Source organism: Pteronotus mesoamericanus, unplaced genomic scaffold, assembly GCF_021234165.1.
Source record: "Pteronotus mesoamericanus isolate MK-2021 breed Mesoamerican mustached bat unplaced genomic scaffold, CSHL_Meso_final contig_82, whole genome shotgun sequence".
Classification (NCBI taxonomy): Eukaryota; Metazoa; Chordata; class Mammalia; order Chiroptera; family Mormoopidae; genus Pteronotus; species Pteronotus mesoamericanus.
The window spans coordinates 29,781,041-29,925,219 of record NW_026555265.1 but is presented as its reverse complement, the minus strand read 5'-3'; the positions used below and the strand labels follow the sequence as shown (position 1 = coordinate 29,925,219).

General features: G+C 35.4%; 3 protein-coding genes and 1 long non-coding RNA gene across 5 annotated transcripts; 2 read left to right on the top strand and 2 right to left on the bottom strand.

The window, feature by feature from the left end:
• Positions 1-27,914: 27,914 nt before the first annotated feature.
• CUNH3orf38 (chromosome unknown C3orf38 homolog) lies at positions 27,915-35,403 on the bottom strand. Its single transcript, XM_054585241.1, has 3 exons — positions 35,136-35,403; positions 32,513-32,754; positions 27,915-30,816 (listed from the first exon to the last, which is right to left on the bottom strand). Exons 1-3 carry the CDS (start codon positions 35,260-35,262, stop codon positions 30,238-30,240), a joined length of 948 nt encoding a protein of 315 aa, XP_054441216.1. The 5' UTR covers positions 35,263-35,403; the 3' UTR covers positions 27,915-30,237.
• LOC129079954 (uncharacterized) lies at positions 35,372-71,443 on the top strand. Its single transcript, XR_008530117.1, has 3 exons — positions 35,372-35,631; positions 43,616-43,697; positions 70,582-71,443. It is a non-coding gene; the product is annotated as an uncharacterized LOC129079954 (long non-coding RNA).
• Positions 41,990-125,180, bottom strand: ZNF654 (zinc finger protein 654). The gene is made up of 9 exons (XM_054585239.1): positions 124,900-125,180; positions 98,472-98,617; positions 75,477-75,558; positions 59,380-59,515; positions 56,597-56,799; positions 55,864-56,003; positions 49,051-49,192; positions 43,646-45,989; positions 41,990-43,112 (listed from the first exon to the last, which is right to left on the bottom strand). The coding sequence occupies exons 1-9, from the start codon at positions 125,086-125,088 to the stop codon at positions 43,105-43,107; spliced, it is 3,390 nt and encodes a 1,129-aa protein (XP_054441214.1). The 5' UTR covers positions 125,089-125,180; the 3' UTR covers positions 41,990-43,104.
• A 242-nt stretch (positions 125,181-125,422) lies between these two features.
• Positions 125,423-132,373, top strand: CGGBP1 (CGG triplet repeat binding protein 1). Of its 2 annotated transcripts, none has more exons than XM_054585238.1 (3): positions 125,423-125,616; positions 126,207-126,460; positions 128,425-132,373. In XM_054585238.1, the coding sequence occupies exon 3, from the start codon at positions 128,444-128,446 to the stop codon at positions 128,945-128,947; it is 504 nt and encodes a 167-aa protein (XP_054441213.1). In that variant the 5' UTR covers positions 125,423-125,616; positions 126,207-126,460; positions 128,425-128,443; the 3' UTR covers positions 128,948-132,373. The 2 variants fall into 2 exon arrangements, with proteins under 2 accessions (XP_054441213.1, XP_054441212.1); XM_054585237.1 differs by having other exon boundaries at positions 126,207-126,413; positions 128,425-132,372.
• The last annotated feature ends 11,806 nt before the right edge of the window (positions 132,374-144,179 follow it).

Here is a 144,179-nt window from a genome sequence, read left to right as displayed (position 1 = left end):
CTTTCTCTATATTAGCAGGAAGTTCCTTTATTATTATTCCATTCCCACAAAATTTATCTAATAAACAATAGTCTGAGATGCTAACCTGAGTAAAGTTTAATTTTTAGGGAACGTTTTCAAAACTTTGTACCATTAGATTAAAACTCTAAGGCCTACTGTTTTCATATACACTCACTTCAAAATGTCTTTGTGCACAACCCTCTTTCTTTTTTAGTATTGACTGAGGAGTAAAGAGATCTCTTAAAGGAAAGACAAAGGGAGAAAAAATCTAAATAAATTTCCCAGTCCTCTTTGGTCAAACCTTTTGAACAAAAATTTTTTTTATTTGTTTGAAGTGAACGTTCAATGAGTTGGACTACTTTGCTTAAAAAACATTAATTTACAATGTCTCTTGATTGGCTTGTTTGTTAGTAATTTTACCATATAGAAGAAAAAAAATTGTTAGCTAAATTCATTCATTTATTCTTGTTTCATCCAACACTGACAAGTTTCTGTATTAGAATCTATAGACAGCAAAGATTTTCCCCAAGTAGTACTTCCCAGAGGGAAGGGAGAATGTTATCACCACCTTTTGTTATCTTGATCAGCTAACATAATTTGATGTCCATTGTAAAACTCTAATAATATTTAGCCATGGCTGGTGTGGCTCAGTAGATTGAGTGCTGCCCTGTGAACCAAAGGGTTGCTGGTTTGATTCCCAGTCAGGGCAAATGCCTAGGTTGCAGGCCAGGTCCCCAGTTGTGGGTTTGCAAGAGGCAACTGATTGATATTTTTCTCATGCATTGATGTTTCTCTCCCTCTCTTTCTCCCTCCCTTCTCCTCTCTCTAAAAATAAATAACCAAAATCTTTTATTAAAAATCTGTTAAAAAAGAAAATCTAATAATATTTAGAATGAATGAGATAAGCAAATAATTTTTTAACCATTTTTATTATGTGTTGACCTTTGTAATTGTATAACTCTGAATCATGTATAGTGTGTTAACATGTCATGTGACTTTTCACTAGTCCCCTAATTTCTCTGGGACTTTTCACTCCTCATGTATCAACTGATGCAGATCAATTTTCTCTAAGGCCTTTTCCAGATTTAAGATTCTATGGGTATGATATGTGCTTAAGAATTGATTATTCTCATTAAAGAAAAAGAAAGTAATTCCATGGATATAGCTAAAATAGGTAAACATAATAGGCATTATCACTAAAGTCATTGGAGCAAAATCATTTTTAAAACCTTAGGGCTTTGAAAGACAACTCTGACAATGGGAAGAAAAAATGAAGGTACACTATCCCTCTACACTTCCTGTAACTATTTTCTGGAAAGTTATTGTTTGATACATGCCCTAAAGATCAGAAAGTCCCTAGACGAGTGATAAAATAGGAAGGGAAGTTAGAAATAATCAAACAACTGGAAACAAATGTCACAATTAATTTAAATAACATAAGAAATTTTGTTTAAAAACTAAGTTATAATCAGAACTTTATTAGAGTTTTTAAACAATGCATCACATTTTTAGCCATTCTTATAAAACCACTCTCTCAATAGCCACCACTGACCTGTGAATCATTACGAGTTCTAGTTCCCTCACCTCACATCAGGATGATGCTGTGATCATTTCCTTAGTCCCTTTCTTAGCACTGGTTATACAACTCTTTCTCATTCTTTCATCATTCTAAAAAATTCATTCTAAAAGATTCTATTTCTACCAATATATTTTTAATTGTTTCCTTTGACTAGAATCATAACTACAATCATAGAATCATAGTATCCACTGGAGATTGGTCCCAGGATCCCCCACAGATATCAAAATCCTCAGATGCTCAAGTTGCTTATGTAAAATGGTGGAGTATTTGCATATAACCTATACACAACCTCCTATATACTTTACATTATTTCTAGATTACTTATAATACCAATACAATGTTAATGCTATGTAAATTGTTGTTGTATTGTTTAGGCAATAATGAAAAGGGAAAAAAAAACCAACTCTGTACATGTTCAGTACAGACAAAACTAAATACACAGTACCTGTCAGCAACAACATATTTTTTTCACCTATTTTCAACCCATGGTTGGTTGAATTCATGGATGTGGAACCCACAGATATGGAGGGCTAACTGTACATGTCTTTTAAAAAAAATTTTTAAAGACTTTATTTTATTTTTAGACAGAGGGGAGGGAGAAAGAGAGGGAGAGAAACATCAATATGTGGTTACCTCTTGTGCGCCCCATACTGGTGACCTGGCCCGCAACCCAGGCATGTGTCCTGATTGGGAATCGAACCTGCAACCCTTTGGTTCACAGGCCAGCACTCAATCCACTGAGCCACACCAGCCAGAGCTACATGCCTTTTAATGTCACCATTTAGCAGATAAATGGTTCTCAACTGCTTCCTCTCTCTTTAGGCAACATATGAGGGGGGACCCAAAAGAAATCAGAATTTATTTAAAAAGAAAATAGTGTATTTATTTTTACATGTTTAAACTTCAGTCACCTTCAAAGTACTCTCTATTTGATGCAATACACCTATCAAGACATTTTTCCAGTGCTCAAAACAGTTTTTTAACTCATCAATGTTGATGTCTTTTAGTGTTTCTGCTGTATTTTGTTTTACCTCTTCATAAAGGCAAAACGCTTCCCTTTCAGGACTTTTTTCCTCTGGGGAAACAAAAAAAAGGTTGCTTGGGGTGAGACTGCATGAATAGGGAGGGTGAGGCACAGGGGTCATGCCATTTTTGGTCACAGACTGTTGAACACTCTGCAGTGTGGGCAGCTGTGGTTGTAAATCACCCGTCATGAAATGGGCAAACACACTGAAAGAGTCTTCGCTTCTGGTCAAAATGGAGGCATAGGTAATGTGGCTTGCCTCTTCGCACAACCACATCAAAATTACAACTAAAATATAGGAAAACCATCACTCAGAACCATCAGAAATCAAATTGAATAGAAGTCTGACAACTATGGAATAAAGAAACCACATCCATCCAGACTGAGATGGCAGGCTGGTGCCATATCTGAGACTCCATCATCCTGGGTAACACTGTTTGCTTGGCCTGGGAGATCCCCAGAGACTCTGCTGCCCCCAACTTATGGGCCCACCCAAGCTGCTTTGCCATATAAATGGCTGGTCTTTGCTCAGGTTTCATAGCTTCCTAAATCCTATCAAACAAGCAACAGCTGGCCTCAGTGAGCCCCAAGCCTTGCACTAGCAGAACCAGCTTAGATTCACAGCTTGGCTTCACCTGGGAATCTCTATGCCCAGCACAAGTAGCAGTCATCTCAGATTGCTTTACAGCTCAGGCAGCGTGTCCCAGGTGAAACACAGGTGGGAGCTGACCTTAGCGTGTACCACCTGGGTAACCCTGGGCCAACACACCCATGGACAGCTACAGACCACGTTGGAGTACCACCACCCTGCCCCTGCACAGTTGATACTCCATAGAGGGCAGAGGTTGGTGGTCAGTGGTCACAGCCAGTCCTTGCAGCTGACTGGCCTGGGTACATCCCTCCCCTTGATCTGCCAATAGCAACCAAGGCTCAACTACAAGAGAAGAGGGTGTACTCAGCCCACACAAAAGGCACACCTTGAATACCCAACTTGGGTGATAGGGGAGGCTGTGCCACTGAACCCTACAGGACACCTACTACATTAGTCCACACTACTAAGACACGGAGTCAAAGCAGTTCTGTCTAATGCATAGAAACAACACAGGGAGGGTGCCAAAGTGAGCAGACAAAGAACCAGGGCCCAAATGAAGGAACAGATTAAAACTCCAGGAAAAGAGCTAAACAAAATGGAGATAAGCAATCTATCAGATGCAGACTTCAAAACACTATTTATAACGGTATCAAGGAATATACTGAGGACCTCAGCTGCATAAAAAATACCTCATCAGAAATGAAGGATGCACTAATTGAAATAAAGAACAATTTACAGGAAAACAACAGTAGAGTGGATGAACCCGAGAATCAAATAAATGATTTGGAACATAAGAAAGCAAAAAACAACCAATCAGAACAATAAAAAGAAAAAAGAATCCAAAAATATGAGGGTAGTATAAACAGCCTCTGGGACAACTTTAAGAGGTCCAACATTCGCCTCATATGGGGTGTCAGAAGAAGAGAAAGAGAAAGAAATTGAAACTCTATCTGAAAAAATAGTTTAAGAAAACTTCCCTAATTTGGCGAAGGAAATAGAAATGCAAGTCCAGGAAGCGCAGTGAGTCCCAGTTATGATGGATGCAGAGACCTACTCCAAACATATCATTATTAAAAGGCCAAAGGTTAAAGATAAAGAGAGACTCTTAAAAGCAAGAGAAAATAAATTAGTTACCAGAGGGTTGCCAGATGGAAGAGGGAGGAGGAGAATGGGTAAAGAGATGAAGGGATTAAGAAGTACAAATAGGTAGTTAAAGAATAACCGTGGGGATGTAAAGTACAGTATACAAAATGAAGGAGCCAAAGAACTTATATGCATGATGCATGGACATGAACAATGGTGGGGGGATTGCCTGAGGGAGAAGGGGGTACTGGGTGGAGGGGGGCAAATGGGGAAAAATTAGGACAACTGTAATAGCATAGTTAATAAAATATAATTTAAAAACTCTACAATGTGCTAAACTTTGGGTGCTATAAAAATAAAATGAATTAACTAGATTAGGTTGTTGTCATTAAGATATCACTCAACGTAGTAACCTAGAGTAAAAAATGGTAGGACAACAGGATGTCATGAACTTCAAAGGAATACATTTCAGGAAAATTTGTCAAGTCAGCACAAAGATCCAGTAAGATTTTTAAAAAATCTCTTTAATGAAAATTTACAGTTAAAATGATCACTGATGACCTTGTTGAGAAGAATTTTCAGTGAAATAGTTTGAGCAGAAGCCAAATTAGAGTAGGATAAGAAGTAAATAGGAGATAAGAAAGAAAAGGAAACACAGAGAATGGTTTCCAGAAGCTTATTAGGTATGACAGGAAAGAGATAAGGAGGTAGCATTGAGAACATCTAATAGCTTTATTTTCAGACTTTGAGTACATTTTCAGTTCAGTAACCAGCATCTTTTGCAACTCTCTGAGCATGAAAGACAACTTGAAGTTATTTATACACACATTATGTCTTGCTTATTTGCTGGTACCATGGAAGGAGTATTCATGTCTTTTCGTCTTTGCAGACTTCATATACTAACATAGTATCTTATACATACACAGTGTTCAATGTGAATTTGACAAGGGAATGAAAGACTCTTCAAGATATCCTTATTCTGAATGACTCCTAAGCTCAGTGTTTTATATGTTTTGCCCATTATGAGTAAAGTCAGTTCCTTCAGGTGTCTTACCTGAGAATATTGTGAGGGAAAACTCCCTTCAACGCTTTGAATAATACAAAAGTGAAAAATGTACATATCACTTAAGAATTATATTTCTACCTATGTCTTCCAGGCCGAGTAAATAACTTTCTGGGAGTAAAAGTGGGTAGCAAATAAAATAACAGGCACTGAAACAATTACTGGTCCTATAGTGGTGCCAGCCTTGTTAATTCAGGAAGATTTTACCATGCCACCACAATTATTTATCCATCCCAGAGAAATTCAGGTCCCAGAAAATTGTTTTTTTCTATACCAATATAAGTATTTTAAATTCTCACCTGCATGGTAAAAGCCACGTGACATGAGTCCCTAGACACCAATGTCACCACAAAACTAAGAAATGGAAGTTTCTTGGGGGACAGGGGGTGAAGCAGTAATCTGTGTTACAGTAAGCCCTGCAGATAATCTAAGTCCACACTAAAGTGTGCAAGCCACTGCTCTAGTGGATGAAATGGGTTTAAATTACAAAGTGGCAGATTTCCTCTCAATATAAGACTCTTATTTTAATGAAATATGTACTTTTTTGTTACTTCTGGTATTATTTTTAAATTATTTCATTGGGAAAATTTCTAGACAAATTAAAAAATAGACAGCATAATGATCCTCATTTACCACTCACAACCATGTTCTATTGTTCAATAATTATTTAATCTATCTCCCATCTTTTAACTTGGTTACATGTAACACTAGTGTAATTGTTTTGCTAGAAAATCCCTCCTTCATTAAAAAAAAATCATTGAAGTACATAAGGGTGAAATAACGTATCTGGGATTTTCTTTAAAAAGAAAGAGCTTTTTCAATAATTATACATGACCTCACATTGTGAGTTATCTAGGAAGATAGTAAACTTCCTCTTATTTAATATATTCTAAGAAATTTGAGTATCTGTAAGAAATGCTGTTAAAGGAATTTTTGCATTACTTTTTAGGGAGGAATAGATAATTTCTAAGATCTCTCCAACTATAATCATATAATTATATAAGATGCATTATGTATAATACTTGGAATTTAATTAAAGATACTTAAAGTAACAAGATAAATTTCTCACAAAAATCACAAGTAATAGAATAATAGAAAAAAACTACTCAGCCCTGGCTGGTGTGGCTCAGTGGACTGAGTGCCAACCTGCGAACCAAAGGATCGCCAGTTCGATTCCCAGTCCAGGCACATGCCTGGGTTGTGGGCCAGGTCACCAGTATGGGGCGCACAAGAGGTAACAACATATTGATGTTTCTCTCCCTCCCTTTTTCCCTCTCTTCCCCTCTTTCTAAAAGTAAATAAATAAAATCTTTTAAGAAAAACTACTCATATGTAAACGTTAAATAATGTCATTATCTAAGAAGCTATATAATTATATTAGAAATACAGGTTTCAATTTGCATTTCTCTGATGATTAGTGGCATTGAGCATCTTTTCATATGTCTATTAGCTATCTGTAAATCCTCTTTGAAGAAGTAAGAATAAGTATAGGTCCTTTGCTCATTTTTTAATTGCATTGTTTGTTTTTTGAGGGTGTTTTGTACATTTTTTATAAGTTTTGGATATTAGCCCTTTATCAGATATATCAGGGAATATGTTCTCCCATTCTGTGGGTTGTCTTTTTATTTTGTTGATGGTTTCCTTTGCTGTGCAAAAACTTTTTAGTTCAGTGTAGTCTCATTTATTTATTTTTTTCTTTTGTTTTCCTTGCCTGGGGAGATATATCTGATAAAATATTGCTACAAGCAATGTCCGAGATTTTGCTACCTATGTTTTCTTCTACTATTTTTATGGTTTTGTGTCAAACATTTAAGTCTTTCATCTATTTTGAATTTATTTTTGTGTGTGGTGTAAGAAGGTGGTCTAGCTTCATTTTCTGCATGTACCTGTCCAATTTTCCCAACATCATTTATTGAATAAACTATCTTTAGCCCAGTGTATGTGCTTGCTTCCTCTGTGGAATATTAATTGACTATAAAGGTGTAGGTTTATTTCCAGGTTTTCTATTCTGTTCCACTGACCTGTATGTCTGTTTTTATGCCAGTACTATACTGTTTTGATTATTATGGCCTTAGAGTATAGTTTGATATTAGGTAGTATGATTCCTCCAACCTTGTTCTTCTTTCTCAGGATCACTGTAGTTATATGGGACCTTTTGTGGTTGCATATAAATTTTTGAAATATTTGCTCTAGTTCTGTGAAATATGCCATTGGAACCTTGATAGGAACTACATTGAATCTATAGATTGCTTTGGGTAGTATGGACATTGTAATGATGTTAATTCTTCCAATTCATGAAAACAGCATGTGCTTTGTCTTATTTGTATCTTCTTCAATTTCTTCCTTCAGTGTCTTAATAGTTTTCTGAATATAGGTCTTTTACATCCTTGGTTAGGTTTATTCATAGGTATTTTATTCTTTTTGAAGCAATTGTGAATGGGATCATTTTCTTAATTTCCCTTTCTGTTAGTTTGTTATTGGCTTGTAAAAATGCAACTGATTTCTGTGTATTAATTTTGTATCCTGCTACTTTGCTCAATTGATTTATCAGTCTTAGTAGTTTCTTGGTGGAATATCTGGGATTCTGCATGTACAGTATCATGTCATCTGAAAATAAAGAGAGTTTTACTTCTTCCTTTCCAATTTGGATGCTTTTTATTTCTTCTTGTCTGATTGCTGTGGCCTCCTTGCACAACTATAAGAAGGGTCACTGACAACCCCAAAACAAAAAACACTCAGAACTGCTAGAAAATCAAACTGTATGAAAATTGAACAACCAAGGATTTAAAGAAGTTATATTCATCCAGACAGGTAGGAGGGAAGGAGACAGTGAGCCAGACAGGGTGAGAGGATATGGTGTGTTGGCAGTGAGGCAGCAGCAATGGCAGTTGGTGGGATGGGTGGTCCCATATTCATGTGTGGTAGATAAAAATCAGGAGGAGTACCTTGGGAGCAAGTGATTCCAGTTCCAGACCAGAATGTGTCCAGGGTTCCAGCGCCAGGAAACAAAGCCTCATAACTTCTGGCTGTAAAAATCAATGGGGGTTGTGGTGGTAGGAGAAACTTCCTGTCTCTCAGGAGAACCTCTTCAAAGAGACTGCATACTTCTAGAATGTACTCAAATCCACCCACCCTGGGAACCACCACCAAAGCAAGAGCTAGCAGGGTGACAGATATGAGAAGTGGATGAAGTAACTGGAAATGAAGTGAGTGACGGGCAAGCCTCCAGAAGCCAGGCAGCAGCATTGTCCCCTCCCTGACCTCTTCCTCCACCTACAGAGCCACATAGTGGCGAAGCAGGTTGCCCTACCCTGGCAAATACCTAAGGCTCTGCCCCATACAACTTAACAGGTACACTAAGACAGGAAGTCAAAGCAGCTGTACCTAATACACAGAAACAAACACAGGGAGGCTGTCAAATTGAGGAGACAAGGAAATATGGCCCAAATGAAAAAATAGAACAAAATCCCAGAAAAAGAACTAAACAAAATGGAGATAGCCAACCAATAAAATGCAGAGTTCAAAACACTAGTGATAAGGATGCTCAGAGAACTCACTGTGTACAGCAAAAGCATAGAGGAAGAAATGAGGGCTACATTAAGTGAAATAAAGAAAAATCCACAGGGAACTAACAGTGAAGGGAAGGAAGCCAGAGTTCAGAACAATGACTGGGAACATAAGGAAGAAATAAACATTAAACCAGAACAGAATGAAGAAACAAGAATTCAAAAAAAGGAGGAGAGAATAAGAAGACTCTGGGACATCACCAAAAGTGCCAACATCCAAATCATAAGGATTCCAGAAGAAGAAGATGAAGAGCAAGAAATTGAAAACTTACTTGAACGAATAATAAAGTAAAATTTCCCCAATCTGGGGAAGGAAATAGACTTCCAGGAAGTTCAGAGAGTCCCAAAGAAGTTGGACCCAAAAAGGACCACATCAAGACACATCATAATTAAAACGCCAAAGGTTTAAGATAAAGAGAGAATCTTAAAAGCAGCAAGAGAAGAGCAGATAGTTACCTACAAAAGAGTTCCGACAAGACTGTCAGCTGATTTTGCAAAAGAAAATTTTGCAGGCTAGAAGGGACTGGCAAGAAGTATTCAAAGTCATGAAAAGCAAGGACCTACATCTAAGATTACTCTATCCAGCAAAGCTATCGTTTAGAATGGAAGGGCAGATAAAATGCTTCCCGGATAAGGTAAGGTTAAAGGAGTTCATCATCACCAAGCCCTTATTATTTGAAATGTTAAAGGGATTTATCTAAGAAAAATAAGATCAAAACTATGAACATTAAAATGACAACGCATAACTATCAACAAATGAATCTAAAAAAAAAAGCAAACTAAACAAACAACTAGAACAGGAACAGAATCATAGATATGGACTTCATTGGGAGGGTTGGTTATCAGCAGGGAGGGGGAAGGGGAAGAATGGGGGATTAAGAATCATAATTAGTAGGTACAAAATAGATATGGAGATGTTAAAAACAGTATAGGAAATGGAGGAACCAAAGAACTTACATGAATGACCCATGGACATGACTGCTGGAGGGAAGGGGGTACTGGGCAAAAAGGGGCAAAGGCAAAAAAACTGGGACATCTGTAACAGCATAATCAATAAATTATACTTAAAAAAGTGGATCTTCCTTTGGACCTAGCTATCCCACTTCTGGGAATATATCTGAAAGAAACCAAAACACTAATTCAGGAGAACATAAGCACCCCTATGTTGATTGGAGCATTACTCACAATCACAAAGATATGGAAGCAGCCCAGGTGTCCATCAGTAGATGAATGGATGAAACAACTATGGGACACTTATACAATGGAATACTACTCAGCTATAAAAAAGAAGAACCTTTTACCCTTGCAACAATATAGATGGATATGGAGAACATTATGCTGTGAAGTAAGCCAGTCAGAGAAAGACAAATACCACATGATTTCACTCATATATGGGATCTAATGAACAAACTGAACTAACAATGCAAATGGGGATGGACTCATAGATTGAGATGGAAGGCAGGATGACATCTAGGGGGGAGAGTAGATGGAGGGATTGCAAAAAAAGGAAGAAGGACTCATGCACAACAGTGAGATGATTGCGGAGGGTAGGGAGTCTAAGTGACAAAATGGTAATGGAAAAATATACAATAGTATTTAATTAACAAAAATATAGATCAAAAAATCAAGATGGCAGAGGAGTGAATTGAAGTCACAATGACCTGCTCCCAGGACCAATCTGGAATTATAACTAAATTGTGGAGAAATCACCTGGAACAAATGAACAATAGTGAAAGAGGAGCCTTATAATCTTGGACAGACTGAAGAATCAGCTTTTGCACAAAGTAACTGGTAAGGAGTGTGGTAGAGACTTGGGAAGGCAGGTGAGGCACCCACAGGTGGTAGCACCAGAAGGATAATGAAATGGCCAGTTGGATCCCCCTGAGAAGAGTGGGGTCTAAACCACAGGCAAAGATCTCCAGCCTATAGCACCAGAGCCCAAAAAGTAGACAAATAACAATGAGCTGTGAAAAGTGGCAGGATTGCTCTCTGCCAGAGACAGGTGGCTGGAGATACAAAGAGCCTTTTAAAGGGCCAATGCATAAATTTTTATTTGCAGCCACTTACCATGGTCTCTGGCAAAGGCAGGGCAGAATGGGTTAGCTATACCTGAGGAGAGACTGGGGAAAGAGGCTTTGGGGAGAGAACTGAGAGAGTAGCTGGTGGGATCCTGGTGCTGACTCCTCCCTCAAATGGCAGTAGCTTTCAGGCTCAGACAGACCACTCCCCTTAGCGGCAGCAGTGTGGGAGGACACAATAACGCCACCCACAGGAGGGACTTTGCCCTACCCTGAGGTGACTAAACCTGACTTCTGAGTGCAGAGTGACTAGATTAACAGCTGAAGGAGACAGCCACAGACAGTAGATTCCTGCAAGTCTCAAACAGACTGCCTGAGGTCAGACAGGGTCAACATCTGACGTCATCAGAGGCAGATCCAGAAAGAAAAAACAGTGGTCTCCTACCATAGAAGTTCATACCACAAAGTCAGAAAATCGACACAGATCAATTCAAGAAGCAGAAGTGAAAAAGAAGAGTCTCACAAATAGTGTGAAGACAAAGAAACACTCCTCAGTCAAAGGGAAAGGAGGAATCCCCAGAAAAAGAACTAAATGAAATAGAGGCAAGTAAATTATCAGATATTGAGTTCAAAACAACAGTTCTAAGGAAGCTCAATCAGCTCAAAAAACTACAGGGAAATTACGAGGAACTTACTGCAAACTATATCAGCATGAAAAAGGGCATAGGAACTATCAATAAGAGACAAGAGGAAATGAAGAATACAATTTCTGAATTGAAGAACACAATAGAAGGAATCAAAAACAGGCTAGATGAAGCTGAGGATTGAATCAGTGAGTTAGAGGACAAGGCAGAAAAAAGCTTCTGGAAAGAGTAAGAAAACAAAAAAAGACTCAAAAAGAATGAAGAGGCAATTAGGGAAATGCAGGACAACCTGAAACATATTAATATCCATATAATAGGAACACCAGAAAAAGAAGTAGAGGAGCAAGGGATAGAGAACCTGTTTGAAAAAGGAATGATGGAAAACTTCCCTAAGTGGAGGAGAGAAAAAGTCACACAAGTCCAGGAAGCACAGAGGAGCCCAATGAGGCCCACTCCAAGACACATCATCATTAAAATGGCCAATATCAAAGACAAACAAGGAATCCCAAAGGAAGCAATGGAGAAACAGGTAGTAACATACAAAGGAGCCCTGGTATGGCTAACAAATGACATCTTAATAGGAACACTACAGGCCAGAAGGGAATGGCAAGAAATATTTCAAGTCATGAAAAGCAAAGGACTGCAACCAAGACTACTCTACCCAGCAAGGCTTTCAATTAAAAGGGAAGGTGAAATAAAGAGTTTCCCAGACAAAAGAAGACTAAAAGAATACACTTCAACCAAACCAATATTGCAAGACATGCTAAAGGGACTGCTTTAAGAAGATGAAAAAAAAAAGAGTCTATGAATACCCAGTTCCTTTCACAGTCACCAGTACTTGATATTACCAATATATTTAATACTTATCAACCTGATTGTGACAATGATGTGTTATTTTAATTGTTACTTTATTGTTTGTTGAAACTAAACCTGTTTTTGTTTTGTTTTTGTATATTTCTTGCCTATTTCTATTATTTTTAAAAATCTTTAAATGTCTTTTTGGTATTCTTTATCCATTTTCTGATTAAATGTTTGTAGAATTTTTTCCTTAAAAAAAAAATGATTAACCATGTTTTAGATGTGTTGCAAATACTTTCCTATTCTACTAATTGTCCTTTAACTTTTTTGATATGTATATTACTGTATAGTTTTAAATGTTTAATGTAGACATATTGTCAGTATTTTACTTTATGGCTTCTGGATTTGAATATTTTACCTCAGGGTAAGAAAAATATTATTTAGTATTTTCACCTAAGACTCATTAGATTTTACATATTGATTTTTAACTCACCTGAATATATTTTTTGTATAATGCTTGAAATAGGGCTGTATATTTGTTTTATTTCAATTAATAGTGGTTCATGCACCTTATTTGTTGAATAAGCCTTATTTTCACCATTGATTTGAAATATCAATTGAATCATATATTACATTGTTAGACAGATATATACATTTGTTTCTAGAATGCTCATTTTATTTCATTGATCTCCTTGATTATTTCTGTGCTGTGTCATGTTGTTTTAATTGCTGAGACTTTATAATTGATTTAAATTTTTTAATATAATGGATTTTCGCATTTAAAAAAATAAATAAAACCAATATGCATTTAAAAGAAAGAAAGAAAGAACTCCTACCTTTTGCGACAACATGGATGGAACGGGAGAATATTATGCTAAGTGAAAAAAGCCAGCTGATGAAAGACAAATACCATATGATCTCACCTACAAGTGGAATCTATTCAACAAAATAAACCACAGGCATGCAAACATGGAGTAGACTGAAAATGACTCGAAGGGATGGGGAAGGAGGACAATGATGGAAAGAAGGAGAAGGGAATAGACAAAGAATGTGTATGAATAACCCATGGACATGGACAAGAGTGGGAATTGACTGTGGGAGTAGGGGACGGGGTGGGATGGGTGGAGGAGGACAAAAAGGGAAAAATTGAGACAACTGTGATAGAATAAACATGATTTAAAAATAAAAATTAAAAAGGATGTATATTATATCCTTTAGAAATGTCAACTTCATTAGTAAACAAATAAAATTAAAACAAATAGAAATAGAAATACTGGTTTCAAATTCTTAAACCTAATCTTACACATAATCACTACAATCACTACTAAGGATTTACTGCAAAATGATCACCTCACGATACAAGAGGCACTATATAAATATATCTACATTACAAACTTGAAAAATATATGCCACATTCCTAGAACACAGTAAAATTCATAGTCAGGATATAAAATAAATGTTACTGAATAATTGACCATATTTACAAAAGCCGACTTTGTGGTTCAAAAAACAGAGCTACCTCTGAAGAAACTAACAAGAAAATTGCATTTTCTTATAAAGCACACACAGATTGACCAGAGATGATAGTTGGATAATACTTCTTTCTAATATCAATGGAGCAGGAATGGTACCTAGAAAAATATATTTAAGAATGTGTGGCCTCCTTTGAGCACAGTGGGAAAGAATGAGAAGATTGGCTATTGCTGTCTGCTATGGTTTGGTGGAGGGAGGAGGAGTCTGGAATAAAGTACTTCCTGACCCTATTGTAGACCATTCACCATTTACATTCTACAAACCTTTTCCTCCCAATTCCGCCACCTTGAATAGCTATCAACTTTCTCTTCATTCATATTTAAGTTATTAGCTATTCTTTCAAAATACAACCTCTTTGAGGAAAGTAATGGTTAGTTTTGATGGGCAAAAATCACTTCATTCTCCAGATTTGCATAAGACAGTGTCAGTCCAGAATATCCTTTCAGCAGATAGCCATCATCCTTCATCAGTATAAAATTAATGAAGAGAGAATATAAGGTCAACCCAGAAAACATTAATTTGGAAAAAGAATCCAAAAAGATGAGGATAGTATCAGTGCCATACATATATAAATATATATATAAATTTCCCTCAGTTCTCTGATTTATTAACATTGGAGGGACCCAGAACTGTCCTAATTTTTCCAGTACCTAACATCATACTCTGATGGTCTCAGCCATTCCCATGGCACTAAACAACAACTTTATGCTAATGATTTCCAGATTTATACCTTTGGTTAGTGTCTCCAAACACATGCTTTAGGCCTTCTTGACAGTTTTCAGACACTACTTGAGAAACTCCAGGGTTATCATTTCATTGTCAACTGCAAGTTGCATTTCCACTTAGATATCTAATAAACGTCTTAAATGTGCATATTTTTTTAAAAAAAAAGCTCCTGGTCTTTCTCCACATCACTCCTACCCCAACTCTGTTCCTCCTGTAGTTTCCTCTACCTTAGTTCATTGCAAGTCCATCCTCCACATGCTCAGGCCAGAAACTTTTAAGTCATCATTGATTCTCCTCTTTGTCTTGCCATCAGGAAATTCTGTCAACTCTCCCTTTGAAAAGTATCTTGAGTGTGACTAGTTCTCATAACCTCCAAGTTCTCACAACCTCCACTGCTACCCTCTTTGCCTGTGCTACCATCATCTCTCACCTGGTTTACTGCAGATGGTGTCCTAACTGGATTTAATGCTTCCAGCAACCCTTTCCCTTACTCCCAAGAATCCTTGTAAAAAAGCAAGATCACACTACTTCTCTCTTCAAAGTCTTCCAGTGGCTTCACATGATTTTTAGGGTATAAGCCAAAGTTCTTATGATGATCTATAAGTGCCCCTCACTACTTCTCATTTTCCATTACTTTTCTCATTTTCCATCTTGCTCATTGATTCATTCTGGCCATATGTCTCCTTGATATTCCTCAAACCCATAACCACACTTGACTCCAGGCTTGTGTGCTTGTTATTCCCTCTGCCTGTATAGCCACATGATTCACTTTTGCACCACTTTCTACTCTATTTAAATGTTGCTTTCTTAGGGAAGATTTCCTTCACCATTCTATATAAAAAATAACTTCTCCTTCACAACCTAACCCTCTTGACTGCAGTTTTTCCCCAATAGCACTCACCATCAATATCACTAGACTATATTTTACATGTCCATTTCTTTTCTTATCCTAATAGCATGTAGTCTCCATAAGATCTGCAATTTTTTTAGTCTCTTTTGTTCACTGTTTTATTTACCAAGACTAATGCTTAGAACCTAGTAAGCACAGAACAAATTCTTAGTGAATAAATGATTTAATAGATGAGTAAGTTAACATTTACTCAAGAGAGAATTTAGTGATTGGTTGATTAATTTCACATTTGAACTAGCATCTTATTTACATAGTTCTGGAAAATAGATTTTGGTCAAATCATGATTACTAGCCCTGTGATAAAATCCACATTAAAAGATCTTTAAAATCATATTGCTATTATTTACTAATAAATATTAAAATTAATTTTTATCTGTTCCTTTCATTTCCAACACCACTCCAGATATATTCTGTCTCATATTTATACCACTGCTATAATCTTTTAACTTCTCTACCCTAGTTGTTAATACTGTATTCTAATCTACATACTGCTGCTAAATTATGACAATAATTCTGTGGCTCAGAAAATTGCTGAGGAATCTCAATGTCTAACATAAATTCTCTCAAGCTCGCCCTAACCCACCTCTACTCTACTGACTTTTCCTTTATTACTTCTTTTTCTATCATGCTGTACTATCATCACTGTGCCTTTGTGCACATCACAAATCCTGCCTGTAAATTTGCTCCTCTGCATCAGAGAAACGTTTTGTGTTAAAGGTCAGATAACACATATTTCAAGCTTTGCAAACCATGCAGTCTTGGTCACAACTACTCAATTCTGCCCTGAGCATATGAAGGAGCATATAGATATGCTCCAATAGAATTTGAATATCATATGACTTTCATGTTACCAAATGTTTTTTAAATTTTTTTCAATGATTTAAAAATATTAAAACCATTCTTAGCTTGAGGTGTTGTACAAAAACAGATGTTAAACAGGCTCTGGCTCTTGGACCACAGTTTACCAATCTCTGTTCTCCATGAATCTGTCTCACTCTTTACTTATAGTTCACTCTACTCTGTAAATGTTTCCAGGTTGTTAGTACTAACTGTGCTTTTTTTTCTTATTAAATTTTCTTCTGTTTATATAAAAAATATTTACCATATTCTATAATTCTGTGTAACTCTAAAGCCATCAGTTCCTGTTTGCTATTACTAAAGATACGAATGCCGGGCACATCACGTTGCCACAATTAAAAAAAATTAAAACCTCTTATTTAAAAACCTGCTGTATGTAGCTTAGTTATTCAATTTTAAGGTATTTCTTTACCCCCTGCCCCCCCCCACCAACTTTCTGACATTAGATTTTTTCTTTATATATCCATTGAACACAATGCTAATTTTTAGCACCAAAAAGTAAGTAATTTAATAATGTAGCTTACAATCGATAGTATCCTACAATAAGGCAAATCAAGAAACTTTGATTCTAATCATAAAAAAGGAAAAACTTCTCACAGGATTTTTTCTTTTGTTTTGATTTCTAGCTTATGCCATAATGACCATAGCTCCCGAGATCTGGGAATATGATTTTGATTTGAAATGTTCTATAAAGTACTCAGACTTTGTCCCAATTTTAGTTTCAGAAAATATTACCAAATATCTAAAGCATGAGTGAAAGTGGTTTTCCTCCCCAACATTATCTATCTGAGCCAATGAACTGAGGGTCAAATTAAATACTATCAAGTACTGCTCTTCAAACTTGTTTGCTTGCTTATCTCCTAAAAGAATGTTGGAAACTTTATCGCTTCACAAATTTTAACTAAACATCTGAAATATTTCATTACATTACTAAATAGTTGAAAAAAGTAACTTCCAATTTTTAAATAAAAGTGTTAAATAACTCTTTAAAATGTATCCAACTTCATGAGTTCTCTACTCACATCTATTTAAACGTTTATGTGTGTTCCTCCTTATAGTCTGAAATTTTATTTGCACTCCTTAAGTTTCTAATTTTATTCCAGTTGTCCCACAGATTTTTATCCCAATGTGATATATTTTATGCTTAAAAGAGTTATTGATCACAACACTTCTATGTAAGAAAAATTTCATAATTTTAAAAAAACTCTACAATGTTTTAAGTGCTAAAATCTTCTGGATTGAGTTATGATTTTTCAGTATTATGTAATTTACCAAAACAACATAATTAGTTCACACATTTTACTGAAAATCATAATTTAACTCGATGAGTTCATTGCTTGTATGAGTCAGAATTTGTCGTCAATTCTATTCATTTTTTTTATATAAGCATGAAAAGTCATGCTTACATTGATAAGTAGAGGAATGAAATTATAATAGCACCCAATATTTTGAACATATTCCTAAAATTTGTACATTATAGTGTATGTTAATTTTACATCAAAAGAAAAAAACCACACATGGTGATTTATTGCCAAGATTTGTTTTTAGTAAGTGATCTATCAGATGAAACTGTAATTTTTTTAAATTTTGTGGAAACTGAGTAATTTTAAAGTTTAGTAGCCACCTGACTTGAAAAACTTTTGTTGAACACTACTGTTCACTCTATATTCCTTTTCACTACACCAACTCCAATAATTCAAAATTCTCTTTGGTTAGCACCCAAAAGCTTTTGCTATCACCAGGTAATGCACTACAGTGAGGCTCAGGAGGGGCCAAAAGATCTTTCTTGTGTAAAGTGGGAAAATGGGAACTATAAAAGCAATGTTGAAAAAATGTCAGTAGTGCTAAACCACTGGCATAGTAAAGGTTGTTAATAAAGAGGACAGGGGAGTAGGAATAAGAAAATTGATTGCCTTAAAAGTCTTTACACCAACTTAAATTTAAAAAGTCTTTAGGTACCCTTAGAAGTTAGTGTTTCCCAGCTGGAAGTCCACTATTACAAAGCCAATTTCATTACAGAGACTTGAAACACTCTTGGCCACCAGATGTCACTAAAATTCCACATCCTACTTTAAGATGCTATTGCAAACTTCTTTCCTTTAAAATAATCGGCTGCAGCGTTTGGGTTCCAAACAAGAGGAGAAAATCTTCTTGACTCCTTCTTAATTTTAAAAGAAAAAAATATGATAGGGAAAGATACGCAGGGTAGTTTTGCAACAGTATGTTGTGGTATTTGGGCATTCACAAATTTGTGTCTAGCAACATGTAATCAAATAAACATGTTAAAAAGGAATTAAAATTTAGTATTTTAAAGTAGGTATTCTAAAAGGAACTTGTAAAAACAATCATTTTATTAAAATTCTCAGGAAAAAAATAATTTTGTGGATCAAAATAAACCTATCCATTAAAGCAAATGTACCTTAGAAAATGGAATGTGATTGTTCATTCATCTACAAAGTTCTATGCAGCCCCTAAAAGCTTTTGGAATTCAAGTTCACTTAGTCTTGAAAAATTAGCTATTGCTTACTCAACAGTAGCGCACATTTATAGTACGCACTATACTTTATGTACCTTGAGAACGTTTATTGGCATGCTACCTTTATTATGGGTAAAAGTTAAACAAATCACTATCAAAGTCTAGCAAATGAAGAAGAATCATAGCCTGTCTTTTGAAGTATAGAAGTATGACATATTCATGTAGTTATTAATTCTGAAAATGAATAGCAGCTTTATTCTGGCTAGGAAATAACAGAGAACATAAAAATTGAGACTCTCCCCTCCATCCAATATATTGTACAAAACAGGTCCATGCTCCATGTACTTCTAAAAGAAAGACTGTTTACTGATCAGTGACGTGTTATTAGTCATCGTAATTCATAAAATGTGAACAAAAGAAAATAGCTTTTTAAAAATGGTATTTTTTATTCCAGTACTGAAAATGTTTCAAACTAAGCCTTATTTGGGTGGAAAATAAAATCACGGAGTGACATGATCTCTCACATTGCCAAAATACCAGGATTATAAAAGGACAGAAAAGAGGGGCATTCAATGCTTGCTTAAAAAACAAAACAAACACTAAAAACATGGGAGATGTTTTCAGTTAAATTGCTCATATGAAAATATGATTACTGTTTTAAGGAAAAAACAGCATATAAAGTCAGGTCAGCATAAGCTTTTAGTGTACAACTTGTTAAACCTCTCTAAGAATGTTTTATAAGTATAAGCAGTTCTGTTTTCCCAAAATTCTGTTCTATATTACTATGTTCACATAGAATGATGAAGCTTATCACTGGTATTCTAAAAATAGGCATGTGATTTACATAACTTCTTGTTCTTCTTGGTCCACATATAATATTTTTTAGTCATATATTCTCTCAATAATCTTCATACCTAGAATCACCAAAAGAGAAATCTACCTGCAGATGATGTTAAATGGATTCCCAATATGTTCTTTGCATTCAGTTTAGGAATATATTCTTTCATATTATATTGCTGTATTTGGACATGGTTTTAAATAACTACCCAAGTCACAGTAAGCCACGAAAATGAGATTTGGGGAGGTATTGGGGAATGAAGCTCTGTAAAACTGAGCCATCTGCATGAAAGTTGTTAATCTTAAAATCATCTTAACTCCTTGCCATTACAATTCACATTACGATGTGGAGGAATGTCTCTTCATGACAGTAGATAGACTGGTTGCCACTTGAGCGAGTCACCTAACATCAAGGAAAAGCCCTTTACTGCCATTAACAATGTCACCAAGAAATGTTTTACTCACTTGCTTTTCTCTCAAAACCTCACATGAACACCTTTCCTCTAAAGAGGCAGTATTGGGTTAAAAAACAGCTTTGTAACTTCCTGCTCAGTTTTCCATACAGTATTATTTAAAAAAAATGGTGTAGACGCAAGGGATAAAATGGAATTTTATTTCTATTCCCTTCAACAATGAATCAGTATCTTCATGGTTTATTGAACAAATAATCTCTCTTTCAGGAAGGGGGTTAGTTAATTGACTTTTTTGTATAATAAACCTCTTTTTTACCTTACAACCACCTTCACTGTTGCCCCCAAACTGCTGTTCCATCATTAAAGATCAACACATCCTTTCTAGGCCTCACCAAAATTTATGTCCTAATGTAATCTGTGTTTTATATTCAAGGATTTCTCAGTCATGTATGTAACACACCTATGCTAAGTAATGATTCAGACACTGTACACCAATGATGTCTGCAAAATAAATTATCCTCTAGAATCATCCATCATAATTCTTGCCATTCTAGTTTATGCCCCAGTAACATTAAGATTTATAACACAATTTGTCTCTAACAGGTTACAAGCTCTATTCATATTCCGGGACTACTGACCTTTTGTGACTCTGGACACCATTGCAACCCCTTTCCATCAGCAGGAAGTGGCTACAGAAGAGACCCTACAATTCTTCCCCCGAGAAAATTCAAAGCCAAGATCCTTGGGGTAGGGTGGGGGAGACACAGCAGGTAGATAAGCATGAACAGAGTAGGAACAATAGGCCAGGTACACAGGGACAGCAGGACAGAGCGCCCCAGTTATCTAGCAAAGGGCAAGACTACAAGCCCTTGCACGACCACTCCCTTAAGCACTAACCCCTGGAGATGGCACCTAGGTCTCCGCTGTTTCAGCTACAGGCCCAGAGACGCAGCAGAATCAGATAGAGCGACTCACAGCTGCCTCAGGACCAGCTGCATTGACTAATGCCCTCTCTTCCCTGGTGCCAGCCTATCCATGGGGACCACAACCATGAGGGGGCACACCTGGAAGTCTGATGAATATTCAGTTGAGACCTCCAGATAAAAGCGCTTAAGATAGGGACCCAGCCCTGTGCCTTTTCCAGAGCATGCCCAAGCCATACCTGCCTCGTTTCTCAAGATGTGTCTGTCTCCCTCCTTTCCTCTCTCTCCTGTTGCCACTGTGATGCATTTCCCAAGCCCATTTCTTCTACAGCTCACTTCTACCTGTGTGACTTTTTAAGTAAACACTCTTACACTTAGGGAAAAAAAAAAATATCCTCCAGAATGCATATAATAGAAACTGCTGCTCTTCTGTGCTGTTACTGAACTATGCCACTTTCTCTTAAACCTTTTCTAATAGCTTTGTTTTCTGATCTATTTGTTATTGAGACTTTTTACAAGCTTCTCAGCAACAGTGGGTTTATTACTTTGTTATAATTTGATATTTGAATCTAGTCTACAAATTCAGACACACATGTAACAGGTTGCTTCATAGCTGTCAGAGGCTGGCATGCATTATTTCTGAGGATTACATCCATGACCCAACAGAGAAAACACAAATAGAAAAATGGACATAATCATCAAGAGACGTTAAAATGTCTGTGTCCACGTAATTGATCTTAGGCTACCCCTAGTGACTGATGTTAAGTGAGGTTGCTTCCTGCTATCAAGTCCTCAGTGTGCTGTGTGCCAATCATTTGGGATGAAAACTGGTAGCCGTGTTTCACACTTGATTTTAAGGAATGCAACTCTGGATGATGCTTGTAATTTTGGGCTTTCCTCTTCACCCTGTATGACAGATTTTAAACTGAGATATATTTTGTATTTTACACTTGTTTGGGAAAAATAAAATTACGTAACTAAATTCATACACCAGATTGACAATTTTGACAGTGACATGCAAACATTGACAAATCATGTGCTACTGACCAGTGGTAGGTCGAAGGCCAACTTCCTTATATTGTTCCGCTGATGGTTTGAAAAACGTCGCACGCAGAATCTCTTGCACAGCACACATGCACATTCTAATTCTGCACTCGCACTGAAGTTTTTTCTACTATTTACATTAAGGTATTTAATTAATAGTGGTACTTTCATCAACCATAAAAAGCAAATTTAACCAACATTAAAATTAATAGGAAAGCCCATTACTGAAGATGAACACTGTACTAACTTCATGTCAGCGGAGGTAAACTAACCAACAGAGTCTTTGTGATTATACACAAAAAACACTGTTACTGAGTTTTTATAAAAGTCATCTTACATTTCATATTTGTAAACTGTGAATTACGTACATAAAATTGGCAAAATGTTCCACATGTGAAAGAGTGCATTTTTTCCCTCTGAAACTACCAGACTATTTACCAAGGATCGCCATTCTTTTGGCAGCACGGCTCTAATCCAAAGGTTAGGATTTTACCTACAATTCAGATTAAACACCGAAAGATGACAGTGGTTAAAATAGTAACAAGGGCATCCATGAGAAATCACAGAGAAACACTTTCTAATAAAATAAACTCTTTATTAAACAGTAAACATTACTTTATATAGGTTAAGCAAAGTAAGAAAAGCTTAGGAAATGAGAAGGGAACTTTGTTACAATACCTGGTACACAGGTTAAGGGCTCAATAAATGTTTACCAAATTGAAGTAACATTTAAAACACTGAAACAGTATTCAAAACCAACTTTTGCTTAGTCCTAAATTCTTGTGGTCGTTTAAGGTTGCTTTTAGAATTAAAATTATGGCTCATTTTGCAATCTGTCCTAATTCCTAGGAGTTCATAAAATTTCTCTTTAAGGATTTTGTGATTGTTCTAGCATTAAAGCCCCTGACACACTTGCCTATTCTAGTTATCTTGCTTCTGTACTCTAAACTAAATCTGTCATAAAGGTTTCCGATCAATGGGGTCAGCACAGCAAAGCCTCATTTTGCTAAGTGTTTTCTGTTAAAACTTCCTTTAATTAACTCAATGACCTTATGAGCAACACCCAGACAGTGCCATCCTTCCTATGAAAAATCCTGTCCAAATACAGCACCTGTCTTCAATGTCATTTATTTGCCAACTCCAATTCTCTTTGGAGAAATCATTTAATTTTGATTGTTAGTAACATCTTTATTTTTACTAGAGATTACTGGCAGTCTATAATTTGGCCTTCTGTAAAACACTTTGCACTTTCTTGACTAAAACATGAAAATATATTTTGAATATATGAAACAAAGCAAAAAAGTTTTACAGAATGATAGTTTTCAAACAACTTCAGGATTTCCAGTGATGAGAAAATAGGAAAATATTTTAAAGGCTTCATACTTTTTTCCCTTTTCTATTGTATATTTGATGTGTAATATTTTCATCCTTTTGCTTTTCCTTTCTATAAATAGAAATACACATGCTACACACATAACTCTTAAAAATGTATACTCATTAGGAAAAAAAAGAATGAAAAGTATATTTTTTCAATGAGCATGATTTATGAGGAAGCAAAGTAATAAAAAATATCCTCAATAATGAACTACAAATTTATTTAAAAGTAATATTCTTGAGTTGCTGAGAACACATATAATCGCAAAACCATGTAACTTCAAAATCGGACTTTAAAAATCATCTTATCTAATTGGTTTATGTGTGAGGAAATGGAGGGTTAGAGTTTAAATCCTTTCAAAATAAGGTAGTTGCAGTAGTTAAGACTGGAAATAAAGAGCAAGAAAAAAATACAAGCTTTGCAGTTAAAAAAAAAAAAAAACCCAGGGAAAAATCACAACAAAACTGTAGTTTTCAGCACACTACTTAACCTTGGGGGGGGGGGGCAGGAAAGAGGGGAAGGGGCTCAATTTCTTCATCTCTTACAAAAGCATAAACCTTTAATAATTCTATCTATTAAAGAATGTTGATTGTATTAGAGCTCTTACTCCATTATTCAGGAATATAACTTTGGCTTTGTTCATTAAACATTTATTAAGCATCTAATATATATGCTAAACATTGTCTTTAGCACATAGGCAAAGGACTAGGAATATACTGATACAAGGCTCTGAATAAACAGCAGCATTTGTTCCCTATTTGTATCTTTAGTAAATATTGAATACCTAATCTCTGTGCAAAGCAATGAAAATTCAATGAAACTGAAACAGCTCTCAGTTTAAAATGTAGTGGGGGAGATTAATAAATTAAAGGTATCTGAGTACTAAGACTGAAACAAACAAGGTACACTCATAAATATTAACAATAGGGTCCACTTGGTCTGAGAGGAAGAAACATTAAACCCAAATTCTCGAAATGTAAATAAAGCAGCCATACAAAAAAACTAGGGAAAGATTATTCCAGAGATTATGTACACAAATCCCTAAAGAGAAAATATTCTTGACTTACTGAAATTTCCATTTGCTAACTCCATTTCAATCATAATTCTTTTCTTTCTACAACACATTTTCAGACTACAACAATAAAAAATTAAATTTACAATTTCGTATACTTGCCAGTAAAAGCAGAGGGATAAGTATAGGATAAGTAAACACAAAGCGTGTACAGTAGTAACGGATGGATCAAACGATGTGTGAAAATGAGTGGAGTCAAACCTAGATGATGATGAAAACCAGATTCTGAAAGTACTGCAACACCACTGAAGTTCTGAACATGGAAAATATGGTGAAAGCTGTACTTTGAGGGAATATAATGTCATAAATGTAAGAAATATTAAAGCAAAAAATAAGTCTAGGTTTATGTAAAAATAGTCTACTTACAGCAACAGTGGAAATAGAAAACAATAGTGTATATATGCTACATCCAGACATGGCAAGAAATTGAACACATGAAACAAAGACTACTTCTGAGGCTGAAAGGACAACAGTATCATTAACAGGAAAGCAAGAGGACTAGAGATTGTGATGTGAAAGTGAGTTCAAGGAATCTGACATATATGGTTACATATATCTTTATATTAGCCAATCATTTTTTTCAAGATTTTACTTATTTTTAGAGAGAGGGTAAGGGAGGGAGAAAGAGTGAGAGGGACAGAAGCATCAACGTGTGGTTGCCTATCTCTTGCCCTTACTGGGGACCTGGCCTGCAATCCAGGCATGTGTCCTGATAGGGAATCGAACTGGCAACCCTTTGGATCGCAGGCCTGCACACAATCCACTGAGCCACACCAGCCACAGCCATCCAAGTAGTTTTAAATAACTAGATGAGCAACTTAAGAGGTTTAATTAAAAAAGATGATAGCGTGTACATTGACATTCCTACTCTGTATTTACATAAACAATACAGAGTAAAGGCATCTTTGCTTTGGCAGTTAAGTGCCATCAAATGATTACCTTCATATTGAAGTTAACCAATCAAAAAGGATCTTCAGAAACCTACTACATATTAAGAGGCAATATACCATAATAGTTATCACAAGACTCTCAGGTTTTCATACCTGGGTTTAAATCTAGGCTCCACCATTTGCTTCAAATGCTGGGAAGTTATTCAACCCTGTTTTTTTGGTAAAAGAAGTATAATGGTATCTACCTTATTTAGCTGTCCCCAGGATTAAGTTAATATTAAAACAAAACGGAGACAGAAAAGTAGCCAGCGTATTAAGCACCCAAAATTTAGCTTATATATCCTGCAAAGCACAGGGGAAAAAGCAGATTGTCAAATAAGAATCACCAGTTCTAGGAATTTACCATATATGGAGGGAGGCAAAAGTAACTTACATGCAAAAATTTGAGACAATTAAGTGTTGATACTATTAGTACAGTAAAAAATGGGGAGATGAAAAAGATGAATACAGACTTATGCAACTAAATGGATCCAGGAAAAATGGCTTTCCTCAGTAGTTAATTTTTTTCAGAAAACATTAGATTGTTCAACTAACACAGTTGGCAGTGGGCAGCAGGGGAGTCCCTCAATCCTTAAATTCATTAATTCAAATGTAATTTCACACTTGAGATTTAGGGTGTCTGAAAACTGGAAATGAGAACTGCTTACCAAAGAATCATCACTAAATGACTCACTAAGAGGGAAAATTTAAATATGGCAGTACTGAGACAGAAATCAGGAAGTATCAAATTCTAGGCCAGTGATTCTAACTAACACAAGTAATTGTGGAGATTCTGGTTTAATATTTTGAGGTACATTCTAACTCCCAGCAAATATCACATTCAATTTTAATATTAACACTTTTTTTTTTACTGAAAGACTATTGGAAAGGTTTGAACTAGAAAAAATAAGCTAAAAAGATTCAGTGCACTCTGATACAATTTTTAAATATTTTCCTTCCAACTCTAAATAAAATGGTCTGTCAAAATATCCTATATTCTTTATTGATAAAAATCTACACGATTTAGGTAGAACTATACAGCTATTTAAAACGTCAATTAAATATTTTTTGGTGTTCTGACCATACAAAAGGATATTACCAAGCCCAGCTATATGCAGTTTATACCTTAAGACACCTAAACCCAGGGACTGAGGCTTGAATTCAACATAAAGTTATGTAAATAACCTAGTAATGAATTATTTTATCTTGCACTTACCTCAGTACCTTACAAATGATAGATGCTCACTAAGTATATGCCGAATCAGCTTAAAGAGAGCCCAGGTACAGAAAATCCCATTTCCAGCACTATAGCTGTGCTGTCTGCAAACTGGCTATATACAAAGATTACAAATAGGGGGATGGGAGTAGGGAGGGGAGAAGTGGTGTAAAGCAGATCACACAGAGGGCCCTTCAGAGGAAATGTTCGTATTTTTTAAATCTTTCATCAGAATTAGCAATACATGATCATTATTAAATAACATCTTCTTAGGATAGTTTTTGTAAAGGTCTTGAGAAAATATTTCTAAAAATATTTTCCTTTTCACATTTTTATCACTTCAAAGCATGTTCATTTTTCATAAAATGTATCTTGTTGAAATAAAATGAATACTGATTTGTTTTACTTGACAGTATTTCAGTAGGTTTTGTCTTAAATCTGGTATCTTTTGAAAAACAAAATTTACAAATTAACAACTATCATAAACTAACAAGATTTCCTAGAAATCATTTACAAGATATAGTACCCTAGCTTTGGGACTCTGGCAAGGGGACAAATTTTCTAAACATAATTTCAATTTTTAATGTAGAATAAATAGTCTGGGGGGGAATAAAACTGTTACGGCAGGATTTTAACATGGAGTATAAGAATTCCCACAGGATTCACATATGTGCTTTAAAGAAGTCCAAGAACTCACTGAAATATTTTGCAACAATTGTAGTATTATATGCAAACATACTTTTTCTGGGGAGGGCAAACACAGCTCTTATTTTTCAAAAGGTCAATGAACACCTCTCCACAACCTCAAGTAAGAACAAGTGAAGAAAAAGGGCATCTAAATTTGTGAAAATAGATACTAAGAAAAATGTTAAGGTATGGTTTTCATTCATTTTTATGATGCATTTAGCCACAAAAGCCACTCTGTTAAAACACAATGTTTCTGATTAGCTATTTTTAAAATTAAACCACTATTCTTTAAATCCTTTTCAGGTGTTATTACAATTTCTTACTGGAACTTACTAGCTTTCCTTTACAGCATAAAAATGCTACTTTTCTGAAAACCCAAGAACATTTTCCTGACTTGTGTTGGCCATTTGCAAGTTGATTTAATAAATTAGAGATGGCTTTTTTCCCCTATCATTTTTAGAGAATGAGACACATGAAATATATTCTTTTGCATTCCAGATACTAATAAAATATACTGATATTGCTATTACTTTTAAGATTTGCCCAAAAAAGGATACTTGATGTATAATGCCCTGTTATTAGGCTATGGCAAATGATCCTACAGTAAAGCAAGCCCAGATGGTCCTGTGATTTGACCACCCTACTACTATGAATTACGTGTAGACAGTTTTATTCCTTACCACTTGCCTCCACAGACTTCCCAAATACCAGTTGAATGTGATAAAGCAAGAGCTATAAGGCTGGGGTGGGAGTCTCTGCTATACACTAAAATAAACAGAGCAAGGGTGGTAGTAAAAGATAAGTTCAATCTGCACTGTGTTTCTCGACCTTCTCAGAGGTCTGCTCAAGTTTTAAGCTTCATGAACAAATTTCAATTCCTCCAGGCCTTCGTTTTCCAAACTGCAAAGTATCCACTTCTCCTTTAGCAGTTACTAAGTAGTCATAGTGCCCTCCTAATATATCCCACTCTGATCTTGGATTTCTGAAATTCAGGAAATTTTAACTGAAAGTTCATGTATGTCCCAAATCTGGCTTAGTCTGGGGCCTACAGTTTTCGTGTATCTCCATATAAAACTCAGACAATCTGATCAAAAACACCACCACTGATAAGAATCACCAAAGATAAAAATCTAGACGCAGAAAAGTCTTTTATACAGAATGTGAGCTTATTTTGCTCACTCTTTCACCCATTCAGTTAAACATTAGATCATATGTGTGTGCCCAGCTGTGGGGATTCACAGGATAGAAAACATAGCTCCAATCCTCAAGAGAGTTAGTGTAGGAGGAAAATTTCAAATGTTTAAGGGTGATTAAAGCAAACAAGCACAGATTGCAGCTTTACCTGGGCATTACAAATACTCAAATATTCAATATTACAGAGAGCTAGAGGTAATTTCTGCCCATCCTGAGCATCTGTAGTTACATTTCTGCAGTACTTGACATCAACAGCACAGAGAGAATGGATGGAAGTGACTTTTAATTTATCCTTTACTTAGGATATTTATCGATTACATGTTACGACATTCTCAACTTTAAGAAAATTTGGCTTTAAATATAAACAATACACTATTCTAAAAGCTGACAAAAAAAAAAGATTTCCCTCTTTTATTAAGTTTTTATTTTAGGAAATATCAATTTGTACTCATTCGCAGCACGGCATTAAAAAAACAAAAAAGAGTATTTTCCTCCAGGTTCCACAATCCTTTTTAGTCACTCCAGATGATCATGAGCAAAGTTGAAGGTAAAAAGTTAACATGTACAATACATCATCATGACATTGCCTGGTTGAAATTTTTTCCAAATGGGCATTTTGGAAATTAAAATTACAAACTAAATCCAGGATCAGCAAGTAGCTCCTGGGTGATGAGGAATTTAAATTTTAAATCAACTATGTAATTAATTTGGCAACTTACATCATAACTCAAACCTAGTAAAACAAATCATAGGTCAAAAAAATCCTAGTAACTTTAATTTATGATGAGAGAGTTATGCGCTCACATTTGAGGTGGTTTTTTTGTTTGTTCTCTTTTGTTGTTGTTGTTGTTACCATCAAGCAAGAGGAAACAGTAATTCAATTAAAAGTTAGTAATTGGGCACATCGTTTCAAAAATTTCAACAGTATGTCTCCTTTATATGGTGTCAAAATAAATGTTCCATAAAACTGTTAAAGCCTTACATGATAAGGTCTGTTTTGAGACCAGCACTTATCACTGTCTAAAATAGTTCAGAAAATTTTGCAGGTTTTAAGATATTTAGCTTGGGCTATAGTAGATAACTTTGAAGTGTGGTCCTCAAATTTTAAAAAGGCCAAGTAATTTTTTTACACCTGCTAAGTTACTGGACTTTTTGCATAAGAATGCCATTCAAGTTTTCTAAAATAACTTTGATTTTACATTAAACACCTCTAATATATGCACTTTTTAAAAAATGTGCCCTTAAGATGTGTTTGTAAAATTATCCAGATTGTTAAATTTGAAAAAGAGAAGGTCTGAACACCACTACTCGTCTCCCACATGAAAAGTACACCCAACAGCAAAATATTCACTCAGTAAAATGAAAATGTTACCTGGCTTCTAAGGCACAATATTTGTAACATCTAAAGTGGGATTTATTTAATGAACTGTAGTAAGCCCTCAGAACATTTGCTGCAACTTGGGTAAAAAGAAGCAAGTATTCACATAATGTATTAATCTATAATCAAAAAAGATATTTCAACTAAAAGATGTCAATGTAGTAGCTGGAAGAGTTTCTTTACAGACTGACATACAGTGCTCAACGCTTTAGAGGGGTATCCAAATTCAGTTCTCTTTTATTCAACAATGTCTCGTTTCCACTGCATAAAACTTGGTCTCCAGTTCCATGACCCAATGTCTACCTTACAGTATATTGTACTTCACTGGTACCACATAAAGTGATTACATTATAAAAGGTCTCTAGATCACTTGGTTCAAATTTAATAGCTGGTTTCATTAATGCTCCAGGAGCAAGGGAAGCCTCTCCAATAATTCTCAGGTTGATAAATTTGATTTTCCAAGTATTCTCCACAAAAGGGCAGCGGATGAGTCCAAAAATTTGTTCAAAAATGCCCAAGCAAGTGTTCCCTCGGTGAACAGTCCCAGCAACTCCAACCATAACCAGACCATGGGGAGAAGAAGCACATTTTAATCCGCGGGAATCAAGGTTGGGACTAAGAAAAAGATATTCTTCTTTTACTAGTGACAGCAGACGAAGGCTCACGATTTCTGCTCCTTGGTAGTCTATCACGTTTTGTTCAGATGTGTTATAATAAAACCTAAGCTTGACATCATGCCAGAAGTGCTGTGGCCCCCATTCATCTTGAGGTGGTCCAAGAAAAGGATTCTGAGAATTAAGAAGTTCAAAGAACCAGTGACAGAATTCTTTTCCTAACTGACGAAAATCAACTTTTTCAGTTTTATCTTCTTTCTCCTGCTGATTAAGATAAATACAAAATAAAACCAAAGTTAATTCTACTTTTCTATCTAGGCTGTCTCATAGCTAGGTTTTAATGTACTAATTATAGCACAAGTGAAATGAACTAGATGTAAACTCACTAAACCCATCATGCATAGTAAATTCTCTCTGCAAAAAGCAGAAAAATCATTTTAGAATTTCCACGATTAAACATTAAAAATTCAGCTAGGAAATTAAGGTTTAACAAAGCCTCTTAAAATGTCATCATGAACAGTTGATAATAATGATTTACATAAGTGTTTTCTCTTGATTGTAGCAGTGGTTTCACAGGTATGGAAAAAAATGTCAAAACCTTTCAAATGTATGCTTAAATGAATGTATTTGTGGCATATAAATCATACCACAGTGAAGCTGACAATATCAGTCTTTAAACAGATACTTCTAATATTGAAATAGGTTATTTTCTATGATTGGAATAAAGTTTACATTATTAGTTCTCTCCTCCCCCACCGAAGAATATGTTATTGTAAAAATATACCTGATGGGCTACACCTTCATTCATCTATTTATTCCAGAGCATAATACTTCATTTACATGTTATCAAATCTTATATTTACTGAGCACATATTGAATATATTGGGCATTATTGTTGGCATTTGTGGTATTTCCTTTCCCCTTCACAAGCCTATGACACAGATACTTTATCCTTATGCCCATTTTATAGTTGTTGTTTTTTTTTAAAAGAGCTCAGAAAGATCAAATTTGTACAAGTTTACATCTAGTATATGGCAGACATTAATTTGAAGTCACATCTATTATGATTTCAAAGTCAAGGTCTTTTCAGTATATTAAAAACGTCCTTCTAAGATTCCTTCCTAATGTAAAGGTAAATATCTCACTGTAAAACCTTATTAATTCAAAGTATGTGGTATGCAGTTTAAAAATCTGCAAATTCAATCAACTTTTAAATATTCATACAATATCTAAAATGTACAGTGGAGATATAAAGGAGTATGAATAGCCAACATCAGCCAGAAAAAATTACAACAGTAGTTTTTTTAGGTAAAAGAAAAAAAAGAAAATCAAATGTAATAAATATTTAAGTTTCATAGAATTTTTGCCATTAACCACCAAAAAATGTTTCAAAATGAAAAAGGGCTTACTATAGCATTCATTCATTCATTCATTTTTCATTGCCTTTAGAGACAGGGAGAGAAACATCAACGTGAGAGAGAAACAAAAACAGGCTGCCTCCCATACGCACCCAGGCTGAGGATCAACCCTGAAACCCAGGTATGTGCCCTGACCAGGAATCGAACCTGCAGCCTTTGGTTATGGTATGATAGTCCGACCAACTGAGCCACCCTGGCCGTGCAAAGTGGAAAAATATTTACAGAAAACTGGAGGCTAAATTAAAACTACCTTGATCCTGCAGTTTATCTAGTCTTTTAAAAATCCAATAATCCTCATTTGATAAGGGGATAAAACTTTGTTTTGCCTCACAAATCAGAATAGTATTTAATATACATTACTAAATGTCAGAAATATCGTCTTTTAGATGCTTTACTGGTCTTCCTTTAGAATACACAATATGAAATAAAGCTAAAATTATAAAAAGCAAATTATTATTAACATGTTATCCCATATCAAGAATGAGACTAAAGAGTCTGAGACAGAACTGTGGTTCAGGTTGTAACTATAAGATCAATTTTACCTGTTGAAAGGCTCTAATATCCACAGAGGTCTTAACTGGCTCTGGTGTTTCCTTCAATTTCAGATGTAATTGCTTTTTCCAGTAATCCTTTGCATGCTGGATAAGACTGTGTTTTTCAGTAGCTGGAGGTATAATAACCCCCTGTGATGCCAAGTACTTAAATATGACATCTCGGTGGACTTTTTTACGTTTCAGAAGTTCTTCTACATTTTGACTGTAAGCTAATATTGCATGAATGGCATCTAGAAGGAAATTGTAAAGATTAATAGTAAATCATGAGTCACTTGTAAGTATGTCCAGGGTCAGCAGAAACTCTATTTATACTCTTGGCATGGCATTTTTGCTTCTGTATGACATGGCATTGTTTTTTAAATAGGAAGAGGGCCGTCAGGTTTTGGGTTTAAAAATAAATTTCTTTATGCTTTAAACTTCCCTTCTTAAAATTCCCTCTCCTTCCACTTCTCACAACAGTGAAATTTTTGCATGTCTTTTAAAGATTAGCGTGTTTTTAGAAAAAATTTGAGCCAGAGTAAAAAAAAAAAAAAAAAATTCCTAATAAAGCCAATGGACCTAAATTCAGTTACAATTGATAAAAATGGGTAATATTACAATATTTTAGATGTGCAGAAAATGAAACTTAAGGATACATGAGGTATCAATAATACTTCTAAGAACTGGCAGAACCTTGACTTGCATATTAATTAAAAAATTACATTAAACAATAGACCAAAGATTATTTTTAACATGTGTGAAGTACACAATAGCAATAAAATGAACTCTCAAGTACATGGCATGCAGCTTAAAACACAGGAAATTACTATCATCTTTGAGGCTGTAATTTTACCCCTCCCTATTTAATACTATTCCCTCTCTCTTCCCACTAACCTCACAGGTAGCTATTATCCTAAATGTTATTATTCCCTTGCTTTTTAAAAAATAGTAGTTGCAGCATAACCATGTATCCCTAAACAACATAGTTTTGTATTTTTTGAACGTTGTGTAAAATTCAACCCATCAATAGTCTCCCGTAATCAACTTTTCCCTTACTATTGTTTCTGAAATTAATTTATGTGAATATACGTAGATTAGTTCATGTTCACTGTTGAACCATTGTTATATGACTATATCACAAGGTATCTATTCTTCCCTTTATAAAGTTTTTTCGTGCATGTGTCCAATTACAAACACTATTACTCTTATATGTCTCCCACTGCAGAGGGGCAAGCAGATGAGCATCACCTAGGAGCTTGTTAAAAATGTGAAATTTCTCGGACCCACCCTAAAATTACTGAACCAGAATCTGCATTTTAACGAGATCCCTGAGTGATTCATAAGCACATTCAAGTTTGAGAAGCTCAGTCTAGAACATGTGCCTCAGAATAAGCTAATCTTCCAGTTTAGGAGATAATGTCAAACTTGTTTTCCAAAGTGCTAGTTCTTAAAGTTGTTTTATGTGATCACCAACGCTTGAGTTCACACATTCAGCCTTTTTACCAAAATGATACAGAGGATAAAAGATGGTGTGTTTTGGTGTTCATTTCGCTGCTTTCTAAAGAGGTTAACTTTTCATATGCTTAGTGATTTTTTTTTTCCTCTTCAAGAAATGTTTCTTCAAATAGTTTAACATTTTTGTACTGGGAACTTTATTTGCTTTTAGATCCATCAATTAAATCCAGAATTTTGATCTACTATAATTTTAAATTCACTCACCTGGTCTTTAGAGATGATTAGAATGCAATGTACATAAAAGCTGAAGAACTACATTAAGTCTAAAACCATTTTCAGTCTAAATTCTTAGGAATTTCTTCTTTTAATGTTTATGGTTTGAAGTTTCAGATGAGATTTTCTTAAATGATAAAAATGTAAATCTGACTTAAGTTGAGAAATACAGTTTTAAAAAACAGACTCTTTGTAAGTAAGTCTTTACCAATGTAGGGGGCTGAAATTTTCACATTTTAAAGTAAAACCCAGCAAGTTTAAAATAAAACTAGGCAGGTTCTATACAAAAATAAATAAACGCTTAAGCTACTCGTTACATTTTTATACGAACTCATTACTATCAGGTTGAATGTTAATAACCTACAGAAATGATTATTTAACTCTGAAAATGTGTTTCTACTACAAAAAAAAAATCTCAGAAAAAAATCTGGATTCAAACAAAAGACATGAATTCAAACCATTACAGTGGTGGTTTTACCTAGGATATTGATACAAATGTTCGCAATTCTCTTCCCAGCTTGAAAATGGCTGAGTAGCAGCTGACACTCGAAACAAAATGTAATACACCCTGGTTCCGGAAAAAAAATTTTTTTACGTGACTATTCACGTACTCTGGTTCCTCAAATCAAGTTATTTGCCTATAATATTCAGTGAGTAAAATCTTTTGAGTGCCACACCTCCCCCAGGGTCAAGGAGCGACTGGGCCGCCCGCGGTTGCGTTGCTGTTCCAGGGCCGCTGGGTAGCTGTGGCGACTAAGATTCCCAAAGACTCCGCCCAAGCGCGGTCCCGGAAGGGTTGGGGGACAAGGCCTTGTACCTCCTGCATTCACACGATCCTGCTACCTGGGGGCCGGTGAGGCCTGGGGAGCGACGGCCGATCTTGGGGATAGGGTGGTATCCTTACCCTGGCGGTCCTCAGGCTGCACCAGGCGGTTTGTAATGGTGTCGCATAGGGCCATGATTTCATTGTTATCCAGCAGGCCAAGCAAGGTACGACAGCCCTCTCTCTCTGGATCGCTGAGCCCCGACATCTCGACCCCCAGGTAGCGGGGAGAGGACAACACCAATAATGTCGCTCCTTTAGGCCCAAGGGGCCGGCGCCTTGGCAACAGGCACCGGAAGTACTTTTCTGGCGGTTCGTATCCAAAGCGCCTCGGGTATTCCAAATGCTTGAGCGGAAGTGACCGCCAAAGTGGTCAATCAGAAAACGCGGTGCTCCAACTTGCCGTTCCGGGCTGGCCGGGATGGAGCGTGGTCCCACGAATCTCACTTTAGGAAGCACCCCGTTTACACCGACAACGTCAACCTTCCACAAGCGAGCTGGTGGCAGAAAACGAAATGCTGAATTCCTCTGGAGTCCCTCCTCCAAAAGAGCGCCTGGGACGGCTGCGCAGGTGCAGGTGCGTGGAAAGCGGGCGTCGGCCCCTAGTGTATGGCCAACTCCCGTGATGCCGCGGGGCCGGCCAATGGAGGCACCTCCTCCCCGCTCGCTGGCCCGGCCCCCAAGAGGGCTTGAAAGTCCTCCGCGGCCACGCACAAGTTAGGTGTACCTGTAGTTGTATAGTACTGTGTCAAAATACTTTAGTTTTAACATTATATTATGAAAAGTTTTTTTTTTCCTTTTCTTTTCTATGCCACGCCTGCCTGCCTTTCAGCTGACTTCCCTCTCGAACAAGCTGGGATCGGTTCAGGCTTCCATTTAGATCCTCGCGGGTTTAGTCTTAGGCGGGGCAGTTGTCGCGTAGCAGTTTAAGGTTAGGGCCCTGGAAGCCGGAAGCCCTGGTGTTAATGTGCCATTTACTAACGGTAACCATGAACGAGCCTTTTTGCCCCTCAGTTTCCTATCTCGAAATAGAATTAGAAGACATACCTACAAGGGTGGTTGTTAAAGAGCGTGCGGGAGGGTGGGGGGACGGGGAGGATATGAAGAACAGTGACTGGCCCTTTCTAAGAAAGCTCCAAGTATTAGCTGTCATTTCCTACATTCACGAAAGGGAAACAGTCGTGCTCTGCTGGACGAAGTCCGGATTAGGAATCAGACTTAAAAACACTTGCCTCTGTCTCCTTCCATTTCTAAGCCATATTTTAGATTTGTTAAAAATTAACATATTGCCAGTCAAGTAGCTGAAATGTATACACATCTGCAGATCCCATGAGCAGATTTAATATATTTTTAAAAAATCACAGCTAAGTATCTCCCATAAAGTGTACTGTAAGTAGTCTTTAAAGCAGGAATTCAAAGTACGGTTAATCTAATTTGGCAGTGGATTTTGAAGTATTTTACTAAACATACCAATTCTTAATTTTTCATTAAGCATTACTGAGTGCCTACTAAGCTAGGTACTGAATATTCAGCGGGGGGAAAAAAACGCACAGACCTACCTTCGAGAATCTTTTGGGAGTTTGGCAAGTAAATGCTCATAATGCTGACATGGAACCACAATGGGAGGCATGCCCCACTTTTTCTTTCACTTATTCAAAATAATGTATTTATTGAACATTTAACTGCTTGCAAGGCACTGCTCTTTTTGCTGGAAACAAATGCAAGTCCTTCGGAGCTTGCATTCTAGTGGAAGGAAGCAGACAATAAACGTAAGAAACTATATACCATCAGGAAATGCTGTGGAGAAAAAAAGAACATCAAAAGGGGGGTGATAGGATGTTGCTATTTTTAGAAAGGCTGTCAGGAAATGCTTCTCTAAGTGACCTTGAAGGAAAGACCTGAAGAAAATAAGAGCATGAACTATGGAAGAAGAGTGTCTAGGAAGAGGCAACAGTAGAATTTCTAAGGAATGGAATACTTGGCATGTAGAAAGGAGGCCAGGAGTCTGGAGCAGCTTGTGAAAGGTGGCAGCAATTAGCAGTGAGGTTAGGGTTGTAGTCAGGATTGATCGAGAGCAGGTTTTCTTAACCCTGGTGCTATTGTTATTTTGGGCAGGATAATTCTTTGTTGTGGATGCTGCCCAATGGACTGTAGGATGCTTCACAGCGTTCCTGACCTTTACCCACGAGATGCCAGTAGCACCTCCTTCCCACAGTTACGGATACCAAAAATATCTCAACATTTGCCAGATTTTTCCTGAGGGACAAAAAGTCACCCCCCGTTGAGAACCAGTCATATAGAATCACCTGTCAAAAAGTGCTGAGATGATGTAAATGTTCCGTATCAGTTTCGTCCAGTATAGTAACTATCAGTCATTTGTGGCTATTGAGCTCTTGCCATGTGGCTAGTACAACTGAGAAACTCAAACTGAACTGTATTTGAAAATCTGAATTTTAATAGGCACATTTGGCTAGTAGCTACTATATTAGTGCAGATCTTGTCGTGCAGGCCATTAAATTTTGGCTTTTATCTTTTACCTTTCTGTCTTCATTTCCCATTATTCTCGCTCTCTCCAGACTAGTCATAGTGGTTCCCTTGCTGTTTGTTTCTTAAATCTGCCAAGCAGATCCTCGCCATAGAGCCTTTGCTCTTGCTGTTCTGCTTGGCACAGTTCTCCCTCAGATATCTTAATGGTTCTTTTTCCTTAATTCATTCAGGTTCCTGCTCAAAAGTCACCTTACAAAGCAACATTCTTTCATCATCCTGTTTAAAATGATCACCAACAATGCCATGCTTACTTATTCCTTCCCTACTCACATAATTTTTCTCGGTAGCATTTACACTGTATGTTAGTTGCCCTCCAGTAGAATCTGAGTTCTGTGAGCCAGGGATTTCCCCACTTGCCAATATGTAGGAATTCTAACAAATTCTGAGGTGATGCTGATTCTGCTGCTCTGGGAACCATGCCATAAGAATCACTGCTGGTAGAAGTCTGTAGTCAACTTCATCCTTTGTCTCTGAAATTAATAATCCTCAGGCAAGTCTCTCTCTCTCTCTTTTGATTAGGATATAGTAGATCCACTAGGCTCTCCAGGCAAGTCTCTCTCTCTCAATGTGGACATAGTAGATCCACTTAGGCTCTCCATTTGTAGGGAAAACTGCATGACAGAAACTGCATGGCATTATGATTTTAGGACACATCTGATTTTTCAGTTCCACCTATTTATTAGCTATGTGACTTTAGTCGATTATTTAACTTTTCTTAACAGCAATATTCTTATGTACTGTTCACAATTAGGGGTTACATATATAAAGTAGCTGATACACAGTAACTTAGTAATACAAGAAGCTATTTTCTTCTCCAATGTGCAGCACCCACAAATAGGGCATGAACCTCTCCTTTTAGTTTTTATCCCATGCACTGCTAGATTGACTTCATTTCAAATTTTGATACATAACCAAACTTGTCTCTTATCAGTTGGTTTTTGAAATCAGTATGAATCTTACATTATGCTATGAAAGGCAACCTATTTATCTTGAGAGCTTACTTATACGAGTATTTGATTGCTTCTGAGAATTCCTCAAGTTTCAGAAAAGAAAAATGGAAGTGTAGATAACTCCAATAATTTTATCTAAATACCTCAAATACATTTATTTAATAGTCTAAGATCATTTGACCATAAATCCTGGACTGAGAATTCTATATCTCAGCTCTAGAATGCTTTAATAACCTCCTCAGTGTTTTTCAAAGCGTAACATTTGTAATGTGTAAAACACTGTACTCAACAGTGTGTACTTTCATTTGCAGTGCTAACTCATCACATTAAAGAGGTTCTTTTTCTACATCGGGCCCCTTTTTTTTCCAGTTACAAGTTATAGCAAATAGTGTAGGGGGTTTTCCTTTGTTAGTGAACCATAAAAGAGCAAGCCCTCATGCCCAAGGATCTCACTTTTAGAAACAGACTATCTTATTTTCCCACTGAAATGCTTTTTTTTAGGTAGTAACTTTAGCTATCATTTACCTCTTATTTCCAAATGACTTCAGAGTTTTTGTTTTATTGTTTTAAGTTCCACCAGAGACTCTTCATCTTTGGAGAATGACTAACATAGATAAATCCATCCTCCGTCTTGCTTTTGGAGAGTTCTGATATTTGTCTTCCACCTACTAAACTTGCAGAGGGTGCTATCTCACACTGAAACCATTTACCTGAAATGACTTCAGTAATTCTAGCAACCTCTAATTCCTGCATGTGGACATTAGTTAAAATAATTTCTAAAAAGGTATACTTATGAAAACTTTTAGACTTATCTTTTTTCTATGTTTTTAAAATCATTCAATACAAATATGGTAATATTAACTGAAATACCTCATTTTCTTATGAAACAATAGAAATTTCTTACTTAATATATATCTTAAGCCTAACTCCTTTTGAAGCATTGTGCTACATAAAACTGACCACTTCATTACCAATAAGGACAATGTTTTATTGAACAAATCTATGTACAGTACAAAAAATTTCTTGAAATGAGACACTATTGTTGATTTATTGCAGTTCAATGGCTCAGTTTTAATTTGTACTCTTATAAAATGCAAAGTAAAATAATATTCAACAAGGAAGCACAAATTCCTTTCTTGCTGAATCTGTAATTATCTTTCACATATTAACAATTCCAAAATGCATATGCAGCATTTAGTCATTCTGAAAAGGTGTTTTACAGTACCAAATAAATTAAAAAATAAACACTATTATCCCTTTTAGGTTTTTAATCCATACAACAGTTTAAACCAAACACGAAAGGCTGAACCTTCAGGTGTGATTTGAGAAGAATCACAAGTTCAATGTTATAAATTATCTAGTCATTATATAACTGGCAGTTTAAAAAAAAAAAAAAAGAATATGGCTAAAGCCCAAAGTACCAGTGTCCTTATCCACGGAGATTCCCCTTTTCTACCTCCTCCGTAATATCTGAGCAGCAAAAATTCAGATTTGCCATTTTCTTGACCTTACTGAAACATAACAGAAAGTATTTAATGTTTTGAAGGCAATTATTTTTAATTTAAAATCAAAGGATTGAAAGTTGGTCCATGTAAATAAACACATCCTCAAAAGAGGAGTATAAAAGAAAGAATAAAATGAGGAAGAAAGCTTCCTTGTCTTCTGGATTCCAAATTAGAACTGTTGGAAGTTTATGCACTCTCTAAAAGCAAAATGATGTAATTTTACATTATAAAAATACATAAAATGTACACATTCTTTCAATAGCAATTATTTGAGAAATATATTAAGAGGTTAGAACAATGTGGTCAAATAGAATTTTATAAGACATTCCTTGACTTTGTATAAACTGATTTGATCTCTGTCTTTCAGAAAGTTTTCCCTTAGCAACACAAAAGTAGCAATAAAACTTCAAATTAAAGACCAAAAAAATAAAATAACATGTGGGGTATGTTTAAAACATCTTGGTATGAACTGCAAAATGAATGAAAATAATTTGTAGACGTGATAGTTTCAACTTACAAAAAATAAGTTAAAAATGTTAAGTTGTAATTTTAAACTTATGGAATATGAAGTTGAAAATATATTTCAAAAAAACTTCATTGTCCAAATTAACTAGTTTCCAAACAGACTTATTACATGATTATTTTAGACTAAACTGAAATAGATCTCTGGTGTTGTATTTTTAGTCTCGTGGAGTCTGGAAAACATTTAAAGTTGACCTTAAATAATTTAAAAAATCTAATTGATTTGTGTGTACTTGTGTTATTTAAAAGTAACACAGCCTAATGTAGGCTACATTAAAAAAAAAACACACTAAATTTAATTGGATGGTATGTCTGTCAATTGCATAGTAGCGAATGCCGATGATAAATAAGCTAATGAAATTGGAAAGTGTTTTAGATGTCTGATCTATCATGACTTGGAAATCTTAACTTAATAAAATCTGGGTGCTACCCTGGAAGTAATGTTCCACTTGCTTGGTAACTTCATTCAAGAAGTTTTAATATTCAAAATATTTGGATATAGTAGGGCCTGATAAGATTATCTACCTTGAACAAAAATGTGTCATTTGGAATACTGGAATATTTGGTTGATACTGGTACGTTGCTAGTTCAGTTTTTGAAGAATCCTTCTTTGCATTTTTATTCATTTTATCCCTGCTGTAGATTAACATGCTATTAGGTAAACGGAAGTCTTTTAACCCTCATCTTTTAGAGAATGTACAGGTGTTGGGTTGGCAAAAAGGTCTGTTTAGTTTTTTCTGTAAAATGATACATTTTTCATTTTCACCAGTAATTTTATTGATTTGGATATTTTGAGTATGTCACCTATTTTCTGCGTGGAATAATGCTGATTGTCCTTAATTAATATCTCAACTTGACTGCTATGAACTTCAACTGGTCTACCCGACTGTGGTGCATTGGCAAGCAAGAAATGTCCAGCACAAAACCTGACAAACCACCTTTGACACATTCAGTCAGTCACAGCACCTTCTCCATACACTGTACAAATCTTTTTTTTGCATTTCAGTTGCAATTCTATCTTTCTGAAAATGATGAAACATAATATACAAAAATGTTGCGTATTTTCTTCCATCTTCAATATGAAAATGGCTACATAAAAAATTCAGCAATTTTGACTTTTTTTAAATGCATGCTGATTTAACAGTTGTCACAATACAATCTAACAAAATTGTTTTGAATGAAGTTAAAGACAACTAAGCACTACAAGAGCCATCTTAAAGAAAAAACAAATGAACTTTTTGGCCAACCCAATAGAATGTATCTCAGAGGGTATTTAAAAAACATTTTTTGTCTTAACAATTTATTGACAATTAAGTTAAAATCTTCCTTAGGAAAATTACTGGTCATTAAGGAAAATAAATGTGTCAATATATCTTACTGTGTTCTTGTGCAAATTTTTGTGTAAATATTTCATATATATATAAAAATTACTATTCAGACCAAATTCATTACTAATAAATAAGAAAGCATAAGTAGTATGGCTTATTATATAATTAACTCTCCTAACTGAATAAAACCAATGAATTCCTGACCTGATTCTTAACTTATATTTCTTACAGCCAGTTCTTATAGGGCTGTACTTACATAACTCACATTAATGTATATAGGACTTACAATGAATCATCAAGCAATGTCCTAATACCACTCTATATACAAATAGAAATATCCCAGTGTGCTTATACCATTATTCACATTGGAGAATTTGCAATTCAGTGTTTTCCTTCAACTAGACAGCCTTTAATGGTCTTAGGTTCCTCCAATATGTGCCCAAAGTCATCGCTGGTACTTTTTCTATTTAATCAACGCTGCTGCCTTTTAAATACTACTAAATTCACTGGTATTATAAGAATGGAAAATGGAAGGTTCTATTAAAGCTCTGTTGTTTTGCTTTTTTAAATTTTCAATGCTGGCATGCCATTCATTGAACTTTGACTTGTCTATTCAATCATCTGAAAACAAGTTACAATCTATTATGAATAGAATGGTGATAATCAAGTTGTTTTTTTTAATGTATCAGTTTCTAAATTATAATAAAGCAAACAGCAGTGATTCTTTAAACCATTTTTGACCAGAAGGGAGGTCATGATCTGATTATGCATGACAAGAAAACAAATCCCATTTGTAGAATACTTTGTTTATTGTAAACCAACCCCTGCCCCCTTTTTAATAACAGGTGAACTTTTTCCTTTCTGTAAGGCCATAGCTTGTTTCTCTTTGACTAGTTGCCTGAACATGTTTGTTACATAAGCAAACCTGAACATGCTGCTATTAATCTCACAAACCTTTTTTAAAATGTGGTTTTCTGGATAACTGGTACTTTGGGAGTTTTGAAATAACCCTTTTGGAATCTAACCCAGCACTTTTCTGTGAGTTCATTCTGGACAATGTGCGTTGTCTTTATCTTTAGTAATCCAAGACCACTCTAAAATTAAGGCCATCAGGGAAATAGCAAACTGATGATGCATTTTCTTGTAGTGCTTTTTTCGCACTACTGCTTGATCAACAGATCTTTCTGAAATATTTTTATCAGGCACCTGTAAAAGAGAACACGTCTATTAATTCAAATTTTATAGATGTTCACCTGGAATTCTAAGTCAGATTCCTGTTTATTAATACCCTTACACATTCAAAGAATACTGATTATCAGTAGAAAGACAAGTTTTTATTTTCCTTTTGTATTTTTCAATTATTTTCTGATTTGTTTCAATTGTTTTTGTAAAGAGGCTCGATTTCACTTGGTTTATATTCTAGCATGCAGATGAAAAACAGTTCCATCATAATTACTTTAGTTTCTAGAACTTTAATTACATGAAACGTAGAATGAAGAAAAGCCTCAGATATAGTGAAAGAGTATAATCAAAACACATGAAAAACCTGTGTATAAGTTCTGGCTCCCACAAGTTCACAGGCCTCTGCCTATGCAAATTATTTGTGTATTTCAGTTTATAAAACAGAATAGTAATATCACCTCACTGTGCTATACAAATGTTAATTTTTTTAACCTCAAAAAGACCTATGGGATTTTCTATTTCTACAGATATACCTAGTAAGAAGATAGAAGACTTACTTTCATCATCTGAATCAAATCCAAAGAGTGCCTGACATTTCTTTTGTGCAAGGTGAGCCTCAAGTGCTTCTGCATTACAGTAGGTGGTCAGGCATTTGCCACATCTTAATCTTTTCACTGACTTTTTACAAATGTTATCTTGATCAGAACAGGCATCTATTCTATCAGTCAGAAATTTTCTGCGTTTTGGCATACTAAGGTACCGTTCATCAAGGTAACTGGGAGGCAATGGTCTGACATATGGCTTTGATAAAATTAAGCCATATGAAGTATGTTCACTCGTCAGATTTGGTTTGGATGGTGCCTGAGATACTGGCGGGGTATTGTGTTCTTGTGGTAGAACGCTGGGTAAAATGGAACCGTTTTCTGTCCTGATTCTATTTGTATCAATTTTCAAAGCAGGATCTGATGAAACTAAAGGTGTCTGTTCTGTTCCACTGTGTCCGTTGACTAAATCACTAATACTACAGTTATTTTCAGAATTTGGCTCTATGTCAGGCATCTTTTGGTCTATCAAGCTTATATCAGAAACAGTATCATCAGAATGTTCATTTCCATTCTGAACTAAACTGTCTGTCTTCTTTTCCATACTTTCTGTACAGGTCTTTGGTTCTGTAGAATCTTTCCTTGATTTGCTAGTAGAAACTGGCAGACTAACAGCTTGTTTCTCATAACTAGATGAGTCTTTTTCCTGATGATTAGGATTTGAGTCTGTAAGAACATCCCAAACAACTGCTTCACTTGGTTGTGTAGATGATTCTGGTGTTTTACTTAAATAGTGCTGAGCTTCATGTTCATATAGCAGAGGAAGATCTTCAAAAAGCTCATGGCATTCTGGAAAACTACACTGAGCTTGAAATATCCTGTGACTTTTTGTGTGTTGGGCAAGCTGGAATGGCAGCTTAAATGACTCATTGCAATTAAAATGCAAACAAAAGTATACATTTGGATAGCTGTGTCTATTAAGGTGATCTATAAAATGTTGAGAATCTTCAAACTGCCTTTGACAAAATTTGCATTTTCCTTTGCTCCACTTCATTACTGTTTGCCGCACATTTAAGTCAGTTGGATGTACAGTCCTTGCATGTTTATTTAAAAATCCAATTCTTTTAAATATCCTGACACAGCCAAGAGCAGGACACTTAAAGTTCCCTTCTTGATCTGTATCATATATATCTTTTGGATGGCACACAGTTCCATTGATTTTATGAAGTACTGAAGTTTCTTGATTCAGGTCATAGTCATCTTCATAATCACCTTCTTCATCCTCTTCCTCCTCATAGTCATCCTCACATACAGGTAAAGGCTCTAATACATTATTTACATAAGTATCAGGGCTGCCATTTTCAATAATGTTTTTAATAGCATCTTCTGATACACTTATGGGAATTTCAGTGAATTCGGCCACATGTGCAGGGATGACTTCTTCGTTTCCATCACTAGAAGTATTAATAGTCTGTACTTCCAAATCTTTATTATCAGAATTCTCATTTTCAAATGAAATTAAAGAATTGGAACAATTTATTTCTTCCAGAGCAGGAATTTCCTGATCCTCCTGTTGAGCTGCAGCAATTTGTTGTCTTTGTATTTTTTTAACATGATTCTTTAAATGCTTCTGCATAAGTCCTCTGTTTCTAAATTTCCTACCACATATTACACAGGAAAAACTGCCTTTTTTCTGATGAGCCTGGGCATGCCTTACAATGTGACCACCTAGAAATTCCTTGTTACATAACATACACCGATGCCTTGGGACGTTGTGATCTACTTTAGTAGCATTGAGAGCTGTAAGGTTTTTCTTTGTATTAACATGGCCTTTTGGTTGGGTTCCAGATATGTCATCAGGATCAAGCTCTCCAGTGCTGTGATCTGTAAGAGAGTCAAGCCCTTCATCTAAGTCTCTCTGCTCCACTGTCTTTTTCAGATTACCTGTAGAATTTTCCAGTGTATTTTCATTTAGAAATCTAATTGCTGATTTATCACTCAGTAATGCTACACAGTTTTTCTTAATCATTACGAAGTTCCAGAACTCAGGGTCAAAAAACAATCCCTTTTTCAAAATGGGAAGTAATTCAAAACGAACACGATTTTGAACACTACTAGTGCCTTCATTATATTCTTCATCAGGACGTTTGTAAAGTTCTTCAACAGTATGATAAGCTTCCAAGGAGCGCTCAAGAAAAAATATTGAGAGTGCACAAATCCTGAGGATCTCCAAATCATTTGGCAAAAAATGTGCAATTGTTTTATAAATTAGACACTTAGTTTTGGGATCATCATGAAGGTCTAGTTGTAGAGCACAACCACATATTTCAACACAAATTTGTAAGCCTTCTTCTTCAACCTGTAAAAAGAAAAAAATATTACCACTAAATACCTTTTTTAAAAATATTACACAAACTAGTTTATATTTTAAAAATACAACTCTAAAGTGAAAGCTAAAAAAAAAACCATAGGATTCCAAATGTGCAATTTTCTTCAATGGGTAATCTTAACTCTTATTTAACATATAAATAAATCTTTCTAAATTTGAGAATAATCTGGAAAAGACAGCATTTTCACTTCTAACTTACTTAATTTTCAAATTTGTCTAGCATTACTAACCATAATAAAAAATGCTTCATAACTTTGTGGTGACTTGAAATACAAAATGCTCTATAAACTTACAAAGATTAAAGTTTCTTATTTTAGGTACTAATCTCATTCTGTGACAGAAAGGTTAAATTATATGAACGTAAGCACATTTATCCATTGTTGATGTCAAAAAATAACGACTTTTTTTTAAAGAACTGCTTATGGAAACTCTTTCATAAAGCTGCACTATTTTATTTAAGTAATATTCTTTAACCAAATAAGGGAAGAAGTGTAGGCCACATGAAGAGGGCAGTTACAATCTTTCCAAATCTAATAAGGTATCAGAATAATGAACCTACTGAAAGTTACCAGCAAAATCATTCAAGTTTTGAAATTTTTACTTATGACTCAAAGATAAGTAACATCAGCTTTTACTTGTGAATTTGTTGTCTATCCACCCTAATTCAAGTTATAAATAATGCTGCGAGTGACTTGAAATGATCTAAATACTTGTTTGAGTAGAAAAAGGTACAAATGATGTCTTTTAAATTGTGTGTGTGTGTGTGTACATCATACTACGTACATATGGTATATTACAGATTACAGAGAGGAAGACACCTTACCATCCTTATGTCCACTTAGTCCTTTACATGTTCCGTAACTCTGCTTAACTACTTACAATTTTACAAGCGGACCTTAACTTTGCACATCATATTCCCACTTTATCTAGCTGGTAAATTCCAACCCATCTCCTGTTCATTCTTTGCGAATCTGTTCTACTCTAAAAGACTTTCCACACTATTCATTCTGGCCCTTGCCCTGGGGGTAGAGTTAAGCATTCCCCATTCTTTCCACTGAGAATAACTTATTTCTAAAAAGCATGTATATATTGTTTTATAAAAACCCTTGTATGTCCCTACCCCCTGCTTTTAATTATTAAATCCTAGGAATCTGTGAATTCCTAAATAATGCAGTATCTCATTTTTTATATCTTCCTATGGTTAGCATAAAAGTTGGACTATAGTGATCTTTGAGTAAATATTTACAGAATGAATGGAGATCAGATCTATTCCACTGAGTTTAGTTTTCTCTCAATCCATCATTTCCAGCTTGAAATCCTTTACTGAATTCAAATTTCCTCCCTCTAATTGTCTGTTACACCTAGATTTTCCAGCTATAACAAATCCAAAATTCACTGCTTCAGAACAAAAATTCCTTCTTTCTCCAAAGTTCTGTCTATATTCTCTCTCTTGACTCATGAAGTTATAATGTAACCAATTGCCCAAGTTTAAACATTTTAGGATCATCACAAAGACAAAAGGAAATAGGGCACCTCCTTACCTGAAATCCTTGAACATGCCAGTATATTTATGGACCAAAGTTCCAATTTTTAGTGTAGAATTCAAGTCCCTTTAGGATCTCTAGCACCCCAAGCCCAACTCCTGCAGTCCCTCCAATTAGTTTCATCTTCTACATACTTCCCCCAGGTTTTCTGTTAACACTATTAATGTCACTAAACAGTTGTGTGATAACAATTAATAAAATGAGGCAAAAGTGATCTGCAAAATACAAATACTAGTAGTATCCTCATCTATCATTCAAAACCCAGCTTAAAGCATCCTCCTTTGTGAAGCATTTTCAGATATGCCATCTATAATGTCTCCTTCTGAATTCATATAGCTTTGTGCCTCTTTTCACAGCACTGAGGCATTTAAGTGACCTATTCCATTAGATAAGAACCTTTCAAGTAGAGTGTAAACAGTTAAGCACATTTTAAGTATTTATTTCATCTTTGGATTTTTCCTTTTATAATGTATTCTTAGGTTGACCAGACTTGTGAAAATAAGAAAGCTTTCTGGTAACTGGCTGAACTTCCCCAATGTTATAAACTTTCTTTAACAAAGTCTCTTAATGTTTGGTGGAAATGAGAATCACATATAAAAAAAATTTATAGATACATCTTTGTTTTATTTTTAAAAGAAGTTTTACAGGTGACTCTGATGCACCTTAAATGTTAAGAAGTATTCTATGGCATAATTTGTTTGTTTTTTTTTCCTCCTTTTTTTGGTAGGGGAGAGGTTAAATTTGACAATGCATTTGAATGACATTTCACTAGTCAATAATGAAGTTATTAAGGCTGTGAGCAAAATAGGAAATTTAAGAAAAACCTCTCTGATACAGTGCTGCCAACTTTATGTCATGGGACTATGATCACTACATGGTCATACATCTAGTGAGTGATGTGATAATGAAAGTCATAAATGCATAAATATATAAGAAAAAATAAAATACATTACTTAATGGATGCCTCCTTATGTATTTAAAAGTAACCTGCATAATGATTTAGTTAAAATGTAGGGTAGGTTTATCTTTACTATCTTTGTATTTAAACTTGTTAATATTTGAGAGGAAAAAAGTTAAAGGATTGGGAGGATCTATTTTCATGTCTACGTAAGTCATGTACAATTGTACTCACTTGCAAGTGGCCCATGAAAAACTTGCTTTAGGATTATTTTTAAAAAGAGTTAATGGGTTTATACTATTTAAACACTTCAAAAATTTGTCCTTAAGTTTCAAAAATGCCTTGTATTCATGGCTTCTTCAACCTAAACACCAGACTTAAAACTATGACCTATATTTCTTTATGACAGCGAGCAGGTATTGCCTATAGATATATAGTTCATTGGCAAATTAAGATTCTACAAAAGTGACAAACTTATTTAATTATATCTCCTCTCCAAATTTATAGTCAAATCAATACAAGATTTAAGTTTCAGTGAACTGTCATTTAATTTTAATTTAAAATGAAGGGATAAATATATCCTATTTACCTCATCTTTAATGATTTTCATGAAAGGAAATATGACTCTCACATTAGTTGCTGTTCTTAAAAGCTGGTAGCATTGATCTACAAAAACTTGTTTTGAAGGATTAGACTTAAGCTGAAGTTTACTCCATATGAAAATCAACTCCCTGTAAATGAGAAAAAAGAGAAAGTCAAAAATACAGTTTATTCAGATATAGACATTGGCTATCTTTCACTGATTCCCTAGCTGACATATATACAAAGTGGGTATAAATGAATATTATGTTAACCCCCAAGCTACTTCTGCTACCTGTATAGAACTAATAGAAGCTGGCGGGGGAAAGCTCGGAAATTGCAATTTTGCAGTGGTAAGGAATGAATTTCCATCATATACTAACAAATGCAAGGCATATCTAGTACTTGACCAAAATAAATTCTAATCCAAATGTACCAACATTACAGTATCACTTTAAAAAAAAAACTTTGGCCATTAATTAATATCCTACTTGCCAATTTATAAATCAATGCTGCAGATTTTATGCAAAAAATAGTTCATATTTTTTATTTCCAATCTATTAAGGTACCAAAAGTGCTACAGATCAAACGTTTTAGTGTATTATAGTACTAATTCTGAAATGTTTTAGATTACCTGCTCTTCCATTAATATGCAGACTTTCAATATAGACAACCTATGGACCATTTTCTAAAAATAGGGCCATGGTTATTATATGAACAAGGTTATTAGATGAAGCAGTGGGTTTAATGGCAAAGAAAATCCTAAGATATAATTGGTATGTTTGGATATCACATTTTAGCAAATTAGAATTCTTTAAATATATCATTAGTTACATAAAGCATAATTTAAAAGTATTAAAATAACTGATGAAAAAGTTTTTTTAAAAAAGTGATTTACTGAGTATGTACTTTGAGCCCAGCATATGCAACTATTAAATCTAAGGGCAGCTTGACTACTCTCATGAAGATATGAATAGTCTATTCAGAGAGACAATACAGAAAGCACAAACAGAAAATGACAGCAAGCAATGTATTATTAGCAGTAAAAACCAAAATTCCCCCTCTATTTCATATTAGCTGTGTGGTGGTCATAAGTTTCAGTATACCACTGACTTTTTTGGGCGGGGGGGGGGCGGTGGCATATGTACTCCTTTGCACCTTGCTTCCAAATCTGTAGCTCTGACTTCTTTACCAATTTCCATGTCTGGGTATATTTCAATTAAGATTACTTTCTATCATCGTAACCCTATTGGAACAAGTAATATTCCTGCAAAATTGACTCTCTTTTTCTAGATCAGTCAATGACACTAACTAAACATTCCTCTAACCTGTTCATTTTTCAGTCTTTACACTTTGATTATATTTTTCCCCATAGTCTTTCTTCTCCATGTGCACCTTAGGCCCTTTAATTTTATATATGTATTTCTATAGGGCTGCTAAACTGATCTGTTTCCACCTTCCAGATCATTTCATTTAGTGCTTATTCTAGATGCTATATAATGTCAACAACAATGGAAACACGGATTTTGGAATCAGAAACATCAGGATTTGAATCCTGGGCACTCTTCTGCATTGGTCTCCTCACAGTTAATCTGCTTCATTTATTCTCCCTGTTGTTTATGTTGGTTGGTCTACTTGGAAAGTAGTTCTTTGTAAGATGAGCTTATCTTTCAATGTCCATATCAAGTGCCTCTTCACAAAAGCTTTCATGAATACTCCAAACTAAAGTGATAATTACTTCAGAACAGACCTTATCCCTCTCATTGATTTCATGCCTTTCATATATTTCCTTGCTTATATACTATAGGTCCTGTTTTCCCAAGTATTAATACATTATAAATCTCAATGATACATTGTATAAAAGTAGTGGCAAAAAACAAGAGACTGGGAATGAGAGAGACTTAAATATCAATAGGGCATTATATGCTACCAGGCATGGCATTACTACGTTTACAGTGAGCCACCTTTTTCTGGCAATAGCCCTGATACACAAGATTGGAATCCCAGTAACCATGTCTCCTATGTGACCCTCCTTAAAATATTAGTTCAACAGGAAATTGACCCCAGTTTCAACCCTGAAATGTTCTCAACTCTAGGAAGTGTGGGGACTGTGGGCATTCCTTCTGGTCTGTAATAGCAGAGACTGTAACCAACTGACACAAAAGAGAAACAATTTTTTTTAAAAACCCTGGCAATCTCAAGAGTCCCTGGTAGCACTTCTCTTTTGATGACCAACTATATCCCTGTCCTTTTTGTGGTTCATGCCATAGGCCAGTGTCTTTCCAGTAAATAGAGGCATACCTCATTTTTTTTTTTGCACTTTGCTTCACTGCAATACACAGTTGTGTTTGCTTACAAATTGAAGACCCTCCATAAGTAAAAGATTATGACTTGCTTTATTGTGATACTCCCTGTGTTGTAATACTCACTGTAGTGTAGTGACTGAACTGAACCTACAGTATCTCTGAGGAATGCTTACACTATTACATTTTCCCTAAGGTAGTTAAATGTTCAAAAAGATGTGGCATATCTCTGCAACAGATTTAAAGATAAAAAATGATAGTTGGAAATCATGGCAAAGTATTCCATTCAATATTACACAAATGAATGTTTAACATATTTAGAAATAGATATATTTATTCTCCAACTTATTCCAAAATATAATTTGAGACTGCTTAGAGAGACATTCCTAAGGTACAATATTTTTTTTTCTTTTCTGAAGAGAGAGTTTATCTTTGTTTCTGTTAACTCAAGAGGAAAGTTGGTAAACCAAATTTAATACCAAGATCTTAATAAATTTGCCAGGAGAAGGCTACCAATATGGATTTTAGCTTTCTAGAAGGCAAAGCAGAAATATAAGGATATTGTTATGAAGCTCCATTCTAACTGAATTTTCTCAAGTTTTACTTGTGCACTGGGTTTTGAAGGAAACACAAGCAAAAAACAAAACACCCTAAAAACCTCTAATAGGCTTCTTTTTGAAGACTAAAGGGAATATTTTAATGAAACTTACATTTTCTTTTCCAACAGAGGGTCCTTTAGAAAACAGAGTGCCAATTTAGTATACAAACATATTTACCAGGTAAAGAGTACTAATAAAATCATCAAATTCATCAAGCAGTCTAGCTGAGGCAAACAGACTATAAAAACAGCCTCTACAAACACCCTTAAAACACAGAGGCTGTGAGTCAGGCCACCTGGGTTTGGATCCTGGCTTTACCTACTAGTTGAATGGCATGGGTATAATATCTACCCCGTAAAATTATTGGAATAAATAAGATAATACATATATACAACAGACTATAGGATGCACTCAACAACTAGTGGCAGCTGCTATTATTATATTATTCATTCATTCATTCATTCATTCATTCATTCATTCAGTAATGGTAAGAGAAATAAGGTTAGTAGCTTACTCCACTAGCCTGAGATAGAGCAAAAGTGGACTGTGGGTCAGGTTCTGTCCTTAAAGAGTTGAGATAAAGGGTAAGCTGATCATAGGGAAGGCCAAGATGAAAAAGAAACCCAGACCTTGTAGGCTGGAAGGAATCCTGTTTCTTCAAGTTACAGTGAAAATCAACTCTTAGAAAAAAGGATCTCAGCATTTAGAAATATAGAGGAGAGGTAGAAGAAATAAGAAGGCAGACCATCAGAACTCAGCCTACTCAGAAGGAAGGGCAAAGAAGCAGGTTAAAGATTACTTTCCACTTATGCAACTGGGAGTTGGATTACCTCGCTTCTATCCTTGGAGGGTAACTGTGACCGGAATGGGAAAGATAGGTACTGTTCTATTTTTAAGGTCCCTCCTTAAAGAGTAGAAATTAGTTAGCCAAGAAAAGAAGAAAATAAAATGTTTCCTTCTTTGTTGTTGTTTACACATGATTCCAATTTGTTTAAGGGTATATTAAAATGAAAAGACTGAGAAGATCTTGTTTAAATAGTATAATGCAGCCAAGGGCAGAGAACATTCCTGTCCCCACAGGAAAAGATCCACTATAATAGTCATGACTGTATTATTTGGGAATAACAACATATCAAGAAATGATAATACTTAAGTGCATGTCATACAATTGCCTCCTGATCCCCTCCTCTATTTGAAATTGCAACTTACTGGGTAAACTTTTGAACAAAACTTACATAATCTAACTATAAGTATACTCTCCTAGAAAATAAACCCTCTACTTTCTAGATTCAGCTCTGTTAACAATTAGCTTTTTTACTTTATCTCTTAGTCTGAAGATTTTAATCTGTAAAACAAGAAGATTAAATGAATTTGGCTTTAAATCCCCTATAAGCTATTGTTTTAAATATTTAAAATTCAAAAGCATGTTATTAAAAAATGTTTATAATCCATATGATTTCAGATTATTATGTTCAGCAAATGAAACCTAGTCTTCCTTTAAAAATTAATGAAGTATCAAAGTGGAAAGGTTTGTTTGTATGTATATATGTGTCTCTATGCTGAGGGGGGTAGGGTCAGAAGTTACTAGAATCTTTTATAATTATTATTCATGGTTTCACCTAATAGCATTTGAAGGGTAGATACGAAAAACACTCTCATACCACTTTCTAAATTACACAATTGTTAGGTAAACTTGATGCTTCATATATCCTACTAGTAACTTTTATGTAATTCTTATGTTTTAAAAAAACTAAAACTCACACAATACCATTTACATTAGCACTTAAGAAACAAAATACATAGGTATAAATTTAACAAATATGTAGTAGATTTATACAAGGAACACTAAAACTCGGGTGAATTAAATCAAAGAACTAAATAAATGGAGAGATTTTTCAGGATAGGAAGACACAATATTGTCAAGATGTCTGTTCTTCCCAACTTGATCTACATATTTAATGCAATCCCAGTCAAAATGCCAGCAGGTCATTTTATGGATATTGACAAACTGATTCTAAAGTTCATATGGAGAAGTAAAGACCCAGAATAGCCAATGCAATATTGAAGAAAAAGATGAAGGACTGATATACCTAACTTCAAGACACTATAAAGCTAAAATGAGGACACTGTTATATTATTGAAAGAAGAGACAAATAGATCAATAGAACAGACTAGAGAGCCCAGAAATGAACCCACATAAATATAATCAACTGAATTTCGACAAAGGAACAAAAGCAATACAATAGAGAAAGATAGTTTCTTCAGCAAATGATAGTGGAACAACTGGACATCCATATGCAATAAATTAAATCTGGACACAGACCTTTTAAAATTCACAAAAAAAAATATCTAAAATGGATCACAGACCTAAACATAAATATGTAAAATTATAAAACTTATAGAATATAACATAGGAGAATACCTAGATAACCTTAGGTATGGTGATGCCTTTTTTGACATAACACCAAAGATATTATCCAGGAAAGAAAGAACCGATAAGCAGGACTTTATTAACATTAAAAAAATAAAAAAAAAAACTCTGCTCTGTAAAAGACAATATCAAGAAAATTAAAAGAGAAGCCACAGACTGATAGAAAATATTTATTAAAAAACATATCTGATAAATGATTGTTATCCACAATACACAAAGAACTCTTAGAAGTCAACAGAAAGAAAACAAGCAACTCAATTTAAAAAACAGGCCAAAAATCTTAACAGATGCCTTACCACAGAAGACACACAGATAGCAAGAAAACAAATGAAAAGATGCTCCAAATCATATGTCATCGGGGAAAATGCAAATTACAATGACAATGAGATATCACTACACACCTATCAGCAGGGCCAAAATCTAGAACTTGAAAACAAATGGTGGTGAGGATGAGCAACAGGAATTTTTATATGCTGCTGGTAGGAATAAAAAAATGGTACAGCCATTTTGGAAGGCAGTTTGGCAGTTTCTTAAAAAACTAAACATATTTTTACCATACGTTCCAGCAATTGTGCTCCTCGGTATTTACCCAAAGGAACTGAAAACACATCTACAGAAAAACCTGAACACAGATGTTTATAGCAGCTTTATTTGTAATTGCCAAAACTTGGAAATAACAAAATGCCCTTCAGCATCTGAATGGATAAATAAACTGTGGTACACCCAGACAAGGGAGTATTGCTTAACACTAAAAACAAATGAACCATCAAGCTATGAAAAGACATGGAGAAACCGTAAATGTATAGTACTAAGTAAAAGAAGCCACTTTGAGAAGGCTACACATTTTATGATTCCAACTATATGATACACTGAAAAGGCAAAACTATGAAGACAGTAAAAAAGTAATCAGTGCTTTCCAGAGGTGGGGATCAGAAAGAGAGATAAATAGACAGAGCATAGAGGATTTTTACAGCAGTGAAAATACTCTGTATAATCCTATAATGATAAATATGTCATTCTATACTTATCCAAACCCATAGAATGTATAATACCAAGTGAAGCATAAAATGAACTGTGACTTTGGGTGATTATGATGTGTCAGTGTAGGTTCAATCTTGGTAAAAATGTACCATTCTGTTAAGTAATATTGATATGTATGTGTGGAAGCAGGGGGACTATGGAAAACATCTCTACCTCTCACTTTTGCTAGAAACATAAAACTGCTCTAAAAAATTAAGTCTCAAAAAAAAAAAAAAACCCCTCACTTTCCAGATTTAACTTAAAACATAACTGTTTCATTATAGCACATATCTTAAACATTTACAGCATCAATTACTGGTACATGATCATTTTCTTTTTTAACTGTTAGGTCTTACAACCTATTATTGCTCCTTGCTTGACATTGTCACGTAACTTAAAGTCCAAACTCTGCTAAGCAATTCTCCTTCTGTTCCCCATCTTATTTCAATTTCTATATTAGGAACACTTACCAGATACAATACATGTCCCCATTCTGGAGCTGTGAAATAAGAAAAGATTCACAGAGTTGCAAGGCTAGCATAGTTTTGCCTTCTTTTTCAGTGTTACAGATGATATCAATTCCACTCTTACAATCAGTTTTCAATAAATGCTATAAGAGGAAAAGAAAAATCAGTTCATATCATTAAAAATACCTAAAAAGCTAGTTGCAGTAAATGTTTAAGCATTCAGAAGAAATTAGATTTCTAGTTTTCTTCTATGAAGACAATGATGAAATATACAGAACAATTCTCATGGTTTCATAGTTTTACTATATAGAACCTACAGTTTACAATGGCTACTTTTAATCTCATTAATGTCCATACTTATAGGTAAGTAGAGTCCATATTAAGAAAAGATTCTTTCATCTTGGGGAAAAAAAAATGAACATTTAATTTTTTAATATTTTATTTAAAAGACGAATCATAAGGCTTCAAAGTTTTTATTTGACCTCTGTAACACCAGAAAAACAACATAAATAATGCTTATTAATGAATGTTTTGTTAATTTCATAGCTTGTTAATACCATATTTTGTCTAATTCAACATGAGCTTATTAAAAAATGGTGCCAAAGAGAACACATCTAGATAACGTAATCTAAAAATCTTTGGTACTCCTATAAAAGGAATTTAACAAGAATGGGCAACACTTTTTTTTTATTGTAAGGTTAAAATAATGATAGGCAAACAAAATCTTAAACAGTACCTCCCGGAATAGCTGATCTTCTACAGGCGACATAAATAGACATGTGAAGAGTGCCTGGTGGAAATACAAGTCTTTGCTGATTTCTGGGTGATTTATACAAGATTTAATAAGAGCCATTGCTTCAGGTATGCGTTCACAAGCAATTAGATATCTGGCACGTAGTTCAAAGAACAGTGGATTTTCAGAACTTAAGTATTTGTTCACTACATTAAAAAGAAAACAGATTTGTATTACTCTCAAGGAAATATTCTCTCAAACTCTTGATTATTGTTTGAAACTTTATCACCAACAAATGACACCTAATTAGATTAACTAGTTACTTAAATAGCATTTTCTTAGCTGGAGTTTGTGAAAAGAAATTATATGATTGGAAAAATGGAAAGAAGAGTGACCACAACACAGCATTCAAGAATTATCTGTCAACATCTTTTCAGTCTAAAAGTATAAAGCAAAATAAAAACTCTGAAATATTCTTTCTTCAGTTCACTAATACATTAAAATGTTTCAAATAACATGGGGTCTGGAATTTCTAGACCTAAGATTGTATACTTCATCTTATTAGTGCTCAATATTTTCATTATTGTTAAGATGAAAAGGCTGAATCCCAGTCTGTCATTAAAAAAACATTAATTCAGATTAATTATAGAGAAATAAATCTGAGTTACGAAAAAGTTAAATCATAAAATGTATTTTATTCCTTTTCAACAAAAGATTAAGCCAAAAGGACTGCTTATTAATATATGTTCATGTATTAGTAAGAATAATTACTATAAACACCTCTGTCTACATAAGTTTTAGACCTAACAACAACCTTATGACAGGTGTCATAGTATTTGTTTTACAGATCACAAAACTGAGTCTTAGAGAGGTCAAATGACTTGCCCAAGGACAAAAATTAAGTGGCAAAGCAGGATCTGGAACCCGTATTTCATGATTTTGGACCCAAAATCTTTTAATTAGTTATGTATGTTTAATCACTAGCTTCTAAAATGCTTATCAGTGACGTTTTATTTGGGCTTCAACATTTTCCTTGGAATTCTGTTTCCAGTGTATGATAAACAGACACTGAGTTGTACAGTTAATGCAAATATAAACTTTAGCCTTCACCCTAATGATCACCAACTAGAGAAGAGTCATCCATATTAATGAAGCTCTAGAGCAGCTTTTCCCAGAGTGAAGTATGTCAGTCTAAGTACGAAAGAGCTATCTATATATGAAGAACTATACATACCTATATTAAGGCCATCAGCCCTCACAGCAACCAGGTATGTTTGCTCTAGCTCCTACTCAGAGAAGCCTAAAGGTCCTCCAAAAGCCCAAACTTTCTTCTCCTGTTTTCGCTGTTTTTGAAGGTCTTTGTCTAAGCGTTGTCCCCTCTAGCCTCGATCCCCAGTCTCCTCATAGTTTCCTTCAGTCACCCTTGTCTTACCTGTATTGACTCTTTATACCTTTCCTCAATAATCCAACTCTCCTTCTCAGTTCCAGCTGCCTCTGTCTTCAATTCTTTTATTCCTTCCCCAGTCTCCTTTGTATCCCTTGGGAATATACCACTATACCACTGTCACATATATACCTTAGCCCTTTCCTCCTAGTCTTGTCCTACCTCCTATCTTACCCCACCACTTTGCACTACTTCTGCTGGCCTTTTCATCTGTCACATCTCTGACTTAGGCCTCCACACTTGTATCTGGTCTGGCTTGCTCTTAAGCCCAAGAACAATAGCTCCTTCCCCACTAAACTCTACTCACAGTCCACCCCGCCACTTACCCTGGAAGAGCCTAACCTGCTCAGTACCATCTGTGGTGTTAAGTGTCTTTGTTACCAAATCAAGGTCTGAATGATGGTTCCAGAGCTGAGGGTTCTTGTCTTTTCCCTTTGACCATCTTATATGCACTCCAGAGGCTCTCTCCATGCTTTCAAATGTTTTCCACAATTGTGTGTTTATTCACTACTGCTAAGCTTACTTTCTAAGTTTTGGTGATCAAAAATGTTCTGTGGCTTAGGAACAATAAGGCAAATAATATATATATATAACATATATAATATATATTTTTATGCGTGTGTGTGTGTATATTTTTTTTTTTTAGTAATTTACTAGAAGCAGATGACAGAGCCTCCTTCAAAACAAAATTTTGGCCCACAGGAACCACTGTGCATCTAGGTTTGACAGGAGGTGATGTCAATGAAGTATGCAGGTAGAAAGGGGATAAGAGAAAATTTAACTTCTATTAATGAATAAAGTTTGGGAAATACTGCTCTACAGTGTTTATAATTGTAATTTACTTATTTAGTGGCTCATTCATCATGTGGTCAATCAACATACCTATACCGAACACTGGGCTAGGTATATACAGTAGTGGTGACAAAAATTGGACGAGTTCCATCCCTTAGTTTCCTGTATGAGGGAGATCTCATGTGCTTCAGCAGGGAGATTAGTTTTGCTTTATTTTAAAAGGGTGTTCCTACTTAAATAGGTTTTTAAAATATAACTGAAGAGACAAAAACAAATGAACTCTCTGTAACATCTGGACAGTAAATGTGTTAATACTCTGAATTCCCATTAGAAAGAGAAATTACTAGAAATAAATGTACCTCAGTCTAGTGCCAAAAGTCACTCTTAAGGGCAGGTTAATACAACAAATTAAACACACTTCATGTGAAAACACATAATTCTTACTCAATATTATAAATAAAGAAAAATCAGTATTTCTGCTCTAATTAGAAAGTGAAATTGTGTTTGCGTCTCACAAATGGTGGTTTTGATTTTGAGTCTCCTGAAGTACCTATCTCCTGAGATGCTGGCTGGGCTTTAAGAACAGCTTGCAACACTGGATCTTCCCATGGGCCACCATCTCTAATGATTCGAGTCACCAGTTCCAGATTCACATTTCCATATCTGCGGAGGTGATTCTGGCATTCCTAGGAGAGAAAAATCATTTTGGCTTTATGAATTTAAAGGGGTTAAAAACTAAACTTGATCATCCTTGTCAATAAAATGACTGATGGCCAATGAGGCAGCTATTAATATTAAAGAGAAAGGATTGCTGAGTAACCTAAGTAGGGCGTCAAAACCCCATTAGTAAACAAATTGACTTTAATGCCAAAGGTTACACAGTTTATACATAATTAGACTTAGGAAATCCCATTATAATAGGGATGAAGTGTAACTTAAGGAAAAAAAACTTAAGGGATGCATCGTTGCTAGGAAGAGAATCACATTGCAAAAACATAAGAAAAAAACTTAAGGGATGCATCATTTCTAGGAAAAGAACCAGGTTGCAAAAATGTACAACTTAAATGCTCACTTAAATTTATGTGAGGGCTCATAAATTTCTATTAACAGAGCAGGCAAAAGCCCTGACAATGAGAAGGGGATAGTGGGGTCCAATGCAGACTCTGGTTGACAGGAAGACCTACGTGCCCTGCCCCAATCCCAAATGTATAATCTTAGTTGTAGTAGATGGCTGAGAGATGAAAATTCTATTCCACTTTGTTGTATAAGTATACTTGTAGTCTTGAGATGAAGAAATGGCAGGCTGAAGGGTGAATACAACCTATAATATGAAGACTCTGCATTAGGTTTAAGATAAAAATGTATTGATAAGTTGGGCATTAACTGATAATTTGTTTATGCATATTCTGGGATTTTTTAAAAAAAGGTATTTGAAATATTTTTAGAGAGCCTGATATCTTAGACTTGTGATTATAATATGAATTATGTAACAGAAGTCTGTAAACAATATTTAATATTTAGGAGAACTTAGTTTACTGAATTTATAAATTTGATTTATTAGATTTAGATTTTTAAGATTCGATTGTTTGATTATGCTTTTTGATTCATTACTTTGTTCAGTGTTGTGTTTTAAAATGTTTCAGGGTATTTAATTTGGTAATTTAAAAAGATTAACTGAGATCCTAGTGAAGTTAATAAATTTATTTTTATAAATGCATATATTGAGCTTAAATCTTTAAGAAAAAACTAGATATTAAAATTGGCAATTTTAAAAATTTGAATAAATTGCACATCAATTAAAACAAACAATTGCCAGAATTTCTTTCTGTGCTCAAAAAAAAAGTCCTCAGGCATAAAAATTAGTAACAGTTATATGCAAAACTTCAGGATAAAGCAATATATAGGGGTGGGCAAAAGTAGGTTTACAGTTGTGAGTACACAAAACACAGTTTTTGTTATTATTATTGTATTATTTGTATCATAACTATAAACCTACTTTTCCCCACCCATGTATATAGTCACAAATTTTACTTATCAGATAAATCATCAAGCTACATACTCCAAGTGACAATAAACACTTGGTTTTTATTAAATTGTCATATTCTTTCATCATTTGAACATTGCAAAGTGGTATCTATATGTCACTTCATATTCACTGTTAAAATATACAAGAGGTTTTGTTTTATAAGAGAGCAAGGCAATAGAAGAAACCAAATTTCAAGAAGGAATCATTTGGTCAAAGAAGTCAAAGGATCCTTAACTTAAAACATGAAAATAAGTATCATCTAAAAGTCATTTAGAACTTTCCAAATTAAAAAGAGGAAGCAGCAAGCAAAAACAAACAAATCAAAAATCCTATAAACAATGGGCAAGTTACTTAACCTCTCTGTGCTCCTTCAGTTAACTCCTCTGCAAAAAAAAAAAAATACTAAAAACACCATCTTCATAGGATTGTTGTGAGGATTAAATAATAAACAGTATTGAAAAGTGTTTAGTACAGTGCCTGGCATACCAGTAAGCACCTAAAAAATGATAGCTACTATTTCTTCTATTATATTTTAACATTTTGAGTATTTTATTTTAGGATACCCAAGTGCCTTAACATAAGATTAATTTCTACATTTCCATGTGTCAGCATGTTATAGCATCTAAAAAATAAGGTTTAAAGTTATTGATCAGCTGTGCTTTTTTTTTAAACACATCACATGGAACATAATAATGATCTGTGGCAACAGCTTCATGGTTAAAAACAATCTTCAATTTCAAACCTCAAGGTAAACAAACTCCTTCATTACACTAGACACACATATCGGTGCCCCTAAAATTCAAGCTGGCTTTTGTTCCAATCAAAACACAAGAAATAAGGTGAGCTGGAGACTAGCCCTTGAATCACTGGTGAGCTTTAGCAATGCTGCTGAGTACTCAGACATCCCACCTTTCTAGCTGTGTTAGGGTAAGGGAGTCACCAATCATATACCCATTAACACTGAGAGACCTAGAACTGGACTTAGGGCGAAGTCAAGATATGGTGAAACAGGTCTATTGCTAATTTCCTAAACTTGGCTGAAAATAAGAAACACGTGGAGGTTTTGTTAAATAATAAATCCCAGGCCCCAGTTCAAACCTACTGACTCAAAATTTCTAGTGGAAAGCTCTGATGATCTATCTGTTAATCTAACAAGTCTTACTCCAGTCAATTTTGGCATACTTTTTTGATTGCCACTCCTACAGTTAGTGTGTACTTTCATAAATATTCATACTATAAGTTATATTTTATATTCCCATCAATATTTCCATTAAAAATTAGTAAGTTAGCCTAAGTTCATTTTTCTAAGATAAAAATTATACATATGAATTTTGTTTTGTGTGTGTGTACAGTTCTTGAGTCAAGTACACCATAGTTTGGAGACCACTTTTATGAGAAATAGCTTTGGAAAGGAAATAAAGATTAAATAAACATTTCATTTTGTTCTATTTAAAAAGGTACAGGATTAAAGAGAACAAATAAGTTGGTATCTTTTGGCTCCACCTTCCTTAAATAGTATAGTGGATTTTTTGTATGATACTAGATCTAAAAGCCTTCAAAGTAAAAAAGGAAACACTGAAATCACTGTAGAATTCACAGCTTATCTTTCTTAGAGTATATATATATACATACTGTGGTCTTTATTCTTTTTAAGCATGTTTATTTAATTAAAGATTTGGACCTGTATATTAACTTAAGCCTTTACTAACTTACCTGTCTGCTGTCATTGATACCCACTGCACTATGCTAAATAGAGGGGTAGGCAAAAGTAGGTATATAGTTGTTCATATAGAAAAAGACAATAATTATTAAGTAATACAAGAATAAACTGTATCTTACACTCAAAATTGTAAACCTACTTTTGCCCACTATGTGTAATTCCCTCAGAAATTTCCACTCAACCTTATGTCATTGTCATTGCCTCAATCTTGTTTTGGAATCAATGTGGCATGGGCTTAATGTTTTCTTTTACAAGATTTTTTCCCCCTGAGCTTGTTGCCACTTTGCTGAACTTTAATTGGCCAGCAGAACATGGCTGTGAAGCTGCAGATCAGAGTTGTAGCCATTCTGCACACTTGATCTGAATCCTTTGCCAGCTTACCACAGGATGAAAGTCTTAACGCTCCAACTTCACATTTAAGGGCCTCTGGATTTACCTACCTACTCATTCAGCTGTTACACATCATGAAGTCTTTTCTGTAGTCAGGTCCCTTCCACATCGCTCAAATTCATCTTCTACTTTCTTGCCTTTGCTTTTTCTCATGTCATGGTCTTTTTCCTGCAATTTCATGTAAACCTATCTAAACCTTTCTTTAAACTTATCTAAACCTTCCTGTAAACCTAATTAAATCCTTTCCTGTCTTTTTCACAGTCTCATTTTACCCTGAGAAGCCTCCACTAGCTGCCTCAATCAATAATAAATTTAATTCCTTCTCCTGCAGAATTGAAAATCTCTACCAGTCCACTTTTATGGTATTTATCATAAAAGAGAAAGACTTTCCTTTATTTAGTGTTAACATCTTACTTCCTAGGTAGTTAAAAGCTTCTTCACACAGAATCAGGAAAGGAAAGGCGAACCAAAGAAGATATATTCTCAATAATAACTTTTTAAATAAAAACAGGGTTTTATGGAAATATGCATAAGTGGAAGCACTATGTAATATCTGTCTTATTTTAACAAAATATGGGTTTCAGTGTAAAATTATAGAATACCACAGTTCACTCATAAGCAAGTTACTGTAACAAAGTAAAGCAAAAACATAAAAAGTCTTTAATTTGGTTAATTTTATAAAAACAGAGGCTTCAAAATACACTAAAATATTTATAATACTTTGAATTGAGATGAGAACGATCATGATTATCTTTTATTATCACTTTCACTAGTTATCTTATGACAAAGCACTTCAAAAGTTGTGAAATGAAAAGATGTGATGCAGTTTTCTTTACAAAAAGAAAATTATCACAAACTTGCTGTTGTTTTCTGTGGTTAAGTTCCTGAGGAGTATTCACCCAAGAAAAAATAAACACTCTTGAGTTTTGCACATATAAAATGAAGACAGAATAACAATGAAATAGTTACTGCTTTTCAAAAGGAAGTTCTTATGAAGAAAATCATTTAAATGAATGTTTAGAAGTGTTTGCGTCATTATGTGACTATTGCCAAAAATCAATGTTATCTGCAGTCCTGACTGGTGTGGCTCAGGTGGCTGAGTGCCCTTCTGCAAAGTGAAGGGTTGGTGTTTCGATTCCTGCTCAGGGCACATGCCTAGGCTGCAGGTTTGGTCTCTGGTAGTCGGGGCATGTATGAATGGCAACTGATCAATGTTTTCCTCTCACATCAGTGTTTCTTTCCCTCACTTTCTCCCTCCCTTCCCTGTTCCCTAAAAAGAAATAAAATCTTTAAAAAAAAAAAATCAGTGTCACCTATAAAGCTTTTATCTATGCCATTAGAAAACCTAAACTAAAATTCTCTATTGAAAAATCTTTCAACTGGATCATTTTCAATTTATTTGTTAAAAATGGTTAGTATTCAAGAAAACACTGACCAGGAACAATAAAAATTATTACTCAAATTTCAACAAAACCCTAAAAATTTGGTGAAAGGCATTTAAAACTGAGGATCATAATTATAAATGAAATTTTTTCCATGTGGATCAACCAAAGGTATCTTTTTCACCTATTTGATAGCTATTAAAACCAAGTGTCAAAGTAAACTAAGCTTAAAATCAGACTTCAAGTTATTATATGACCAAGTGTTAACAATTTTTCAAAAATAAAGCATATTCAGTCACACTGGTGTCATTAAAGTTTTTACATTGTTAAATATTTTATTTTTATCCTTTTAAAATGTATTTTTTCATAATGTATAGTATTAGTACTATATATTATTTATTATAAATAATAAATATACACATATTGGGAATATGTGCTCAAACTATTTACAAAAAAAAAAACCCTAGATGGGTAAGATATCAAAAGTCTGGAATCTCCTGGTTTTAGGTATTATTTGTATCTATATCTGTGTTTGGAATCAGATATAAAACTCATCTTCTTCTGTTGATCCTAATGTAATGTCATTCTTTTTAAACATCTCCTGATCTGCTCCTTCCTTGCCACTCCTACAGGCCTTCATCATAGTGCTATCACTCAGATAACCGCAATAAAATTTCTACTTCCACCCTCTCTCTAATAAGGCAGTTTTTAGAAGGTTTTAAAAAGTTGGACTATGAGCCCGACTATGAAGCATTTAAGCTAGGAGTATAAATAAAACACTTATTGCCCTGGCTGGTGTGGCTCAGTGGATTGAGCACTGGCCTGTGAACCTAAGGGTCACCAGTTCTATCCCCAGTGCAGGGTACACATGCCTGGGTTGCAGACCAGGTCTCCAGTAGGGGGCACGCGAGTGAAACCACACATTGATGTTTCCCTCTCTTTCTCCTTCCCTTCCCTTCTCTAAAATAAAAAAAATAAATAAATCTTTTAAAAAAGAACCATTTATTTATACCTACTTTTCTGACATATACATTATTGCTAACACATGGTTATTACATTATTTCATATAACAGATTAGGGAATACTGGAGAGAATGCTGGATTGAGAGGAAGACCCAGGTCCTTGTTCTGCTTCTAGAAACCTCAACCCCACTGGAGCTTAATTTTCTGGTGTGAAAACAAAGGAAATTGTTTTCACAATATGGATTAAACAATTTCTAAAGTGATTCCCAGTCCAAAATTATAAAAATGCACAAATACCTATAAATGACACATATTTGATTTTTAAAAATAACTAGAATCATGTACTTACTGAACTATTTAATATATCCCTTATGTAACTGTTGAAAAAATGAATATTTAAATTATGTAACTGGTTATCTATTTAATAAACAATTATATTTTATACATTTTTTAAAAACTTAGATAATAAATGTTTCTTAAATTAGCAATCAGAGTTTTATCTGAGGAGGAAGCTAATCATAAATACTGTAAAACCTCAAGTAAGAACATAATCAAATTAAAAAATTCATTGGTGGCTGCCATGCTAATGAAAGATCCTTCCATTAACATTTTTAAATAAGTAATGAAATAATATGGCCAATAGAGAAGTGCAATTGTTATAGTTTTAATCTGTAAAACACACCCTGAAGCAAGAATTAAGGTGTATGCAAGACTTGGGCACAGATTCCTACACAAAGAAATAAATACAAAATCTGATTCATCAGAAAGAGCACAGGAATCAGTCAAGGGAACAGGTCATGGTACTGGCTGTGCTACTAATTGGGCAAGTTACTTTTCAATGAATATTGCTGAATAGATGAATGAATCAATCTCTCTGGTCCTCAATTTCATCATTTATTAAAAAATTAGATTGCCCTCTACAGTTCTTGAAAGCTAAATTTTCTATGACCTAATATTTTAACTGGGAAAATATAAACTACTCCAAGCACAGCATGCTTATAATTCTACTTAGTATGTATCAATATTAGGACACTCTACAAAATCAGCTTTCAGTGAACATGAAAGCCTCACTAATCCTGATATGCTTTCAGAGCTAGTTTCAAAGTGTTATTCCTATCACTGATTTTGAAGGCACTTATATGCCTGCTCCTGACAGCAGAAGACTGCAAGATGCTCAGAATGTAAGATCTTTATGATCGGACACTGCGGTATGGAGTAACTATTAATGCACACTGATGTGGAGTACACTCTTTTACATGTTCCATGTGTCACTAACCTTTCCTGAAATATAGAACTTATTGATGTTGACAGTCCTATCTTTTGGAGGCTTGCTTTTGGTCCCTTGAGCTTGTTTGAACATGTTTCAAGTTAATTTATTATATAGTATTTTAAGCTTGAAATAACCCAGGCTCTTGTGTCTCTTCAAAATGATTATAAAACCTCAACAAAAGAACTGAAGTAAGGTGTTTCCTTCTCCAAAAAATTATTTTAAAAAATACAGAGAAAGTGAAAATATTTCTGAGGTTATGATATACAAGAATTATTTTGCCAAAATACCAGTTTGGGCAAGGGAAACAAAGGAAAAATTAAACAAATGGGACTATATAAAATTTAAAAAGCTTCTGCACAGCAAAAGAAACCATCAACAAAATGAAAAGGGAACACACAGTATGGAAGAACATATTTGCCAATGACACATTGGACAAGGGTTTAATCTCCAAAATATAGAAAGAACTTATATGACTCAACACCAGGAAGACAAACAATCCAATTTAAAAAATGAGCAAAGGACCTAAACAGACCAAAGAAGACATAGAGATGGCCAATGGATATGAAAAAATGCTCAACATCACTAATCATCAGAGAGATGAAAATTAAAACTATAGTGAGGTATCACCTCATACCTGCCAGAATGGCTGTCATCAATAAATCAATAAACAAGAAGTACTGGTGAGGATGTGGATAAGAGGGAACCCTAGCACACTGCTGGTGGGAATGCAGTCTGGTGCAGCCAGTATGGAAAACAGTGTGGTGTTTCCTCAAAATGTTAAAAATGGAACTGATATCTGACCCAATGATTCCCCTTCTGGGTCACCAATCAGAAAGAATATATGCACCCCTATTTTCTTAGAAGCATTATTTACATTAGCCAAGATCTGGAAACAGCCCAAGTGCCCATCAGTAGATGAGTGGATTAAAAAGCTGTGGTACATTTACACAATGGAATACCACGTGGCTATCAAAAGGAAGGAACTCTTACCCTTTGCAACAGCATGGGTGGACCTGGCGATGATTATGCTAAGCGAAATAAGCCAATAAGACAAAGGCAAATACCATATGATTTCATTTATATGTAGACTCTAATGAACAAAATAAACTGACAAACAAAATAGGACCAGAGGCACGGACACATGGAGCAGACTGACAGATCTCAGGGGATAGGCGAAGGGGAGGAGAGGAAGCGGGGGTGGGGGCGGGGGGGGTATTTGACTGTAAGAGATTAGCCAAAGAACATATATGTATACCCCATGGACACAGACAACAATATGGTGAAGGCTTGGGGCTGGTGGGGGCGGGGCACAGGGCTGGGTAGAGGTGGGCAAAGAGTGGGGGAATGGGGCATCTGAAATAGTGTCAACAATAAATAATAAATAAAAATAATTTAAGAAGATAAATGCCAGTAGAAAAAATATCAAAGCTTTACCTATTTCAACACAATATTTGTCAAAGGAATAAGATCTTTACAAAATGATTTCAGAACCTGAAGCTTTAATTTTAACACCAATCCATTTTACTCCTACTACTATATATGTAGCATACTTGTCAAGTACGTTTCTTTCATAATTATTTTCCATTACACTTTTCTCAGTTAAGCAGACTTCAATTCTCTTTTTTCTGCACACTGTCAAAGCAGAATCCACAAGTAAATATTTGATGGTTTTACCCTATGAATGTATTCACTGATTTCTCTCCATCTCATTGTACATAGGAGTAACCAATGAACTATAAGGTAAACAGTTTTAGACAATATGCCTCATTGTTTCTTCTCTTGTAGAGTTCAGCAAGATGATGCATCTCTAAAAGAATTTTTAAAAATGAAAGAAATGGCTAGATATCAGATAGAAGTTCTGTGGATTTATTCATCCTTTATTTGTTTTTGCAAACATAAATACTAAGGGACTGAGACTAGCAAGTGTTGGAGACACAGGTATGAGCCAGTCTCTGCCCACCTCTCTAGCAGCACAGTTGGAAAGACTAACACTAAAGATAGAATGTAGAGGGATTTGTGTTTTGAATAAAAGTGGAAAAATTTACGGGAGAAAAGCCCTATACAGTCAAAATGATGTTCAGTAGAGACAAGAGCGAGCTACTATCAGAAAATATGGAAACACAATTTTGAAACTCCTACTCACAAAATGTCTTGCTATTAAGCTGATATGGTTGTAGTATCATACATATCCTGGCTTTAAAAGCCAGGACTACCTTGGTGTTTTTGAATACCAAGATTAGGACTTTGCCAAATTAAGTCTCTGACCAACTTATTCCCAGAAGTCTAGCCAGAGGATATGGTCCAGAAGGTTTTATTATTAAGTCAATAGTTCTAAATTTCTTCATATTAGCTAAAAATAATAAAATCGGGGAGGTGTGCAGGTTTATAATGCCAGTGAATATACACTATAACACTTAGGGGAGGATCAACACTTACTCCTGTGAAACAGGATGGGAACAATTTATTTAACCTCCTCTCTTGTGCTGGTTCTTTTGATTATGTTATGCTGTCCTCCTATGATGTTACAGAAATAGAATAGCCTTGGGCTTCCTCCTATTTGGAAGGTTATATCCCCTACCTGCTCTCACTTCCTTCGCCAACTCACCTAAAGAACAAGCAGATTAAAAAAAACAACTGGGTAGAATCCCAGGAAAGAAAGCTTAACTAAGGCTTACTTCCAATCTTAGAAAAGATTTTTCTGACTTCTACACTGACCGCATGGGATAGGGATAGATTTTTCTCTGAGGTCAGGGCAGGCTCATTAACACGTCTACAGAGCTGTAAGCAGTAAGATTTCTAGATTACTGGTTGGCATTTTGCAGGCTACTCTAAAGTCTCTCTTCTTTTTCTAAATTAAAAAAAACAAAAAACAACAAAAAACAACTGCATAACATCCATTTTTCTCTTGACTGAGAAAAGTAGTACATGTTCTTGGTTTAAAAAAATAAAAACTGGAAAGCTACGAATATAGGCTCACGAATCTAACAATCACTGGGCATTAGTACTTGGACATTCCAAATTTACTTCAAACTCTGTGTCTAAAATAGAATTTACCTTCTTTCTATATCTTGCTCTTCTGACTATAATCCGCATCCACTTAAGGAATGGCCCTACCCTGTGTGGTTACTTCAGTTTAGATATCCAATAATATACTTGATTCTTCTCTATCTTTCTTAGCCCTATCCAATCAAAACCATAATCTGAGATTTTAGTTCCAAATTACTGCTTTTATTTAAAACTTATATTTTCCAAATATTTTTGACATTAATAGAATTGTTATAATAGTCATATTAACAATAATCTAATTTTAACTTGTGTCCTCAGGTCAATCCTATTTCTGTTATTCTATAACAACTCTATTAGCAAATTCTTTGTTTTGATCATTTCTAAATCAGCTGTCATATTTCTTTGTTTTCCTGAAAGACATGCAGTTGGTTTGTTTTCCAAGTATTTAAACTATTATTTCTGTTGTCCTCTCTCATAAACTGTAGGGCTTGGCAGCTGTATTAAAGTTACTTTTCTTCTCTTGAAAAACTCCTTAGACAGTATCTAGTTATGCTGCCATTTGTTATAAAAGTCATTGTCAGCCTGAATATATTTTTTCCTTTGTTGAAATCTTAATTGTTCTACATGAGTTCTGCATTGGTAGAAGTTTCCTTTACCCTAAAACTTGAAAACTACTACAAGAAATGGCTGCACATAACTTTGAATTGAAAATTAATTTTTAGAGACCACATCCTTCATTGATTTGGTTTTTCCTGGAACTAATCTGCTATTGATTGCCTTTACTACACTTTAAATTCAGTAGTTTCATCTCTATACAATATTTTACCTCCATATATTCTCTGAGGTTGTCCCTTCTTTACAATTTCACTTCCAGTTTCAATGGAAGATACCCTGAAGTAAATTACAGAAGACCATAACTGATTCTTTTTTAACTGTCTTATCTTACCATGTAATTGATGGCAAATGGTGTTATTCTCTTTATTCATCTTTATCTAGAACATCTAGAACAGAGAGCTGTTTTACTAATGGAAAGTCTCCAACCAATCCTCCAAGCTCAAACCAAGAGAGAAGGAAGAAGTTTTAATTTTTTAGATCAATGGCCTATGAAGCAGTAAGGAGGAATCTACAACGAAGACAACCACTCCTTTGTAAGACTTTCTTATACCTCAGGGTATTGGGACACACTACCTTTGGTCTGGGTTATACCTTCATTTGCTCAATAGAAGGAACACTCTCATGCAGAGCCATATATCCCATTTTTAATGCAGGTGTAACAGTCATATCAGGATTCCTGTTTCATGGGCTCTGTTGCACACTCAGTACACTTTCAACAAGCACCAAGAACTCTCTTCCTCCCTGGCTACTTGAAGATCAGCCACCATCATGAACAACACAGTATCTATCCAGGGATCAGGTAGTTCATGACCAACAGACTACTTTAGTGGAAACAAATGGCCGCTGACATTCTCCACCCTGGGAAAGAAACAGTACATAAGACAGAGTTCAGGGAAAAAAAAATTAGCTAAATTATATAAGACCACACCAGACGTCATCTTTGTATTTGGATTCAGAACTCACTTCGGTGGTGGCAAGACCACTGGCTTTGGCATAATTTATGATTTCAAAGAAAAATGAACCCAAACATATACTTGCAAGACATGGCCTGTATGATAAGACAACAACCTCAAGAAAAGAATGAAAGGACCATAAAAGAGAATAAAGAAAGTTAAGGGGGCTGCAAAGGCCAGTGTTGGTGCTGACACAAATGAGCTGGAGGTTGGATGAAAAAAGGAGTAAAGATTCTTTAGTGACTTTATCTGCGGTGACTGTGCCAATTTTTTATGAAAGCATTAATAAAATGAGAACTTAAAAAAAAAAGAAGGCACACACCAAATGCCCCCCCCCCATCTACTATTTCCTCCAGCCCCAGTTATTACAAGCTGGTGGTAGTAGGCAGAGAGCATTACTAGATAACACTGAATGTCTCACTCCTCTTTCTCTTTCTTTCAAATCTCCCTATTTACTTTCATTCAGTTAATCAAATATTGTTTGCGCAAGTGGTTTGACATCAATTGGTTGCCACTTGTATACATCCCAACCATCCCACCGGGGGACCAAACCTGCAACGCTGGCAAGTACTCTGACCAGAAATTGAACCAGCGACCTTTTGCTTTGCAGGCCAACGCCCAGTTGAGCCAACACCAGTCAGGGCAGGTTTGCCCAAGTTCCTGATAGAGGTCTTTGTCTTAGTTTCTAGCATTCATAAGGATTTTTTTCCCCCTTATTTTATATTATTTTTTGCCATTCCATTGGAAATCTAGAAAATTTAATTAATGAGGTTTGGAGACCTAGACTCACCAATAAACTAATTAAAAATAATAATGAGGTAGGTGCAGCATATAAGAAATGTGTTACCCTGGCCAGGTGGCTCAGTTGGTTGAAACACTGTCATGTATACCAAAAGGTTAAGAGTTCAATCCCTGTCTGGGGCACGTATTGGAGAAAACCGATCAATATTTCTCATACACTGATGTTTCTCTCTCTCCCTCCCTCCCTCTCTCCTTTCCTCTCTCTCTAAAATCAATAAACATCTTCAGGTGAGGATTAAAAAAATAAATGTGTGAACTTCCTGTGTTGAAGTAAAGAAAAATTGTTGGAAACTAAGGGGTAAGAAAGCAGACTTTTAAAAGCCAGTAAATGGAACATTTGGCTTTAAGAATAAAGTTTTCTCTTGAAAAGCCATAGGAAAAATTATAGTCAGTGTATAAGACTTAAAAATTTCTATTTGAACAGCTTAGGTTTTAAGAGATCAGAAATTCATAGAAAAACAAAATAAGCTTAATTAAGGGCTAGGTTTTGATATTATTGTGAAGACAGATAAGCCCAGATAGTATGACATCAGAGAGCCCATACCCTGCACCAGACAGGTTATAAGGCCTACCTTAAGCCTTAAGCCTTAAGCCAGATCTTTTGCTAAGAATGATGCCAGGCTGATGACCCTATGCTGCAAGTATTATAATGTCCCCATTTTACAAATGAAGAAAACAGAAATTGCCGAAGATGACAGGGGGGCAAACTCACAGTTGGAATACAGGTGTGGAGGGTGGACACAAAAGGAATAATTAACTCAAATTCAGCAAAGAATATTAGTCCATTGCTGACTCAGTCTGGTCCAGGGACCAGCACTACAGGCATCACCTCAGAGCTTATTAGAAATGCAGATTTTCAGGCCCCACCCCAGAAATATTGAGCCATAATCTGCATTTTAACAACATTCCCCAGATACATGGTAGAGGAGAAAGAGCACAATCTTAAGCTGGTATGAATATGTATGAAAGATGGACAGAAAGAAACCACTTGGGGAAACAGTTTATACTAGCAATATAAAAATTTAAAAGTTTTCAAAAGATGACATTGGGGTTGCTATTGGATTACTAAAGGTCAGTCAAAAACCTGGAGAATTCACAAAACTTAGTAAATACAAAATTTTAGGGTGATGTACATGATGGACTACATGTTAAACCTTCCTGGGGCTGTTAAGGGCACAGGTCTGAGAAGCACAGGCAGCCAAGAGCTCAGTTTAGAAAATGGAGGATTTTACCCGGAGAATTCTCCAGGTAAAGCTAAATGGGAACAAAAGGTGAAGTCTCTCCTATGGGGTGGAGTCAAAGGCTTGAGAAAATGCAGAGTAGGAAAAAGCCACAGCAACAAAATGGCAGAAATGGCAAATAAATTTTTTTTAAAAGCACAAACACACATACACACACACACCCTGCCCCCCCCTAAAAAGAAGCAGCAGGCTTTAGAATTTGAGCAGGATATAGAAAGGGTACAAAAACCATAAACTCTCCCTTGAGGAAATGATTATATTGATAACTGAATGGAAACACTGCTCACCAAAAAAATAAATAAAGAATATATTCCTTCAAAGTGTTAAGATTTCACCCCTTTACAACAGAAGTCAGATACTGTCTCTCATCTACTTTACAGACACTTCATTGGTTCCCACTGTCAAAGTTCAGCCACCATCTCCATGAGGGACTCTCCCTGATGACTCATTTAAAGCTGAAATTTCCTCCCCAACACTACTATGCTAGCACTCCCTACCTCCCCGGCCTCCTTCATTTTTCTCCAAGTCATCTGTCTCACTCTAAAATACTCTTAATTTTTAATTTTGGTTTACTGTCTTTCTGTTTCCACATTAAAATCAAACTCCGCAATAGCAAGGTTTTTCTGTTTTTGTTTACTACTGTTTGTCCCAGAGCTCAGTACCTAGTACATAGTGAGAACACAATAAATATTTGCTGAGTAAAAGTTAAGGAATGGATTGCCAAGAGCACAAGTTTCAAAGGAAAAAATGAATGGAAAATTAGTAAGTTTTAAGTACTTGAATATAGGCTTAATTAAGCTCCATGACGACAGGTATTTTTACCTCTTTTGCTGAATGTAGGAATGAAGAAGGTAAAATGTTCAATATAGCATTCTTAATTTCACTGATTGTAACATGCATTTTTAAATATTTGTACCACTCTAAAATCAGAATATTTTATATATTCACTGATATTTTAGAATCCATGTCAGCCTGATAATAGTCATGATGTAGTTGTAATTCTGCTTGAATGGACATTCAAAGAGCACAGACACTTGCAAAAGGGTATACAGTGACTCAGAATAAAATCTAAGACTAGCAGAGCACTTTTTTAATTCTTAGGAACCAAACATGTGGGATGGGTGTAGAGCAACTGATCTAAGTTAACAACTTCTCTGAGGCAGGTCAAAAGTTGGCTACACAGAACCATAAAGCCAGCTTAAGCTTTTAAAAAAGCCAAATACCAATGGCTTTTATAGTTTTTATTATTTTAGAAAATGCTATTTGACCAACACTTTTGATGTCACTGAAGGCAAAATGGTATTAAAAATCAGGCATTGATAGCTGAGTGGAAAAGCAAATCTAGACTCAGATTCTGAATGTGAAGAAGTTTTAGATATACTTGACACAATTAAGTTTGCTTATAATTTTTCTATTTTGTGTATGCACTAGAGTGACTGATCATTAAAAAAATTTATTCATTATAAAAGTTTGCTTTCAATGAACATGAAATAAAAATTCTAGGTGAAAGAGAGCACTGCATGACTCTTCCTAAAGGTGGACAGAAATAATCTGACCATCAGCCTTTCTTTTTAACACCATAGGAATAAATGTAAGATGCATTGTGTAAACACTTTGCCCCTAGGGGGAGCTCAAAGCACATCTTCCTTTATTCCACCCCAGAGAAGTGCTGATGAGATAATGCTAAGGTAAGGACACATCAGTGAGCCCAAGTACTACTAGGTATTTCTTCATATATAAATGGTAAAAAAAAAAAAAAAAAATCAATGTGCTTGCCATCTACAAGAGAGGTCTTGGATATTTTTTATTCTCTTCTTTCATAGAATGCGCAAAAAATATCTGCCTTCTATCTTACTGAGGCTATTGAGAAAATATATAACAAAAATCAGGGTAAAGCCAAGGGGGGAAGCTCATGGAACAGACAGCCTGAGTCCAGTCTAGGTAAGGGCCAAGCTGTACATGGGACTTTGAAGCCAAAGCCTGTAGCAATAAAAAAATGAGCATATGTCCAGGATGTGCTTAGGAATCTATAAGGGTGGTGACAGTAGGCTCTGGTATAACAAATGTAGAATTGGAATCCTATTCATAAACTGCTTAGAAATACAGCTAAAGGTTCATTTTAAGAAACATTCTTTCCCCACCAGTATAACAGGATCCTAAGCTTTGCCATATCAGTTAAATATAAAAATTACAAACAATAAATAACCAATAAACTATTTTTTACGGGAAGCATAAAGGTCTGCTAAATATAGACAAAATGTGCAGTACTAAATTGTTTTACCTGAAATGATCCAAGAATATCCTTTAAGGGTTCTTCGTAAAACTCATCTCTTCCAAAGAACAGCAGCAACTCAAAGAAACTCCTAGGAAGAATAAGTGAATGGTAACTTTCATTGCTTCTTTGACTTTTTTGCCCCAATTTAAAAGTATCTAAAGAGATAACAGTTATGTATTATCAGGTATCTAGTTTTAAAATAGTTGGTTTTGAAACATATTGATCATTTAGGATTCATGTTACATATGAAAAATTTAATAGAAGTAAAAATGTAATAGAAATGTCTTCAAGGAAAATACAAAGAAATGCACTTAAGTTCTAGAACTACAGAATGCGTAATTACATTATTCATGCCTACTAGATCCACAGTGCCAAAAAAAAAAAAAAGAAAAAGACAAAACACTGCAACAGGATACCAGGTGGCCAAAATTTGGCTACACATGTGAAGATGATATAAAATGGGCACACAATCCTAGTATAATGGACCCTGGAAAAAATTCAAAATTTATTTTTTTCAGAGGGTTTTAAGTGATGGACAAATTGACATAAAAATATATTAGATACCATGAAACCCTCTGCCAACATTTATATTATAGCAATATCACCAATTATTTATCAAGTTAATGACACATGGATCCTCAAACTCTAGGCTTACCTTAATGTCATTATCCCACTTACAAAAGACTGCCCCAAATCCTCATTTTTAAGTGAGTTATTTGGAAAATATTTTTACTAAGTATTTTTATGTGCCTTTAATAATTCATTAGTTTGTACAGGAAGAAATAAGACTTATTTCCTAATCATGAGCATAGAAAACTATAAAATTATTATATATTACTCAGCAATCCTAAATGACAAATCCTTCAAACTCTTGAAACATAGACGATACTCAATGAGAAATAGCTGAAGTTGTATTTTTATGAATACTTTTTACCTTTAAGTCATTAAAAAAGACTGAAAATTTTAATGTAAACATAACTATAAGGCTGTATCATTTTAAAAATTATATAAAAGGTCTAAGCATTATACAAGGATTACAAAGACCATTCTAAATACAGCATAGCAAATATACCCCATGAACTGATATTTTTATAAATTTAACTATTTTTAAATGTCAACAGACAAAAGCCATAAAAGCAGTTAAAAGCAAAATGATACACTGGGAAAGAATCTTTGCTGATTTCCTTAATTAAAAAGCTTATACAAGTAATTCTTTAAAAAGTCAAAAACCCAGTAGAAAACTGGGAGAAAAGACTACTTCACAGAAAAGAAATGCAGGTGGATTTTTTTTCAAATTGGAAAAGATGTTTTATTTTACTCAAATAAGTAAAACTTTATGAAGATAAAATACAATTTTTCCTTTATATTTATAAAAATTAAAATGTTGATAGATTCTCTGATGGCTCTAATGTGACAAAATAGACTGATGTTGGAGGGATGATAAATGGTACTATCGCTTTTAAGGGCAATACAGTAATGGTCCCCACGATTTTAAATGCACACATATCACAACTTAGCAACTCTACTTACAGCAGTTTATTCCTCCAAATATATACACATAAGTTCAAAGATGTATATGCAAGGATAGGTATCCACAGATGGTTTGTAGCAGCAAAAAAATGGAAACATACTAAATGTCTACACCAGCGTACATATATACAATGAAATATAATGCAAATGTTAGTCAAAATGTCAATTAAGAAGATACATCTATATGAATAGATAAGGAAAAAATTTCAAGATACTGTTAAACAAAGATGCAGAAATATATTCATTACATTATCATTTGTAGAAAGGGAGGGAGGGAGTAGAGGGCACGTGTACACCAAATGCATATTGTCAGACTGTCTAGAGGGCTATGCAACAAATTGATAAAAAATAGTTGCCTTTACACGGGAGAAACAGAAACTAGAGGTCAGGGATGAAAAGGAGAATTATTTTTCATTAATAAGTCTTTTGCAATTATTTATTTTACTATCAATAAGCATGAGAAAAGCCCCATTAAGGTACCTCTGGAATCTTCTCCATCCCTATTAATAAAGCATTAATTCACATCTATTTCATCTTGCAATTTCTAATAGGCCTTCCTATCTCCAGTTTTGCTATTCCACACTTACCTAAAACCCACTGTTAGCCACTGTTATGCCACTGTTATCTTCCTAAAACATAATGATCTCACTACTTTCAGACTTTATAAACCGCTGTTTGGATTGTACCATCTAAGACAAAGACCTTAAGCTCACACATTTGTTTTGTTTAGATAAAATGTTACTTTAAAATATTTTAGTAAGTTGCAAATATTTAAAAACTGATGTTTCAGATCTAGATTCTTTGAGCTCTTGAAAAACAGGAACTCCTGTAACACGGCGCTTGCATCTCTCCATGGCAAATAAGGTGAGAGGCTACAGGGCACAAACCTTTCCAATTTGCCAGTCTCCATTCACCCCTTCAACACTGTGCCTGCTTGGCTTATTTATTACCTATATCGCCTTCCAATTCTATTTAGGTATTTGAGATCATTTATCTAGAGCAGGTAATTCAAATTTCTTATCATGATAAAAAACCTCTATGTCTGATCCAAAACTGCTCTTACACATACAGTTTTTACCACAAATTCTATGCTCTCCAAACACTGCAACTTTGTCATTCTCTAAAACTCTCATGCTCTTAAGGTTTTTAGATCTGTTGCTTCCTCAAGACCTATTTATACACTTTCAACAGGAACTTGACCTAAAATTGCCTTCCTTCTTTCTAGACAAATAAATGGTTGAGTCTTCTATACTATCACAGTACTAAACTTTGCATCTATCTATATTATAACATGTTGAAATATGGAAGTGTTAAATTTGCACTAAATAGAAGGGAGTAGGGCTGCATCGTTATGTTGAATAGATAGTACTGACTAGTCAGGCAATTACAGTGGGTATCTGTACTCGTTGTACTAACGGGGAGTGCCAAAACTAGTAAGTAATGGAACCTCTGAGACTGACACTGAGGCGTCAACTGCTGTTTCATCGCCATGAGAGAGGTGTGCCAAGCAGCATAACGCTTTTTTCTCCTCAAAATGTCACAAGCACAGGGATTGACAAGTTTTGAAGCCAAAGAGTACCAAGGTATGACTGTAACTGTATTGAACTGCAGAAGGGAGAGACACAGAGTTAGTAGTAGAAATTAGATGAGCTATGACACTAAATTTAGAGATGAGTATGCAGACCAACATGACCTTGTAGAGAAACAAAATATGCAGAATTGTATGTCTGCATTATGTGAACATGAAAGGGGAGCCAACGTTTTTTTTCCAAAAGAGAAATCTGTGCATGCCCCACTATCAGTTACCTCAATAGCAAGGCCCAACTCCATGATAATTACATTAAAGTGAGAAAAAGACACATTCAAAATAAGCAAAGAATAAACAAACACAAAACAACATGGTCTACCTAGCTCTTGTCTTAGGGTAAGATTCAAGTAAGTCGATAAGTATTTATGCAGTAGTGAAATCACTAGGGGGAAAAGAACCCCTAGATTATAACATAGAGGTAGAAACTTCCTCTTTAATACCTGTTGTTTTTCCTACTGACTAGTAATGTAAAGGATCAACTACATGTTTAGAAATCAAGTTGCCTAGAACTCATGGAAAAAAACTGTACAAGGTACAGGGTAAACGGGTCCAAAATAGAACAAAGTATAACAGGACCCGAAAATATACACAGCAGTCTAGCACTAGGCTGGCAAACTACTGCCCACATGCCAAATCTGGCCCAAGGAAAGCTTGTTGTGTATAATCAAGAAATAAGAATAGTTAGGCATATTTAAATTGTTTTTAAAAATCAGGAGAGCCCTGGCCAATGTGGCTCAGTTGGCTGGAACATTGTCCTATACACTGAAAGGTCACAGGTTCAATTTCCAGTCAGGGCATATACCCAGGTTGCGGGTTTGAGGACACATACGAGAAGGCAACCAATCTGTGTTTCTTGCTCACATTGATGTCATTCTCCCTCTCCCCGTTCCTCTCTCTTCTAAAAGCAATGAAAAAAAAAATGTCCTTGGGTAAGGATTAAAAAAAAAAATTCAGGAGAATACTTTGTGACAAGTAAAAATTACATAAAATTCAAATATCATTATCAAGAAATATGGTATTACTGGAATATACCATATCCATCTACTTACATATTAACCATGGCTGCTTTCACACCACAATGACAGAACTGAGTAGTGCCAACGGAGACCTTATGGGTCAAACCTAAAATATCTGGCCCTTTCTAGAGCCACATTAGGTTTGAATCTCAGCTCCAGCACTCACTTGTTATATAATCCTAGGTAAGTCACTCAATATCTCTATACCTTCGTTTCATTATTTATAAAATAGAAACAATAATAGTAGCTACCTCCTGTAAAGAACTTAGAACAATCCCTGGTAGTGCTATAGATGTTTGCTAAAAATAATATAGTACTACTACTATTTTGATTATTAACACTACCATCCTAGTTTCCTTCAGCAACCTAAGGGAACACTGTATTTTCACACATTTGTTGTTCTCCATTGTGCATGTGTCAATTTTGTTGAAATATAAGACATTAATTTTTCTTCATTTAAATTTATATAAATTATGGCGATTTTTAAGATATCTGGCTGAAATCATCAAAATGTTTCTAAAAGATGTATTATTGTATAATGTTAATATAAGTTTTTAATGTTGAATGTTTAAAATGTTTGTATAATATATTTTTAATGTTTAATCTGTAATAATTTATACATTAATCAATTTATTATGTCTTAATCCAAACTATAAGTAATCTATAGTCCATTTACCTAAATTAATTATTCAAAATAGAATTACCTAAACAAAATGATTTATATAAAAGCATAAGTTATTTGTAGTGGTACAAATACATTATTCATGGTGTGCTTTCTGAATTTAAATAAAACACACATATAATCATACTTAACTTTCATCGATCAGTATATTCCTATTCGTTATGAAAGCTTACATAACTAGAGTACCACTAGAGTCCCTATTTATGAAACAACTACATTCTGTCACTGGGATACCTGGAAGTCAGACTATATCTTCCCATACGTTACAAATAGTAATAAGGTGGCAGATTTCCTTAAAATACACAGACACATGATTGGTAGTTATTATCAGAATTACTATTTTCTTTTGGGTCTCTGCAGCATATAACTATTGATAATTTTCACAATAAAGTACAAGAAAGTGGATTTATGCATTTATCTACAATAATAACATACCACTAAATTATGATGTTTAGCTATCTAAAAACAAGAAACCCAGTTACCTATAAAGTGCAATATAGAAAGACAAAGAAATGGAAAAAATAAGCAAGAATTAGAGACATGGAGAATGGAATGTACAAATGTAACATCTTTAATCATGTTGCCACAAAAAGAGAGAGCAAGAGAGGTTGGCGGGGGGCGGGGAGAATGAGACAAAGACAAATCCTGGGTAAGAATTTTCAAAATTGATGCAAGATACCAATCCACAGATCCTGGGAGCCCAAGAAATCCCAATAAAGATTAAAAATAAATCCACACCTAGCTAATCACTTACTGTGATTACTAGTTTACTACTATAAAATACCAAAAACGAAGAGCAATGTATAAAACAACCAGAGAAAAATACAGACTGTTTATAAGGAAACATGAAATTAAATTAGCAAGAAGGTGTAAGACACAAAAATACATAAAGTTATATGCCCTCACCAGGTGGCTCAGTTGGTTGGACCTTTGTTCTAGACACCAAAAGGTGGCAGGCCCATTCCCAGTCAGGACACATACCCAGTCAGGGAGCATACGGCGAGCAACCAATTGATGTTTCTCTGTCTTCTCTTCCCCTGCCCCTCAAAGTTAACAAACATATCCTTGGGTGAGGATTTAAAATATATATGTATGTTTTATATAGTCTATAAAATTTGACAGCATGAAGTTGTAATTACAACTAAGCTTAGCTTTAAAAAATATGTAACAAAAAAACATGACACCAAAAGCATATAAGTCAGAATGAGAAGCTTCAGTATTGGTGTCCCAGCGTCCTTAGACTGCAAGAATGTGAAATGCATGTAAAGTACACACTTCAATGAGTTAAACAGTAAATGCTCCCTAACTAATTTATAAATTTAAATAAAGTAAAAGTTCCTTCAATTTTTCCTGAAGATACAAAGTTAATTACAAAGATGAGTATCTAGGAAAACCATGAAACAGCAACAGCAATTGAAGAAAGGACTAGCCAATACTAAAACATTTTGTAAAGCCTCTATAATTGAATCTAAGCATTGTATTGGCACATGAACAAATAGCCTAATAAAATCACATGCAAAAATAAACTAATTGCATGTGAAAAGTAAGTATATGACAAAAGTAGCATCAATAGGGGGACAGCTGACTTCCCATTGAATGGCCAAATGTTAAAGGACAGAACTGATTCACTCCAGCTTCCACATATAAGAAAAATTTCAAAATGAATCAAAAACTTCAATATAAAAAATTAAGTTATTCAAATGCCAGAAAAAAAAATCTCATATAACTTATAGAGAAGTTCCTTACCCAAGATTCAAAATTCACAAGCAACAGAATAATAACACTTGAAAAAAATGTATATTTGCAACTTATATCACTGGAAGGAGTTCAAAATGTACCCAATATATCAAAAGCTTATAAAAATTGAGAAGAAAAACTTTGACTTACTGAAAGTGTAAGTCAAAGGCTTGAGATATACATAGGCAGCTCATGTAAAATGAAATACTAATGGACTTCAGGGATATGCCAAAAGATGTTCAACTCCACTCACAATAAGAAAAATACAAATTAAAAGTCTGACAACACAAAACTGCAGGGGAAGGAGGTAAGGCCTCACTTTGTGGGTGAGAATGCAAAATGGTACAAGCTATATACACTAGAGGGAACTTCTGGACTCCTCAGCAAAATTATCTATCTATTCATTCATCCTTTGATGAAGATTCTAGAAACCTTCCTCACACCTACTGGAAAAAAATTCAAAAAAGATATATGCAAAAGGAAATTAATCACAGCACTGTTGGTGCTATGAAAAATGATTGAAACAGCTTCCTGTCAAGATCGAGAAATAGGTAACACACTTTGCCTCCTTGCAAAACTGTAACAAAAATTACAACTAGGTTACAAAACATATATCAACCACACTCATCGGAAAATGGAATTATATAGAAGTCCAACAATCAAGGATTTAAAGACCTCACATTCATCCAGATGGGAAGGAGAGGTGGAGACACAGAGAGTAACAATGAGGTGGTGAGGCGCTAAGAGGCATGCAGACGTGGAGTGGCATAGAGAGGGTACCACATTCACATGTGGTGGATAAAAAATGGGAGCGATACCTCAGGAGCAAGAGATCCCAGCACTACACCAGACCACCCAGCCCAGGGTTGCAGCACCAAGAAGCTAAGCCTCCATAACTTCTGGCTGTTAAAATCAGTGGGAGTTGGACAGCAGAGAAAATTGCAGGATTCTAAGGAGACTCCTCTTAAAGGGTGCACAATAGTCTTAGGATGTACAGACCCATCCTCCTCTGGGATTCAGCACCAGGGCAACAGCTGGAAGGGCAACAGCGGCATACGAGGAGAAAACGAAGTGACCCGCAATACGTCAAGTGCCAGGAACAGCTTCCTCCTGGGCAAAACTCCAGAGGCTGGGAAGTGGCACTGTCCCCTTTCCAAGCCAACCCCCGACACAGAGCCACAAAGCAGTGAAGTGGGTTGCCCTGCCCTGGTGATTACCTAAGGCTGGGCCCCACACAATTTACAGGTGACTTTTCTACAACAGGCCACACTACTAAGACAGGGAGCCAAAGCAGCTCCATTTAATACGCAGAAACAAACACGAGGAGACTGCCAAAAGGCGGACATAAAAGAAACATGGCCCGAATGAAAGAACAAAACAAAACCCCAGAAAAAGAACTAAACAAAATGGAGATAAGCAATCTATCAGATGCAGAGTTCAAAACACTGGCTATCAGGATGCTCAAAGAACTCATTGAGTACCTTGAGAGCATAAAAAGACCCAGGAAGAAATGAAGGTTAAACTAAGTGATATAAAGAAAAATTTACAAAACATTAACAGTGAAATCTATGAAGTCGAGAATCAAATCAATGATTTGGAACAAGGAAGAAATAAACATTCAATCAGAACAGCAAGAAGAAAAAAGAAAAAAAAAAAAGGAGGATAGGCTAAGGAGCCTTTGGGACAACATCAAACATACCAACATTCGAATTATAGGAGTGCCAGAAGGAGAAGAGCAAGAATTGAAAATTTATTTGAAAAAATAATGAAAGAAAACTTCCCTAACTTGGTGAAGGAAATAGACATGCAAGTCCAGGAACCACAGAGAGTCCCAAACAAGTTGGACCCAAAGAGGACCACACAAAGACACATCATAATTTAAATGCCAGAGGTTAAAGATAAAGAGAGAATCTTGAAAGCAGCAAGAGAAAAGCAGATAGTTACCTACAAAGGAGTTCCCACAAGACTGTCAGCTGATTTCCCTAAAGAAACTTTGCAGGCTAGAAGGGACTAGCAAGAAGTATTCCAAGTGATGAAAAGCAAGGACCTACAACCTACATTAGTAATCCTGCAAAGCTATCATTAGAATGGAAGGGCAGATAAAGTGCTTCCTAGGCAAGGTGAAGTTAAAGGAGTTCATCATCACCAGGCCATGATTATATGAAATATTAAAGGGACTTATTTAACAACAACCAAAAAAAAGATCAAAACTATGAACATTAAAATGGCAATAAATTCACAACCATCAACAACTGAATCTAAAAAACCAACTAAGCAAACAAGAACAGAGAAAGAACTATAGATATAGAGATCATTTGGAGGGTTATCAGTTGGGAGGGGGAAGGAGGAGAATGGGGGGAAAAAGATGCAGGGATTAAGAAGTACAAATTGGTAGATAAAGAATAGAGTGAGGGATGTTTAGAACAGTATGGGAAATGCAGTATCCAAAGAACTTTTATGCATGATCCATGGACATGAACTAAGGGGGTGAGGGATTGCTGGAGGCAATAGGGGATACTAGGTGGAGGGGGGCAAAGGGAGAAAAATTGGGACAACTGTATTAGCATAATCAACAAAATGTATTTTTTTAAAAAGAAAAAGAATGGAAACAATCCAAATACCTATCATTACAAGACATATTGAATAAACTATGGTACATCTACAAAATAAAATACTATGAGTTGTAAAAAGAAGTTTGGACTATATCTATATCAATATGGAGTAATCATCAAGATATACAGGGATGAGCAAAAGCAGGTTTATAGTTGTTCACATGGAAAGGCATGCAGGTTATGAATATTACAATAGCTTTAACTCAGAAGAATGTCACAAGTGTAAACGTATTTTTGTCCACGCCTATACTATTAAATAAAAAAAAGCAGAGTATTTATCTGTTTAAAAATGAGCATGGGATATGGATTTGTATCTGTTAGTTAGATCTTACTTTTCTATCCAACCAATGTCTTTTTTAACAGGCTTAGACCATTTACATGTAATGTAATATTTGATATGCTCAAGTTAAAAATCTAGTATTCTAATTGTTTTCTATTTGTTTTATCTGATCATTGTTCCGTTTGACCTATTCTTCTACCTTTTTTGGATTGAGTATTTTTAATGACTCCTTTTCAGCTTCACTTTAACTTTATATGCACACCTATTTTCAATGTTTTCAGTTATTCTAGGACTGACGATGTATGTCCTTAATAAATCCCAGCCTAACTTCAAATATTATCTGCTTTAGGTATGATACAGTAATCTTTGTGCTATTTATTTTCATTATTTTAGTTTAAAATATAATATAAGCCAACAGTACTTCACTACAATTTTTGCTTTAGTCTTGGCATTTAGACAATATGATCTGTAGACTGGCTGCCAATTTTTTTAAGTTTTACTAGAACACTGCCACATGCATTCGTTATGTATCGTCTATGGTTGCTTTAGTGCTACAAGAACAGCTGTACAGTTACAAAAGACACTCTACGGTCCACAAGTCAAAAATATCTGGCTCTTGAAAAAAAATGTTTGTCAACCTCAGCTTTGGACAGTTATGTTTCAGTGATTAAAAATTAGAAACATTCCATTTTATATTTATGATTCAGCTTTTACCATTTTTAGTTTTCTTCATTTCTCTGGGTAGATTTTCTGCCTGGCATAATGTTTGTGGTACTTTTTTTTTTTTTGGTTGCAGTTCAGGTCTTCTGGGAATGAATTCTTTCAGTTTTCTCTTTCCTGCAAACATGCTTATTTCTCCGTCTCAAATTGATACTTAACTTTTTTTCTTTCAGCACTTTAAAGATGTCAATTTGTTATGCTCTGGCTTGCAGAGTTCCTAAGGTGTCTGCTGTATTTCTTATCTTTAGTCTTCTAAATTAGGTATTATCTTTTTACTCTAGTAGCCTTCAAGATTTTCTCACTGATTTTCGGAGTTTGAATGTTAATCATGCAGGTGATCTAGATGGCTGTGTGTGTTACAAATTATCCTGCTTGTTGTTCTCTGGATTTTTTGAATCTGTGGTTAAAGGGTCCTCTTTAGTAGTAATTATAATATCTCTTCTGAGGTCTCCTTTTACACAAATCAGTGCTTCTTCCTCTCATCAACCATCTCCAGTCTCTAGGCTCTACCAATGGCCTCCTCTTTCCTTTGTCTTTATATTTCTAGGGCTAACAGCAACTTATTAGAGTGCTAAGTCTGATTCACCATCCTGTTCTTGTCTATTCTTTCAATCTAAAAATTTTGAAAGAGGTTCTATGAATTAAAATTCCTCTACTGATTATCTAGCATGACTTACATTTCCCTAACTAGATCTTGATTGAAATAATCTATATATGTTAATCAAATGAAATAATCTATATGTTAATCAAAAAGGAAATGAAAAAGGAAACAAAAATAAATTTATTGATGAGCATTTCCTACAAGACCACTAGGAAATTATTTTTTGTCTCCCTATGTTTCAAAATTAGAACAGAAAACTTCTTCAGAACATCATAGCTTAAGAAAACTATAACCAATAGGCTACAGCCAATATGTCACATGCTTATTTTTATTAAATATTAAAAATTATGAAAGTTTGTCATGGTGCCTTGATACTGTGGGATTTTATTTTCTATTAAGCTATAATTGACTTGTAACATTGTAACATTTTATTAGATTCAGATGCACAATATAATGATTTGATATTTGCATATACTGGAAAATTATCTTCACAACAAATCTAGTTAATATCCATCACCACCACACAGTCACAACTTTTTCTTCTTGTGATAAGAATCATCAAGATCTACTCCCTTTAACAACTTTCAAATATACAACACAGTATTTTTAACAAGAGTTACCATGGTGTACATGAAATCCCAATGACCTGTTTATTTTATAACTGGTAAGTTGTACTTTTTAACCACCTTCACCAATTTTGTCCTCCCTCCAACCCTGACTACAGCAACTATCAGCCTGTTGTCTATATCTGAGTTTTGTTTTGTTTGATTTCATATTTTCATATTTGGTTTCATAAGATCATGTTGTCTGTCTGATTTTACTTAGCATAATGCCGTCAAAGTCCATCTGTGGTGTCATAAATGTTAAGATCTCCTTTTTAATGAGTGATAATATTCCATTATATATATGTGTGTATCCATTTTCTTTATCCATTCATCCACCACTGGACACATGGGCAGCTTCCATGTCTTGCCTATTGTAAATAATGCTGCAATGAACAGAGGTACAGCTATCTTTTAGAGTTAAAGTGTTTTCATTTCCTTTGGATAAATATCCAGGAATGGAACTGCTGGATGATATGGTAGTTCTTTTTTTAATTCTTTGTAGAATATCCATACTGTTTTCCACAGTGGCAGCACCATTTTACACAATTACCAACAGTGCATAGATGTTCCCTTTTCTTTACATCCTTGCCAACTCTTATTCATTATCTTTTTGAAAAAAGCCATTCTAAGAGGTGTGAGGTGATACCTCATTGTTGTTTTGATTTGGTTTTGATTTTGACTAATGATTTCCTTTGTAGGGCAAGTTTTTTAGTTTGTAGTCCAACTTGTTTTTTGCTTTTGTTGCCTTTGCCTTTGGTATGAAAACAAAAACTCATCTCCAAGACTAATGTTGAAGAGCTTACTGTCTTAATCCATCTTGAGGTGTCTTCTGTGTATGGTGTAACAGTGGTTCAGTTCTATGATTTTAAATGTGGCTATCCAGTTTTTCCAACACCACTTACTGAAGAAACTGTCTCTTCCCCACTGCATATTCTTGGCTCCTTTGTTGTATTCTAATTGACCACGTATGCATGGGTTTATTTCTGGGCTCTCTATTCTGTTCCATTGATTTACACATCTGTCTGATCTATGTGCCAACATCATACTGTTTTTGTTAGCTTTGTAATACAGTTTGAAATCAGGAAAAGTGATGCCTCTAGCTTTGTTCTTCTTTCTCAATATTACCTTGGTTATTCAGGATCTTTTGTGGTTCCATACATATGTTAGGAATTATTTGTTATAATTCTGTTAAAAAATGCTGTTGGATTTTTGATAGAGATTGCAATAAATCTGTAGTTTGTTTTGGGTAGCATGAACATTCTAACAGTATTAATTCTTCAAATTTTTGAACATGTTATTTTTTTCTAATTTGTGTCTTCAATTTTTTTTATCAGTGTCTTATAGTTTTCAGTGTATAGATCTTCCATCTTCTTTGTGAAATTTATTCCTAGGTATTTTATTTTTTGATGAAATTATGAATACGATTGTTTTCTTAATTCCTCTCACAGTTATTAGTGTATAGAAATGCAAAGAACTTTTATACATTGATTTTGTACCCTGAAACTTAACTGAACTAGTTTATTAGTTCTAACAGTTTTCTAGTGGAGTCTTTAGGATTTCTATATATAATGTCATCTGCGAATAGAGACAATTTTACTTTTTCTATCAGAGAATATAGTAACATATATTTTATACCTGTATATTATAATATACTTATATACAGTTATAGATATTAAGTTAACCCTTTTCCTTCCAATGAATTTTTAGTATGTCAAGTGATTAAAAAAAGTTTTTTAAAACCTGATATATATCATAAACAAAAATTCTACAAACAGATATGAATTATAATGAAATCTATTAATATCCTGACATCCTGTCCAGGTACTCTGTACATTCTTTCTACCATCCCTGGGTGGCTCTCTTGCTCCTTCATCTAATTTATTGCTCTCACTCCTTCAGAGTTCACTCCAGTGTTAGCTCAGAGTGTTTAGCTCACCCAGCAAATTTTCTATAACTTCCCAGTCCAAGTCAGGTCCCCTCTTATACTCTCATTGTACCCTGTACTTCTTTCATGATCACAATTACATAATAATGTGACCCGTCGATATGTTTTAGCTCCATAAAGTCTTTCAGAGCAAGGACTAAACTATCTTTTCTATTTTATCCCTAAAACCAAGCACAGAGATTTCCAGAATGAATGAATGAATAATTGTGTAATATTTTTTGGAAGAATTTTCTGGCTTATTTACTTACTCAAATAAACTACAGTTATACACTTACTTTTTTAATACTACTATGTTGCTATTTCCACATTTTTCTTCTGGTAATAAAAATACAATGAACTTTTCTATTAAAATAAATTTAAATAATACAGAAATTTTTCTTTATAAGAAACATTACTATTTGACAAACCAGTAAGATACATAATTTATTTTTTCTAGGACTGTCATCTTAGATAAGAGTTGTTTCTGCTTAATACATTTTTTTCCCACAGGCAGTAGTAAAAAAACATCTAAAAAAGAATGAAACAGAGGTCAACAAATGACTTAAATATTTTTAAATGTATTTTTGGAAGCCTTAAAAGCATTTTCACATTATATCACTAAAGTTTGCCAAGATTATATAGAAAAAGGTGGAAAAGCCACGTGAGCACTGAAACAAGAATACTTCTTGCTTAAAAATAACATTTCTATTAATATTTATTTTCCTCCAAAATCACTAGAGAATAACTGCAACTCTTTTGATAGCTTTCAAAATAAACATATAAAAATAGTCCTTGTAGGCTACCTAGCTCTTTTTTACACTATCTCACTAACTTGAGGGAAGTGTGTATCCCTCCATCATTTCTACAGTTCTGATAGGGTTGCCAATGGCTGCTAATATATTATCCTTGTTTCCCCAAGTGTGGGCTTGTCATTAGACTGAAACAAACATTTCACCACACTCTCCTCAACACAGTGATTAGTCTAAGAAGTGGGCACACTTAACCTCTGCTGGGACTAAGTTCCCCAAATATTTGGGGGATGAGAGGTGTGAGGTAAGCTAAATTTAATTGTAAAAATGTCAGCAGCCCTGAGAGAATGAAGCCCCTAAGGATAGAAAGGGAGAAAAGAGTTCTAAATGATATTTTATTCTCTGGATTCAGAAAATCATGAAACTAGATGGAGGCATAGGTAAACACGGCTCACCTCCTTACACAACCACAGAAAAAAATTACAACTAAACTACAAAACAACTATCACCAAGAATTGTTAGAAAATCAAGCTGTATAAAGTATGACAACCAGGGAATCAAAGAAGTCACATTCATCCAGAGGGGAAGGAGGGTAGGAGGGGTGGAGGGGTGAAGGGGTGGAGACATGGAACAGGCAGTTCCACACCCGTGGGTAGTGGATAAAAATTGGGAGGGGTACCTCAGGAGTGAGAGATCTCAGACCACCCAACCCAGGGTTCCAGTGCCAGGAAGGTAAGTCCCCACAACTTCTGGTTGTGAAAACCAGTGGGGATTGGTGCAGCAGAAGAAACTCCATAATTCTCAGGAGTCTTCTACTAAAGGGCCTGCAACGAACTTACGACTTATGCAGACTCACTTCCTCTGGGCTCCAGCAGCAGGGCAACAGCTAGAAGGTCGCCAGTGTCTGGTATCAGAGGGAGTGCCGGAGGACAACTTCCTCCCAGACAAAACTGCAGAGGCAGGCAGAGGCCAGGCAGCGGCCAGAGTCCCCTTTCTGAGCCACCCCCCACCCCCACAGAGCCACAGAGCGGTGACACCGTATCTGAGACTCCATCAACCTGGTTCACATGGGTTGCCCCTCTCTCCCTGGATATTACCTAAAGCTCCTTCCCATCCAACTTACCCCAGTACTTTTCTACAATAGGCCACACTACTAAGGCAGGGAGTCAAAGCAGGTCTACCTAGTACACAGAAACAAACACAGGGAGGCTGCCAAATTGAGGAGAAAAAGAAATATGGCCTGAATGAAAGAAGAGAACAAAACTCCAGGAAAAAAAAAATCTAAAGATCAAAATTGTGAACATTAAAATGGCAATAAATTCACAACTATAAACAATAGAATCTAATAAACTAAGCAAACAAGCAAAACAATCATAGATGTGGAAATCATTTGGAAGAGTATCAGTTGGGGGGAAAGGGAAAATTGGGGGAAAAGATGCAGGGATTGTAAGTACAAACTGGTAAGTGAATAGACAGGGGGATGTTAAGAACAGTCAAGGAAATGGGAGTAGCCAAAGAACTTACATGCATGACCCATGGACATGAACTAAGGGCTGTGACTGCTAGAGTGAAAGGGGGCACCAGGTGGAGGGGGATAAATTGGGACAACTAATAGCATAATCAATAAAATATATCTTTAAAAATAGCAACAATAAAAAATAAAATATTGAAACTAGTTCTAGACCTTGCTTTTCCATGATTTAGTCATCTAATGAATTCCTCCCCACTGTTTTTGTTATTGTTGTTGTTTAAACTAACTTAAGATTTATCAATTATAACCCAAAAGTCCCAATACATTTTCCATATTTATTTAAATTTGAAACAATATAGTTTTATTAAGTGTCCCTACAAATCTAAGTAACGTTATATCCTAAATACTCCTTCTCGCCACCATTTTTTTCAGCTTTATTGGGGCATAACTGACCAATATTTAAGGTATACAACCTAATTTTTGATATACCTAAGATGGTGATATATTCACCACAATCAAGCGGGTTAACATGTCCATCACCTCACTGAGTTGCCCCTACAATTTTAAATATATACAAGCACACTCTGGTTTCTCTTCTGATGGTATAACTCTCACCTTTTAAATATATACAAGTGATCCTATAAAGAATCATACATGCATTCTTTCAAATTATATATAAATAAAACAAAAAATATAGTTTGTATATATGAAATTAACACATCTTCAAGATTTAGAAATGCTACATGTATAGAAAGGCTTCAACCCTCTCTCACTAGTCCAATGCACCAATATCAACAACTTTCAATATTTTTAATAGCTGTTGATAATAAGCTTTGCTTCTTGATATGCCAATTTTAAATATTACTTCTTGACTTCCTGCTTTGGGAGAAGAGAATTTAACTCCTCACACAACAAATTCCACCTTCTCTGTAGTTATTTATCTATGATATATCTTTATAAGTTTGCTTGCACATTTATTTATGGCTTCACGTAGTACTGGTACACCATTTTGTAAACTAAAAGTTAAAGGAAGGATATTAGTGCACGGTGCTTCACTTTCAACTCACAACTTCCATTACATATTCTTATATTAAAAAGTTAATAACTTCCCTCTTTTATAATTATTTTGTAGAAAGTTTTAAGTCACTAAACATCATTTACATTAAGAAAACTACATAAAGCCCACGCTGGTGTGGCTGAGTTGGTTGGAGCATTGTCCTGTAACTGAAGGATTGCAGGTTTGATTCCCGGTCAGGGCACATACCTAGGTTTCAGGTTAAATTCCCCAGTCCAGGTGCATATGATCCCCTGTCTGAGAGCACACGGGAGGCAACCAATTGATGGTTCTCTCTCGCATCAATGTTTCTCTCCCTTCCTCCCTCCGTTTCTATCTCTCTAAAAAAGCAATGAAAAAATGGCTTCAGGTGAAATCACAAAAAGAAAGAAAACTACATCAATAACATTTAGTACACATTTAAGTAGTTTTCTATGACTGTGTCATTTCCTAATTCAGATTATTCTTAATTTTCCTGGAGTGTCTAATTCCCTTTTTAATTCCTTTGCCTTGTCTACTTTTTCACTACCTTAATTAGTTCCAAATTCTCAAAGTTAGTCCCATATCTCAATTTCTACTGGATATTTCCCTCTTGGAGGTGACATATCCATAAGACCTATTATTTGGCAGTGATCCTGGGACTTCATTTCCCTCTATCTTAAGTAAATGCTACTGTTTTCTAGATTCACTGTCATCTAGTCTTTTTATGAAGCCCTCATCTACAGCACATTCTCTAAAAACTTCCCAAAATGGCATGTAGACAAGTCAATCTTCTAGGTCCTTATATGCCTGGAAATATTCTTTCTGCTTTCACACTTAACTGACAGTTTGAATGAATATAAAATGCTACAATGAAAATAATTTCTCCTCAAATCTTTATAGAGATACTGATTATTAATCCATCCACATCTGGTTGTATGAAAACTAATACCAATCTGATGTTTGTTCCTTTATAGATTACCTAGTTTTTCCTCTCCAGGTGTTCAAATCTGTTTTTCATTTTGTTCAAGATTTTATTTTTATTTTTTTACTTTTTTAGAGAGGAAGGGAGGGAGAAAGAGAGGGAGAGAAACATCGATGTGAGAGAGAAACATCAATTGGTTGCTCCTTGTATGTGCCTCACTCAGGGATCCAACCGAAACCCAGGCATGTGCCCTGACCGGGGATAGAATTGGTGACCTTTCACTTTGGGGGATGATGCCCAACCAAATGAGTCATACTGGTCAGGACCATTTTTCATTTTTGATATTTTGAAATTATAATGTGATGTGTTTAGCCAAGTATCTTTCACATTCATTGTGCTGAGTACTTGGTTTCTTTCAGTCCAGAAGTTCATGACTTTCAGTTCTAGGAAATTCTCTTATTACAGGTTATGTCTTTGAAAATTTTGCTCCAATGTATTTATTCTAAGTTCTTTTCTGGAACTCCAACTATTTAAATAACGAACCTCCTACATGGAGCTACCATTATCTTTTTTTAACTTTTTTCACACATGCCTTCTCTTTGGTTTTGATTTACATTCTGCATTATTTCTTCAACTTTACCTTCTAATCTTTCTACAGAACTTTAAATTTTAACCATCACATTTTCTTCATTTCCACAAACTCATTTTTGGTATCTCATTATTCCTTTCAACATGGTATGTTGATGTTTTAACATTACACATACCTTTTCAATTCTCTCTGAAAATACTAATTATAGATTTTGTATTTCTCTTTTATTGTTTTCAAAATTAAGTTTCTTTCAGAATATTTTATTGTTTTCATTGGATTTTTTCATGTTAAAGCATTCTTCATGTGTCTGGTGATTCCTGAATATCCATTCATTTTATGAATAAAGCTATAAGCAAATTAATGGCAAGTCTCTTAAGCATGTCTAGTAACTGAACGGTTGCAGGTTTGGTGACTGGTTTTTCTTTAGGATAATTACCAGCTAGCTGTCCCAAAGAGACAGAATTGCCAGAGAGTTTAAAAAAAAAAAAAAAAAAAAAGGCAATACCAGTTTTCCACCAGACCCGTTGCCCTAAGGCCTGGTGCTTAGCCTGCATGGAAAAACTGCAGGTAATGCTTTAATCTGCATACTCCCAAAATATCTCATTCCCTACTCTCTATTTCATGCCTTACATGTTCAAATTCTACACCTCTCTAGTATTCTGGGGATAGAAGTGAAAGGCAGATGATTTCCTCTTATCTCATAAGGCAGAAGATCATTTTGTTTTAATTGCTACCAGCAGTTTTAAAAATATGTTTTACAAAGATGTCATGAGTTGCTTAACAGGAGTACATTCCCAGAACTGTACCAACAGGTGATTTTGACATTGTGTGGACATCATAGGGTGCACTTACACAAACCTAGATGGTATGTATAGCCTATTGCATGCCTAGGTTATAGGATATAGCCAACTGTTTCTACTTCTACACTACAAGCCTGTACAGCACATTACTGTAGTGAATACTGCAGGCAACTGTGACTATTTGAGTATCTAAACATATCTAAAAATAGAAAATGAACAGCAAAAAGAATAAGTAATGGAATACCTGTTTAGGGCACTTACTATGAAGAAAGCCTCTACAACTGGGAGTTGTGTGAGTGTGTAGGTGTGTAGTGAGTGAACTTGAAGGCCTAGGGCGTTAGTGTACATTATTGTAGACTTTATAAACACTACACATAGGCTACTCTAAATTTATAAAAAATGTTCCTTTTTTAAATAATAAATTAACCTTAGTTTTTTTAATAACGTTTTTACTTTATAAACTTCTTATTTTTTTAAGTTTTTAATTCTTATAATACTTCACTTAAAAAACGTGCAGTTGTACAAAAATATTTTTTCTTTATATTTTTATTCTATAAGTTTTTTTCTATTTTTAATTTTTACTATTTATACTTTTTTTGTTAAAAACTAAGACACAAACATATTAGCCTAGGCCTAAGCAGGGTCAGGGTCATCAATACCCTTTCTTTCACCTCTACATCTTATCTTTCACCTCTACATCTTATCCCAGTGGAAGGTCTTCAGGGAGAATAACACACACGCAACTGTATTCTATGATAACAATACCTTCTCCTGGAAAACTTCATGAACAACCTGAAGAAGTCCCCTCTTGACATTTCACTGTCTTCAGAAATATGTCCATGGTAGTTTTTTTGGTTTGTTTCTTTTTTTCTTCATAGATTGTGTTGTATGCAGATAATGCACAATGAACATTCCTTTCTACTCATGAAAACCTTTCAGTGTTGGAGTTCAGGTTTTAAACTTTTTAAGGATCCTGATGAGGTCTTCAAAAGTTTTTGCTAACCTTGAACTGTCAATTTTCTTCTTTTGCAGTTTCCTTTTCTCTTTCCTCTTCTTCAGCTATACAGTCCTATTCCAGTTCCAACAAATCCACATTACTCACTTCAAGAACCACCTCTTAGAATTCCTCCACATCATTCTCATCCACACCCCAGAAAGTTGTTTTGCCAGCTCAACCACAGCCTTGGTGAATTTTGCACCCTTTACACTAAGACATTATGATGGCTATGTCACTAGGCAATAGGGATTTTTCAGTTCCATTATAATTTTATGGGACCACCATTGTACATTCAGTCCATCATTGACCAAAAGTCATTATTTGGCATATGAATGGACATAAAAATAAACAAAATAAGCGTTTCACAAAATAAGACTTATCCTGTAAGACATATTTACATTCTCTATTCTATTTTGTAACATTGATAAATGATATCAAAACCCATCACTGTGATGTGAGTGCAATTTGGGGCACAAAAAAAAAAAAACACATGCACAGGAATGAAGTTAAGTTGTGACTTGCTCTGCCATGTTTCGATGACATTTATCTATTTTCTGTCCCTTAGAAAATTGTTGAAACCTTTCATTCATTGATGACTCTTTTCATTGTATGTCTATCTTTTAATTCTTTTCTATAATTTTAGTAGGATCTAGGAGGGTAAAATGGAAAAAGGTAAGTCCTCAGTCTGTGATCCTTACTTTATTTAAATATATTTTATTGGTTATGCTCTTATAGTTGTCCCAATTTTTCCCCTTTCACCCCTCTCTTCACAGTAGCCCCATTCCCTCCAGCATTCCCCAACCTTAGTTCATGTCCATGGGTCATGCATAAAAGTATTTGGCTTCTCCATGTCCTATACTGTTCTTAACCACCCCCTGTCTAGTTTGTAGCTACCAATTATGCTTCTTAATCCCTGCATCTTTTTCCCCTTTCTTCCCCAAACCCCTCCCATCTGATAACCCTCCAAATGATCTCCATATCTATAGTTCTTTCTCTGTTCTTGTTTGCTTAGTTGGTTTTTTAGATTCAGTTGTTGATGGTTGTGAATTTATTGCCATTTTAATGTTCATAGTTTTGATCTTTTTTTTGGTTGTTGTTAAATAAGTCCCTTTAATATTTCATATAATCATGGCCTGGTGATGATGAACTCCTTTAACTTCACCTTGCCTAGGAAGCACTTTATCTGCCCTTCCATTCTAATGATAGCTTTGCAGGATTACTAATGTAGGTTGTAGGTCCTTGCTTTTCATCACTTGGAATACTTCTTGCTAGTCCCTTCTAGCCTGCAAAGTTTCTTTAGGGAAATCAGCTGACAGTCTTGTGGGAACTCCTTTGTAGGTAACTATCTGCTTTTCTCTTGCTGCTTTCAAGATTCTCTCTTTATCTTTAACCTCTGGCATTTAAATTATGATGTGTCTTTGTGTGGTCCTCTTTGGGTCCAACTTGTTTGGGACTCTCTGTGGTTCCTGGACTTGCATGTCTATTTCCTTCACCAAGTTAGGGAAGTTTTCTTTCATTATTTTTTCAAATAAGTTTTCAATTTCTTGCTCTTCCTCTTCTCTCCTTCTGGTATTCCTATGATTCAGATGTTGAATACATTTTCAATATCCCAGAGGCTCCTTATACTACGCTCATTTTTTAAATTTCTTTTTTCTTCTTGCTATTCTGACTGAATGTTTATTTCTTCCTTATGTTTCAAATTGTTGATTTGAATCTCGGCATCATCCCCTCCATTGTTGGTTCTCTGTTGATTTTTATTTCACTTAGTGTAACCTTCATTTCTGCCTGGGTCTTTTTTATGCTGTTGCATACTCAATGAGTTCTTTGAGCATCCTGATAACCAATGTTTTGAACTCTGCATCTCTTAGGTTGGTTATCTTCATTTCATTTATTTCCTTTTCTAGGGTTTGGTTCTGTTCTTTCATTTGGGCCATATTTCTTTGTCTCCTCAATTTGGCAGCCTCCTTGTATTTGTTTCTGTGTATTAGGTAGAGCTGCTTTGACTCCCTATCTTAGTATCATGGCCTTTCATAGAAAGGGCACCTGTAAATTGGGTGGACAGAGCCTTAAGTAATTGCCAGTGCAAGCCACCCAGTTCACTGCTCTGTTGCTCTGTATGGGGGTAGGGCTCAGAGAGGGGACAATGTTGTTACCTGGCTTCTGGAGGTTTCCCCAGCATACATCCTGTTTCCAATCACTTCATTTACTCCCCGCATACGTCTGGTGCCCTTCCAGCTGATGCCCTGCTGTTGAATCCCAAAGTCAGAGGGTCTGCTTAAATTCTAAGCTCATGTGTGCCCTTTAAGCAGGGTCTCCTGAAATTCTGGCAGTTTCTTCTGCCACCCCAACCCCTACTAGTTTTTACAGCCAGAATTTATAGGGATTTATCTTCCTGGTGCTGGATCTCTTGGCTGTATGGTCTGGCCAGGGATGATATCCTTTGCTCCTGAGGGATTCCTCCTGATTTTTATTCACCACGCAAGACAGTGTGACTGCCTGCCCATTCTGCTACCTCAACATGCCACACTGTTCTCCACCCTCTCTCCTCCCATCTCTATGTCTCCACCCCTCCTACCTGTCTGGATGAATGTGGTTTCTTTAAATCCTTGGTTATCTGATCTCCATTCAGCTTGATTTTATGACAGTTCTGGGTGCTATTTGTTTTGATATCTGGTTGTAATTTTTTTCTGCAGTTGTGCGAGAAGACGAAGCATGTTTACCTACGCCTGCATCTTAGCCAGAATTCCTTAGTCTGGGATCTTTAACGCAAAGTCTTCTACAAGTATTTTTAAAAACCAGGAGCTTCCTTTAAGGTCCCTCTGCTAATTATGGTGGCCTTAATTGCTATGATCTAGGACTTATCATTACAGGTTGCCAAAACAATCTGAGGAATTAAAAAAAAAAAAGGAAGTGCTGGTAGTAACCATGAGAATCTATATTACAATTCCATTTAACTCTGAAACTAAAAGTAAAATTGTGATTAAATGTTCAAAATTAAACATAAATACTTAAATGAAGAAATGTAAATTTTGTTTTGAGAGAAGACTTTATGAAAGGTGCCTTCCCCAAAGAAAATAATAAATAATATTTCAAATACATCATGATAAGTAATATTTTTATAATATTTTAAAAGAGTACTTACAAAGCAAGGCTACTCAAAACATATTGTACGTGCTCACATTCATCCGGGAACGATGCACTGGCTGATGTGAAACAGCAAAGTGCAGTCTGAAGAACTTGAAGCTGTGGCAAAGGGACCTGCCATCTTCCAGCATAATCTTCAACCACCTGATAGGGAAGCAATCCAAAAAGTACATTGTTATAGAAAATGTTCTCAACATTTCCAGTTTAAAAATGTGAATAAAACTTGCTAGGTAAATCTAAGTATTAGTTAAGCATTAATACAAATGATTGGGGTGGGGGGAAAAAGGCCCTTATTGTTTAATTTTCAGGTACATCTACAAATAAAGTAACTATTATCTTTGAAAATGTGAAAAAATATATGAATGACTGTACTGTTCAGCTGCCAAATCTTTACCAAGATTTGTAACACATACTCTTCACATCCTATATCTAGCTTTCATCAAAATACCTATTAAGATTAAAATAGCTAGACACCAGGATATAGTAATAGAGAAAAGCAGAAATGAGTATGCATTATTATTTTTATTTGTAAAATGAACTGTAAGCCTTCTGGCAACAAATAGGTATTAAAGACATAGTGACATGATGCTCAAAGTTGAAAATGTAACATTATTAAGTAAAAAGTACAGAATATAATCAGTTTTGTCTCTGCCATTGGGTAGGTCATCTTTTCTATCATTACTTTTCTCACCATAAAATGGAGATATTAATGCTTATATTGCATGCTTACTCTGAAATTAAATTGCAATAATTTATGAAAACATTTTAGAACTATTACGATAATATATTGATCTTATATATCTATAAATCTATATAAAATCATTAATTTAAATGCAAGATTGCTGTAGAACAATGTATTATATTTAAAAAATTTATAATATAAAACAAGTTTTCAAACAATGACATACAAGCCAAACCTGGCTTGTGAATTGTTTTTGTAAAACCTACAAGCTAAAAATGGATGCTATATTTTTAAATAATTAAAAAAATATTTTGTGATGTGTAAAAATCATATGAAATTCAAATTTCTGTGCCTATAAAGTCTTATTGAAACACATCCAGGTTCACTCATTTATGTATTACCTATGGCTGCCTTCCTGATATAACAAGCCAAGTTGAATAGTTGTGACAGAAATTACATGGTTCACAAAGCCTAAAATATTTAATATCTTCCCCTTTACATATAAGTTTTCCAACTCTGATTTAAAAGCTGGAAAAATTAGCACAGAATAAAAAAGCCAAGAACACTCAAAGCTCAAGGACTTTTCATACTAATCACTTTCTTTTGAGAGACAATTTTCCATGGGTGTTTTGTATTCCTGCAGTTTTCAAAAAGAGGCTGACAGCCTTTATCTTTTTCAAATATATTATAGAAAATGACCTTGAAAAATAGAGATGATGTCTCCCTCCACCAGTGAACCTGTTTACTGTCCAGTATAATCATGATGTCATCTCCCTCTGGAGCAAAGGTCAGGCAGATATGCTTTCAGACTACTATAAAAAATTAGGGTTCCCCAAGCTTGGGGTTTCTCAGCTGTGATGAAAACCTACTTTGAGTGCAGGATCCACCTGAGCCACTCACAACACCTTTTTGAGACTTGCGGGACAAGGAGAACCACCATAAACATGAAGTTCATGCTGCTTGCTATGCCATGACTAATAAAGTCCTTTATCTCTCACCCAGGAGTTTCATGTCTTCTACCGGCATCCATGAAACTGTGGCAGGCTCAGGTAAACTCTCAGACCCTTCACAGTTCTTTGACAATTCCAACTACAATGCCAGGTAGCTAGCACATGTCTCCAATGTGGGAAAAAAAAAGAAAGCTAGAAAGTATTATCTCTTTGAATATGTATCCCTTCCAGATCTGGTGGTCCTTACTAGCTGGAAGTAAAAACTACTACTAACTCTGACCCCAAGGAGGGAAGACTTTTCTAAACCACTATAAGCCAAAAAAAAAAAAAAAAGTTAGATAAACAGTGATTCTCTGGCTTTAAGTTTTCTCTTCACTGAAGGGTTTGACCAGCTTTACTCCCTCTCTTTGGCCACCACAATACCATTTTTGTACCACATAAAGAATAGGCATCTGTCAGTCTCAGTTTTCCTGTCCTCAGTATCAAATAGTTTGCCCTAATCCATATCTACTGACAACCTTATTCACTTTCTATTTATGGGCTGAGTTCATCTGCTTAGAAGTTTTCTGCTTGTTTCAGCTTCAATTCTCATTATAGCTTCTTTCATTTCCCAACATTCAGCTCCTAATAACCTGTCTGATCTAGCTAACCCTAAACCTCACACAATAATAGTCTTTGCGGACAACACTTTCAACATTTGCCACAATACGCTTGAAAAGACATAAATAAAATCAGCTGAAATTTACATACTGTCTTACACTGGTTAATGTCATGGCTGATACTGCTATTAACATAACATTATAAAACTAATTTCTCCTTTACATTTTTCTTCAACATATATAATACAATATATATCACATTGCCCTTTTGCTTTATTTTTCTCCTGTGCTGTAAGAGCTATTATAAGCACCTGGCTAATGAGAGCTAATAATGTGAATAATAATCCGAATGTGTTCTAGCTGGCCACAGTGCAACACACCTTCCATATTTCTTTTTCTTTTGTATTTTAATCAGTATTAGTCTGAACATAATGGTCAGAATGTTAAAGGTGCTGCAAACAAACAAAGGAACAGTACTTACCTGAACCTTTAAAATCAACTTAACTACAGTTCTATATTCTCCAAGAAAATGGTCTAAGAAACAGAGGATCAAGACCAGCAGTCCATTAGGGATTGGTAGAAACTTTTTTTTTTCCATTTTGAAGGGCACAACACATACACAAATGTTACTACAGTGCAATTTACTATATATTATAGAAACTGTATGAATACTGCTAAAAGAAGTTAGAGCCAAAGCCAGAAGTATGCCATGACATACGGGGAGTTGAAGAGAAGAGCAGAGCTATTGCCAAAGAAAGATGCTGGAAGATTTCAATGATCCTTCAGCACTTTCTCAGCACTCCCATTTACAGGAGCACATACCCTGCTCTATAAGGAATATAATATATACCATATACTGTTATATCTTAATTGACCAAGGCAAAATTATTTTGAGAATGAACACGGATTCATTCTGTCAAAACTGTCAAAACACAGTCTTAATGTAAACCTATTAAGTTAAAATGACATTCATTATATAGGTGTATTAATATAACATGATCCAAATTTATATGGACTAAAATGTGTCCCCCTAAAATTCACGTGTTAAAGACTCCCAATGTAACTATATTTGGAGATAGGGCTTTTAGAAGGTAATTAATGTTAAATGATGTTAAAAGGGGTCCTAATCAGATAGAAATGTGGGCCTTATAAGAAGCAGGAGAGGAATCTCTCTTCATCTCTCCACATGCTTGCACTGAGGAAAGGCCATGGCAAAGCCCACAGAGACGTTGGCTGTCTATAAATAATAAAGTCCAATAGAATCTGACTGGCACCCTGATCCCAAACCTCCAGCCACCAGAACAGTGAGAAAATAACCTTTGTTGTTCAAGCCAACAAATCTGTGTTGTTTTCTTATGGCAACCCACAAAAGTATAAAAATAATATATACATAGCAGTTTAGGAACCACCTTCCCCCCCAAAATCACATAAATTGATTAAAATATAGTTATGTGTTTCTTAACTCTTATCTTTTGTAATGTAACAAAGATTACCAAACACAAATTGATCACTGAGCAAACAATCCTCTTAATTTTAAATCCAGGTAATATTAGACTAGGTCATTAACACAATAGCAAACATGACTTTATTTCTATTAGCTGGTTATTCACAACTCTGTCATTTTCATCCCTGAAGTCTCCCATTCTCATCAACTTTCAAAGTTTCAGACACCTCACAGTCCTCATGTTTTAGTAAGCTGTTGACTGTTAATTTCATTGTTTTTTTATGTATAGTGAATCCATCCACTTTCCAGAGCTGAATAACAAACCAGAAGACACATTAGTTTTATCTTTCATTATAAGAGACTCACAAAAAAATGTCAACAATACATGCCTGTATTACTATGCTGGAAAAAGATAAATATAATCTATATACGGAGTACCATATTTTACCATGTATAATACACATCCATGTTTTTGTCCCAAACTTTCAGGAAAAAAACTTAATTTTTTGATTCAGTATTTTATTTATTTATATTTAGATATTTTTGTATTATAAAGGAATTTTAGCATTTATTTTTGGACATATTATGGTACAAGAAATTTTATGTAATAATTACAAAACACAGAACATATACAAGGTACAAGAAATTTTACATACCAGTTAACAAATTTACAATATTTATGCATCGTGTAAGGCCAAGAGTTCTTCATCACTGTCAATATCAGAAGTATCATCTCCTTCAATTTCTACGTTACCAATGTCTTCTGAAGAATCACCTTCCTCATCCCAGAAAATTTCCTCATCCTCAGTTTCATCCACAGCATTGTTGATGCAGCATTTTTAAAATGATTTCACAACCACTTCCTTCTTGACACCGTTCCACGATCTTAGGATCCAATCACAAACCTGCACAATGGATGGTTTTTTGATCCTGCCTGTAGGTGTTTAATCATTACCGGTTGACTACATCCACTCTTTCCTCATTACAGCCTTAAAGAGCTTGTTTACTGGCACATCAAGAGATTGCAGTTGGCTGGCTATAGGTATCACAGCAAGTTGGGTTTTCAAATTCACTGTGATTGCTTTTGCACTTGTGTAACATGGGCTTTGAAGTGATCAAAAACAAGCAAAGCTGGTTTTTTAAGTAATCCTCCAGGCCTTTGTGACCAGACTTTGTTAAACCAAATTTTCATGCCTCCTTCATTCATCCATCCTTTTTCATGCACATGGGCCAATAACTCCACTTGGAATCTTTCCTTTCGGGAATATTTTTCTTTTAAAGATGATCATAGGTGGTAGCTTTGTCCCATCTGTACAACAGGCAAGAACAATAGTGAAATGTGTTTTCTCATGACTAGTTTTAACAGCCACTGTCTTTGCTTCTTTGATATCCACAGTTTTGTTGGATGACGTATCAAATGTGAGTGGGACCTCATCCATATTGGTGATTTGGGACATCTCAAAGTTTTAAGTCTTTCGAAGATTAATAGCCAGGAAGGAAATTCCAAAACTTGATTGTCATAGGCTGTTGGAAGTTTGGGGACAAGTTTCGTTCATGCCCTCATGCTCAAACCTTCTTTCTTCATAAAGTTAAAGCACCATTTAGGTATCCCTGAGAAATCATCAATGATTTTTCTCATGCAATCTTTTTATCTTCTTGTATCGTCTTGGTCAAAACAGAGATCCCAGTTTGACGCTGCTCTGGAATCCAGGTCTTCACCTTCTGCTCCACCTCTGGCCACATTGGCGGTTTCCCCTGCATTGTCTTCTTCTGTCTGAGCATCTCAAGCAGCTTTTCTTCCTGTTGCCTCCACAATCTGACAACACTCTCTGTGGGAGGAGGTCCAAAATGTCTCTCAGCAATTCTGTTGCCAAGATTTTTAGCATATTTAATAACTCCTAGCTTAAATCTTGCAGTGTAAGAAAACCATTTTGACATTTTTCCAAGGGATTTCCCAGTAATTTCTCCCACGTAAAGTGTACAAAGAAAAATGTTGCACTGTTCACCCTGTGGTAATAAAGTCGGCATCACCTATCTTAGAAAGCAGATAACAATCGGCACTCTCTATCTTACTCTGGATAACAATACATTGCTCTTTATTTCATTTCATGGAATCGTTGGCCAAAACTGCTTTCCTTGCACATTTGTCATAAGTTCAGCAAAACGAATTATCGTATTCTAGGATATTACTTTGCATACAGATATCATTACTGCTTTCCAGTTATACTTTTAATGCATAAGGATAAGTAAAAGAATTAAAAACATTGATATAGATATGGAATTAGTATTACCCACATATAATGTGCATTCTTATTTTTCCCTTGAAAATCTGGGCAAAAAAGTGAACATTATACATGGCAAAACACAGTAAATTTGTTAATTCTCTAAATACCTAAAATAAATATTTTAATAAACATTTAGTTTTTTCCCACCCCATTCAGTATGATGTTACTTATTTGTAATGCAGCTACTATATATATGAGGGGAGATCCCTCAAAAAATGGAATTTATAAAATATTGTGTATTTATTCTTACATGTTTAAATTTCAGTCACATTCAAGTACTCTCCATTTGATGCAATACACATATTGAGATGTTTTGTCCACTGCTCAAAACAGTTTTTGAACTCATTGATTTTGATGCCTTTTAGTGATTCTGCCATTTTTTGTTTCACCTTTTCCACATTGGCAAAATATTTCCCTTTGAGGACTTTTTTCATCCAGGGAAATAGAAAAAAAGTCACTTGGGACGAGACTGGGTGAATAGGGACAGTGGGGCATGGAGGTCATGCCATTTTTGGTCTAAAAATGCTGAACATGCATCACAATGTGTGTAGATGCACTCCTAAATCATCCGTCATGAAATGGGCAAACGCATGAAAAGAGTCTTCAAAAAATAATTCACTGAAGCCAAACGCAGCCTCTTACAGCAACACTAGTTGATACACTGATACAGATGGGTTCCTAGAACACTCACCTCATGGGGGAAGCCTCTACTACAAGGGGCCCACCCACCAGAAGATAATTTCAGGGTTTTTTTTTGAGTCCCCCTTCATATAAATATTTTTAGTTCTGTTCACTGAGAAGACCTAGAAGCAATGACATTACACTAGCAATATGCACATTGAGGGCCAAATCTTGGTTTTGAAACACTAGCCTCCAAAAAAGAAAAAGAGACAGAAACTTGGGCTCCTCAAGCACAAGGAGCTGAAGCTCCTAAAGCCCTCCTCCAGCAGGGTTGGAACATTCTGTAGTGTCAGAACATAATGAAATGCTAGAGAAAAACAATATGGGGCATAAAAACACAGGAGCCAACCTAATAGGGCTCCTAATGGCTAAAGCTGCAACAATTTGAGCAACAAAATAAATGATGACAATATTAGGCTTTAATCCATGGAATCAGAAAAATATTCATGAGTCCATACTAATACAAATAATCAAATAAAAATAAATTTTAGACATGAGACAGCTCTTCCTCACAATAGAATCCAATAAGTAAACATAGAAGGAAAGAAAGAAATAGAGAATCACCATTAGGCATTTGCACAGAAATGAAAGTTGCAGACAAAAAATCCATAAATCAACACTAATATTAGTGGGTGAAAGTTTGAGAGGATGCAAAATTTATAGTCTCAAAATATCTCCCTCAAGACATTTATCAACTATAAGGAGAAAGGTAAGTTGCTTTAGAAGCAGAGAAACCCCACAGACACAAACTTAACCAAGTCATCAAGGTAAATATGACCAGTAAGTAATAAAACATATTATCATAAATCTCTTGATATGGTACACCAAGAAAGATACAGTGGCATTTTTGTGGGCCTTTTACCAAAAATGTATAAACTCATTCAACCATGAAAAACCATTAGACAAACTCAAAGTGAACGGTATCCTACAAAAAAATTGCTCAGTGTGTCAAAATTGATCTTCAAATACGTCAAGGTCATGAAAGACAAGGAAAAACCAAAGAATTGTTACAGACCAGAAGAGACTAAGGAGAAATATCAGCTAAATACAATGTTTACATCAGCAATAACATACTGAAACAGATGAAGAATTAGTGGAAAAAACTAATAAACTTCTAGTAAGTTCTATAACTTAGTGAGTATTACACCAATGTTCTTTTCCTGTTCTCCATAAAGTATAAAGTTAGCTCAATTTTTAAAAGTTATTTAAAAATAAAACTAGTTTGTTCCAACATTTTACTTCAAAATTCAATGTTCTCATTTACTTCCTGGAGGCTAATTTAAATATAATGTAAGTCAATTCTACATCTACTTTCCCTACTTTGTTTCCTAAATACACACATCAAAATTTACCCTTGTCTATGGTAAATGTCAAAATAAAGCAAGTAGGTTGGCAGCACTGTGAAAAGAATATAGGTTATGGAATCAAATGGCCCTGGCTTGGTCATTTAATAGTTGTGTAGTATTAGCAAAAGATATTGTATTGGTACTTCTCAGTCTAAGTTTCCCATAAAATAAACTTTAATCACAGGACTACTTAAGAACTTAGTCAGATATACATTAAAATCTAAGGTAATTCCTGGCACATAACAAACAAGAGCTGTTATTACCAGTATACTTTAAGAAAATGATGAGGTTAAGTTTATTTTGGTGGCTATTTCATCGCAGAAGTCTTAACAGTGTAATTATTTGTCTCCGAGTATGATTAATTACAACAAATATTGCTCACTTTTGGCAAGCAGACCAGCCACTCTCAAATGAAATCTATTCAAAAGCTACTGCTGTTTCAACTTCTTAGCTCAATACTCATTGGCAGATGAAGCATATCCTAGATACAGCAATACAAATAAAATGCTTCATGCCTGAACAGTATCTGAGGATTCTTCCCCCGCCCCCACCCACAGTTTTCCATTGAGAATCAAGATGATGAAGAAAAGCTCTGTTCAAAAAAAGTCACTTGTCATTTGACCTTTTCTATCAGGATAATCATATTTTAAAAACCAACAAAATAGTTTAGAAGTGCAGTCTAGTAAGTTAAAGCTGTTTGATATTGGCGAAGGGCATAATCTTTAGTAGCAAGCAATCTGAAACCCAGTTCTTTTGGGGGCTCAATAAAGCACACTGTTTGTTCAGTTCATTGCTCCTTAAGTTAGTATTTATATAACATTAAGGTCTTTAATGGGTTCTGTAAATGTAATAAGAATAAATCTTTTATAAAATGGAAAATGGAGTAAGCACCTCCAAATCTTAATGTTCCATACCATCTTACTATTAAAAGGAATCTTCATGATTATTTAGTCAAAGTTACCAACCAAAGCACGTATCCACATAGTGTGAGGCAGGCCAAGGTCTTCCAAGTGCCCAAGTATCTGCTTAAAGTCCCAATTTTCCTCTAGTAGGTTTCAAAGGAGGTAAGTAGTAGGCTCATTTTTAAAGGCTTTAGATAACTGTTGATCCCAAATTTTTCATTTGATTCCAAACCTATTAGGGAAAGTAATATATCAAACACTTCCCTCATAAACATTAAAACTGACATACAGACAAGGGAACCCCAAAATATATGCATAAGGAAATGTATATTAACATCAAATGGAAATGTAGGGTACCTCTTTGTGTACCTGCTGCTAGTGGTATCCACAGATACCTGTGCACATGATAATGTCTTAACTAGGGTGAGCCAAGCAGAACTCTGCCTCTGACTTCAACTTAGGGCAAGTTGGCCACAGATGGTATTGCAGGTATGGCTGAGGCATTGATTATATTATTGATTTTTTTTTTTTAGTCTTTTAGTCATAAAGGTTTCTTTAGGCATTAGCTGGTGGAATTTTTGTTATTGTTGTTCCCTTTCTCTGGTTTCTCAAAAAAGACCACATGCCACAGCATTAAACTGAATAGTTGGTTAAATTCCATTTGGGTCTTATAACACTACTGTGTGAATGTCTACCTTTTAAATCATTAGTATCAATCTTAGATTAGTTGACCTAATTCTGTCCCTTTCTCTCTTGATTTTGTTCTGACAGCAGCTCTTAGATTCATGTGACTTGTCTAAGGGCTTCTAGAGTCACTTTCATACTATGGTCATAAGCAGCTTCTGGGATTGATAAAACCATAAATCTAATCAAAGCTGTAGATGTCAAGATTTCATCTGAATTCAACAAAGATGGCCAGTGGATTTTATCAGGTGAATAGATAAAAAAGGGCATATTATTACACAGGGCATAAACCCATTTCTTACACAGAAGATATTACTACAAATCCAAGACCAAAAGGGAACTTTAAAAGGCCTATGCCTCAAACACTAACTTTAGGTACTATGTTCACTCAAGCTCAAGAAGCATTAAACTCGTTTTAAAAAGATGATATGCTTATAATTAAAATAACAGCAAGAGAGTTAAAAAATAAGGTTATGTTAATTAAGACAGAAGAGAGGGACTTCCTTAAGTTCACTCTCTGAAGCTAAACTAGACAACTTTGAAAAAGAAGTATATATACCAGAAGTATGTGTTCTTGAAGACAGAATTAGGGAGGGGAGAGGAGTATTTTAGTTGTTACTCATTAGAAAGGAAGGGTGACTGGTTCCAAAACTACCTAACAGAGGAATAGAAGGCAACTGTAGGATGGAAATCTGATAGTGAACCAGAATGGAAATCCAACTATGGTAAGATGCTCTTTAAAAAGCAGTCTATAATGGGAGAGAGAAAACCGAGACTGCTAAATAAGGTAACATAAAGGCTGTACAGATTTGAAAGGTAAAAGAAAAGCTGAAAGATTACCTTAAAAATAACTGAAGCATTTCAAGTACATTTCAAAATTACTAGGTGCTCTTTGACTTCCAGTGGATTTGCATCTAGTTAAATCCATCATAAGTTGAAAATACTGTAAGTCAAAAATGTATTTAATACACCTAACCTGCCAAACATCATAGCTTAGCCTAGGCTACCTTAAATGTGCTCAGAACACTTACATTAACCCACAACTAGGTAAAATCATCTATCACAATACCTATTTTATAATAAAGTATTGAATATCTCATGTAATTTATTTTGTACTGTATTTAAAAGTGAAAAACAGAATAGTTATATGGGTATTCACCAGTAACGTGCACAACTGAAGCACACTGAAACATCGATGGGTATTTTGTAGATATTAAGGGATGTGAAAAACACAAAACACGATATCCAAAAGCACTGGCAACGCAGTATACTGTAGGGTATGGGTTGTTCACCTCAAGATCACATGACTGGAAGCTGTGACTGGCTGCCACTGCCCAGCATCAAACGAAAGTATCTTATCACATATCACTAGCCTGAAAAGTGATCAAAATTCAAAATTTGAAATACGATTTCCTCAATACATACTGCTCTTGAGCTGTCATAAAGTAAAAAAAAAAAAAAAAGTCCTTAAGTGCAACCACTCGAAGTCAGGGACTGTCTACAGCTATAACAGAGGGCAAGGAATAGTATGGCATAGTCCTACAAAGCAACCTGCCCCAAGAATTAAAAGTAAAAGTAGGCCCCTGAACATGAGTAAGAAAATGCAACACTGAAGAAAAACAAGATAGCAGATCAGTCCTAGGTTTGATGTTGAGCTGGTGAGATTTTATTAAGTCAGGGAGATAAGAGCAGACCAATCTGTTTGCTAATGAATGCTTTTTGGCGAACTCAGCATTCCCAGACTTTCATATCTGACATTACAGGAGATCTTACAAGAGCTAATTGAAAAATATTAAAACCTGGTCCCAAAAGCAAAGAGAAAGGAAGAAGACAGGAGGTACTTAAAAATGGGCAAAAATGGCCCTGATGGGTGTGGCTCAGTTGGTTGAGCTTGGTTCTGCAAAACAAAAGGTTGCTCTTAGATTTGCAGTCAGGGCACGTGCCTGGGTTTTGGAATCAGTCCAGTCAGGGTGTGAACCAGAGGCAGCCAATCCACGTTTCTCCTCTCACACCAAAGTTTCTCTCTTTCTCTTTCTCCCTTCCCTCCTCTCTCTCTAAAAATTAATCAATAAAATCTTCAAAAAACATAGGCCAAAATTCAAACAAAAAACCAGCTTTGTTTACCTGAAATGGCATATCCTATTGCTACAGAAAGAAATGCAACCAGAAGCAACATGTACACATCTAATGAGGTAGAACAAATTATTCAAGGCCTGTAACAGTTAAACGCATTGTTAAAAATTTTTTCACAAAAGGTCTAGCCCCGACGGGTGTGGCTCACTTGGTTGGGTGTCATACCCTAAAGTGAAAGTTCACCAATTTAATTCCTGGTCAGGGCACATGCCCGGGTTGTGCGTTTGGTCCCCAGTCATGAGGCAACCAACTGACATTTCTCTCTCACATCAGCATTTCTCTCCTCTTCTTTCTCCCTTCCTTACCCTTTCCCTAAAAATAAGTAAATGTTTTTTAAAAACCTAATGGCAGAAAAGATAGTTTTCAATGGGTTCCTATGGGGGTAGATATCAGAAACATTAAAAGCATTATTTCATGTACTCACTTATGGTTATTATCCGAATTATACAAATATGGGGCACCACAGGAATGCTTATATAGTTTTAGCTCAATAGGCCTAAAAATTTCAGGGGGAGTTACAACAGGCAAGGACTAAAAACGATGGTGAACAGAACAATCTAGAGACAAGTGCAGAACACCAGGCTGTGAAGAGATTGTGCTTTGAGCTTTTTACACTAGAAGTGATATACTCTTTAAAAGAGCCAGTACAGAAAAGCTGGACCACTAAATGGAATCCAGACTTACTGCAGCACAGGAGGACCAGGGAACAAAGAAAAAATGGAAATTAAAACCTTTTAATATGAAGGAAATCTGAAGGAGGAAATATGAAGTAAGACCTGGTGCCTGAGGCTGCCAGCCACAGAAATTTATATTCTTTGCAAGACATAAATTCTGATACAACTTTCAAGGAAGTGGACTATGTTTGGGTTAAGTGCTCCCACCCCACAAAAAATATGGTAAACTTACAGTGGCACAATTAACCACTTGAGGAATTTTCCCAGTAAACTTAAATACAAGTTAAAGACTGGCAGTTTGTCACAACTGACTGGCACCCTGGTGAAGTTGAAACTAAAATTAACTTGGTACCATTTTCTGTGAATACATCTTCACTCTGATATCACTAAATCCTTCTGGCAAAAGAAATGTGATTTAACTGTATTGTGCACTAAATTCAAAGAATTACTAATTTTTCTAAATTTAATGGATAGTGAGCTGGGTGGAGTAATAAATGTTTATCCTACTGACCTTCCTGATTCTTCAAATGGCAAGCACAAAAAGAGACTGGGGATTAAATAATTCTCCTTTAGAAATGCAAAAGAAGCCACTCCCAATCAGAGGAAAATAACCCAAGCTACAGCTCCCAAAAAAATCCCCAGGAGTAACCGTTGCAGTAAATGAGAAACCCACTGGCTTTGATTAAGCAATATTCTAGGAAGAGAGGAATTTGAGAACTTTAAACTCTTTGGGCTCTAGACTTTAATTTCTCATTGTGAACTTGATAATGACAGACAATTCATTTGATCAAATTAGATACACTATTATTTTTATCAATATTTAGCCCCTTGTCCCCAAATCAAAAGAAAGGAAATTTTCATAAGTAACTTGAAAATTATCATAGGTAAGTTAACTCACAAACACAGAAGCAGCCTCTATTACTGAATGAATTATTTCTAAAAAGAGGAAATTCTGAGTTCTATATTTCAATAAACTTTATCATCAGTTATCTGAAAATGCATGGTTCTTAAATGGGATGAGTATCCCTAAGATTAATAAGTATGTTCATTGTGGCTAATGATTAGCTATTCTGTTTTGTTTTGTTCTTTTGGTAGACTACATTAATTCTTCAAATCCAATAGTCAAAACTCCACTGTTACTTTAGATTCCTTAACTGTACCTTCTATCATTTACTGTTAATACTACCATATTCCCAGATATTTACCCTAGAAACCCAATGCAATTTCATATAATTCTTTGTTTCTTGTCTCCACATTCAACCAGATACTAATTACTTCATTTTCGTATTTCTTGAAAGTGTTCTTGTATCTCCATTTCCATTTTCACTACCCAAGTAGGCCCTCGACTGATCATTCTCTGAAATACTCTAATCACTTCCATTTTTTGTCTAGGTTTTCATTTTTTACCTCCTTTACTTTACCTTAAAACAATTATTTTCAGATTAATAATGACACTGCTTTGCCCTTAAACCTACAGATATTCCTACAAAATTCAAACTCCTAAATCAAAATCTGAACCAGTCCATTTTTCTAATCTTAATACCCGCAAATACTTCTCTGAATATATGTTCTAGTTCAAAGGTTCTCTACCTTTAGAATGCATCAGAATCATCTGGAAGGCTTATGAAAAACAAATTGTTAGGCCCCAGACCAAGTGTCAGATTCCACAGGTCTGGGGTGGGGCGGAGAATTTACATTGCTAATGGTGTTTAAGTGATGCTACTATTGGTCAAGGAATCACACTTTTAAGAATCACAACTGTAGACGACTAACCACTCATTCATAAATACACCAGGCCATCTACCTTTTTACAAATTATCTGCGCTACTTATAATATCCTCCCACCCATACCACTTCCTTTTTCGTGTCTACATTTTAATGCTAACAATTCTTCATGACTCAATTCAAATGTTGTCTCATCAACTAAAATGTTCCCAAATTATCTCTATTTGAAGTAGCATAGTCTCTCCAAGTGAACTTTCAGAGGACTTAATATACATTATTTTAGTGGCATTAATCATCATTTTCCTGTTTTAGGGTTTATTTATATCTACTCATCATTTATTCAAACCTTATTGGGTGCTCACTATGTACCAAGAACCCTAATGCTTTCAGTTTTAGTTGAAGAAAAATAGGTGCAAATATATATTACATGGTGTTAAGTACCTTGGAAACAGTACAATGCAAGGTAAAGAGAAAAGAAAATGCTAGAGGTGGGAAGCTATCTTATGCTTTTTCTGAAGTGTTCACAGAAGATCTCCGACTCATAAAAGGATACTTGAATAGGGTTCTGGAGTAAACCATACATATATCCAAATGAAAAGTGTTTCTGGCAGCAAAACAAAAACCAAGTGCAAAGATCAAGAGGCAGGAGCATATTTACTCAAGTTTTAAAAGGAGCAAAAATGCTAATGTAAGTGAAGGTAAGTAGTGGAAGCAAAGAAAAACAGACAGATGCTGGATCAAAAGGTCCTGAAGTCCATTTAAGGATTTGGGCTTTGAGTCTGAGATAGAAAAGCATATAAGTTTAAAAGAGATCTTACTCATGTCTTTAAAAGAATCACTTTGGCTGTGGGAAGAATAAACTGAGAAAAACTGGAAGCAGGGTGATAAAATAATCTAAGGTAAAGGTAACTGTGGTTTGGATCAAGGTCCTAACAGTAAACGCATAGTATTCAGATATGCCTTTACTCCCTAACTAAATGACTCATTTCCTAGAGGGGGTTATGACCTGTTCCTCCTAAATCCCCTATAATTATTAGGACGAAGTTTTTCACATAGCACCCAACAAAATTTTTCAAAATTTGAAAGGAATACCTCATATGACACTTCTATTGTACAATACTTTATCTAGCTCTATGCCTCAAATAATTAAGGATAATTCACTTGACATTAATAAAAGCAAATTATGTACTATCAGAAAGACAAATATACATGCAGCATTTTATAGGCACCTATTAAATTATGAGCACTTAATAATTATTGAAGTTAACTTCAAAATGTAAAACAGGACAAGGAATATGAAGCAAAACTGCTTCAATTAATATAGAAAATTTTAAAGAAACTATAATTTTTTTCATAAAATCAAGAGTTAAGGAGGCACTGCATAATAAAAGCTAAGTGCCAACAAGGGAAGCAAAAACTGCATATCCATTCTAAGTTTATAAAAACAGATGACATGGTAGGAAATAAAAATAAGAAAGCATGAATGAGTTTTAGGATTCTCACTACTCGGTTTTACCTATTTTTTTTTTTTATAATTTCCTTCCCTCTTGATTTATAAGTTACGTACAATCACTGTACTAAATTTGAATAATATATGAAAAAATTACCATTGAATTGCCCACATGTAACCACTATAATCTTCTTTGTATATTTCCCTTTTCTAGTGTGTGATTTGGTGTTAGTTGTTTAACCTCTCTGAGTCTCAGATGCATCATTCATAAAATGAAGATAAAAATAGAGTCTATCTCACAGGATTGTTGTAAAGAATAAACGAGAATCTAGGACAGGGGTTGACATACTTTTTCTTAAAGGGCCAGAAAGCAGCTTATGGGTAATACATTCTTCTCTAACCCAACTACTCAGCCTTACTCTATCATGAAAGCAGTAATATAAAAATGAATGGGCATACACCAATAAAATTTTATTTGCAAAAGCAGATAGCACAACTTGTGTCATAATAGTTTACAGCAAAGGTCCACAGTCTTTTGGTGTGTTTGTTATTGGGTTGTGTTTGTTCAGAAGGTTTTGAAATTCTTAAGAAAATCTGTTAAAAACAAAAAACAAATAAAAAAAACCTTAGACCTGCTCACTAAGGAAATGCAAAGATAACTTCTTGCAAATAATTTCAAAAGTTTAGAATGCCAAAAGTATACGAATGGATCCCAAAGATTACCATCAAGAAACCCTGTTTCTGGAGAAATAGCTCATTTGATTTTTCTTACAGTATAGCACTTTCCTCCTCTAAAATCCACATATGAATGCAGTGGGAATGGACCAGCCTACATTCAAATTGTGTAATCCTGTTACAAACAAATTTTCCCACCTAATTTTTTTTATCATATTACATTTTCCTAGGTCATTATAGTCATTGAAAAAATCATTTTTAAGGCTGAATAACATTTTTATTAACAGGGGTTGAGAAGTTTTAAACTATTTTGGATGTTCTGGTTGCTTTTTCATTTTCAATTCATTCCTTTCATTGATTATAATTAATGCTATAATGTATAGCTTTATGTTCAAATTTATATTTCCTGAGAAATTAATGTTATAAGGAAAATCACTAAGTCAAAAGGTACAAATTACTTTTAACATTTCTAATATATTTTGATGGATTATGGTCCAAAAAAGTTGTGGTGATTTTTACCCCCACCAGCTGAAAATCAGATATTCATTTCACCATATCCTCATGAGCATGGACTATAAATTTTAGACTTTACTAGAGTTTCATAACCTGAGAAATCACTGGCAAAATTTTCAAAGCATCGGGAAAAACAGATAACAAAGTCTAAAAATGCACATCCATTATATTCTGAATTATTAAGATTTCCAGATATTCAAGGTTAAAATTAAATACTCTGGAAAGATTGATGTTTTGAAATTTAATCATTTAAGATAATCATCTAAAACATATTCCATGCCCTTCTTCAAGAACACAACTTCTACTGACTTGTAATTATCATAACTCTTGCATTTTAAGAATAACCACTATAGTGAACCACTGCTTCTGAGAGAAGAATATCCTATTAAGGTGGATTTGAAAAAAATAAAAGGGTTGAGAGTCACTTCATATAGGGAACTTCTGATAGCTTGAGCTTGATATTCTTCTCTTTTACATTCATGAACATCTTTAGTTCCTGTTGCTCTGAGTCTTTTTAAATCTCTTCTAATCAATCAATAACTGCTTCAGTATGTATGTCAAATAGATATGCACATATGCTATAATAGAGGCCAAATGCATATGCCTAGATAAAAAATAATATGAGTGTATATTGGAATAGCTAAGTATATGTTGTCTTGACAGTCAGATTGGCCAGACTCCAATCTGACTATCATATACTAGCTATGTTTACTTAGTCAAACAATTTAATCTCTCTCATCTTAGTTCCCTGATCTGTAAAATGAGAACAATGGCACATATTCTGTAGGGTAGTGAATTAAATGAGATAAAAGAGTTAAAGGACCTATCACCATACCTGATAACATGGAGAACAGTCAAAATATGAATTATGTACATCTATAGAGCATTTCAATAAAATAATCTTCCAAATATTAAAAACATAACACAAACATACTGAATTATCAGCAACAGTGACTAGTATTTAAAACATTTTGACTTTGGAGTAACCAAAACATATACTGGTTAATTTTAATAAGCTCCAGTTATGAAGAATGCATTAATACACTGCGTACATGATTTGTTGGGACATTATATATACCCACATAGAGACACACATTTTTTCCACAGTACATAGAGCAATGTTTTGCAACTATTAATATCCACTGACAGAATCACTTCTTTCCTTTTCCTCTCTTTTCTACTTTCACTTCTCTGTGCTGTACTCTTTTACCACAAGTGGAACCAGAAAATGACCCTGTCCCCTTCTTTCTCAGAGTTCATTAACTGGTTAATTACAGTATATTGCATGTGCTCAACTCTGAATGACTGTAACTCATCATATTCTCCATGCCTTCTCCTACACAGATAAACACTGATGAACAAAAAGACAGACCAGTGGTCACTCTACATTCATAATCAGCACACTCAAATTGTTCTGGAGGTCAATGCAATCTACCTGTTTACGAAGCTACCATTTTAGAACTCCATTCACCTTGAATCCCCAGCTACACCCAGTACTCTCAACAGATGAACCTTCTCCTATATAAAACAATCCTTCCATTTGTGCTTTGACTCTTGTCCTTCCTTCCCTTTATATAATCTTATTTTTATACATTATCCCTTCTTTCTTTTGAATTAATCCATCTCATTAGATTTTAACCATGTCAATCAAATTTTCACCAATTTTGTTTTAAATCCTCACCTTCACTCCACATGCTCTTCAGCTCCCACCCATATCTTTCCTTCTCTTTCGTAAGTTACCTTTATTTTTTGTCTCTATTTCTTTGCCTCCCAGTCTTGAAACTAGATGACTGCTTAAAGTCATCAAAGACCACCATGTAATTCAATGGATCAATCTCAGTGGCTTTTGACACCAGCTATCATTTACTCCCTCCTTGAGGAATTCCCTTCCCATGTCTTCTGTTAATACCACAGTTCCTTGTCTTTCTCCAACCTCTTTAAACCTTCTCAGACTTCACCTGAAGACTCAAATGAAGACCGTTTAACGGTGGAGTTCCTGAAGCTTCACTTCTAGGGCCTCTTCTTATTCTGTCTCAATGTGAGCTCATTCACAAACATGGCTTCAAATACCATCCACACAGGTTTTGATGACCAGACATCACTTCTGAGCTCTGGATTCTGCAAATCCAGCTTTCTTTCTCTCTCTTTGGATAAGGAAAGTTCCTTAATTTCAACACATTCAAACTAAATCAAAAACCTTATAGCAGAGTTCAGCTTGCCCAAGAATTCGAAAATAGGCAAGCCTATTATCAGCCTCCATTTTATATTACAGTAGTCTCCACCCCATCCACAGTCTCACTTTCCAGGGTTTTGGTTACCTACAGTCATCTGTGGTCCAAAAATATTAAATGGAAAATTCAAAAAATAAACAACACATAAGTTTTAAATTGCACACCATTCTAAATAACATGATAAAATCTTGCACCGTCCTGTACCTTCCCACCTGGTACATGGACCACCCATCTGTGCAGTGTATCACTTCATCTTATCACATGGACATTGTATCATCGTACATCATCACAAGAAGGGTGACTATAGTAAAATAATAGTATTTTGAGAGAGACCATATAAATTTTATTGTAGTATATTGTTATAATTGTTCTATTTTATTGCTAGTTATTGTTAATCTCTTAGTGTGCCTAATTTATAAATTAAACTTTATCAGAGGTACACATATAAGAAAAAACAGAGTATATACAAGGGTTGGTATCATTCATGATTTCAGGCATCTTGGGGGTCTTGGAATATATCCCCAGCACATAAGGGAGGACTGCTGTATTGCACACCTTTCTTTGTAAGATTTATCAAAGTTATAACTGTATACAAAAACAAAGACCATGCCTCTTTGCTTACCACCGAATGCCCAATGCCTCATATAACTGAAAAGCTTCAACCCTAAGATCAATGACCTTTTCTACTACTGCTCATTTTCACCAATGCTTTAGGGAGTTTAGAGTGCTGAGTGTTTGATACAGAGTATTAATGTAATGACCTTTAGAATCTTATGTATCACATTATACAGATTGACCTCCTCTCATATTTAGTTTGCCACCAGTGTTCCAACCATGGCTCTAATGAAATGACACACTGATTGGGTCTCATCCTAGAAAGCAGATCCATACTGAACAGAGTGCACTGCTGAAATGATGAACTGACCTGTCAAAGAAATAGGGAGCCAAGAAATCCATATAATATATATTACATGAAAACTGAAGGTTCTTATATTACATTTACAACAAAGTATAAAACTTAAGTACTCTCCAATTTAGACTAGGTACTACTGTAATTGACTTACAACATAACTAAATTTAGTATTTAGTTAAATAAATTACCTTCGATTTTAAATGACCTAACATCCTCACTATTACATATTAATATACATTTAAAATTGCATATCAATTGACCATATTTTACTGATCATATTTTATTTTTTCAAATACCTCATCAGATACATATTTTACCAAAGCTTTCTAAAATTTAATTTAAGTTTTTCTTTTTCGCTTTTGTCTGTAACTGTTAAGGTTTAGCATATTTTGGCAGAAAATCAAAAGATTTAGTGTCAGCAATAATAGTACAACTGGTAAGTGACTTCTGTTTGGCATAACTACAAAATGATAGTATCATTAAAAAACTTAAAAGCAGTGAACTTCATTTAAATTTTTTTTCCTACTAGTTAAATGTGGCAGATTGAAAACAAATTTACTTCTGCTCTTAATCAAAAATGCCACTAAAATAACAGTAAAAATATTTTTGTTGTAAAAGACCTAAATCCATAAGGAGGAAAACAATGACAAAGAAGAGATGACAGACAACATTTAGGTAACTATTATTTAGAAAGGAGGGAGCAACTTCAGGGACAAGCTGATTTATGATGAATCTCAGGAATCTGAAACACCACTGACCTCTAAAAGTGGAGGAAAAGTAGAATTAAAAACAGAAAGATCAGTTGAACATCTCCTCCACATCCCCTTCCCTATCAGATCAGTGGAAACTAATTCTCTGGAGAGACTGAACTCATAATGGGGCACTGAAGGAAGGGGTCGGAGGGAAGGAAAGCGAGTACAGAGAACATGGGGGTAAAATAAAGCGTACATATTGAACATTAAGATGGCAAGGCAGTACCCACCTCCTCCGCCATCAGCTAGGCTAACTGATCATATCCATAACTAAGAAAAGAATTATTTATAATCATAAAAGTAAACACTAAACAGTTGCAAGTGATTGTCTCTGGGGAATATATGGGGAAGGAAAGGGACAGAGTATGAATTGCTACTTTTTTATTATAAGCTATGAAAAAAAAAAGTGGTTGCCTCTATGGTATCCATTCTTGTTTTCTTCCTCCCTTACTAACAGAATCATAGACATGTTTTAATCAGGGGGGAAAAAAAAACAAAAAAATTCTCTGACATTCTTTTCAGGTGGGAATAACTAGCGAGATGGAAATGGTAATTACTGAGTAAGATTTAGGACAAGATGTTTTCTGCTTACCCAGAAAAAACCCTGATATGCTACTTGGAACTTAGATGTGATGGCTGGAACTCCAGCAACTGTTTTGGATCAGGAGGCAACCTTGAGATAAGACAAGGATGACTGATAAGAAAGAGCAAATGATAGTACAATAATGATAAAACCACCATACCCCCATACTGTCTATTAAAGACTTTTCACATGAATAAAAAGTCATCTTTAAGCCAGGTCTCTATTAGCAGCAAAACACAATTCCTAATATGTAAGTCTTGCATGGCTTTTTAAACTAAGTATACATAAAACACTTATAATAATTAGAAGTAAATTTTTAAATAATTCCAATTAATAGCAGGAATTGTTAAAAATGTACTACTATACCCTGAGAAACTACTAAAAGAACTATAAATATTATGTAAATTACCAAGACAAAGAGATAGGGATTGTTTTTCTAAAACAATTTAATTTTTGTTTCTCTAGAGTAAGAGACATTAGCATGTATTTTACAAGTTATAAGGCAAACGCTTTTTTTCTGTTAGATTGTCTGTTAGACAACATTAAAGTGCCTGGTACACAGGAGTCATTAAAATTTATTTGAGAATCTTTAAGTACTCTTTTTCTACTTATATTTGCATTACAGATCTATACTCACGACAAGTTCCAATGCAAGAGTAGAGCAGTTTTCTCAGCTTTGGCACTATTGATATTTTGGACCAGGTAATTCTTTTTTGTTGGGGCTGCGCTGCATATGGTAGGATGTTCAACAGCATCCCTGGCTTCTACCCACTAGATGCCAATAGCAACCCACACCAATTAGGACAATCAAAAATATCTCCAGACACTGTCAAATGTCCCCTGCAGGAAACAAAATCTCTGGGTAAATGTCGCTGTTGTTTAAAATCATTTGGTGCTTTATCGGGGCATTTAGCTTTTCTAGTTAAATAACATAATCTTAGAATTGTAACTTTTCTAAATTTCCTCTAAAGTTTACTGTGGGAAACAAACTAGAAGTAACCTGCAAATTAGATTATCTCTAATGTCCCTCTTAAATCTGCAAAGGAGTTCACATGAGAAATAGTAATAGTCTATTTAAGTCTATCTATGTGCGAGGTATAGTACTGAACACTTCATGTTCATTTTATACTCATGACATCCTCATGCGATGACTACTAACCTCATTTTAGTAAGAAACAATTTTAAAGTCTTTTAATCAACATATCAAAGTGTTACCAGAAATAATTATCATTCACTATAGTCACTCTAGCATTGAACTAAAAAGTACCTTAACTTGCTTAGTTTACAATCAATTTATGATCAAACATTTCAATATATCTAGCAAAAAAAAAAATAAGTTGAATTATTACAACCTTCAGGAATGGAGGTAATGTTCACGACAACTAACAAATCAGGGAAATAATAATCAGACTGTTTCTTCAAACATTTTTTACACTTTGGCCTAATAAAAGAGTACTTTAAAATTTTTTCATCCATGATTCCCTGAGTACTTCTAGTAACTATTTTTCCCCTTTGCACAACTTGCCAAAAACAATTCACTTTATAATTATTTGAGAATTTATTTGTAATTTTAATTTGCATTTTGATAGAAATGTAAGTCTGGGTTCAAATCCCAGCTGTTCCACCTACCAGAACTGAAGACAAGTTAACTTGTTCAGTTCTCAATTTCAACCATGAAACTTGTATAACAGGACCTATCTGAAGTGCTTAAGAGTTAGCAGGCCCTAAATAAAAGTTAATTCCCCCTTCCTTTCATCCTCACTGTAAATTAAATATCAGGAGCCAATTCTACTTAAGCATTTGTTGAGAGTCTACTAGTAAGAGCCAAGGGAGGTTGTGATGGGGACAGTTATTCAACATTATACCATGTAACTATTTGGAAATCAACACTTAAAATTTCCCAAATCCATCAGCACAAAAATCAGCTGAAGCCTAAGGGACTATTCCCTTAGTTTGACATTTTATAATTACTGGTATTGTTCCTCAAATAAAGAAGTATATCCTTAAATGCATGGAATGCATGCATAATTTATCACTTATCTATTGTCTTCTGTTTACTTTTCCTTGTGGCAAAAGACACAAGAACCTCTCTTGATTTGTTCCTTCCTCTCTCCCTTCACCCACCCAACTTACTGCCAAGAAATTTTTATTCAGATTTCTCTCTAAAAGGAGAAAAATAAATTGGAGTCTTTCTTTTCAGTGCCACAAGATTGTGTGTATAAGTCATATTTAGTTAACTATCACCCACCCAAGTGCATATTATCTATTTTATGGATTATTCACAATTAAGTCATTTATTAATGAGTGTAAGTTACTTAATATTACTTTACCCTTAATAAACATTAGGAACCCAAATGTTTAAAAACAAAATGTGGGGAATTAGATTACATAATCCACTCTTCCCTTACTGGCAAATAAAACATTACTACTCTACTGTTAGAATTTTATTAATCTATGGATAAAATTCAACTTAATACAAGTAATCTTTTATTCTATCTTGAAGTGTTTATAATGGCTATTACAATTATCTTTTTTTTGTAAGTTTTATTTATTTTTTAGAAAGAGGGGAAGGGAGGAAGAAAGAGGAAAAGAGAAACAACCATGTGTGAGAGAAATATCTGTTGGCTGCATCTAACACACCACCAACTGGGGACCTAGCCCCCAACGCAGGCATGTGCCCTGACTGGGAATCGAACAGACCACTTTTCAGTTAGGTTCACAAGTCCACATTCAACCCACAAAGTCACACAAGCCAGGGATCTCTCTATCTTAAAGTTTTAATACAAAAGGAATTCACAAAGTTCACCTGCAGGATGGAACCAAGACAGGAGCCTTAAGAACAGATCTATTCCTAATCTAGAATATTATAAAATATGTAATGAGGTTTCAGGTAAAAGTTGGTGATATAAAAGTATGTCAGTATAACTGAGAATTTAGCAATGTAAAAATAAAAGTTCGTTAAATTCTTCCTGTTTAGTTTTTTTTTTTTCCCTTGTAATGTTTAGGTGGTAGTGGCATTTTTAAAAATACAGCTAACTTCATTTGTTCTTAAAGTAATTTACTGTCACTGTTCAGACACGTTATTTCACAGGCTAAATTTATTCATCTGTTCTTAAAACTGATTTCAAGAAATAGAATAAGAGTAGTTAAACGTTCTCCAAAAAGTTCTGGCCCTCAAATAAAATTTCAATACAATTTCAGCAATTGAGGGTTATCTGATAAAGTAAATTAAAGCTCAAGTCAGCCAAAATCAAGTTGCTCATTAATGACAACAAAAGAAAAACTCAAAAAATAAAAGAGACTTTCAGCCTATGAATATATTTTTAAAAATCAATTATAATCTAATTTTCAGAAGTTCAGAATTCCTATATATACAAAGTCTACAGATAACATGGTTTCTAGATGTAAAACATTTAGTTATAACACAAGTACTGTAAAGACACTGAACCTCTAAACCCAGTATATGCCAATACCAAAAATAAATAAACAAACAAACAAAAATACATTTTCAAGAAAATCACTAAGTAGACAACAATGCAGCCCTGACCAGCGTGGCTCTGTTGGTTGGGGGTGATATTGTGAAGAGAAGGGTGGACAGTTAGATTCACTCCCTGTCAGGGCACATGCCTGGGTTGCTGGGTCCATCCCTGCTGGGGCGTGAGAGAGAGGTACCTGTCAATGTTTCTCTCACATATGATTCCCTCCCTCTCTTTCTCCCTCCCTTCACCTCTCAATCAATCAATCAATCAATCAGCAAGCAAGCAAGCAATGCCAAACAAAAACGGCACAACCTTTACACCAAGACAGTTTCCGCCTTCAAGTGAGCTTATCTATGGTGGGGAGGGAAGAATGACAAAAAAATCAGAAGAGAGTTTAAAGTATTAAAATTTTACCTGAAAATTTCAACTCCATCCTTTTCCTTTCAATGCTTGGAAAGGTATAAAATCAGATTTCAGCAAATATGATGCTTATTTCTGTTAACTTTATTTCCTACTTGTTACCAGAGTGAAATAGCTGACTTTAACTACTATGTAAAGGATCAAACTCTTTACATATTCCTTCATTTAATTACTATCCCCATTTGATAGAAGAAACTAAGGCACAGAGGTTAAGCAACTTGTCCAAGGCAACAACTAGGAAGTGGTGGAACCATGACTTGAACTTTATACATGAGAAATTCTTTTTAAAAAAGGAATGGGGTGAAAAAAAAAGTAAAATTTTTTTCCCAAAACAGTTTGCAAAACAAGACTGTTGTGAATGAGAACAAAATATTTAAACTATAAATATATGTAGATGTGAATGTAAATTACAAAACTTTTATCCCTAGACAAGTACTTCGGTGCTATAATATCTGATTACGGTCAAACACTTTAACCTACATCAAACTGTAGTGACAGTCGACCAAGTAAATAATTTGTTGTCACTGTTCAGACATTGTATTTTATAGGCTAAATCAATGCATTGTAATTTAAAGAATGGGGGGGGTAGTGATGTTACAGGAGCAATAGCTTAAGGAATACTCTATTAGCAGTTAATTAGTAAATAGAGTGTGTGTGTCCAGGAAAGGGGATAAGAAAAGATGACAATCACACTGTCATAACCCTACCTACTAAAAAAGTAACTAAATCACTGTGGGTCAGAGCCTAAACCAACATTATTGGCTCAGTGCAGTCTCCAGAGGGGATGACAGGAGACCCTACCAGAGGGGGAGGGGTAGCGATGACAGGAGAGCGAGCGGTAGAGAGATGACAGGCCTCCGATCTCTGAAAAAGGGGAGACTAAGGGAGGGCAAGGGGCGGAGAAGAGAAGGCAGGAAATGTTGCCAGAGTATCCAAATGAAGTGGGAAGGATCTGGGTAGGAAACACAAGAAGGCGGGACCCTCGGGCAAAAAGGGGTCGGTTTGGGGAAAAGGAGGCATGTCAGTACTACAGAGCTTTCCTGCCAGCTGACCCTCCTCTCTAGCTCCTCTAACCCAGGCAAACTCTACTTTCTCAGCAACCCTAAATCCGCGGGTCATCCCAGTCCCGCTCCCGCCCCCCACTCCAAGCCAGATAGGTGGAAGAAGGAGCTTCATCCTCACTCTCCCTGTTGGGCTGGTAGAGTGAGCACCAGACACAGCCCCGATTCGAGGACGAGAAGGCCAAGACACGCAGGGAGGCCCAGAACCCGAGTGACAAGTCCGAGCGGCCGACAGGCGCCTCACCTGACAGAAGCGTCGGCAGTAATCCCGACTGCTGATCCCTACGACGCCGCCACCGCAGCTGCTGCCGCCAGTGCCGCCAGTGCAGTCGCCTGCAACTCTAAACCCCGCAGGGCCTGGCGGGGACTCCACAATGGCCACAAGCTCTTCTCCGAGGCGTTCGGCCTCTTGATCGCTCTCTTCCTCCGCCATGAGGCTCTCGCCGCCCAGCGCGTACCAGCCCCTGCGCCGCCGCCGCCGCCGCCGCCGCTGTAGCTGCCTCGGCTAACCTCCTCTTCTAGTTCCCTCCCCCTTCCCTCAGCCCCAGGCGGACTGGGGCCTCTCGTCTGGCTCTACTTCCGGCTCCTCCCACCCACGCCCCCAGTTTTCATTGAAGAAACCCAGCCGCCAATCATGCACATGCCCGCCTTTCCACCTCTACTGGTCAAGTCAGCCGTCTGTTTCATAGATCCTCTGTCCATTGGTCACTGCTGCTCGGCGCTTGCTGGAGGCCGCCTACGAGCTTTGCCACAGGCGGCGCAGGAGGACGGGGCGCGGTGGGGGACACGGCGGCCGCCGCGGAGCTCGACCGAGCAACGGCGGCAGCGGCGGCGGCGGCGGCGGCGGTGGCAGGGGCGGCAGCGGCTACGAGTCTTCCTCCTCCCTTACCCCTTGCTCCTTTTCCTCGTCCTTTCCGGCTGCATCTCGTCCACTTCCCTTAGCGGCCGCCCGGATCCTACGGTAACAAGAAGCCAGGGAAGCCGAGGGTGGGCCGTTGGTGCAGGCTTTGGGCCCGGGGCCTTCCTTCCGAAGCAGGAGTCGGGGGCGGATCTGGGGCGACGTTGTCGGCCGGAGGAAGAGGGAGGAGACGGGAAGCCTGTCAGCGGCCGCCTCCGTCAGGCGTCTACCGCCTCTTCCCTTGAGACTGCCGCCAACTCGGCTGTCGAGTTGCCGGGCCCTCGGCAGGCTACTGGGACTCGGCCCTACCCAGTTAGCAGGGGAGGGGCGGTGGGTCGCCGGCGTGCCAGGGTTGGCGCGGGAGGAGGGAATCTAGGCTGCAAGAAAGTCCCGCGCCCGCCTTTCTCTCCGGAACCCTGGGGCCCTGGGGCGTGGGAGGAGGTGCAAAAGCGGGGCGGACAACTGTGAAGGGAGTGAGTGGGTTGAGGAGTATTGGGGTTAACGTTGGGATCCGGATTTGTTGTGTAGAGTTTCCTAAGGGGAGAGGTTTTAAAGACACCTGCAAGAGGGCAATTGTTGATGTTAACATTTTCATCCACTCTCCTTACCTTACCCCCATTTTTTTTCTTTCCATTTGTTTTCCTGTTTTACAGTAAAGGCATGACTTCCCAGCATCGCAGGGAAAACAGGGTGCAAGCCCAGGAACTATTTCCCCACCACCACTTGTTGAAAAACTGATTTGAAAGCGACTCCGGTTTGAACAAACGGAAAGTGCCAGGATTTAATGCGTCTCTGGTTTTGCGCTGAGGACCCTTTACTACAAAATATCAAGACGGAAAAAGAAACTGGAAACCAATCCGGTAAACATTCAAACTTGAAAACTTCTGATGACTTTTATTTTGCGGTAGTAAGTGATTTGCTGCTTCTTTTTTGTTAGCTAATTCCTGTTCTTTTAAACTTCCGCGTTTAGAGTATCTTTAGCAACTTTTCAAAATACTTTTGTTTGTTAGATCTGTAAACTCAAGCTTCCTTTTCTGGGTGGGTATTTGCCTTTGCAGCAACACAAACAGACTTAAAGTTACAAGACATTGGAATAGGCCTGTCACATCATCACAAGTGACTGAGCATTTTATGCTTGAGAGAATAACAACATGTTTTTTAAATTCTGAAATTAAGCTATTTAAGGACAGAAGACAACAGATTTAGCCATTACTGCCACAAATGTTTAATGTTTTGCTGATTTGCTTTAGGAGTGTAAAGTACAAACCATTAACTTAAAGTACATTTATACAATGGTAAATCACTAACTCCTTATTAGGCAGGAATCATATCTGCATTATCTGCCATTCAAAACCTATAGCCAAAGGCAATATTTGGCACATGAAAGTCAAGCATTAAACATATTTTTAATTGGAAAGAATAGAATTAAACCTATGAAAACCTAAATTTTATCATACTTTAAAGAATTTCTGTGAAATTTTAAGTCCTTCTCTTGAGTTTGTGTCCATAGGTGTTTAATACACTGGCAAGTTATAGTTCTTTTGAGAGAGATTTCACATTAACCAGGTATGAATTCAGTAGTATGAATTAACACCATTGTTTCTGATTACACTTATAAAGCATAATTGTTCAGAACACACTTAAAATTTTGTCTCTATTGTATTTATACAGAGCAGAGTTCCATCTTGAATTCTGTGGAATTCATTTTTTTAAGGTTTATTTTCATTCAAGAAAAAGGGAAAGGGGTGGGGTGGGGAAGACAGACAGACATCCATGTGAGAAACATCAGCCAGTGACATCCTGCATGTGCCACCACTAGGTTGAGCCTGCAACCTAGGCATGTGCCCTGACCAGGAATCAAACCAGCAACCTTTTGGCGAACCCTCCAACCACTGAGCCCCACTGGCCAGGCTCAAATTCATTTTAATTTCTTACATCTAGGGCTCCAGGGAACAAATGGTCACCACCAAGGACATTTGTTCAGTATCTTAAGTTATCAGTGCCCATGATTTTGGCTGTTATCATAAAAGTTTGTTATTAGGGTAAATTTGAAAATTATTAAAGTGCTTCTGAATTAAATATTTGGAAAATTTGGGAAGATATTTTACTTATTTCATCCACAAATTGTACTTGACCATCTATTATATACTAGGTATTATTTTAATAACTTGTTAGTTTTGTTATAACTTACTAGTTATTAAATGAAACAAATATAACAAATGTAAGTTAGTTTTTAATGGAAAAAAGGAGAAAAGGTGTTGAGAAAAGTACTTTGTGTATATCTTAATCACCTTTGAAAACTTAGTAGAGGTATATCTGCATTAAAACAATGATTTACTCTGAATTCTATTTTGACTTTAAAATTTAATGATGTTTCTGATGTTAATTGTGTGTGTTCTGTCCTTTTTGGTTTTTTACTCTGAGCAGTTTTAGGAATTTATATTTTATCTTCAAACAGCATTATACTAGTTTAGTTACACACCTATTAGAACAAACTTTGTTTACAGTTCCCTGTAGTTGTGTATCTAAAATGTGTTGCCTCAGAACTGTGAAGGAAAAGAAGCTCTTTTAAACGTGAATGCACATTTAAATTGCATGGAATTAATATAATATCCTAAATATAACCTCTGATTAGGTTTTTCTAAAACATAATGACATCTGAGATAGTTGCAGTTCTTTTTTAATTGTTATAATTTATTTAAATGTCAACAAAATCAAGAAATGGATGTAGTCGTTACTAGTAATGGACACATGGTCTATTTAAGTTTTCTGAAATCTTTATTCTTAAAAATGTTTATACTTTTTTTTATTGTTAATTGCTTCCCAAATGAACTGTTGTTATAATACTTATATTTTCTCTTGTCTTGAAAGAACCTTATTCAAAGTCAGAATGGAAAGGTTTGTAGTGACAGCACCACCTGCTCGAAACCGATCTAAGACTGCTTTGTATGTGACTCCCCTGGATCGAGTCACTGAATTTGGAGGTGAGCTGCATGAAGATGGAGGAAAACTCTTCTGCACTTCTTGCAACGTGGTTCTGAATCATGTTCGCAAGTCTGCCATTAGTGACCACCTCAAGTCAAAGACTCATACTAAGAGGAAGGCAGAATTTGAAGAGCAGAATGTGAGAAAGAAGCAAAGGCCTCTAACTGCATCCCTTCAGTGCAACAGTACTGCACAAACAGAGAAAGTCAGTGTTATCCAGGACTTTGTGAAAATGTGCCTGGAAGCCAACATCCCTCTTGAGAAGGCTGATCACCCAGCCGTCCGTGCTTTCCTGTCTCGCCATGTGAAGAATGGAGGCTCCATACCTAAGTCAGACCAGCTGAGGAGAGCATATCTACCAGATGGATATGAGAATGAGAATCAGCTCCTCAACTCACAAGATTGTTGACCAGGAGGTTACCACCATTGTGATCAAGATAAATAATGTGGAGTATTAAGGTTATGTGTTAAGTGTATGGTTAATTTTTATATTTATTTCATTTAAAATCATGTGATGCAGAATAGTTTGTCAATGTGTATATAGTTGCAGGCAAAAAAAACAAAAAACAAAACTCACCATTATACTTACTATTAATTTTAGTTAACCAATGGTATAAAGCAAAACTTAGGGTTTAGAGTGTGCTAGAATATTTTAAACCTGATGGTTATCTTTAAAATTGAAGGTTTTTTTCTCCTGAAATGTTTGTGCATGGAAGAATTGCCCTGCTCTTTTACCTTATTGTCATGTATTAATATTCCTTGTGAGATTACTTAATTACTTGGATTGAAGACTAGCCTAGGAAATTGAAGCTGCTGCCAGGCAACACTACTCATAGTAACTTAAAGGAATTATTTCTGATTAGAGGATCCTCCTCAAAATGGAAGGGATTGTGGACAACTGTTCCTGTATATTCAGATCCCTAGCAGAAAATAACTTTATTTCAAGCTATGCTTTTCTTGTATATGATATAGTTAACTATCCTTTTCCCCATTTTTAAAGACTTACTCTTATATTTAGTAGCTTCAAGTGACCAAAAGACTAAAATCTTTTCATGTCAGTGCCAAAAACTGTAGGGAATTTTGCAGTGGCACAATTTTAGTCTTACTATGAACACAAATTTTTTAACTATAGCTTTTGTTTCAATATCATCTTGAGTTTGTAAGCATTTTTTTTTTAATGTCTTCATGTTAAAAGACCTCAGGATGGTCAATTTAAATAGGTAGACGTTTTATGATAGTTTTCGGTTTTTACAGAAAATTAGTAATTTTTTGGCTGACATCAGAAAATAAGGAAATTACTTTCTATACATTAATATTTCCACGTGGTTTTAAAAGAGTTTATTTAGGATAAGTAAACAAGAAGCATGTTTACTTTCACTTTTATGTGCTTTGCCTCTGGTGGTAGAAGGTTTTTAAATGGAAAGTAAACAATTGTCTAAAAATGCTGGCAAGATTTTTGTAGAGGAGATCTGGCAGTATCCTGCAAAACTGTTTGGATGAGAAAATAATCAGTTCTGTTAGAGGTCAACCATGTTCAGGAAATGATCTCTGTCTGAGCCTCACTTTTTAAGGTTATCAGAGACCCAAATTATATTTTTTTAAAAATTAACAGCTGAAACTTGGAGTAGAGCTTTTAAAAAAATTTAAATTCTTTGAAAGCATTCAAGTTAATATACTTACTAAATAGATTTCTGTTACAAAGCACGGACAGATGATGTCCTATGTAATGGCTGGAGTATTCTTTTAAGGTTATTTTATCACAAATCTTCATTTAAAAAAAAAAGCCAAAGTGAGTAAGAACAAGGTTAGATTTTATATTTTTAGTAACAGTTTTCCATGTCTAAATTTCTTTTACAGACTTAAGTTCCTAGTTCAGGTTGTCAAAGTGTCCATCTGATTTTAGGCTTGATGTGGATTTTTGGGGGGTTGAGGGGTTGTTTGTTTTAATTTTAAAATAAGCCTGCCACCAAAAAAAAAAAAAAAAAATCAAAATTAGAACTACATTGTCCTCACATTCAGTTATGTTAAAGTAGCACAATAAATGCCTAAAGTAGTTCTGTCATTGATAAAGCACATACCTGAGGATACCAGCATGTACTTTGTTTTTACTTCCTCTAGTAAAGAATTGGTAGGAAACCATGTTTAATTTGAATTATCTATGATGGTAGAAACTCTTAAGAAGCTGGGAAAATAATTGAGTTTTATGGCACTATTTTCAGAATACAAAAATAAGTTTAGATATATAGTCATTGTAATTTTTCAAAATTCCATGTGATTCAGACTGCTCCCTATTGTTTGGATATTAATTTGCACTGATAGCAAACCTGTAATGGCAGAACAGTTTTGAGTAGTCCTAAGCTGTAAACTAGACGACGTTCCACTGGAAAAACACCAATAATTCACATTTCAGTTTCTAGTAGTTATTACAGATTTGATAATCATTTAGGTCCATGTATCTTAATGTATTTCACTAGGCTCCAAACTATTCCCAAATATTCTATAATATCTAGGGGCATAATCCATCCTTCTGTTAGGATTATATCATGTCCTTAGAAGCATTTTTCATCCTGTTGTGGAGGTTTAATGTGTTTCTTACTTGATTATAAAACTTTTTGTTTCCTGCAACTGGTTAACTTTGTCTCATAGTTAAATAGATGAAGCAGAATGATTGTTTTAGCCTGCTCAAACGTACAAGTCTGTGAAACCATGGTTGGCATATGTTAGATAACAAAGAGAATATCTTAAGGCATATACTGCTGTGAGGTATAGTGGATGTGTGTAAAGAAGCTTTCAATCTTAACTATATAGTCTTAGTGCGATGCTATACTATTTGGGAGAATAGCATTTTCTATTTTATAAGTTGTATGCATAAACATAAGATTTGTAATGTTTCATTTATTAACTGCCTTCTTCAACACATGCTTATCTGTTAATAGTGTTTTCTCAAAGTATAGTAGTATGTCTTCCAGAATTTCACTTTAGTAAATAGTTCCTAGGTAGTTGAAATGTTAAATTCCTTGTTGGTTTCTTTTGATTCTGTGGGGCATATAGCAAGCCTGAAGGACATTGTAATCATTTCTTACAGGGTGGAAATTTAGAAAGATTATGTATGAGAGCCTAAATAATTATTTTATTCATTATCATCTTTGGATAAGACTTTCTTTTTTAAACAAATACTACTTCCACTTAATGCATTTGGTTCTACTGAATTTTCAGGGACCAGAAAACTTTAAAGAAAAAGTTTTGAATCTTAGAGTTGTAACAAATTAAGTATTGGCTAGGGATTGTTCTGAAGTATTCATTGCTTAGAAACTATTGTAAGTAACAGTTGGCAAGATCTCTAAGCAGAAAGTTCCATGTCAAAACTTTTGCCTGAAAGCATTTGTATGTGTTAATGGAAAACACATTTAACCAAAATAAAACTTAAGGTGGCCCAAAATGAAAGCCACAAAAATTCATTTGGTGCTTAGTCTTTGTAAGGGCTCTCAGTGGATTGACTTGCCCCAACTGCCTTTAATTGAGTACATACCACCTTCATTAAATAGTAGATTTGTTCTATAATTTCATTGAAAATCTTAGCCTAAAATAAATTGCTTTAGCTTCTGGTCAGCACTGATTAAAATGTGAATACTGAAGTGGCTATCTTAAACCTTGGTTTATCTGAATCCATACTATCTTAGACTTCTGAGGTAAATACAGTTCTTACCTAGTGGTATTCCACTTGTATCCTGAATACTGTAGTCATTAAAATTTTACTATGTTCATTTTTGTATTCCTGTGCTTTTTCTTTTTTTTTGCTCATGCATGTGTTAGTACAAATGTGTAGCTTTTCAAAAGTCTTGTCTCTGTGACATTTAGAAATAAATTTCAAAGAGAATTTGTTTCAGTTTTTGAAAGTACATTTTGTTTTGTGAGTAACATTTCATAATTCCAAAAAAGAACAGAATTTTACTAATTGAGTTTTATTTTTCTATGATAATCTCTGTAGGATTATTCATCCTTATGCCCAATATAAAAGCATGTATCTGTTGTCAGAATCACATCGTAGATACAAATCACCCTTTTCTCCAATTATATAGGTAGTATTTAAATAAGCTTAATCAGTGCTTTTAATTGGGAACACTTTAATTTCCTACTCTTAGAAATACCAATGATCAAAAATGGGCCTAATTTGCATCTATAAGTTTTCTTGGGTTTTGAAAGTTGTGCTATGTTCTTAATTTGCTTGCTGGGTGCAAAAAAAATAGAAGCTGAAAGTGGCCTTGGATTTTAGTAGTGTTACATAGTTTTGAGGGCTATTTACTTCTATTTGTCAAATTAACTTCTTGTTACCTCTTTGGGGAGGAAAACAACAAATATATATATATATATATATTAATTAAATTTTATTTTTCCTGGAATCAAAATGGTAGAAAGAACCTTAAGAAGTCAATACTTATGCTTCCAGTTAAATATCTCCAAACTGTAAGGGACCTCTCTTCATTTTTCCTAAAGAATCTCATCATAATGTTTATTAAATGTAAACCAATTGAATGTATGTGCCTCTGGGTCTCATAACAGTTCCTTTTTTTTTTTTCCCTGTGTAAATTGAGTTGCATTATACACCTGAAACATGGTATGTTGTGGTGCAAAGGTGCCCCTGGGATCAGACTGTCTAACCTAGCCCTGTAGAATAGGACTGTCTCATGATGGGATACATTTGATGTGTATGGCATGACTTCATCTGATTACCCCTCCAATATGTCACGTAATTGTTTTATGTGCATACTATTTAGAGTGAGTGCTCCCTCACTCTTGTTTAAGTGTTAGATAATATAAAAGCCCATGTCTTCAAGCTATTGGTCAAATTAGAATAATATACAATCAACTAGTATTTATTGAGACCCTATCATGTGCTTGATACTGTGCTAGCCAGTGGGGACCCATCAGAGAAAATTTTAAAATCACTTTAAATCTAGTGATGATCCATTGTCCTGATATGGAGGGAGGGCAGCACATTATTAAGCAACTACTTAAGCATTCCCCATGAGACTAGTTGGTTACCAGCCAAATACTTATCACTGGTATCATCTCAAAGTCTTATTTCATTAAGAAAAGCAATAAAATTGAACATTTGCAGATTAAGTGGTCTGTATATTCTTTGAAAATCTGAGAGTCTATGTAATCTATAAAATGTCAATTTCCCGCTTAAAATCTATTGAGGAATGGGATTGATCAACATAAATGCCTATGAAATAGGAACATGCCCCACATTTTAATTCAATGCCCATGGTAAATCAAGAGTTTTATTGAATATTGGATATCAAGATAATCACTGGTGTATTTAATCACACATTAACTAATGATCATCATAATCAATTTTTGGTAGAAAATACATTTTATTGAAATAGCTTCTCAAATAACAATGGAGCAACGTACAATTTGACTCAAACCTGCCCAACCAGCCTCAATTGCTATTGAAAGAACTCATAACATACAGGACAGGTTGGGACCCTTAGGACTCATTTCTGCCAATGTGGCTGTTCTATGTATTAGATGACAGACTGCAAACTTTTCTGTTCAAGCATAGAAGGAAATGTAAAACAATGTAATGGAAAATGTTTTTATGTCTTTTTCCTCTAAAATTTTTTTTTACCATGCTCATGTAGTACCTATTCAATTGTAATAATTTTATGCATTATTTTTAATCTGTCAAATTCTATGACATCCTACAGTATAGAACAGCCAATATGTAAAGATATTTAAAAGGAAATTCATTTTAACACTATATAGTAAATACTATGAATGTTCAACTACAAGGGAATTGTACAAAAATTATGACACATCGATATTATGGAAACTTTAACTGATCTAAAAGTATGAATCAGGAGATTTCTGTAATGCCAAGTTTTTAAAAATTACATTGTCCTCTCACTTTTGAGGAGAAAAAATATAATTGCACTATATATGAAGTTATCAACACATTGTATGTTATGATTACTGACAGTAGTGATACTGAATGGGGTAGAGGAAAATATTTGCCTTTCTTTAAATACACCCCCGTATGTTGAATTATTTACAAAAGCACATTGTATCTTTGTCACATACATAAATATAAAATAGACTTTTATTGAAACCTGCTTGCACAATAGTTATGTCCAAGTTGTAAAGAACAGCAATATCACAGAACGCATCTACCTTAATAATGAGACTATTAAAGAATTTCAATTGCTGAACAAATATTTCAAAATATCTTCTAATTTAAAATTTATAAAATTTAGTTGCACATTTACAAAGATGTCATCTTTCTTTTTCCCAAGTTAGTCATTACTAAGTATGTAACAGAGTCAATTTCAAAGCTATTACTTTAATATCCTTGTACTTTTCTTCTATAAACTGCCTAAACATTCTAGTTGTTCACGGTGATTGCACACATTACTTCAACATTGCCTAAAACAAACACAAATTTAATCACTTCTAAAACCCTGTATACATGCTTCAAAATTTGTTGGTTACTGGGAATACAATGAATGTAATAAAATATCATCAGGTAGTTCTTTATAAAAGTTCTATATAACACCTTAATTTCCTATTTCAAAAAATCAGCGTTAGATTAGAATTGGAACTTCATGTCTGATAACTTATTTGTTATCTAAAACTCTTTTGCTCTCAATGGAGATTGCTGTTTTGGAACTTACATTACAGTCTTTTGAATAATCATCTCCTGGGGAATGCCCTATCATCTTGCTCACTGACACAGCAGCAATTTCTTTACTACTCAGTATAATAGTAACATAGAACAATCAAGTTCCAATCTTTCTCCATATCAATGGCCATCTGTTCTTAATCTTTTATTTTGTCTGATTTCCTTTGTTCTCCACCAGTGCTACTTCATCTCTACCCCTTGTCTAATTTATCTTTTTTCTTCCACTTTTTTTCAGAAATATATTTTATTGATTATGCAGTAACGGTTGTCCCAGTTTTTTCCCCTTTTGCCCCCTTCCACCTTGTACCTTCCTTCCCTCCAGCAATTGCCCCCTTAGTTCATGTCCATGGGTTATGCGTATAAGTTCTTTGGCTTCTTCATTTCCTTTATTGTCCTTAACACACCCCTATTTTGTACCTACAGATTATGCTTCTTAATCCCTGCACCTTTTTCCCATTCTCTCTTTCCCCCTCAACTAATAACCCTCCAAATGTTCTCCATGTCTATGATTCTGTTCCTGTTCTGCTTGTTTGCTTTGTTTTTTTTTAGATTTGGTTGTTGATAGTTGGGAATTTGTTGCCCTTTTAATGTTTGTAGTTTTGACCTTTTTTCTGAAATAAGTCCCTTTAACATTTCATGTAATAATGGCCTGGTTATGATGAACTCCTTAAACTTTACCTTGTCTGGAAGCACTTTATCTGCCCTTCCATTCTAAATAATATCTTTGCTGGATAGAGTAATCTAGGTTGTAGGTCCTTGCTTTTCATCACTTGGAATACTTCTTGCTAGTCCCTTCTAGCCTGCAAAGTTTCTTTTGAGAAATCAGCTGATAGTCCTGTGAGAACTCTTGTAGGTAACTATCTGCTTTTCTCTTGCTGCTTTTAAGATTCTGTCTTTATCTTTAACATTGGCATTTTAATTATGGGGTGGCATGGTGTGGCCCTGTTTGAGTCCAACTTGTTTGGGACTCTCTGTGGTTCCTGGACTTGTATGTCTATTTCCTTTGCCAAATTAAGGGAAGTTTTCTTTCATTATTTTTTTCAAATAGATTACCAATTTCTAACTTTTCCTCTTTTCCTTCTGGCATCCCTATGATTCAGATGTTGGTATGTTTGGAGATGTCCCAGAGGCTCATTTTTTTTTTTGAATTATTATTTCTTCTTGCTGTTCTGATTGAATGCATATTTCTTCCTTATGTTCCAAATCATCAATTTGAATCTAGCTTCCTCCCCTCCACAGACGGTTCCCAATAGATTTTTATTTCACTTAGTGTGACCTTCATTTCTGCCTTTATTCTTGCTGTACTCAATGAGTTCTTTCAGCATCTTGATAACCAGTATTTTGAACTCTGATAGGTTGGTTATTTATGTTCAGGACCATCCAACCTTTTGGTATCTCTGGGCCATACTGCAAGAAGAAGAGTTGTCTTGGGCCACACATTAAATGCACAAAAACTAACAAAAATTGATGAGCAGAACAAAGGTCTTAAGTAAATTTACAATTTTATGTTGGGCTGCATGTGACCCATGGGCCACAGGCTGAGCACCCCTGTTAGTTCTTTTTCTTCGGTTTTGTTCTGTTCTTTCTTCTGGCCCATATTTCTTTGTCTCCTCAATTTCACAGCCTTCCTGTGTTTGTTTCTGTGTATTAGGTAGAGCTGCCTTGACTCCCTGTCTTAGTAGCCTGGCCTATTGTAGAAAAGGCACCTATAAATTTTGTGAGGTGGAGCCGTAGGTAATCACCAGGGTGGGGGCAACCTCCTTCACTGCTTTGTGGCTCTGTGGGGGGGAGGGTTCAGAGAGGGGACAATGCTACCGCATGTCTTCTGGAGGTTTGCCTAGCACTCACCCTGTTTCCAGTAACTTCACCCACTTTACATGTGCAATTGGCACCCTTCCAGCTGTTGCCTTGGTGGTGACTCTCAGAGTGGGTGAGTTTACATACATTCTAAGTCTATGTAGGCCCTTTAAATGAACGCTCCCAAAAAACCGGAAGTTTCTTCTGCCTCCCCCCCTCCAACTGGTTTTTTCAGCCACAAGTTATGGGGATTTATCTTCTCAGTGCTGGAACCCTGGGCTGTGCAGTTTGGCCAGGGGCTGGGATCACTTGCTCCCAAGGTATCCCTCCTGATTTTTATCCACCACACATGGACTTCCCGTTCCACCAGAACCAGAGCCTCTCTGCACTTCTCCACCCGTCTCCAGACTCCATCCCTCCTACCTGCCTGGATGAATGTGGCTTCTTTAAATACTTGGTTGTCACACTTTCATACAGTTTGATTTTCTGATGGTTCTGGGTGTTATTTGTTTTGAGATCTAGTTGTAATTCATTCTACAGTTGTGCGAAGAGGTGAAATGTGTCTACTTACACCTCCATCTTGACTGGAAGTCTCTAATTTAATGCTGCTCCTTTGGCTAAAACACAAGAGCTCACAAGAATTTTAAGTAGCAAATTCATATCTAGAATCCATATAGTCATTAATCTACATTTTTAGATATACTCATAAAATGGAGCAGATATTTGTAATTCAAACTGCAAATACTGCCAGAAAGCTGCATCTAGTATCTTCACCAAGTTATGCATGCACCTGACTCCAGATTCTAATTTCTACAGAAATAGGTTTTACAAATAAAATTGTTGGGCACTGCAATTAATGGAAATTAATCTTAAACTCACTAAGGTGTCTTTTACTAGGTTTGTCACATTGACTTTAGTGTTAACCAGTATTGATAATGATGCTAATACTGTAAATATATGATTGATTTGGTATTTTAATCTGCTTCTATATTTTTAATTTTTTTATTGATTGATTTGAGAGAGAGACATTGATTTGTTTTCTACTTATTTATAGATTTATTGGTTGATTTTGCATGCCCTGAGTGGAGATCAAACCTGCAAACTTGGTGAATAGGGACGATGCTCTAATCAACTGACCTACCCAGCCAGAGCCTTTATTTTTGTAAGCATAATACATGCATATAGTTTTAAAAGTTAGATAATGCTAAATGGTTTATAATCAGTAATCTCTGCCTCACTCTCCCACCCTTTGCTATTCTTTCAATTCTCCCATCACCTACTTTAAACCCTTTCCCTGTTTTTGCTTCTACTTTTATGTTTCTGAATGATATGTTTATTCTACAATTTTGACATCAATTTTAGATATAGTGCTTATAAATGAAGATTTTATTCTTTTCCACTAGCACCATCCTACACTTTTTCTCACGATAGGATTATTATGTAGTTAAAATCAGTAGAAAATGTTTCCATTTTATGGCCATGTAAATGATTGTTCACCACTGAGCAAATAGTGTACCTTGATTATTTCCTTTCTCATCACTTTTTATTTTTCTTAAAATTATATCCTTTTTTATCAATTCTTATTTTCTTGTTTTCTTTTATTTCCAAATGCACCAAGAGATATGGTAGATACCTTTCAAATGCTTAAGTATGTCAAACTATCAATATCACTTACTTTCCCAGAGACCCTCTTTCTCAGTGTTTTTTGTCCATTCAAATATGAACCTGTTTTTCTCTAGGTCCAAGACTGTGATCATCCTCAGATATCCCTTTGCATTGCTGCTTTGCTGTCTAGACCTTTCTTTTCCCCTATTCCATAATTTATACCTTGCTTAATCCATTACTTGGCTTAAGCACATCTTCTAAAAGCCTACTAAGAAAGACTATATGGAAGGTTTATTTTGTGCTATCTTTTATGGCTGAATAAATAATTTCATCATTCTTTCAAAACTGAAACTTTGGCTAAGAAGTTTGAAAATAATTTTCTTTGATAATTTGAAGACATTGCTTCATTGTCTTTCAGGATCTAGTGTTGCATTAAGAAATCTAGAGCTTTTTTCAATCATGTTCCTTGGTTTGTAAGGTGGTTTTATATTATTTTTAGATTATATTTAAAATATACTGCCAGATAGGCATCAAAGACATTCCAGGGTGACCACTGTATTGAACCCAGAGAAAAACAGATTCAGATTAGAGCAAGAAGAAAGAGGGCAGAGAAGGAAGGTCACCAGGGAAATAAGTGGAATATATATTACTTTGTATGATATTTACTTATTTGGCTGAGTCCAGTGAACTTGATTGATGGTACATGACAAGGTAGGGCTCCCTAAGCCCCTCCCCTCTTCAGAGGGTCTAGGATGGAAACTGGAAGTTGGGAGAATCTCATTGTGTTGGGAGATCAATTTGCAGCAAGGACTCCCCAGCAGTTGTGGGCATCTCTTCCTGTTGCTGGGGCTAGTCGTTCAGGGGGCTTTTATTCCTTGGAAACCATGTGGATCATAAGGTCCACCACCCTGTTGCTATAGCCAAACTCATTGTCATACCAGGAAATGAGCTTGACAAAGTGGTCATTGAGGGCAATGCCAGCCCCAGCATCAAAGGTAGAAGAGTGGGTGTCACTCTTAAAGTCACAGGAGCCAACCTGGTCCTCAGTGTAGCCCAGAATGCCTTTGAGGGCACCCCTGACACCTGCTTTACTACCTTCTTGATGTCATTGTATTTGGGAGCTTTCCCTGGTTGGCAGGTCAGATCCACAACCAATATACCAGAGATGGGGACACAAAAGGCCATGCCAGTGAGCTTCCCATTCAGCTCAGGGATGACCTTCCCCACAGCCTTGGCAGTGCCAGTAGAAGCAGGGATGATGCTCTGGGCAGCTCCTTGGCCATCACACCACAGCTTCCCAGAGGGGCCATTTATGGTCTTCTGGGTGGCAGTGATAGCATGGACTATGGTCATGAGTCCCTCTACAATGCCAAAGTTGTCATGGATGACCTTGGTCAGGGGGTCAAGGAGTTAGTTGGTGGTGCAGGAGGCATTGCTGACAATTTTCAGGGAGTTATCATACTTTTCATGGTTCACACCCATCCTAAACATGGGGGCATCCACAGAAAGGGCAAAGATGATGACTCCCTTCAAGTAAGCCCCAGCCTTCTCCATGGTAATGAAGACACCAGTGAATTCCACAACGTATTCAGCACCAGCATTACCCCATTTGATGTTGGTGGGATCTCATTACTAGAAGATGACGATGGACTTTCCATTGATGACAAGCTTCCTGTTCTCAGTCTTGACTGTGCCAATGAACTTGCTATGAGTGGAATTATACTGGAACATGTAGACCATGTAGCTGAGGTCAATTAAGGGGCCACTATGGCGACAATATCCACTTTACCAGAGTTAAATGCAGCCCTGGTGACCAAGCACCCAATACGGCCAAATCTGTTCACTCTGACCTTCACCACAGTGTCTCAGGGTTGCGGCTGGCATGGCATGGGAAGACCCAGCTGTCTGTCGAAGAGGAGGATTAGAAAGCCACTTTGTATATCTGTTATTTCCTTGACAGTCTACTCTCCCCCATTTATTCTATCCTGCTTTTGATTTCTAAGATGTCTTCCTTATTTTTTGAACATTTCCTTTTCATAGCATCCCATTTTAGGGTTATGACTGCAGAATTTTCTTTTCTCTCTCTGTGACTGTCAATTATAATTTTTTTTAAAGCTTTCTTCTGTTCCTGCATTGTCTCTGTTGCCTGTAGGTCCCTTTACTTCTAACTCCTTGTTTCAGCCTGTCTCTTCCCTGAGAAACATTATTTGAGTATCTAGTGGTTCTTGGATGCTCATTCATATTTAAGAACTAAATAGCTGATTAGAGTCTTTGTGTGAATGGATAGGACCTGGCAACACATAGAATGATCAGAAGTAAAGCACAATCTTTGAAGAATTCCAAATGTCAGATTTGGAGAATCTTTTATCTGAGGGCTTTTAGTTTCTTCCAACTCACAGGCAGAGGGGAGACAAGGATGGTTACAATATGCCCAATTACTGGAATTCCCAGAACTGGATGAGTACAGGAGCTACTATGGATTGAATTGTGTCTCATTCATCCTGTCTTTCATTCATCCCAGCACCTCAGGATGTGATCTTATTTGGAAATAGTCATTTGCAGATATAAGTGACTAAGTTAAGGTCATACTAGAATAGAATGGGCCCCTACTCCAATATAAATGGTTCACTGTGAAAAGGGGAAATTTGGACACACACACACACACACACACACACACACACACACACAGAATGCCACATGAAGATAAAGGCAAAAAATTTGGGTGACACAGAAGAACTCAAGGAATGTTAAAGATTGCCAGCAAACTACCAGAAGCATGAAACAGATTCTTCCTCACAGGCCTCAGAAGAAGCCAATCCTGCCTAAGCTTTGATCTTGAATTTTTAGCCTGCAGAACTGCAGGACAATACATTTCTATTGTTTAAGCCACTGAGTTTGCTACAGCAGTGTGATAAAATTAATACAGGAACTTATAGTTCAATATGAAATAATTCTTTTAATACCATGTTAGCCCCTTGCCTCATGATGGTATGCCGTTCAAATGGCTTTCCTCAATCTGCAGCTTTTCTGATTCAAGTTATTCAAAGACTAAGCTTCTGGTCCCTTTATTGATGAGGGGTGTGGATGTGTGAGTGGGGAAATAGTTATCTTCTTGTGGGGTTTAGAGATGTGGGCCTGGAGCACACTGAGAGCCTCCTTGTCACCTGCAGTGCTGAACCACTGAGGGGTCATGCAGGGTGAATTAATTGACCAACTTTATGTGCTTTCTCCACTCCAATCAGTCTCTTACTGCCCACCCAACTACACTTTATCTTTCGAAAGTTGAGAAAATTTCTCATACATTATGTGTCATTTTCCATAACACACACAAACACATTTTTAATACATGTATTTTGACAAGAGTTATAAAAACATGCTAATTAACCATATTTTTTTTAACAAAAAATCCTTTGCTTCTGGCCTCAATAATTTACACTGGAACATCAAAACCAGAGAGTGAATAAGTATGAAAGACCAAACACACATACTTGCTTCCCTTTATGCCTCAAATTTCTTAAAATTAGAAGAAATTCATAGTAGCATTATAAAATAAGAAAGGTTTCCATGAACAGATAAGAAATCTTGAAGAACTTCTGTATATTGAAAAGATTGATTATATGGGACAATTAATTGTATGGGTTATGGAAAGTATACTGTATTAGATTGACTGAGAAGTGAGAGAGTGAGAAAAACCAAGGCCCAGATGCTTTGAAGAAAACCACATCCTGAAGAAAACCATTCCCAAATTTAGAGTGGATCTAGAAAAAGAGAAAGCTCAAAATGAACAAATATGAAGAGCAGGAGTTTGTCTCTGAAAAATCATCAGAGTAAATAATAATAAAGCTAGAGGGGCGGCAATACCTTGCCAGGCTGTGGCAAGTTTCTCCAGAAGGCAGTATATACTCTGAATTAGCAGCTGATATACGGTGTTGTTTCTCCCACAGCCAGCACAAGGATTAAGTAGTAAACATAGGAATGGTGCCACTCACTATTTTCCCTAGTGACCAATGAGCAAAATTTTTACTTCTTGTTCCCACAACTTTGTTCTGCTGGCCTAGAGATCTCAGTTCAGAAGGCAGCAATGCTTCCACCATGAGACACGATCATGAATTTTCTATTGAACTTACACTTAAGACTGCCACCCAAACACTTTGTGCTCCTAAGGTCTCCAAATTAAGAGGAAAAGAAGACAGTTATTGTACTAACTGGGGTGATTAATTGTGACTACCAAGAGGAAATGGACTACCACTTCAGAGTGGAGATAAGGAGGAGTACGTGGGATATGGAGATCCTTTAGGGTTTTGCCTAGTACTTTGTGTTTCAGGTCAATGGAGAACTACAACTTGATCCAGGCAGGCCTAGACCCTTCAGAAATGAAGTTTTAGGTCACCATACCAAGTAAGGAACTATGACCAGCTGAAGGCAAAGGGAGCACAGAGTTATGAAAGAAAGTAGTTGTAGATACCAGCTATGAGCACGTGACCAACTACAGATATGGAGACAGTAATTGTCATTATTTCTTTTATTTTGTTATGAATACAATTGTATGTTCATGTTTATAGAGATAAAAATTTTTCTATATTTTTATTTCCAGCTTTGTCTTCATTCCTCTTCTATTCATTTATCATGTAGCTAAGTAGATTGACATTATATTATAGTATTTAAGTATTATTAATTTTACATCATAATAAGTTACAGAATATTAAGGAGAAGAATAAACCTCACTCAGGGACTTCATCTTCTCTTCTAGGGAAGAGGTTAGTACATTCCAATTGTATACAGAATAGTTGTATCATATTAGGTGGAATTATGACCTTATTTTTTTCTTTATTTGAAGATTAAGTGTGGTTTAATTAGGTGTATATGGGTGCCAAGTTGACAGTAGGTGGACTTGTGATGGTCAGTTTCATGTGTCAACTTGACTGGACCACAGAATGCCCATATGTTTAGTCAACATTATCCTGGATGTGCCTGTGAGGGTGTTTTTGGAGATTAACTTTTGAGTCAGTAGACAGACTCAAAGAGATTGCCCTCCCACCCAATCAACTGAAGGCCTGAGTAGCACAAATAAGCTAACACTCCCTCAAGTGAGGAAAAATTTCCTTTTATCTGACTGTCTTGAGCTGGGACATCAGTTTTTCCTGGGTCTCAAGCCTGTCACTATTTAGACTGGAACTATAACATTGGGTCTCTAGCTTGCTAACTTCAGTTCTTGGGGCTTGTCAACCTCCATAAGTGTGTGAGCCAATTCCTTATAATAACTATACACACACACACACACACACACACACATACACACATATGTACATATATGTATATATCAATAAGATGTATATATGTGTCTATATATAGGATGTGTGTGTGTATATATAGAGAGAACATATATATATATGTGTGTGTGTGTGTATATATATATAAGATGTATATATGAACATCTTATTGGTTCTGTTTTTCTGGAGAACTCTGACTAATCACCCAAGTAAAAGTCTTCCTCCTTCTGTCAGGTAGTGAGGATACTCTAGTCCTTCCCCACATGTACTTTCAGGTACTGCCT

Excerpts from the sequence above, each read along its gene's own strand:
- CUNH3orf38 (XM_054585241.1), bottom strand. The coding sequence starts at position 35,262 with ATGTCGGGGCTCAGCGATCCAGAGAGAGAGGGCTGTCGTACCTTGCTT. Across the intron at positions 32,755-35,135 it reads GCAGCCTGAGGACCGCCAGG|ATGCCATTCATGCAATATTA; the intron begins GTAAGGATACCA and ends ATTTCCTTCTAG. Across the intron at positions 30,817-32,512 it reads ATATTAGAGCCTTTCAACAG|CAGGAGAAAGAAGATAAAAC; the intron begins GTAAAATTGATC and ends TATCTTAATCAG.
- ZNF654 (XM_054585239.1), bottom strand. The coding sequence starts at position 125,088 with ATGGCGGAGGAAGAGAGCGATCAAGAGGCCGAACGCCTCGGAGAAGAG. Across the intron at positions 56,800-59,379 it reads GCCAGCATCTCAGGAGATAG|TGAACAAATACTTAAGTTCT; the intron begins GTACTTCAGGAG and ends TTTTTAATGTAG. Across the intron at positions 45,990-49,050 it reads TGAAAATCATTAAAGATGAG|GTTGAAGAAGAAGGCTTACA; the intron begins GTAAATAGGATA and ends TTCTTTTTACAG.
- CGGBP1 (XM_054585238.1), top strand. The coding sequence starts at position 128,444 with ATGGAAAGGTTTGTAGTGACAGCACCACCTGCTCGAAACCGATCTAAG.